Source organism: Apodemus sylvaticus, chromosome 1 (assembly GCF_947179515.1).
Source record: "Apodemus sylvaticus chromosome 1, mApoSyl1.1, whole genome shotgun sequence".
Lineage (NCBI taxonomy): Eukaryota > Metazoa > Chordata > Mammalia > Rodentia > Muridae > Apodemus > Apodemus sylvaticus.
The window spans coordinates 207,670,407-207,784,964 of record NC_067472.1 but is presented as its reverse complement, the minus strand read 5'-3'; the positions used below and the strand labels follow the sequence as shown (position 1 = coordinate 207,784,964).

The 114,558-nt window shown below is 49.4% G+C and overlaps 5 protein-coding genes and 2 non-coding genes across 9 annotated transcripts; 2 read left to right on the top strand and 5 right to left on the bottom strand.

The window, feature by feature from the left end:
- Positions 1-4,751: 4,751 nt before the first annotated feature.
- Crx (cone-rod homeobox) lies at positions 4,752-10,766 on the bottom strand. Its single transcript, XM_052181075.1, has 3 exons — positions 10,637-10,766; positions 8,602-8,753; positions 4,752-5,399 (listed from the first exon to the last, which is right to left on the bottom strand). Exons 1-3 carry the CDS (start codon positions 10,734-10,736, stop codon positions 4,752-4,754), a joined length of 900 nt encoding a protein of 299 aa, XP_052037035.1. The 5' UTR covers positions 10,737-10,766.
- Positions 10,767-33,894: 23,128 nt separating this feature from the next.
- On the top strand, positions 33,895-33,955 carry LOC127676658 (U7 small nuclear RNA). Its single transcript, XR_007976097.1, has one exon. It is a non-coding gene; the product is annotated as a U7 small nuclear RNA (small nuclear RNA).
- A 4,229-nt stretch (positions 33,956-38,184) lies between these two features.
- On the top strand, positions 38,185-41,486 carry LOC127673244 (retinal homeobox protein Rx-like). Its single transcript, XM_052168855.1, has 3 exons — positions 38,185-38,209; positions 39,394-39,542; positions 41,265-41,486. The coding sequence occupies exons 1-3, from the start codon at positions 38,185-38,187 to the stop codon at positions 41,484-41,486; spliced, it is 396 nt and encodes a 131-aa protein (XP_052024815.1).
- A 14,560-nt stretch (positions 41,487-56,046) lies between these two features.
- Positions 56,047-61,340, bottom strand: Selenow (selenoprotein W). The gene is made up of 6 exons (XM_052172228.1): positions 61,216-61,340; positions 59,381-59,405; positions 59,235-59,288; positions 58,981-59,055; positions 58,793-58,890; positions 56,047-56,410 (listed from the first exon to the last, which is right to left on the bottom strand). The coding sequence occupies exons 1-5, from the start codon at positions 61,242-61,244 to the stop codon at positions 58,807-58,809; spliced, it is 267 nt and encodes an 88-aa protein (XP_052028188.1). The 5' UTR covers positions 61,245-61,340; the 3' UTR covers positions 56,047-56,410; positions 58,793-58,806.
- Positions 61,341-80,421: 19,081 nt separating this feature from the next.
- Nop53 (NOP53 ribosome biogenesis factor) lies at positions 80,422-88,653 on the bottom strand. Of its 2 annotated transcripts, none has more exons than XM_052172227.1 (13): positions 88,404-88,653; positions 87,857-87,921; positions 85,403-85,511; positions 84,784-84,983; positions 84,384-84,454; positions 82,676-82,771; positions 82,254-82,358; positions 81,986-82,180; positions 81,655-81,830; positions 81,480-81,546; positions 80,914-80,990; positions 80,724-80,817; positions 80,422-80,475 (listed from the first exon to the last, which is right to left on the bottom strand). In XM_052172227.1, the coding sequence occupies exons 1-12, from the start codon at positions 88,625-88,627 to the stop codon at positions 80,757-80,759; spliced, it is 1,446 nt and encodes a 481-aa protein (XP_052028187.1). In that variant the 5' UTR covers positions 88,628-88,653; the 3' UTR covers positions 80,422-80,475; positions 80,724-80,756. The 2 variants fall into 2 exon arrangements, with proteins under 2 accessions (XP_052028187.1, XP_052028186.1); XM_052172226.1 differs by having other exon boundaries at positions 80,761-80,817.
- On the bottom strand, positions 81,331-81,440 carry LOC127676597 (small nucleolar RNA SNORD23). Its single transcript, XR_007976053.1, has one exon. It is a non-coding gene; the product is annotated as a small nucleolar RNA SNORD23 (small nucleolar RNA).
- Positions 88,654-89,319: 666 nt separating the features above from the next.
- Ehd2 (EH domain containing 2) lies at positions 89,320-111,859 on the bottom strand. 2 transcript variants are annotated; one of them, XM_052172225.1, is made up of 7 exons: positions 110,432-110,623; positions 109,591-109,858; positions 108,610-109,073; positions 108,143-108,240; positions 101,466-101,878; positions 95,039-95,203; positions 89,320-93,001 (listed from the first exon to the last, which is right to left on the bottom strand). In XM_052172225.1, exons 3-7 carry the CDS (start codon positions 109,011-109,013, stop codon positions 92,450-92,452), a joined length of 1,632 nt encoding a protein of 543 aa, XP_052028185.1. In that variant the 5' UTR covers positions 109,014-109,073; positions 109,591-109,858; positions 110,432-110,623; the 3' UTR covers positions 89,320-92,449. The 2 variants fall into 2 exon arrangements, with proteins under 2 accessions (XP_052028185.1, XP_052028184.1); XM_052172224.1 differs by lacking the exons at positions 109,591-109,858; positions 110,432-110,623 and adding an exon at positions 111,794-111,859.
- Between the last annotated feature and the right edge of the window lie 2,699 nt (positions 111,860-114,558).

Below are 114,558 nucleotides of genomic sequence, written 5' to 3'. Positions count from 1 at the left end.
GTCTGTCTCATCCATGGCCCTCTCTAGAATCCAGACTTGTCAGACCTGTATGTTCCCAAATACTAATTACTAACTGCTTAGCTTCAAAGAAGCAGACCAGATATGTTGCATTCAGGGTAGAAAGGCCTTAGTTTATGACCTGTATGTTTGTCTGTAAAGTTAGTTTCAATCATATTTTCCAGGTCACTGGTGACCCTCTCTAATCTAGATAATATTGATTGGCACATGATTCTTTGCAGGGCTGATTTACGATGGCTTGGTGGGGTAAAAATGTTTCCCATCAAGCCTTACCAACCAACCATTCCATCATGACGGAAAGAAAGAACCAACTTCCTAACTTAAAGTTGTTTTTGACCTCCACCACTCACTGTGTGCTCACACACACACACACACACACACACACCAATGTAATTTAAATTTTTTTCTAGGGGCCTGATCTAGCCTCTGAGGGCAATTAAATACATATGGTGCACATACCTACATGCAGGCAAAAACACTCAATCACATTAAATACAATAAATAAATCTAAGAGCCGGGCGGTGGGAGCACACGCCTTTAACCCCAGCGCTTGGGAGGCAGAGACAGGTGGATTTCTGAGTTCAAGGCCAGCCTGGTCTACAGAGTGAGCTTCAGGACAGCCAGGGCTACACAGAAAAACCCTGTCTTGAAAAAAACCAAAGCAACAACAAAATAAATAAATAAATAAATAAATAAATAAATAAATAAATCTAAGCGATGAAAAGGGAGAGGGAAGGAGGATGTCTTCCTCTGACCTCTGCATGTGCGAGCACCAAGACACGTACACACAAACACACACGCACACGAATAAGAAGCAAGCTGGTGGCTGTATCATTATGGTGCACACCAACAGAGCTGTGTTCACGTGGGACTGATGGGATGAACAGATGTCATGTAGTTTAAAAAGAAAATGGCTGTCCCTACAGGGTCCCCTCCCCCACGGGTCCTGAGGCTGAGCCTAATCCTCCATAATTCCCCTGCCTTTCTGCTGAGGGCTGGACTGTTGTCCTAAGAGGATTGGAGCATTTACTAAATTAGTCCCGTCCAGGGACACAGGAAACAGAATGCTTGGGGTGGAAGGGGGACACAATAAGAGGGACAGACAGCTACAGGGGTGAGGACAGAAATGGAAAGAAAGGAAGGGAGCCAGTCAGAGAGTACAGAAGACCAAACACATATCTGTAATCCCAGCAGATGGGAGTCAGATCACTATGAGTTCAAGGCCAACCATACCTACGTTGCAAGACCTTGTCTTTAAAAGAAGGGGGGTGAGGTGGGGAGATGGCTCAGTGGTTAAGAGAATTGGTTGCTGTTCCAGACAACCCAAGTTTGATTCCCAGTATGCACATACCCACTTATACTCCTCTGTAACTGTAACTCCAGTCCCTTTGCTGGTCTCCAAAGGCACTGCCTTCACATGGTACACAGTCATATATGCAGGCAAAAGCACCCATACACATAAATATTTTTTTTTAATGGAAGGGATTGTGCATCCCAAGATGGGACCAATGAGAAGTTCTACCAGATGTGGAGCAGAAACTGAAGGAAAGGCCACCCAGAGACTGCCCTACTTGGGGATTCATCCTATAAACAGTCGCCAAACCCCAACACTACTATGGACGACAAGAAGTGTATACCAAAAGGAGCATGCCATGGTTGTCTCCAGAGGGGCCCTGCCAGAGCCTTACACATACAGAGGCAGATGCTAGCAGCCAACCATTGGACTGGGCGTGCCATTAGAGGAGCTGAAGGGGTTTACAGCCCCATGGGAAGAACAATAATTTTGGCCATCCAGACGCCCCAGGACTCCTAGGGACTAAACCATCAACCAAGGGGGTACATATGGTTCCAGGCAAAAATGTGGCAGAGGAAAGCCTTGTTGGGCATCAATGGGAAGAGTGGTCCTTGGTCAGGTGAAAGGTCAAAAGATGCCCCAACAAAGGGAAATCCAGGGGTGGAGGTGGGAGTGAGTCTTGTGGAGGGGCATATATGTTGAGGCAGGGGGGAGGGAAGAGGGGCTGGGGGTCTTTGGAGAGGGGGGGGAATCGGGAAAGGTTTTACCATTGGCAATGTAAATGAAGATGATAGTCAATAAATATAAATAAATAAATAAATAAATAAATAAATAAATAAATAAATAAATAATAGAAGTTCTACTGGATGTAGGACATAGTGGATGAACTGACTGCTGATCCCTTGCAGTTTCCTCACCTATAACACTGTCTATCAGGGGCATTACTGTGATGATGCGTACAGTTAAGACTGACATATTCCTTTCGTTGTACAGGGAACTGAACCTAGGGCCTCCAACATTCTAGACAAGTACTGTATCACTGAACCACACCCCCAACCCCTCACTGGGGGATTCTAGGCAGGGGCTCTACCACTGAGACACACCCCCAGCCCCTCACTGGGGATTCTAGACAAGTGCTGTTTCCTGACCTACACTGATAGCCTCTTTTTTTTTTTTTTTTTTTTTTTTTTTTTTTGGTTTTTCGAGACAGGGTTTCTCTGTGTAGCCCTGGCTGTCCTGGAACTCACTCTGTAGACCAGGCTGGCCTCGAACTCAGAAATCCACCTGCCTCTGCCTCCCAGAGTGCTGGGATTACAGGTGTGCACCACCACTGCCCGGCAGTAGCCTCTCTTAAAACGTGTCTGTGATTAAGTTTCCTAGGCAGATCTTAAACTTGAGATCCTCCTCCTCAGCTCCCAAGCGCTGAGATCCCAGGCCTTGTCTACCTGCCCTGGTCCTGTGTTCCTCCTTAGCTGACTTTTAGAAGACATGGAGAAAAGCATTGCCAAACGGAAAATATCCAGGAGCACAGTATGGGCAGAAAGGGCAAAGCAAATCTTAATTTCTTTCTACCTAACCAAGTTTGCCCCCCACCCCAGGTCACACAGAAACAAAGAGGAAAAAAAACACCCAGATTTAAATGGGATCCAACATTTTTAATGAGTTTCACTCTGGGCAGCCAGGGAAGGGAGGCCTGAGAGGCTAGTAAGTGGGAAAGGAGAGAACAGAGATGCTAACATTAAACGAGGGGAACTCCTGACCCTGTCATTCTGTGTCCATTTGCCATCAACCTTGTGGCTTGGAAAGTAGTGTTTCCAGGGGTGGGGAGTGCAACAGGGTTTTATATAGTCCAGGCTAGCCTCAAACTTGCGTTGTAGCCTAGAATGACCTTGAACTCAGAGTCCTGCCTCTACCTCCCTCGTGTTGAGATCACAAGCTTGGGCCACCACTCCTGGCTTATGAGATACTGTCCATGGGCTGGAGAGGTGGCTCAGCAGTTAAGAGCATTGGCTGCTCTTCCAGAAGTTCTAAGTTCAATTTCCAGCAACCATATGGTGACTCACAGCCATCTGTAATGAGATCCAATGCCCTTTCCTGGTGTGTCTGGAGATAGCTAATGTGTACTCATATAAATAAAATAAATCTTTTTTTAAAAAAAGAATATTGGATGTACTGGCTGGTTTTGTGTCATCTTGACACAAGCTGGAGTTATCACAAAGAAAGGAGCTTCAGTTGAGAAAATGCCTCCATGAGATCCAGCTATGGGACATTTTCTCAATTACTGATCAAGAGGGGAGGGCTCCTTGTGGGTGGTGCCATCCCTAGGCTGGTAGTCTTGTAGTCTTGTGTTCTATTAAAAAAAAAAAAAAAAAAGCTAAACAAGCCAGGGGAAGCAAGCCAATAAGAAACATCCCTCCATGGCCTCTGCATCAGCTCCTGCTTCCTGACCTGCTTGAGTTCTAGTACTACCTTCCTTTGGTGATGAACAGCAACGTAAAAAGTGTAAGTTAAATGAATCCTTTCCTCCCTAACTTGCTTCTTGATCATGATGTTTGTGCAGGAATAGAAACCCTAAGACATTGGACATACTCTATGGATGTCTAAAAAAACCTTTACCCAGGTGTGCCCATAAATAGGACTTCCAGCCTCTTGAGATTCAACTCCTATAGGCATCTGGAAGACTTCATCACTTGTCTGATCCCAGGAACCTCTGACTGGGGCACCTTGGGCTCTAGAACATTCTATTTATCTTTCAAGTCCTCTCCAATATTCACATCAAGATTCTTTTGCAGCCACAGCATCCCAGCTCAGTTTGGTGGTCATGCCTGTAACATACAGACAGACACACAAATCATATATACATTTATATCATATATATACATGTTCAAATGAACAATCTCCTAAACCTGATGTTTATTAACTTTAACTGGATAAGTTTTCCAAATGAGTTTAAAGGTCGCACTTTGTAGTCCAGGCTGGCCTCAAGTGCCCAGCAATCCTCCTGCCTCAGCTTCTTCCATGCTGGGATTATGAACATTGAGTCACCACCTGGCTTAGGGCACTGGGAGTTCTAAGCCAAACATTCTCCAAGTCACTTGCAAGACAGATTTCCTTTCTCTCCACAGCGAGTTCTCAGCACCTTTACTGAAGACTGGGGGAAAGCATCAGATACGCACATCAGTCATGACATCTACTGATTGCTGCTGCGCTGTCTTGAGAGAGGAAGGAGCGTCTTTCATTGCTTGGGGTGGGCTGTCAAGGGGCTAAACTCTCTAATGGAGCTGAGGGTGGACTGCACCTGAGGCCGGGCTGTTCACAGCCTTTGGCAGGATTGCTACTTGCTGTTGCTTGCTGAGGGCTACCCTGGAATCTAAGCTGGAAGAGACAGCTGGAGTCCGGAGAGGGCGATTCCGCTGGAAGGGGGAATATAAAGCCTCTTCTACAAGATCTGAAACTTCCAGGCACTCTGATCTTTGTAGTCCAGAGGGTCCATGGGGTTGTAGGTGAATTTCCAGGTGCCTGTGGGGTCCTTGAACTCCAGGCTGTCCACAGGGCTGTAGGTACTGTAGCTCTGGCCTGACAAGGAGGTGGGGGACTGGGCCAGGGATGGCCCCACAGAGGGGCCAGAGAGGGGGCTGAGAGCTGGCCCCCCTAGCTGGGGCACCATGGGAGAAAGGTAGGGATCCAACCCACTGAAATAGGAACTTGGAGACGCATAAGCAGAAGGGGAAGAGCAGAAAGCAGAGGCAGGGGCATAGGTCATGGCATAAGGAGCTGAGGTAAGAGAGGACCCGGAAGCCACTAGGCCACCTCTCTGGGCCTCAGGCAAAGGAGACTCTGAGGCTGGACTCCAAATGGACACGGTGGCCACTGCTGTGGCGGGTGAGCCTGAGGGGCCAGGCAAAGATGGGCTGTAAGAATCTGAGATGCCCAAAGGATCTGTACAGACATCTGTAGAGGGTCTCGGGGATGTGCCTGCCTTCCTCTTCACAGGACGAGCCTTGGCCTGTCCCCCCGGGGGCTGCTGCTGCTGCTTCTGCTGCTGCCGCTGCTGTCTGCATTTTGCCCTGCGATTCTTGAACCAGACCTAGATAGAGAGAGGAAATATGGGGGGAGGGGGTAAACTCACGGGCCAAAAGAAGACAAAACCGGTGGTAAGACCCACACAGCACCATTCTGCATCCAATGATAGGGCAGCTCTGTCCATGATCTGTGTACCTGTCCAATCATACATGTACACGTGCACATAGCAACCTACATGCACTGATCATACACATATCATACATGCAGGCAATCATACATACATACATGCATATACCAGTCATCATGCGTCATCCACCTACCTGATTGATCACACATGCATGCATACAATCATTTTTTTTTTTTTGGTTTTTTGGATTTGGTTTTTTGGAGACAGGGTTTCTCTGTATAGCCCTAGCTGTCCTGGAACTCATTCTGTAGACCAGACTGGCCTCGAACTCAGAAATCCGCCTGCCTCTGCCTCCCAGAGTGCTGGGATTACAGGTGTGTGCCACCACCGCCCGGCTATACAATCATGTTATTCTCACATAATATGTATGCAGTCACACACATATACACATACATACCTACATGCATTCAGTCACCCACCTGATCCCATGAATATATATGCAATTGTGCATTGTCCTCATATATATATACATACAATCATACACATATGAGCATATTATATTTACTTGTTCCTGCTTATGAATGCATGCATTATACTCTCATACACACAGTCATGCACATATGAACACATGATATTAACATGCTCCTACTCATGACTATGTATATGTAACCATACATGCATTATATTCACACATTATACGTGCAATCAAGTATCTATGCATAAGTACACATATATGCATATACTCATCAGCCAATGTCATAGTATGCACATGCATGCAATTTTACATATAGATATAATAATACCAAAGCTAGGGATGTAGCTCAGTGATAGAGCATTTGCCTAGCATACACAAGGCTCTGGGTTCAATCCCCCACACTGCAGAATGTGTGTGCATGCACACACACACACACACACACATACACACACACATATTTCTCTTACCCACTAATCCTCTCAGTCACTTAACACTCATGCATCGCCCAGCCTTTACTACTTAAAGGGAACATCAGAAGGGTGAGTATTCTACCTTGGTGAGTAAGATTAGTATTGGCCTAAGTGAGTAAGCCAGAAGATTGGGTGGAAGCTCACTCTATGTAGCAAGACTGGCCTCAATCTCAAAGCTATCCTCCTGCCTCAGCCTCCCAAATGTTGCGGTTACAGGTATGAGCCTGCCATGTTTAGTGTGGTGCTCTAGAATGGGTCGTCCTGAAAGAAGCTGTCAAGTAAGAAGGATAGGAGGTAGCATTAGGAAACGGGCATTTCGCCGGGGGGGGGGGGTGGGGGGGGGGGTGGTGGTGGTGGTGGTGGTGGTGGTGGTGGTGGTGGTGGCGCACACCTTTAATCCTAGCACTTGGGAGGCAGGGGCAGGCGGATTTCTGAGTTCGAGGCCAGCCTGGTCTATAGAGTGAGTTCCAGGACAGCCAGGGCTACACAGAGAAACCCTGTCTTGGAAAAACCGCGATCCACGTGAGTCTCCCTGACTTATAAGATGATTTTGTTAGTTGACTGGTTGCTCAATAACTATGAGGATGGAAGAAGTCCTCTGAAGCTAGACTTCATAGCACAGACCTGCTGTAGCCTGCTCTTCGGGAGGGGGTGACTCGAGGAGACCTGAAGATCAAGGTTTGCCTGGACTGCACTGTGAGTTCAAGGCCAGCCTGTGTAACCTACATGGGACTCCGTCCCACAGGACCAATGCTCAAGCGGATGGTGCCAGCCCCATGCACATATAAGCAGCACAAATTTGACCCAGTGGGTTTTTTCCCCCCTTTGGCTTTTTCGAGACAGGGTTTCTCTGTGTAGCCCTGGCTGTCCTGGAACTCACTCTGTAGACCAGGCTGGCCTCAAACTCAGAAATCTGCCTGCCTCTGCTTCCCAAATGCTGGGATTAAAGGCGTGCGCCGCCACTGCTTCCCCCCCTCCCTGTGGGTTTAAAAAGAGGAGGAGGAGGAAGAGGAGACAACCAAGAAAAGGCATGAATGAAGCTGACAGAGAAATGGAGGAGGCTCCTGGAGGCACTGGAAAGAGGGAGTAGATCTGACCTTAACACGTTGTACCCATGTATGAAATTACCTAAAGAATAAAGCTTTATTGCTTACGTAGTTTTTTGAAATCACAACACATCATTTCCACATTTCTGTCCCTTCTTCTAAAGAATCGTTTTTTAAGTGATAACTAAATGGTCTATAGAGATGGCTCCGTGTTTAAAGGCACATATTGCTCTTGTTAAAGACCTAAGTTCAGTTCCCAGCGCCCACACGGCATGGCTCACAACTGCCTGTAACTCCAACGCCAGAGGATCTAAGGCCTTCCTTTGGCTTCCCCACGATTGCACTCATATGCAGACACACATACGAACATAACTGAAAATAAAATATGCACACACACTCAGCATTTGAGAGTCAGGGGCAGATGGATCACTGGAGAGTTCAAAGCCAGCCGGGTCTACATAGTAAGACCCTTGTCTCAAAATTAGTTTTAGCCAGGCAGCTGCGGCGTACCCCTTTAAATCACAGAACTCAGGAGGCAGGCATATCTCTGTGAGCCTGGCCTACAGAGTGAGTTCCAGGACAGCCAAGGCTACACAGAGAACCCTGTCTTTAATACATACATACATACATACATATTTAAATACATAAATATCAATATAAATAGTTTTAAGATTAAAAAATAAATAAGAGAGCTGATGATGTATCTCAGTGGTAGGTCACTTGTGCATATGTGAGACCCTAAACGGAAACAGAGAGTGCAAAGGAAAGGAGAAATCTTAGAAGACAGTGTGGTGAGAAGGTATCATATAAGAAGAGTGACCCGCCCAAAAAATAAAAAAAATTAAAAAAAGCCAGGCAGTAGTGGTGCATTCCTTTAATCCCAGCACTCGGGAGGCAGAGGCAGGTGAATTTCTGAGTTCGAGGCCAGCCTGGTCTACACAGTGAGGACAGCCCGGATTACACAGAGAAACCTTGTCTCGAAAAACCGAAAAAAAAAGTGACACAAGGAACGTGAGGGGCATTTAGGCCACTTCATAAATATGCCTTGTAGAGAGGCTGCTACGCTTGGCCTCTCTTTCACCCACTCTGGATCTGACAAGGGCCCACAGAATAAGGGTACGAGGGGTCCAAGGCGCAGATCACCCTACCTGGACCCTGGACTCAGGCAGGTTGATCTTGAGCGCGACCTCCTCGCGCGCATACACATCCGGGTACTGGGTCTTGGTGAACAGGGCCTCCAGCTCCTCCAGCTGGCTCCTCGTGAACGTGGTCCGCTCCCGCCGCTGCTTCCTAGGGGCGCCTGAGTGGGGAAAAAAGCTAGCTAACCTGAGAGGTCCAGAGGAATGCCTGTCCCAAAGTCCTTTCTGCACAGCCATGGGCCTAAACAAGGGGCTTTGATCGATTCCCTAGCCTCCTGGTGGCAGCTCAGCGCCCAGAGGAATTAAGAGATAGGTTCCAATCATTCATTCACTGGAGGGAACTATTTTAGCCCTGCAAGGATTTGCCCCTCATTTGGTCCTTGTTTCATTCCCACCCCTTCCTAACCTTTCTTCTCTTCCTTCTCCTCCTCTCTCTCCTTCCTCTCTTCCTCCTTCTGTCTCTTCTATGCTCCCTCTTCTCTTCCCCTTCCTTTTATCCCTCACCCTCTCTTTCATTACAACGGGGTTTTACTACATAGCCCAGGCTGGCCCTGAAATCATGAGCTCAAGAGATCCTCCTACCTCAGCCTCCCAAATCTCTGGGACTACAGTCAAGGGTCACTGCACCAGACTCTTCCACTCTTGAAACTTTATGCTCAGAAATATATTTTGTTGAAACGACATTGTCAATAACCATAACTTCTACTTACAAAAGTGGTAAGCCTCTATGGACCAACTTCATGTAAAAGGAAAAAGAGGGCCAGCAAGCACGTATAGGCACGTATACATGCTTGTGGACAAGCCTGAGGCCCCCGAGTTTGATCCCTGGGACCCAATGGCAAAAGGGAAAAAAACAACTCCCAAAAGTTGTCCTCAGACCTCTGCAAGAGATCCATGGCAAACATGTCCCCTGCTCCCAACCCTTCATGCAAAAATAAATGTTTTATTTAGTCTTCAAAGAAAAAGTCTAGCCCTTGGGAGGCAGAGGCAGGCAGATTTCTGAGTTCGAGGCCAGCCTGTACTACAGAGTGAGTTCCAGGACAGCCAAGACTACACAGAAACCCTGTCTCGATAAAAAAAGAAAGAAAGAAAGAAAGAGAGAGAGAGAGAGAGAGAGAGAGAGAGAGAATGAACGAACGAAAGAACGAAAGAAAGAATGAAAGAAAGAAAGAAAGAAAGAAAGAAAGAAAGAAAGAAAGAAAGAAAGAAAGAAAGAAAGAAAGCATCTAGCGCAGATGGCTCCTGCCTTTAATTCTAGCACTCAGGAGGCAGAAACAGGCAGAGGTCTGTGAATTTGTAAAGAAACCTGGTCTATATGGTGAGTTCTAGGCCAGGGCTACATAGTGAGAGCCTGTTGGAAGGAAGGAAGGAAGGAAGGAAGGAAGGAAGGAAGGAAGGAAGGAAGGAAGGAAGGAAGGGGGAGAGAGAGAGAGAGAGAGAGAGAGAGAGAGAGAGAGAGAGAGAGAGAAACAAAGAAAGAAAAAGAAAGAAACAAAGAAGGACAGAAGGAGGGAGAACATCCTAGTAGAACACGATGGTGAAAAACTTCAGTCCCAACACTCTATAGAGTCTTGAGTCAGGAGGCTGGGACATGCTCAGTTATAGAGCGAGGGGTTGGGGGCGTGGCTCAGTGATAGAGCCCCTGCCTAGAATCCTGCAGTTATGGAGGGGCATAGTTCCATGCTACTGTGCCTACCTAAAAGCCACAGGCCCTGGATTCCAGCCCTACAACCTCTACTCCAAAAAGAGAAAAAAGAAAAAAACTTTGCAAACAGATGGAAATCCTATTGACTCTGCTTCCAGACGAGTTCCCTCCCCCTCCTCTCCCTCCGAAGGAGTCAGTCATGATATATTCCTCTGAATTCCTGGGGAACATGTAAAAGTCCCTGGAATGCCAAACTCCTTTGCAAGTGGACATAGAGCTGGTACAAGGCCCCACTGCCCCTCCACCCCACGAATGCTTTTTCTCCTGAGGACAATGAATCTCAGAGGTTCTTAGAAGACAGACTGGAGGTGAGAAGGAGAGAGGTGAGAACGCACTTACTTGAGTATGGGACAGCCTGGTGCATCAGGTCCACACTGGGACCACTCAGAGCCAAGGCATTGACGGAATAGTGAGGTCCCGGGTTCATATATGCCATCATGATCTTCAGAGACTGGGGCCCAGATAAGGGCACCTGCAAGAGAACAGGGTGTCCAACACACTACTCTGCCCAATGCATGGGCAGTTACAAACCGAGCCTCACATCCTGCTTCAGGTCTTCTTTAGGATCCAACCAACCTTGCCCATCAAAATCTCTCTCTCTCTCTCTCTCTCTCTCTCTCTCTCTCTCTCTCTCTCTCTCTCTTTCCTCTCTCTTTCTCTCTTTCCTCTCTTTCCTCTCTTTCTTTCCTCTCTCTCTCTCTCTCTCTCTCTCTCTCTCTCTCACACACACACACAAACATTTTTAGAGGCCAAGTGTTGTGGTACATTCATTTTTTCCTAGCTGAGGAGGCAGAACTCTGTGATTTTGAGGTCATCCTGGTATCCTGGTCTGCATAATAAGTTTCAGGGCCTCAGTACATAGCCCTGTGTAACTGTCACTTTTATTTCCTCAGATGAAGTGGTGAGATGAGAGCTGTACCCAAGGTGTGTGAATACACAACTTGGGCTGAGCCCAGAGTGTTTCTATCTAACTATCCCTAGGCCTAGGCCTGGAAACTTCAAGCCTCCATACAATCCAATCTTCTGCAAGCCCAGACTTTGAAGGCTTTGGCTTCTAGCCTCCGTCTTCTCAAGCAAGGCCTAGAATATTTCAGCCTCTAGACATAGTACTGAATAAGTCCACCCTTTCTGGCTCTTTCTGAACTCTGGCTGGCTGGTTTAACTCAACTGTCTGGCTCAAACACCTCTACAAGCTGGTTGATCCAGACTGGCTTCTCTCTGCTTCTGACTGAATTGCTCTGCTTGGAAAAACTGCTTCTGAACTCCATGAATGAACTGCACTGACTTCACTGACTGTGCAAACTGGACAGAACTGCACAAACTCCACTGAACACCACTGCATTCAACTGAACTGCGTCAAATGCAACTGAACTCAATTCTCTTCTCTACGCACTGTTCTTAAGTAGCCTCTTCCTCGTCTGTTCTTATGAGAGTTGTACATATCCTATCTCTGACTCATTTTGTCAAATCTTCTCTGATTCATCACCTTAATTTAGACATCATTGTTTGAAATTAAAGGTGTGTACTAAGGGCTTGTCTATATTCCAGCCAAAGGACTAAAAGGGTGTACTAAGGGTGTGTCTGTACTCCAGCCAGATCACACAGACCTAACTCTTTGGGTACAAACCCTTACCAGAGTAGCCATGTTACTAGATTAAAATTCCTCCACAGCCCTGGCTGCTGGCATGAGACTCAATTGTAGACCAAGTCACAACACCCAAATTGAAAAAAAAAAAAAAACACAAAAACTTTTTTTGGTTTTGTGCAGCAGTGTTTCATGTAGCCCTGACATTAAACTAGCCAAAGGCTGTAACCAAAGCTGATTTCATATTTCTGACTCTCCTGCCTCTACCTCACAAGTGCTGAGACCACTTGTATTAGCCATCACTCCCAGGGGTGTGTGTGTGTGTGTGTGTGTGTGTGTGCTTGTATGTATGTATTTGTGAGTGCTGTGTGTGTTTGTAGGGAAGCGTGGAGAGATGTTTGTACGTGAGGGTGTGTGTGTGTGTGTTTGTGTATATGGGGGACTTGTATGTGTATATGTATGGGGTCTATCTGTGTGTGTGTGTGTGTATGGGGGAATTGTATGTGTATATGTATGGTGTGTGTGTGTGTGTATGGGGGAATTATATGTGTGTATGTATGGGGTGTGTGTGTGTGTATGGGGCAATTGTATGTGTATGTATGGGGTGTGTGTGTGTGTGTGTGTTTGTGTATATGGGGGAATTGTATGTGTGTATGTATGAGGTCTGTGTGTGTGTGTGTGTATGGGGGAATTGTATGTGTGTATGTATGGGTGTGTGTGTGTGTGTTTGTGTATATGGGGGAATTGTATGTGTGTGTATGGTGTGTGTGTGTGTGTTTGTGAATATGGGAGAATTGTATGTGTGTGTATGTATGGGGTGTGTGTAAGTGGAGGGGAAGCTAAAATTCAACCCCAAATTTTTTTTTTCGGTTTTTCGAGACAGGGATTCTCTGTAAAGTCCTGGCTGTCCTGAAACTCACTGTGTAGACCAGGCTGGCCTCGAACTCAGAAATCCGCCTGCCTCTGCCTCCTGAGTGCTGGGATTACTAGCGTGAGCCACCACTGCCCGGCTGTTCTTAGTCCCCTTGTGCCCAGCTCCCAAGTGCTGAGATCAGAAGTCAGTAACTCCGTACCTGGTTTATGCAGTGCTGGATAAGCCCAGGTCTTTACAAATGTTAGGCAAGCAATCTACCTCCTGAGCTACACCCCCAATTTCTTCTTTGGTTTTTAAGATCAGGTCTCTGACTAGTCTGGAAACTGCCGTGTAAGCTAGGACGGCTAGCCAGCAAGCCACAGGGATCCAGCTGTCTCTATTTCACCAATGCTGGAATTATAAACACAACACCAGCTGGGCGTGGTGGCACATTCCTGTAATCCCAGCCTGGTCTACAGAGTGAGTTCCAGGACAGCCAGGACTACACAGAGAAACCCTGTCTCAAAAAACCAAAAAAATAAAAAATAAATAAAAATAAAATAAAATAAACACAACACCATGCCCTTTTTTTTAAACCCGGCTTCTGGGAAACAAACTCAGATCCTCATACTTGTAAAAGCAAGTAGGTTACTGAATAAGCTATCTCCTGGATATAAAATAGTGAGACAGGAAGTTACTACAGAGCCCGGACTGTACTCAAACTTCTAGCAATACTCCTGTCTCCACCTCCCAAACACTGAGATTACAAAGTCACACTTTGATACTAACAGTGCATGTGTTACATATACTGTATATCCAAATTATAGATAATAATATATCATATAAATGTTTGTTATATTTGTATTTAGTGTCATTTAATATATAAAGTTTATGACTATATTTATTATGTACTATGTATATTCAAAGAATAAAAGTCACTGCTATCAACATGCACATTATGCCACTGTTTATGAGTTTTAAACAAGGCACTGATTTTAAACATATAACGTGTATGACCTGAAAAGATAGCCCTGCAGTGGTCCTTCTTGCAGAGGACCCCGGTTCTATTCACAGCCCTCATGTGGTAACTCACATCAAATTCCCACTTCCTCTGCAGACATTGCATGCACGTAATGCACATGCATACACTCAAGTGTACGCACATAAACAAATCTTTATGTTAAAAAAAAAAAGAGGGGCTGGAGCTGGATGTAGTGTGCCACGCCTTTAATCCCAGCACTTGGGAGGCAGAGGCAGGTGGATCTCTGAGTTTGAGGCCAGCCTGGTCTACAGATTGAGTTCCGGAAGAGCCAGGGCTACACAGAGAAACCCTGTCTCGAAAAACAAACAAGAGGAGGAGGAGGAGAGGGGCTAAGAAGATAACTAAACAATTATGATCATTTATTGCTCTTTCAGAGGGCCCAGGTTCAGTTCTCAGCAGCCATGTCAGAGAGCTCGCAACTGCCTGAAACTCTATCTCCAAGGGAGCCGTTGCCTTCCACTGGCCTCGGTAGGCACCCTCACTCAAGTGCAAATACACAAATAATATTTTACAATAATAATAATAATAATACATGATAGTGCATGGGCTGGAAAGTTCAGTGGATAAGAACAGTTGTCAAGCCAGGCGTGGTGGCGCACACCTATGATCCCAGCACTTAGGAGGCACGGGCAGACGGATTTCTGAGTTCGAGGCCAGCCTAGTCTACAGAGTGAGTTCCAGGACAGCCAGGGCTACACAGAGAAACCCTGTCTTAAAAAAAAAAAAAAAACAGTTGTCACATTACAATCACAAGGACTTGAGTTCATATCCAGCACCCAAGTCAGTGTGCTGGGCATAGTGCTTCACGCCTTAAACTCCAGTACCCGTAAGGCAAAGGTGGGTGAATCTCTGAGTTCTGGGCCATCTCCATCTACATAGTGAGTTTTAGGACAGCCAGAGCCACAGAGAGGGATTCTTCTTTCTCAAAATACCAAGTGGGAGAGGCAGGCTTGACCACATGAACCCTAAGACATGTGTGAAAGGCAGACACAAGGGATCACCAGAGTTCACTAGCAGCCCAGATCCTGGCTCAGTGAGAGAACAAGTCTCAAGATAAGTGTTGAAAGCAATAGAGTGCCGGGCAATGGTGACGCAGCACTTGGGAGGCAGAGGCAGGCGGATTTCTGAGTTCGAGGCCAGCCTGGTCTACAGAGTGAGTTCCAGGACAGCCAGGGCTACACAGAGAAACCCTGTCTCGAAAAAAACCTAAAAAAAAAGAAAAAAAAAGTAAAAGACTAAGTCAGCCTATGTTCCAAAAGGTATGCACACTTCCCCAAACATATGAATATACACCACACATATATACACACAAAACAATAAGGCCAGTGAGATGGCTCAATGGGTGAATACACCTGATGCTGAGCCAGACAAACTGAGTTTGTTTCCCAGGACCCACCTGGTAGAAGGAGAGAGCTGACACCTGCGTGGTGTTCTCTGACCTCTAAGCAGCACCACACTGCTAACACCCTGCTGACTCCTCCTCCCTGACTATCTGCGTGTGGAGGCTTGCTCATATCTGCCCTCCCAGCACTTGGAGCCTGAGGCAGGAGGATTGACTCAAATTCAAAGCCCACCTGGAACTCATAAGCGGACCCTATCCGACAATGACCACTGGAGGCTGTGGCACTGGTCAACTGGTACAGTTCTTGCCCTGAATGTACAAAGCCCTGCGTTCAGTGCTCAATATCACATAAACTGGGTATGGTGGCACACACCTGTAATTCTGAAGTTCAGACGGTGGAGGCTTGGAGGGTCAATGGTGGTCTAGGCTACTTACATTAGCGGCTACCCTGGGATACACGAGACCTTGTCTCAAATGTGAGGTCGGGTGCGAACACAAGAAATGATTAAGCAGTAAGAGTGCTTACTGGGAAAGTATGAGGACCCGAGTTCACATTTGTAGCAACCATGTAAAAAGCCAGGCATGGCTTTGTGTGCCTGTAACTATAACCTTAGGAAGGACAGAGACAGGTGGATCCCAAGAGCTAGCTGTGACACACACACACATACACACACACACACACACATACACACACACACACACACACACACGCACACACACACACACGAAGAAACAGTAACATGATGGCTCACTCCTGTAATCCCAGGACTCTGGAGGTGGAAGTAGAAGAATCAGACATTCAAGGTCATCCTCAGCTATGTAGAGAATCCGAGGCCAGCCTGGGCTACAAAAGACTGGAGAGAGACAGAGAGACAGAGAGACAGAGAAACAGAGACAGAGAGACAGAGAGAGACAAAAATCAGAGAAACTCAGTTTCAAAAAAACCAAACTAGATAGATAGATGAAGGATAGATAGATAGATAGATAGGTGATAGATATAGATAGATAGGTTCAGCAGTAATATTGAACTTTGCTGTTTCTGGGAATTTTTTGTTACTTTCTTTGTGTTAGTGTTTTTGTTTAATATTATATATATGAGTGTTTTGCCTGAATGTATTTCTATAAACACAAATACACCTGGTGCTGTCAGAAGAAGCCAGAAAATGGTATGGGGTACCCTGGAACCATAATTACAAACAGTTGTGAGCCACCCTGTGGGTACTTGGAATCGAAACCCCAGTCCTTCTGAAGAACAGCCAGTACTCTTAACCACCAGACATCCAACTCCCACATTTTTTAAAGACAAGGTTTCCCTTTGATATAAAGTTTATGAAGTCTTGGTTAGCCTAGAACTTACTAGTAGGCCAGGGTGGCCTCAAGCCTGCCTCTACCTCCTGACTGCTAGGATTACAGGTATATACCACTGTGCTCTGCTACGTGTCTCTGTGATTTCATTTGAATGACCACAGACCCTAGATAAGTTGTTGCAGCCATTGAGGCAAAAAAAAAAAAAAAAAAAATGTCAGTAATATTGTTGTTTGCCTTCAAAACTCAACATCTGTAACTTGAGTCCTTAGAAACATTAGCCCTGCTCTCAGCCTCAGAGAAAGAATTCCAGTTTACTACGTGGAGTTTGCACTGAACAGAAATCAGCAGCCACATTGGCCTCAAAATGACCTGAAAGTGAAGCCAAAGAAACCCATCTTCCCCTTAGTTTCTTCGGTGAGTATGCCGGTGGAGTTTTGCCAATTTGACACAAACCGGATTCACCTGGCAGGAGGCACCCTCAACTGAGGAATTACCTCCATCAGCTTAGCCTGTGGAACTTGGGGCCTTTCATGGACTGGTGTCTGGTGTTACAGGGAAGTGCCGATCCTGGGCAGGCAGGTGGTCTGGGCTGAGAAGGAAGCAGGCTAGGGAAGCCATGGAGGGAGAGAGAAACCCTGAACAGCATTCCTCCAGACTTCCTGCTTCTTTTTCTCCCTTGAGATCCTGCCTTGACTTCGCCCAGTGACGACTGTAATCAGAACATAAGCCAAATAAACCCTTTCCTCCCCTCCCCCCCCAAAAATGTTAAGCTTAATGCAGGAGCTGCACATCTGTAGCAAATATACACCTTAATGTTCATGTGGAACAGGGGCTGTCTCAGTCTCTGTTCCCTGTCCTTGGATCCCCTTCCCCACTATTTAGACTCCCTGGATGGGGCTCAGTGGGACAGGAATGTTCCTAGAGCTGCTGAAATGTCCCAGGGGTAGGGTGCTATCCAAGGGTGGCTCCCCTTGTCGAGAGACAAGGGGAGGGAGAAAAGGGAAGAGGGATATCTAAGGGTTGAGTTGGGAAGAGAGGAAGGAGGGGGGGGGGCTATGATCCAAATGTAAAGTGAATAAAAATATAAATATTTTTTTAAAAAAAGAAAAACTGTTAAGTGTCATTTTTCTCCCATTTGTATGTGAGCAAGTAGCTGTGCGGGACGTTAGCACTTATCTTCTGTCAGAGCTACAGCCCCAGCCCACGTTTTAACTAATAAACAATCTAATAGGTCAGGGATCCATCCTGTCAACCGTCAAACAGCATGCAAGTGCCAGGCGGTGAAAAGAACCAACGTTGTCTAGGGTGAGGATGATCTGTGCATTGGTACATGCACTGACAGGGAGGAAATCTCCAAGGCCACGGGAGGGCTCAGCCGTAAAGATGCTTGCCAAAGATGCTTGCCACCAGGAAAAGCTGAGCTGGAGTCCTAAGACCACATGGCGGAAGCAGAGAACTGACTCAGACTCCAGCAAGTGGTCCTCTGACTTCAACAAAGGAGTCAGAAGACACACACACACACATACACACACGCACACAATATGTATACATATATATTTATATAATAAATATATACCTTACAAACAGAAGAAAAATCCCAAAGAGTTAAGGACAATACAAGTGGAAACAGTGGTGCACAAGATCAGGAGTTCAAGACCAGCCTCTATTACAGAACAAGTTCAAGACCACTCTAAGCTCTGAAAGATTCCCTCTCAAAAGAATAAATTTAAATTTAAAAGGTTGTGGGGGGAATGGGGAGATGACTCAGTAGATAAAGCACCTTCTGCGCATGTGTGAGGATCTGAGCTCAGATCCCCAGCACCCACATAAAAGCTGGGTACACTGTAACCCCAGCGTTGGGGGCTCAGGGACGAACAAGTGCACAGGGCTGACTGTCCAGCCAGCCTCTGTTCGACAGGGAGATCCAGGTTCAGTGAAAGACCTTGTCTGAAATGGGCTAGGTGTGGTGGTGAACATCTTTAACCTTAAGTACTTGGGTGGCAGGGGCAGGAAGATGCATCAGATCAAGGCCAGTCTGGTCTACATAGAGAGTTCTAGGGAAAGGTAGCAAACGGAAGTATTTAGGAAGACAACCAGTATGTCTATCTCTGTCCTCCACAGGTGCTCTCACATATGGACACACATACACACACACACACACACACACATTGTACACATACATACACACAGACATGCTCACACACCATGGATGTGTGCTTAGGTGAAACATTCCACCTCTGAATGTCCTAAGAGTATAAAATCCATTCACCCTAAAGTCAATCCTGGATCCCGACAACTGGTCCCCAAGTAGTATGACTTTACTTCCTCCTACCTTGGTCCTACGTGACCTGTTTCCCTGAACACCTGCTAGAATCTCTACCCTATGTTAATTTGTTCAGAAAGCATCACAGATCCATCTTCGTGTCAATCTCTCTCTCTCTTTCTTTCTCTCTCTCTCTCTCTCTCTCTCTCTCTCTCTCTCTCTCTCTCTCTCTCTCCCCTACAAAGACTCACCTTCGGGAAGAAGAAATGGGGACTCTCCTAGATGCTCAGGGACTGGATGGTGTCACAGAGGCGAGAGGAAATGGGTCCCCTCACATGGGGTGACTTTAAGCCTGAGCTGGGACTGATGTCATCTGTTGTGGCCTGGATCTCGAAGGGTAATCCCAGGGAAGGGGGGGGACTCACTGGGCAACAGGAGGTGACATTGGCTGGGGGAAGGGCACCGGCTGCTTAATCCCACTCCCACCACCCCCACAGTGACATCTTGGCAATTAGGGCTGACGAGGAAGGGAGGGAAAGCCCAACTCCTGCGTGCGACCAGGAGCCCCCACTTCCTAGTGAAGTCCTTCCTTAGGTCTGGGGGGGGAGGGGGAGGGGGATCCAGTCTCAGCTACTCTCTGGAAAGAAATGTCTTGAAAGCACAGAGAGAGGTGTACAATGCTCCCGGGAGACTGAGAAGAGAAAGACACGGGGCATTTTGGATTGTTCCTTGGGGCCCAGGCTAGCACTGAGCTTGTAAGTCTCCTGACAAAGCTGAAATAACTGGGAAGAGAGGCCTGTGCCCTGGATGAGTGAACTAATTCAAATGTGCGGCTCCCGATGGTTCTTCTTTTTTCTGCCTCAGTTTCTCTCTCTTTCTCTGTGTCTCTCTGTCTTTCTCCCTCCTCCCCTCCCTTCCTCGGTCCCCAACTCCGTCTCTCTGTATCTCTGTCTCCCCATGGCTCTATGGGCTCTCATCTCAGCCTCTATATCTTCGTCACTACTGCAGACTCTGTCTCTCTGAGTTTCTCTGTGTCTTTGTCTATGCCTCTCCCTGAGTTTCTATGTCTCTGTCAATCTCTGCCTGTGTCTCTGTTAGACTCTCTGTCTCTAAATCTCTCTGTCTCTAGCTGTCTCTCTGTTAGTCTCCACCTACGTCTCTGTCAGACTCTACCTGTAATCTCTGTCTCTGGCTATCTCTCTGCAGCTCTAGTTCTGGTTATTTTCCTCCCCGTCTCTCTCTCTCTCTCTTTTTATCTCTGAGTGTCTCTGTATGCCTGACTCTGTCTCTCTGTGTCTATTTTGTTTAGATCTGTTTGGTGATTGTACATATACAGGCACTGTGCCTGCACCCACGGGTTCACACCCAGTGTGTGCCTGATGTCTGCAGAGACCAGAAGAGGGTATCAGATCCCCCTGGACCGGGAATTACAGAAGGTTATAAGCCACTATTTAGTATTGGGGATGGAGTCCTGTTCCTCCTGGAGTGCTCTTAACTACCAAGCCATCCCTCTAGCCCTTCACTGTCTCTGACTCTGTCTCTGGTTCCCTTTGTAAAGCAAGTTTGCAGTCTCTCATCTCCCTCTGTGCCTCCCTGCCTTGTCACTGCCACTCTCTGTGGGTCCCACCCTCATTTTGTGGCCCATCTGCCTGTCCACCGAAGCCTGAGGTTGCAGCCTGGTCTCAGAGCCTCTGCTAGCTTCTCGCTTCTCGCAATCCTCGCGCTGAAGGTTCCTTTGGTACTACACACACACACACACACACACACACACACACCTTCTGCCATCTCTCTTCTCCCCCTCAGTAATTCTCTCCCTCTCTGTCCGCCTCCCCCTCCCCCATCTCTCCAGGTATTAATATCACTTCGAGTCCCATTCCCCACTCAAATCGGTTCTGCTTCTCTGAACACCAGGCCGTGCACTCAAACTCAAGCGCGCATGCGCACACACAGCCACGCACGCTCTGTAATCCCCGCTCACCACTGGGGAGGGGGGACCTCCCCTCTCCCCCTCTCCCCCTCTCCCCTTCTCCCGAGACCCCTGCTAGGAGAGATTAGGGCCTCTGGGCCAGAAAGGAATCAGAGCAGATCTCATTAGCAGAATAACACAAAGGAGGAGTTGTCTGATGCTCTGAAGCTTGACTGGAGGGAGGCTCAGGCCCTCACTGCTGCTCAGCCCTGTAGGAAGGCAGAACTACGCAGACAGGGTTAGGAAGCAATCCCTCAGACCTGGGGCCTCATCTTTAGATTTCTAGCCTAAAGTCCTACAGAATGCATGTGACAAGTGGGTTTTCTGGTTTAGTTCTGGAGGGGTTTTTTTTGGGGGGGGGGGCAATATTTTGTTTTTTGTTTGGGTTTGTTGTTGTTTGTTTGTTTGTTTGTTTTGTGTTTGGAGACAGGGTTTCTCTGTGTAACAGAGCCCTGGCTATTCCTAGACTCGTTCTGTAGACCAGGCTGGCCTCGAACCCACAGAGAACCACCTGCCTCTGCCTCACAGTGCTGAGATTAAAGGCATGTACCACCAAGCCCCACCTTGTTTAGATTTTTTTTTGGTTTTGTTCTGTTTTTTTTGTTATTGTTTTTGTTTTAGAAAAGTTTAAAGAAGACCGGGACTAAAAGGCCTGGCAAGAGGACAAGACGCCAGGTTCAATCTCTACATGGGGGAGGGGTACTGAGGGGGTTCCCTAATTTGACTCTCCCTCAGAATCACCTTAGCTCTAGATGCCTCTACCCAAATAATTGAAATGTGTCCCCTCTCTCTAGGGGCTGTCTTCTTATCCAGAATAATGAATTCATGACTTGTCTGACTTGGTTTGATCGACTACGTTGTTTGTTTGTTTGTTTGTTTGTTTGTTTGCGGAAAGGGTGTTCCCATGGAAGTCAAAAGGCAACCTGCAGAAGCTTGTCCCGTTCTTCCACCACAGGGACTTGGCGATGCTTGGGGGCAAGCACCTTTTACCTGCTGAGCCATCTTGCTGGCCCCGGCAGGTGTGTTCAATAGGACCCTGATGAAGGCCAAGAGAATGAGTGGGGCAGGCTGGAATAGATGAGGAGACCCTCCCTGGTGGTTCTGGGAGCGGCTATGGTGTCCCTGGGAAGCATGGGGGAGGGCCAGGTGGTTGCTGAGAGCAGTTGTCCTTACCATAATTCCGGCCTCGCCCCGCCCAAGGACAGACCTGCACAGATAGCCCAGGACCTCAGAGATTCCTGGAAACACATTGTTTTGGCTTTGTTGCTTAGGTAGGGTTTTGGATTTGTTGTTGTTTGTTTGTTTGTTGTCATTTTCTGTTTCGTTGTCCTCCAGGCTATTCCCCTTTTTGTTTGTGTTGTGGGTTTTTCTGTTTTGTTTTGTTTGTTTGTTTTGTAGCACTGTCTCACCTGTTTGGACCTACGTAGACCAGGCTAGCCTTGAATTTACAGAGATCTACCTGCCTTTTCTTCTTCTTTTTTTTTCCCTTGAAACAGAGTTTCTCTGTGTCGCCCTGGCTGTCCTGGATCTCACTCTGTAGACCAGGCTGGCCTCGAACTCAGAAATCCGCCTGCCTCTGCCTCCCAAGTGCTGGGATTACAGGCGTGCGCCACCCCCGCCCGGCTTCTGCCTGCCTTTTCTGTTCTGTGCTCATCACATCTGACAAGAAATTACTTTTTTTTTTCTTTTTAGTGAAAATAGATTTTTTTCTCACATAATATGTCTGATTATGGTTTCACACACACACACACACACACACACACTACTCCTCTCAGTTATACCCCACTTCCCCTGTCATCTGGATCCATTCCCTTTCTGTCTCACTAGAAAACAAACAGGCTTTTAAAGGATAATAAGTCAATGACATATAATAATATAGTAATAAAATAAAGTAAAAACTAAGCATCACAATTGAGAGAAGTTCAAGAAACCAAGAGAAGGCACACTCAGGAATCCCACAAAAAAATTTAACAGGAATAATTAATAAATAGGCAGAAGCCGTGACGCAGACGCACACAGGCACTGTGCATGCTGTCTCAGGATCTGTGCGTTCACGTGAGCTTTGACTGTGTCGACTGAGAGAACCCAGTTTCCTTGGTGCCCTCTGTCCCTTCTGACTCTTACACACTGTCTGCCTCCTCTTCAAGGCAGGGGTTATTCAGAACTGTTTTAGCTATCCTGGGTTTCTTGTGTTTTCCATATAAAGCCGAAAATTGTCCTTTCAAGATCTATGAAGAATTGGGTTGGAATTTTGACAGGAAATATATCAAATCTATAGGTTACTTTTGATAGGATAGACATTAATACTGTATTCATCCTACCAATCCATGGACGTGGGAAATTTTTTCATCTTCTGATGTCTTCAATTTCTTTCTTTAATGTCTTGAAGTCTTTATCATACAATTCTTTCCCTGGCTTTGTTAGAGTACCCAAGATATCTTAATATTATTTTAGGCTATTATGAAAGATGTTTCCCTGATTTCTTTCTCAGTCCATTTGTTATTTGTCTATAGCAGATTTCTGTGAGATAATTTTGTATCCAGCTACTTTGATGAAAGTGTTTATCAGCTGTAGGAGTTTCCCAGTGGAATTTTTAGGGTCATTTATGTATGCTATCATACCACCTGCAAATAAAGATGTTTTGACTTACTCTTTTCTAACTTATATCCTCCTGATCTCTTTCAGTTGTCTTTTTTGTTATTGTTGTTGTGTTGTTTTGTTTTTCGAGACAGGGTTTCTCTGTATATCCCAGGCTGTCCTAGAACTCAAATCTGTAGACCAGGCTGACCTTGAACTCAGAAATCCGCCGGCCTCCAGCTCCCAAGTGCTGGGATTAAAGGTATGCACCACCTTCTTGCTCTAGTTAAGACTTCAAGGGCTAGAGAGATGGCTCAGAAGTTAAGAGCCCTAACTGCTCTTCTGAAAGTCCTGAGTTCAAATCCCAGCAACCACATGGTGGCTCACAACCACCTGTGATGAGATCTGATACCCTCTTCTGGGGTATCTGAAGACAGATACGGTGCACTTACATATAATAAATAAATAAACACTAAAAGACTTCAAGTAATATACTGAATAGGTATAGAGAGAGTGGACAGCTTTGTCTTGTTCCTGATTTTAGTGGAATTGCTTTGAGTTTCTCTCCATTTAAGTTGGTGTTGTCTATGGGCTTTCTGTAAATAGCCTTTATATGTTTAGGTATGTCCCTTGTATCCCTTCTCTCCATATATATATATAAAAAAACTTCCCTGCATCTCTGGCATGAAGCGTACTTGAACATGGTTGTTGCAGTAAATCTCCAACTCAAATACGCCCAGGCAAAGAAAACACAACTCAGTTAATATGAATACAAGCTGCACGCCTATATTGGGCAGATCTACCACTACATCTTCTGTGTCTATTAGATTCCTTATAACCTGCAGTTTCTCCAAGCCACAGGCTTCCGCTCCGCTTTCCTTCCAACTCCTCCTCTGTGGTCCTTTCTTCTGCCTCCTCCTACCAAACTCTCAGCTCCATCTTCCCTTCTCCTGCCCAATCACGGGCTCTAGCCTTTATTTTACAAATTAAGTGCTCATAGAAGTCACCTGAGTACATTCCTCATTTGCAGCCCCTCCCAGGAGAACAGAATTAGCATCAAAATACAAGCAACCTCTGGGCTCCCCTCAGCTCTTGGTGAATTATCTCTTTGATGCGTTCTTAGATTTCATTTGCAAGTATTTCATTGAGTAATTTTGCATTTGTGATCATAAGGGAAATTGGTCTGGAATTTTCTTTCTGTGTTGGGTCTTTGGGGTTTTTGTTTTTATTTTTAAATATTTATGTATTATTATATCTAAGTACACTATCTTCAAACACTCCAGAAGAGAGAGTGTCACATCATGTACAGATGGTTGTGAGCCACCATGTTGTAGTTGCTGGGATTTGAACTCAGGACCTTCAGAAGAGCACTTGGTGCTCTTAACCGCTAAGCCATCTTTCCGGCCTCCAGTATTGGGTTTTTGTATGGCTGTGTATCAGAGTATTTGTGGCCTTATAAAACAAACTGGTCAATGGTTCTGTTTCTGTTTTGTGGAGTAAGTGGAGAAGTATTGGCTTAAACTCTTCTTTGAAAGCCTAATAGAATTCTTCACTAAAACCATCTGCCCCTGAGGTTTTTTTTTTTGGTTGGAAGATTTTAATGACTGTTTCTATAGGTCTGCTTAAATTACTTATCTGATTCTGATTTAACTTTAGTAATTAGCATCTAGAAGAAAATTATTCATTTCTTTTAGAGATTTGGTGAAGTACAGATTTTTAAAGTATGTCCTTATGATTATCTGGATTTCCTAGGCATTTCTTGTTGTGTACCCTTTTCATTTCTGATTTTGTTAATCTGGATATTCTCTCTTTTTTTTATTAATTTGGATAAGGGGCTTGTATATATCTTGTTGAATTCTTAAAGAACCTACTCTTTGTTTTATTGAATCTTTGTATTTTTCTTTTTGTTTCTGTTTTATTGATTTCAGCCCTGAATTTGATTATTTTTGCTCCCCTGGAGTGTCCTTCCTTCTTTTTCTTCTTCTTCCTCTTCTTCCTCTGCTTCCTCTTCCTCCTCTTCCTTCTCCTCCTCCTCTTCGTCTCCTAGAACTTTCGAGTGTGCTGTTAAGTTGCTAGTATGAGATCTCTCCCGAGTTTTTTTTTCTTGTTTGTTTGTTTTGCTTTGTCTTTATGCAGGCACCTATAGTACTATGAACTTGCCTCTTCCCACAGCCCTCCTCATGTCTGGTTATGCTTTGTGTTCCTTTCCATTCAATCCTAGAAAGTATTTAATCTCCTTCTTTATCTTGACCCGTTTCTCATTCAATAGTGAGTCATTCCGTCTCCACAAATGTGTAAACATTCTGTTGTTTCTGTTGTTGCTATCTGTCTGGCCAGCTATAGGATGGTGGTCTGATAGGATGCACGGAATTATATCATTTTCTTGTATATGTTGAGAGTTGCTTTGTGTCCAAGTACATGGTCAGTTTTGGAGAAAGATCTGTAAGGTGCTGAGAAGAAAGTGTATTCTTTGTGTTTCTGTGAAATGTTCTGTAGGTATGTGGGATCCATGTGGTTCATAACATCTATTAACTCTGGTATTTCTCTGCTTATTTTTTGTCTGCATAACCTGTTTACTGGTGAGAGCATGATATTGAAAGTTGCCTCTATCACTGTAAGATCCCGATACTCCGTCAGTGGTACCTGCTTTGAGATGCCCCCTCCCCAGTACAATGCAAAAGCAAGAGGTTTATTTTCCGGAGCTTTGGGGTCAACCTTCAACTAGTCCCTCAAGGTGAGTGACGAGAAGGCAACCTTCAAGTCCCTCAAGGCAAGTCACTAAGGAGGCGACCCCCAATGGCTATTACAAGCAGTTTTTATACCTTTTAGGGGCACGGGTTACATCAGCAAGGTAACAGTTCAAACTTGTCGGCTAAGCATATTGACCTTTAAATCTATTGGCTAGCAAGCATGGCACACATCTGAACTCTACCTGGAACTTTCCAGAGGGTCAGGTAACTAAGTCAGCACATTCTGAGAATTTTTTTACTCAAGAATGTTCTTGGGTGAAGAATGAAACTTGACCTAGGGGTAGCTGTAAGGAAGGTGTAGAAATGGGAAACCCCTTAGGGTCCCTCAGGTCGATATAAGATGTAAGCTATAGGACTATCACTGTGTAAGGGTCAATATGTGATTTAAATTGTAGGACCCAACTGCTGCCTTGCTTTTTGTTTCAGAAGCATGAGGAAGAAGCCAGCCCTGCTGTAAGTCACCTTTATTACCTAGCCAAGGCCCTTCTTCCTGTCTGCATGCTTATCAGGGAGTGAGTCTGAGTCCTAGCCATTCCTATCTATACATATTAACCCAAGAAAGAAAAAGAGAGAAGCTGGTTACTAAAGGATGCAGTTTAAAAGGTCCTCTTTGTTGTTTAGGATTCTGTCTAAACTCCACCCCACAGTTACCTGGCAACAGCTATGTAGGTCTGGCCCACTATTAAAGGGACTGCTTGCCCATCCTCTCTCTCTCTCTCTCTCTCTCTGTCTGTCTCTCTTACTCTCTTAGCTTCTCCCTGGTCCTCTTGGGCTCTGCCCTTCCCCCTTCCCTCCCCCCACTGTGGTCATGGCCGGCCTCTACATCTCTGCTCTCTCCTTCCCCCTGCCTTTCTCTGCCTCTACTACCCCCTTAACTCCCCTCCCCATGTCCTAAATAAACTCTATTCTATACTATACCATCGTGTGTCTGGTCCCTTAGGGGGAAGGGATGCCTGGGCCCACTGAGGCACCTCCTCCCACACACACACACACACCCATAGAACACATTCTTACGCCCGCTTTCTCTTTTTATGATCACCACAGTTGTTGTTTTATTTTATGTTTATGGGTGTTTTACCTGAGAGTTTGCCTGTGTACCTTTGTGTGCCTGGTGGGGTGGAGGCCAGAAAAGTGCATCAGATCCCTGGCACTGTAGTTACAGATGATGGTAAGCTGCCACATGGTTGCTAGGAATGTAAAGTGGGTCCCCTGGAAAAGCAGCTAGTGCTCCTAACACCTAAGGATCTTGTCTTAGGGCCTTCCTGCTGTGAACAGCACCGTGATCCAGGAAAGTCTTATAAAAGACAACATTTAATTGGGGCTGGCTTATAGGTTGAGAGGTTTAGTCTAGTATCATCAAGGTGGGAACGTGGCAACATCCAGGCAGTCATGGTCCAGGAGGAGCTGAGAGTTCTACATCTTCATCTGAAGTCTGCTGGCAAAATACTGACTTCCAGGCAGCTAGGGGTGAGGATTTTTTTTTTTTTTTTTTTTTTTTTTTTTTTTTGGTTTTTTCAAGACAGGGTTTCTCTGTGTAGCCCTGGCTGTCCTGGAACTCACTGTGTAGACCAGGCTGGCCTCAAACTCAGAAATCGGCCTGCCTCTGCCTCCCAAGTGCTGGGATTAAAGGCGTGCGCCACCACTGCCCAGCTTTAGGGGTGAGGATCTTAAGCCCACGACCTCAGTGACACCTACTCCAACAAGGATGCACCCCCTAACAGTGCCACTCCCTGGGCCAAGCATATACAAACCATCACAGTTCTCTATTCTGATTGACAGATGAAGTCATATATCTACTTTGAATGTCCCTCCTCTCTATGGTCTGATTTTAACCATAGACACACCCACCTGTACATAGACATTAGATGGTGAAGAGACTCTCCCTAAAAGTTCACTCCAAGGAGTGAAGAATCTAACTGTGAATGCACCCAAAACCAGTTCCAGCTAGATCAGCCCACCTACCCTACACTTTAGGAATCTGCTTGAATAGAATGTATCTAAATGTGATGCTGTGGGCAGAGAAATCGATACTATCCTTGAGTTAGAAGTATGAATAACACAGCGAAGTTGTGGGGATCAAGGGGTGCATTGTGTGGAGTACCATGGGCATGGTATGGACATGGAAAGAAACTAGGTTGCTAAGTGTGTTATTACAAGAGGGATGGGTGTGAGTACCCCAAACCGAACAGGGTCCAAAGTTAAAATCATCTGCTATGCTTGTCTACCTCATTCTAATTATGATCCTTTTTAAAAGATTGATTTATTTATTATATGTGAGTACACTGTCCCTGTCTTCAGACACACCAGAAGAGGGTGTCAGATCTCATTACAGATGGTTGTGAGCCACCATGTGGCTGCTGGGATTTGAACTCGGGACTTTCAGAAAAGCAGTCAGTGCTCTTAATCGCTGAGCCATCTCTCCAGATGCTCTAATTAGGTTCTATAAAATTTCCTGAACAGGTGAATCTAGCAGCAACTACTCAGGTTGCCAAGGCCTGGCAGCAAAAGCCTTTGGTCTCAGAGCCATCTCCAGACTCAGGGATTTTTTGTTTGCTTTTGTTTTTGTTGTTGTTGTTGTTTTTTTTTTTTTTAACACAGGATTTCTCTGTGTAGCCCTGGTTAGCCTGAAAGAAACTAATTAAGTAGACCTAGCTAGTCTAGATCGTGAAAGGAATAGAGATCTGCCTGGAGTAGAGGTCTGCTTTGATATGTAAAATGTGCAGCCCAGTCCCTTGTCCCAGCATCCAAAACCAAACAGTGGGCATTCTTATGCGGGAAGGATTTTTAAATGAGCTCCTGGGACCTTGGGCTACTATTCAATAGGAGAGCACTTACCTAGCAATGTGAAAGGCCTGGAGATTCAACCCCAGTGCCACAGGGCCGGGCGGTGCTGGCGCACGCCTGTAATCCCAGCACTCTGGGAGGCAGAGGCAGGTGGATTTCTGAGTTCGAGGCCAGCCCGGTCTACAGAGTGAGTTCCAGGATAGCTAGGGCTACACAGAGAAACCCTGTCTCAAAAAAAAAAAAAAAAAAAAAACAAATCCAACCCTAGTGCCACAAAATAAAGTGCTTCAAGGGTTTGGAAAAATGATATATAGCTTTTAATACCAGGAGCTGGGAACATCACTTGTCATAAACTATAATGGGTGTTGGGGAAATTGTCCTTCTCGACCAGGGCCCAACCTGTTACCCTTAGTCTCTCCTCTTTTTCTTTTTCTTTTTTTAATTTATTTATTTTATTTATATGAGTACATAATAGCTATCTCCAGACACATCAAAAGAGAGCACCAGATCTCATCATAGATGGTTGTGAACCACCATGTGGTTGCTGGGAATTGAACTCAGGACCTCTGGAAGAGCAGTCAGTGCTCTTAACCGCTGAGCCATCTCTCCAGCCCCAGTCTCTCCTTGGGTCTCTCCTTGTGAGATCAACTGTTTCAATGGTCTACTCCATGTACAAAAAGGCCAGAGCCATTTTATTTTGTTTTTTTGTTTTTGCTTTTTGTTTTGTTTTGTTTTTGTTTTGTTTGTTTTTCTTCTGAGACAGGGTTTCTCTGTATAGCTCTGGCTGTCCTGGAACTTACTCTGTAGACCAGGCTGGCCTCCCTCTGCTGAAAGGATAGAAAATAATACAGCCTAACTCTAATGACCCCAAGAAGTCAGAAGTTTAAAATGCTATCTCGCTTTGTTAGAAACTAGGTAAAAGGTCACATTCCAGAGCCCGCCCTTTGTTTAGACCTAGCAGAAAAGATCACCTTGAATAGGTGACCCTGGCCCCCCAAGGTAACTGGAAATGGGCTAAGCTTATCTTGCTTCGTTCGGTAAACTGCTTACACCATTACCCCTAGGCAGCTATAGAAAATAGGAAAACAATTGGTCCACTGAGCGCGGGCTCTGATAATTTAAACTGATTGGCCTAAAAACTGGAGTGGTACAAATCAATTGGCCGTTTCTCGAGAGTGATTTGGGTGTTGCCTTCCGAGGTGTGGGGTGCTGGGGCACCCTCAGTTTTTGGGGGTCTTACACTGCCTCCCAGAGTGCTGGGATTACAGGCGTGCGCCACCACCACTTGGCTGCCAGAGCCATTTTAAATGCCTCAAACAGTACTGATTCCATTCTCACCCCTCAACAGATATAACGAAAAACTTTCAGGAACACAAGTGATGAGAGTTATTAGAAATATATTCAGGGAGCTGGAGAAATAGCTCTATGATTAAGAGCACTGGCTGTTTTTCCAGAGGTCCTGCGTTCAATTTCCAGCAACCACATGGTGTCTCACAACCATCTGTAATGGGATCTGATGTCGTCTTATGGCATGCAAGTATACATGCAGATAGGGCACTCAGATAGATAGATAGATAGATAGATAGATAGATAGATAGACAGACAGACAGACAATAAATAAATTCAGAGGCACAAAGACTGAAGCCACCATTTGGGTGAAAGAAAAGGCAACCACTCATTCTTCTCACCAGTCTTCCAGTCCTTCCCTTTGTTATCTCTGTCATGTGCCTTTTTTTTTTCCTTAAGATTTATTTAATTGTTATTTATATGAGTGCACTGTTGCTGTCTTTAGACACAGAAGAGGGCATCAGATCCGATAACAGATGGTTGTGAGCCACCTTGTGGTTCCTGGGAACTGAACTCAGGACCTCTGGGAGAGCAGTTGGGAGGGTCAGCTCAGGAACTTTGGAAAGGTCATGGAACACTTGCCCCTCCCAGAAGGGAGAGGCTAAATTACATTCCTCAGACCACGGGGAAGTCCCTGCGGCTAGGGTAGGCCCTGAGTTATTCCAAGACCGTTGGCCACCTACCTCATTCCCTAACAACCAATTAGTTTAAAAGTAACAGCTGTTCTGCCAATCACATTGTGCCTAATGCAGGCTGCCCTGAGGACTGAATAGAAGCCCGCTGCCCCAGCTGCCTGTGTTCATTTTCTCTCCATGTGCTGGGTAACCCCAACATGTTGGATTAAATAAAATTCCTCTTGGTTTTGCATTGATTCCCAACTCCGAGTTGCTCACTCGGGAACTCCCGGTAAGCTAAAGCTCACCAGATTCTTACACTGGCCTTGCCTTTAATGGTCTCCCTACTCCTTTCCAGAGCCCATGACCGCAGGAACCTGGACCAAGGGCCTATTTCAATATCCTTCTCCTCATTCTCGTTGCCACTCCAGTTTTGGTTTCTCTATCGAAAGGGTGAGATGGAGCTCAAGCAGTTGTCTGAGACCCACACATCTGAGATGAAGTCAAGGGGACAATTGGTCGATGATTGGTCAGACGCTCTGGGTCAGACTTTGGCCTAGGAATTAATTTAATGTATAGACAGGAAAAGAGCTGGGAAAAAGTACATTGTACCCATCGGGTTCTACAAATCAGCACCCAGAGGGCTCCGCCCAAAATGACCTTGGACTCCCCGAAAATTTTGGAAGCCTTGAAGAGTCTCACATTCTCTTTAGGGTACCAAAGCAGAGACAGAGACGGGATGTCACAGTATTTCTGACTCCCTAGAATATCTAGTATATGCTCCTTTTGTTAATGTTTTTCAACTTCCTTGTTGGGGCAGGGGAGTGTTGGGTCGTATGTGTATGGGTGTGCCTGGGAAGAGTGTAGATCTGAGGACCTCCTTACTCAAGGGGTGAGCTCCTACCACGAGTCCCTCCAGATCAAAATTTGCATCATCAGGCCTGGCACCCAGGGCTGACCCATATTCTGGATACTCATGTTAGAGATCTCCTGAGCTATTTCTTTCTCTCTGACTTAGCTCCTATACTGAGTATCCCCTTGACCGGAAGTGTAGTTGGGGCAGCTTTGGGACCTGGAACAACACTTAAAGATGGAACCATCCCCTTACCTCAGGGCTCACAAGGTCCTAGCCACCAGACTCAGATTGAAAAGGAGGAACAAGGAGCTGGAGAGATGTCTCAGCGGGTAAAAGCACTGATTGCTCTTCTGAAGGTCCTGAGTTCAAATCCCAGCACCCACATGGTGGCTCACAACCATCCATAAAGAGATCTGACGCCCTCTTCGGATGTCTGAAGACAGCTACAGTGTACTTACATATAATAAATAAATATTTTAAAAAAAGAAAAGAAAAGGAGGAACAAGTTGAGGTCAGATTGCCATCTCCAACCTTACGAGCCTCTAGGTCAGTGGATCGCCACACTGAGAATCCTTTGGTTTCAAACACCCTTTACAGGGCTTAGATAGTACATATCCTGCACTTCATATATTTATATATGTTATATTCATAACATTAACAAAATTACATTTATGAAATTGCAACAAAAATGATTTTTATGCTTGGCAGTCAGTCATTTTGGTCCTTTCTGGACAGAGAACAAAAGAGACTGCCTCCTATTGGAAGATAGTGTGGTTGCTTTGAAGTCGGCAATTCTCGACCTGTGGATATCCAACTCTGATCGGTGTTGAACCCTTTCCCAGGGGTAACATCACACCAACAGAAAACACATCTGAGTGGAGCCCTCCCATCCTCTGGGTTGGGACTCTAGGTCCTGAAGGCAAGGCTCAGAGAGTGGAACAGTGGGATGGTCCCAACTGAGTTGGCCCAAGCTGGAGGTGAGAATTAATCTTAGATTCTCTCCACACTGCCTCTTTCAAAGACAACAATTCATCACGATAACAAAATTATAATCATGAAGTAGCAGTGAAAATCATTTAGTCCAGACTGGGTTTCTCTGTCCTGGTACTCACTCTGTAGACCAGGCTGACCTCAAGTTCAGAGCTCTGCCTGCTTCTGCCTCCTGAGTGGTGTGATCAATCAAGAGCCTGCGCTACCACAACGAAGTTTTTGTTTGCTTTCAAGAAAGAAGCATAAAGTAGTCCTGATTAGGCTGGAGCTCACTTTGGGGATCAGATTGACCTTGAACTCACCCGGCGGTTCACCTGGGATTAAAGTCCACAGCCTTGGGGGCTAGAGAGGTGGCTGAGCAGTTAAGAGCACTGAACGCTCGCTAAGAGGTCCTGAGTTCAATTCCCACATGGTGCCTCACAACCATCTGTAATAAAAGCTGATGCCCTTTTCTGGTGTGTCTGAAAAGAACTACAGTGTACTCACACAAATATAGTAAATAGATCTTTTAAAACAACAACAAAACAGTTCACAGCCTTTCTCTTTCTTGTGTGTGTGTGTGTGTGTGTGTGTGTGTGTTAGAGTTTCTCTGTATAGTCCTCACTGTCCTGGAACTTGCACCACCACCACCCAGCTGCCTTTTTAATTTTTTTTCCGATGCAATAGCATGAGGATTTCTTTATTTCCAGAATTCTGGGTTCCATAGCCGTGCACCACACAGAGTTAGAGGACTATGGACCCCTGCAAAATTGCGACAGCTTTTATAAGTTTACGACAGAGCCTGCGAATCACAAACCAATTATTTCTTAGCATGGAAAGCCCGCGAAATGTGAGCCAATCGCGACAGCTTTTATAAGTTTATGACAAAGCCCTCAAATCACAAATCAAACATTTCTTAGCTTGGAAAGCCCACGAAATGCGAACCAATTGATTTGTACCACTCCATAGTTTTTAGGCCAATCAGTTTAAATTATCAGAGCCCGCGCTCAGTGGACCAATTAGTTTCCTATAACGTCTACAGCTGCGTGAACTCCTGCTTAGGGGTAACGGCGTAAGTTTACAGAAGCAAGATAAGCTTAGCCCATTTCCAGTTACCCTATGGGGCCTGGATCACCTATTCAAGGCCTTTCTGCTAGGTCTAAACTAAGGGTGGGCTCTGGAATGTGACCTTTTACCTAGTTTCTAAGAAAACAAGATAGCATTTTAAACTCCTGATTTCTTGGGGTCATTAGAGTTAGGCTGTATTATTTTCTATTCTTTCAAGCTGACACAGCTCTTTTAGAATGTTCTCTAGCAGCTATCCAGAGATGGCTATCTGAAAAGTGAACACAGTTCTTTTAGAATTTTTTTCTGGCTTTCTGATTTTCATTGGAAAACCCAAGAATTAGAAGTTTTCTAAATTTTGACTTGGTCGGAAGATCCAAGAATTTTCTATAGCAGTTTTTCTGACTTTGGTCAGAAAACCCATGAACTATTCAGAGAGCTTTTAGAATTTTTTATAAGCAGAGAAAGCTGTCCCAAGAAGAAAGCTAGATGTCTCAACCACAGAGGTTTTTGTTTGTTTGTTTGTTTGTTTGTTTGGTTGGTTGGTTGGTTGGTTGGTTTGGTGAGATTTTGGTTTGGTTTTTTCGAGACAGGGTTTCTCTATATAGCCCTGGCTGCTGTAGACCAGGCTGGCCTCAAACTCAGAAATCTGCCTGCCTCTGCCTCCCAAGTGCTAGGATTAAAGGGATTAAAGGTATGTGCCACCACACCCAGCTAGAGTTTTTAGAACAGCAAGAAAAAGCTGTCTAGAGCAGAGCAGAGCACACACAGAGAGAGCAGTCTGAAAACCCATCTCCGCAGAATATAGGCTGCCCGCTTGACTTCACAATTTGACTTCAGTCTTTTGTTTTCACTGCTCCCAGACACACCTTCTCTCAGGAACCCTCTGCATGCCAAGACTGGTCCTTGGCAAAGGAGGACTTCATGTATTCATCTTACTGGTTTTCTCTCCAGTACCTAGATGAATGTTCAGAATGCAGTGAAACCCTCAAAGCACATTTACAGAAAGTTAAACTAATGGAGTAACTAATGGAGCCATATTATTTGGTGCCACTTGATCATTTTCTTTCTAATTTTTTTTAAATTTTTTTAATTCGATATATTTTTTATTTACATTGCCAATAGTTTCCCCCCACTTTTCTAGCCCCCCACTCCCCGAAAGTCCCATAAGCCCCCTTCTCTCCCCCTGTCCTCCCACCCACCCCTTCCCACTTCCCTGTTCTGGTTTGGCCCTATACTGCTACACTGAGTCTTTCCAGAACAAGGGGCCACTCCTCCGTTCTTCTTGTACCTCATTTGATGTGTGGATTATGTTTTGGGTATTCCAGTTCTCTAGGTTAATATCCACTTATTAGTGAGTGCATACCATGATTGATCTTTTGAGTCTGGATTACCTCACTTAGTATGATGTTCTCCAGCTCTATCCATTTGCCTAAGAATTTCATGAATTCATTGTTTCTAATGGCTGAATAGTACTCCATTGTGTAGATATACCACATTTTTTGCATCCACTCTTCTGTTGAGGGATACCTGGGTTCTTTCCAGCTTCTGGCAATTATAAATAGGGCTGCTATGAGCATAGTGGACTATGTATCCTTATTACATGCTGGGGAATCTTTTGGGTATATGCCCAGGAGTGGTATAGCAGGATCTTCTGGAAGTGAGGTGCCCAGTTTTCTGAGGAACCACCAGACTGATTTCCAGAGTGGTTGTACCAATTTGCAACCCCACCAGCAGTGGAGGAGTGTTCCTCTTTTTCCACATCCTCGCCAACACCTGCTGTCTCCTGAATTTTTAATTTTAGCCATTCTGACTGGTGTAAGGTGAAATCTCAGGGTTGTTTTGATTTGCATTTCCCTAATGACTAATGAAGTTGAGCATTTTTTAAGATGCTTCTCCGCCATCCGAAGTTCTTCAGGTGAGAATTCTTTGTTTAACTCTGTACCCCACTTTTTAATAGGGTTGTTTGGTTTTCTGGAGTCTAACTTCTTGAGTTCTTTATATATATTGGATATTAGCCCTCTATCTGATGTAGGATTGGTGAAGACCTTTCCCCAATTTGTTGGTTGCCGATTTGTCCTTTTGATGGTGTCCTTTGCCTTACAGAAACTTTGTAATTTTATGAGGTCCCATTTGTCAATTCTTGATCTTAGAGCATACACTATTGGTGTTCTGTTCAGAAACTTTCTCCCTGTACCGATGTCCTCAAGGGTCTTCCCCAGTTTCTTTTCTATTAGCTTCAGAGCCTTTTTAATTTTTTAAGGACAGTATTCACTTTTTTTATGTGTATGAGTGGTTTGCTTGCATGTATGTCTGTACACCACATATGTGCTTGGTATTTATTGATAGCTCCCTCCTGAAAGATTACCCTTCCCACCATTCCTTTCAGACTGTGGAAGTCATTTTTTTTTTCCCATCTAAAGGGCTACATCTTATCTTCTTCTGTAGGCATTTTGGCCAGCTGCACATGTGGTGTTTAATTCTTGGGCATGAGCTAGGGAGGGAATACAGAAGTCAGGACTCTCTTCTTTCCACCCTTTGGGTCCCAAGGATCCAACACAAAACATCACCATGTCAGGAAGCATGTTTAGTCCCTCAGACACCTCACCAACCCTGGTTTTGTTCCCAAAGAATGAAATACTTACTCTGTAGCCAAGGATGGATTTGAACTCACAATCCTCACACCTCCAGCTGAGATTCCAGGTGTGCAATATTAAGCCAATCTAGATTATTATTCAGAGCTGAATGCCTGACCGATTCAGGCATCCCAGAGTGAATACTGGGAAAAGTGATTTAGGGGAACTTGTATATGTGGTCGCGGGACAGAAGAAAAGTCAAAATCAGGATAGTGCCTAAAAAATGTACTCTAATAGTCAGACGGGCAGGTTATAGCAGCGTGAAAGAGGTGCTGTGCACGAGACCGTCAAAATTTTGGTTTGTGGAAGCTAGTGGTGTCTTAGGACCTTCTAAAAGAGAAAGGTTTCACTTGCTAGAAGGAGTGTTAGGTCAAACACGTGGATGGAAGCAGCTATTAAGGGGACTAAAGCTAGCCCAAGACAGTCTGGTTTTGATCTGCAGCATTTCAACCTTCCCGCAATCTCCAAATCCTTACCATACATGCCTTTAACATGGGTTTGCCCCCCCCACCAGACTTCTCTACGCACTTGTGTTACATACAAGAGGGGCTGACTGAATTTGACTGAATTGTGTCCATTCTTTTTTTTTTTTTTTTTTTTGCTTTTTGACTTTTTGGCTTTGGTTTTTTCGAGACAGGGTTTCTCTGTGTAGCCCTGGCTGTCCTGGAACTCACTCTGTAGAGCAGGCTGGCCTCAAACTCAGAAATCTGCCTGCCTCTGCCTCCCAGAGTGCTGGGATTACAGGCGTGCGCCACCACCGCCCGGCTGTGTCAATTCATTATTGATGCTAAAAATCCAAATCTATCTGTGCTGCTTCAGCAGGAGAAACGGCTTGTACAAGAGAACTATTCAGTCACCAGGCCTGACAGCACCAGCCAGTCTGTTAAGGATGAGGTCTAGGCAGAGGTGGGACACCCCTTAATCCCAGTGAGGTGGGAGGCAGAACAAGCGCATTCTGAGTTTGAAGCCAGACTGCTTTACATACGGAGTTCCAGGATGGACAGTCTATGCAAATCCCTTCTTTGTTGGAGGATGGGGGTGGGGGAGGGTGGCTCAGTGGTAAAGCACCTACCTAACTTGTACAAGGCCACAGCTTCACGGGGGGGGGGGGGGGGGGGGAAATATTCAAACATCAAAGGGAGCCAGACTCAAAAACCTATAAACTCAACACTTTGAAACTTCCAACCTACCCTGGGCAGCACCTCAACATCTCAAACAGATGACAAAAATGAGCCAGTGAAGTGGCTCATGCCTTTAATCCCGGGAGGCAGACGCCCATGGCTGAGTTCGAGGACAGCCTGGTCTACAAAGTGAGCTCCAGGACTCATTAGCAATGTTGCCCCTTGAACATCCATTTGCCCTTAGTTTTTTGTTGTTGTTGCAGTTTTGTTTTTCAAGACAGGATTTCTCTGGATATCCCTGGCTGTCTCTGTAGACCAGGCAGGCTGGCCTCAAACTCGGAAATCTGCCTGCCTCTGCCTCCCAAATGCTGCGATTAAAGGCGTGCCCCCCCCCACCCCCGCCACAGCCCGGCTGCCCTCAGTTTTAAAAGAAACCCTAACGAAATCAAGGCAGTCACTTGAGCCTCCAAATCCTGGCACTGTGGTAATCTTAGAGGGCGTCAAGTAATCCGGACAAATGGAGGACTAGGGAGGCAGCCTGAGGCGGGAGGAGGAGCATCCAGAATCGGGAAACAATGAGGAAGACGGGGCGGGCTGCCTGCCTGGAGTCCATTTCCTGAAAAGGAGAGCCTGGGTGGAGCCTACCCTTCCTCTTGGGTGGAGACTCAGGAGGCCAAAGCCAAGGCTCAGTAGAGGCTGAAGAGTGGGCGGAGCTACAGGTAGGAGGATCCCTGCTGAGCGGGCCCAACTTGGACCTGAGATGCAATCCTAAATTTCCTAGAGCATACTTGAAGTGAGCTACGGACGACATGGAAGCATCTCCATGTTCCCTGAGTAAGTCTGGGCCCCTAAGGAGCCTGTTAGCATGCTGCCTGTCGGGTGGGCAGGACCGCTGTGTGGAGGCCTCAGTTCTGTAGTTCCCATCTGGCCCCCAGAGCAAACCAGGACTTACAGAAAGTGAAGCTATCGCAATGGAGTTGGGGGTCTGTGTGTTGGTGTCGCGAGAGCTGATCTGTGCGCGTGGCACTTTGGCTCCTCCGGGGTTCAGAGTTAAGGGGGGGAGGGGGGGTCCATTCACAACACCTGTCTGCTTAGATTTAGGCTACTCTGTTTTCAAGGAAACTATTTGCAAACTCATATGAACTGGTTTAGTTTTGATTTTTGTAAGATTTTTGTTTGGTGCCTTTTCCTTCCGGGAGTGTGTTAATTTTATTAGAGACAAGGTGTCATGGACAGGCATGTTGGAAATGGTGTTGAACGATTGTTTGTGTCTTTAGAGATGCCATCTCCCTTTGGATCACACTGGCCTAAACTCTGATATACACGCACCTCCGCCTCCCAAGTGCTAAGATTTTGGGAAAATGCCACCGTGCCTGGCAATTTCGGACGTGGCAATGTTGAAATCTTGTGAGGAATTCCTTCTACCTGAGTGCTGGGACCACCTAACCCACACCCACCGAAGGCTTGCAACTGCCATACTTAGCCAAATTCAGTTTCCTGAGAGTCTATAATTCCAATAGCAGGATCAGTAGTTCAAACTGTCCACCCTCCTGCCTCTGTTCTCCAACTGGCTGGGATTAAGGGTGTGACTCTCCCCTCTGCCTTTTTGTTTTTTTTTTTCAAAGATTCAGATCTTTAGCCCCAGAAAGGTTGAACTGGGTGGAACTGGAAAGTGGGGAATTAAAGTGGGTCACAGGTATGTGACTGATGCATCCAGCTCCGCAAGAGGAAAATCAGCTTGGGGGTGTGAGGAAGGCTGATCTCCTGACAGCTACTTATTCCGTGTATGGGTGAGGCCAGGCGAGACTGTAGAGGTCTGAGGACCTCTTTGTTCAATAGGTTGGCTCCTCCCGTGAGTCCCTCAAGACCAAAATTCACATCATCAGCTTAGCAGCAAGCGCTGGCCTATCCCTCTCCTCCCCCCCCCTCTCTCTCTCTCTCTCTCTCTCTCTCTCTCTCTCTCTCTCTCTCTCTCTCTCTCGATACAGATCTCCTGCCCCATTTCCCCTCTGTCTTAGCCTCGTGTACGCTGGGTCCCCTTGACCAGAAGTACAGTTGGGAACAGCTTTGGGAGCTGGAACACCACTTCAAGATGGAACCGTACCCGGACCTCCAGGCTCGGAAGAGTGTGGCCACCAGACTCAGACTGAAGGAGGAACAAGTTGAGGTCAGATAGCCATCTCCAACCTTACAAGCCTCTCGGTCAGTGGATCTCCACACTGAGAACCCTTTGTGGTCAAAAAAAAAAAAAAATCTCAGGGATTACATTATATATCCTGCATTTTGGATATTTACATTAGGATTCATAACAGTAACAAAATTACAGTTAGGAAACAGCCACTGACTGCTCTTCTGAAGGTCCTGAGTTCAATTTCTGCAACCACATGGTGGTTTACAACCATCTGTAACAAGATCTGACTCCCTGGAGTGTCTGAAGACAGCTACAGTGTACTTACATAGAATATGTTGTATTCTGTAGCTCCCTGCAGCTACTAAGAACTGGGTTGCTAGAACAGAAGCTGAGGGATAGCTGGGGAAGGGGCGAAAAGACCGAGGCCCCAACTTAAATGGGGGATTCCCTGCTCTACGTAGGCTAGGAGAAGTTCACCTTGACCAATAAAAATTCCTGCTGTAACCTACTTCCCTATTATACCCTAACATCAGAGTCCTGCCCAAAGTCAGGAATTGTCCTTGGCCAATGTCAAGTTCCTACCATGTGGCATGACACCCCAATATGGCTCTGCACATTAATAAATAAAAATATTTTTTTTTAATTTTTTTTTTTTTTTTGGTTTTTTGGATTTGCTTTTTTCAAGACAGGGTTTCTCTATGTAGTCCTGGCTGTCCTGGAACTTACTCTGTAGAGCAGGCTGGCCTCGAACTCAGAAATCTGCCTGCTTCTGCCTCCCAGAGTGCAGAAGATTACAGATTACAGGCGTGCGCCCCACCACTACCCGGCTAAAATAAATCTTAAAAAAAAAAAAAAAAAAAGGAAACAGCCACAAAAATGATTTTGTGGTTGGGGTTTACATTGGTGCTTTCTGGACAGAAAACACAGACAGACTGGCTCCCATTGGAAGAGTGTGTATCCTTCTAAGGTAGCAATTCTCAACCTGTGGATATCCAACTCTTTGATTCTGGGATGAACAACTCTCACAGGAGTCAGATCAGAACAATAGAAAACACAGAGATTCACATCATAACAATTCATAACAGTAGCATAATTGCAATTGTGAAGTAGCAGTGACAGCAGGGCGGCGGTGGCACACGCCTGTAATCCCAGCACTCTGGGAGGCAGAAGCAGGCGGATTTCTGAGTTCGAGGCCAGCCTGGTCTGCAGAGTGAGTTCCAGGACAGCCAGGGCCATACAGAGAAACCCTGTGCTCCCCCCCCAAAAAAAAACAAAAAAAAAAAAACAAAAAAAAAAGTAGCAGTGAAAATTTTTCGCTGGACAGGGTTGTTCTTTCCTGGAAAACACTCTATAGACCAGGCTGGCCTCCAACTCCAGAGAAGGCCTGCCTGCCTTTGACTCCCAGTGCTGGGATTAAAGGTGTGAGTTACCCTCTCAACCTCTGCCCTCTCCCACACAACAAAAACAAATTTATGGTTCGTGGGTGGGGGCGACAACATGAGGAGTTTATTAAAGGCTCAAGCATCAGAAGGTTAAGAACCATATACAGGCTGTGCACTCTAGCAGGCTGCATCCCTGCATGGTGGGCCCTACCCTGAGGGACCTCAGTATTCTTTAGGGGGCCTCCTTTGCGGTCCCTGATGAAAGAAGAAGGCTGGAGAGGAAGCTTTGGGAAGCTAGTTCCCCCTAGCATCAACTCAAAAGTCTGGGAGCACAGGGTCCCTCCTTAGATGTGTCTGCCTGCCTTCTTCCCTGCAGGCTTGGTTCATCCAGAGATCCTTGGAGCAGGAGATGCGCCCCCGCTTGGCCAGGCTACAGGAGTCTGCCCGGGATGATACCTCTTCTTCCCACAATGTCCTCTGCTGCCAGCCACCAAGCTGGAAGTACAGGCTCGTCCCCATCAATCCCCCTGAGTCCTCAACCAGCTGTGAGCATAGCTGCCGACCTCCTTCCCCGTGGGGCCACTTCTACAAGCAGTAACACAAAAATGGCTTCCCCCAACACCCCCTCCCTTTTAGACTCCCGGCTGCACCAAACCCACCAAATGGTGGACCCATTCCAGAAACCTCAGGGTCAATGTTTGAACATCTGGGTGCCAGGACAGATGACATTGGACAGAAATGGTGTAGCAGATGCTGAGTCTCCAACTAGAACCTGCAGGGCCACACCGCACAGGTGCCTCAAAGGCGGCCTCCTATACTTCAGGCTAGCTATCAACTCAATACCACACTGACGTCTTGCTTCCTTTCCCCAAGGCGTGATTACAGACTAACATATCCCACCGAAACAGCCATTTCCCAAGAGATTAACTGGTTAATGCTGCTAGCCTTTTTTTTTTTTTTACCGATCTGTGGCCTTGATCATTCATTTTGTGCCAATGAGTATTTTGTTTTGGTGTGTGTGTGTGTATTCTTGGTCTATCAGTGTTTCTGTTTTTGAGGCACCTGCTTGGGGATTTAGATCTGGGAGTGGCTCATTGATAAAATTAAATTGTTGATTGTTGATAAATAAAATTGGGTTTTAAAAAAAAAATACTTGTGTTGTTTAAAAAAAAAAAATCCTTTGTGTAGGGGCTGGAGAGGTGGCTCAGTGGTTAAGAGCACTGACTGCTCTCCCAAAGGTCCTGAGTTCAAATCCCACAACCACATGGTGGCTCACAACCATCTGTAATGAGATCTGGTGTCTGAAGATAGCTACAATGTACTTATAGGTAATAAATAAATCTTTAAAAAAAATACTTTGTGTGTAAGCTGGCTGCTTGTGTAGAAGTCAGGGCAAAGGACGACACAGGACTAGATTCTCTGTCCCGGGGTTCGGATGGAGATCAGTTCTTCAGGATCCCTGCCAGCCTTACACCCACCGTCACCTCAATAGCTAGGCTTCCTTGTTTGGGTTTGATGCTCTGTGAGGCAAAAGCGTCACTGTAATACTTCTAGCTGGCCTGCAATTTGCCACATTAATCTTGAATAATTACTCCAGATCTGCCTGCCTCTGCCTCAAAGTGCTGGTATCATACCATCGCTGTGCTATACCTGATCCTAAGGTCTTTAAGCTCAGTCTGGAAGCTGGGGAAATGGCTCAGCCTTAAGGCCACTGCTCTCCAAAGGAGAGTCTAACCTAAGATAGACTTCAGAATGGGGATGGGTATCTTTTTTTGTTTTTTGAGACAGGGTTTCTCTGTGTAGCCCTGGCTGTCCCGGAACTCACTCTGTAGACCAGGCTGGCCTCCAACTCAGAAATCCACCTGTCTCTGCCTCCCAGAGTGCTGGGATTACAGGCGTGCGCCACCTCCGCCTGGCAAGGGGACGGCTATCTTGAGGCTAGACATGTTTTGGTTTCTGTTTTCACGCCCTTGTGGTTGGGTTACCCTGGATGCCCCTAAAAACTGGAATCCTGTGGATAGCATGCACGCGCAAACAAGGTGGCGTTGGCCTTTAATCCCAGCATCCAGGAGGCAGAGGCAGGTGTATCTCTGAGTTCAAGGCCAGCCTGATCTACAAATCTGACTTCCAGGCCAGCCAGTGCAGCTTATAGGGAGAAACCCTGTCTCATCAAAACCAACCAAACAAAAATAGCAAGTTTCTCTATGGCATTTACACACATCAGAGTGACCCAAATTCTAGAATTCTGCCCTGGCCCCTGCTCAAACTCCCCACCCCTAACCCCATTTCAGATTGAATGGAGTCTGTTACCCTCCTGGCTCCGACCTTTTTTTTTTTTTTCATTTTTTTGTAAATGTCTGGGTGTTTTGTACTGTTAGGGAGCTGGCCTCTTGCCCAAGCTTCAAGAACTAATTGTGGGGCTGGAGAGATGGTTCAGCAGTTAAGAACACTGGCTCCTCTTCCAGAGGTCCTGAGTTCAATTCCCAGCAACCATATGGTGGCTCACAACCATCTGTAATAGGATCTGGGGTTCTCTTCTGGTTTCTGAAGACAGCTTCAGTGTACTCACATACATAAATAAATCTGTAAGAATGGTCCAAAGGCCAAAAAAAAAGAAAGAAAGAAAATGAAAATGAAAAAGCCGGGCGGTGGTGGCACACACCTGTAATCCCAGCACTCTGGGAGGCAGAGGCAGGCAGATTTCAGAGTTCGAGGCCAGCCTGGTCTACAAAGTGAGTTCCAGGACAGCCAGGGCTACACAGAGAAACCCTGTCTCAAAAAAACCAAGTCCAAAAAATAAAAACAAAAACAAACAAACAAAAAAAGTCTTCTGCATAGGACACAGAGTAAACTGGGCCGACCCTGGGATAGCTCTATATTTAGGAAAGTGCCTGCCACAGCAGTCTCGGGGAGGTCAGAAGGCATCTTATGGTTTTCTCTTTTCAGTCTATACCTTCGGTTTGTCTGTTCCAGGTTCTTGGGTTCTTTGGCAGCACCGTCAGGGCCCTGGGTCCCTCTCTGTCTCCCTCTGCTATCTCTATGGACTATTCTTTAGTCTCTACAGCTGGTTTTTCTGTTATCGGCCTCGTCTGTTTTAGCAAATACTCAATCCTCTTAGGCCACATGGCCTCAGCAAAACAGGGCGCATTAGTGGGGATTTAGAAGGACCTGTGACAGGCTGTGGAGAGGTTGGGGGCAGATACAATGTGACAAGGCTGCTTATTAAGGGTCTTCTACTAGGGAAGGTACAGGGAGGAAAATATACAATTGTCATGGAGACTTAGAGGACAAAAGGAGAAACCTGAAATGTAGGAAACTTGTGAGTCTTTTTTATTGAGCAGTGTGTTGAGACACGGTTTCTTTCTTTCTTTCTTTCTTTCTTTCTTTCTTTCTTTCTTTCTTTCTTTCCTTCCTTCCTTCCTTCCTTCCTTCCTTCCTTCCTTCCTTCCTTCCTTCCTTCCTTCCTTCCTTCTTTCTTTCTTTCTTTCTTTCTTTCTTTCTTTCTTTCTTTCTTTCTTTCTTTTTGGTTTTTGATACAGGGTTTCTCTGTGTAGCCCTGGCTGTCCTGGAACTCACTCTGTAGACCAGGCTGGCCTGGAACTCAGAAATCCACCTGCCTCTGCCTCACAAGTGCTGGGATTAAAGGCATGTGCCACCACTGCCCAGCAAGACAAGGTTTCTGTATAAACCAGGCTAGCCTAGAACTCAGAGATTCCCCTGACTCTCCTGTACAAATGCTGATATTGAAGGTTTGGGAAGATTTCGAGGATGTTTGTGTGTGTGTGTGTGTGTGTGTGTGTGAGATAAAAGGTGTTGTGTGTACGTGCACACATGAAGGTATCTTCAGAAGGCTGTATCCCCTGGAGCTGAAGTTACAGTCTTTTGTGTGGTTGTGTTGCCTGCTAAAGGTTCTGGGAACTGAACTTGAGTCCTCTGGTACTACACACATACTCAGATGCTGAGCCCTCAGGCCCCAAGCCCATTGCTTTTTTCAAAGGATGGCTCTCATACAGCTAGATGACCTTAAAAATTCTCCATCCTCCTGCCTCCACCTCCCCAGTGCTGGGATTACAGACCCATACTCCCACACGATAAACCACCACGCCTGATTAATAGAGATGCTCCTTGCCTCTCGCCATGCCCTGTAGAACCCACACACTGGCGGAAGCTACCCAGCTTGAGGGAGTCAGGAAACAGGAAAGAGGAGCAATTAGACCTGCCTTGTGCTCACTTGCTACTAACGACCCCACTCACAGATTAAAGCCATCGCCCCCTGGAGGATGCCTGAGTTTTACCACCCAGCTCAAGGGCCCCAGTGACAGCAGGGCAACAGGGAATCATCCCTGTCTCGAGGCCCAACAGCCCCTCGAGAATGGATGAGAACCCCAAGAACAAAGTACCAAGGATCCTTCCAAAGCACCAAACAGCCCAGATATTCTTAAAATAGAATTCAAAAAACGGGGGTCCCAGGGAAGGTAACCACATCATTAGAGCTTGTCATGTCCCTGAACCCAGTGACAGGCAAGCACAGGATGGGCCTAATTGACGTCACGGAGAACTGCCTCAGCAGGATGAAATCTCAGTGCGTCAGCAAGGCCCCAGCAAGGAGCATCCTTTAACCATACTCATTCAGACATTGAAACCTTCACCAAGCTGGGCAGTGGTGACGCACGCCTGTAATCCCAGCACTCTGGGAGGCAGGGGCAGGCGGATTTCTGAGTTCGAGGCCAGCCTGGTCTACAGAGTGAGTTCCAGGACAGCCAGGGCTACACAGAGAAACCCAGTCTAGAAAAATCCATATCCAAACAAAAAAAAAAACAAAAAAACAAAAACAAAAGAAAAAGGAAAGAAAGAAACCTATGCCAAGGAACAGGCAGTGTGAGAAATGAAGTCGGACCTAGCCTCGAATTCGCAGTCTACACAGGTCGCTGGGTATTCGCCACTGCGTTGCCAAGAACCAAGAGTCGGAGGAAGGCAGGCCGCAGACGTCTGTCTTCAAAAGCCAGGTGCTGCTAAGAATGGTACTCTGTGTATAATGAAGAGCTGCGGGGCGTGAACGAGCTTGGGTGAGAATCAACCCACGGATGGACGGACGGACGGACCCCACTGGCTCTGGCTGAGGGATACACAGCAAAGCCTTCCGAAGCAAGGTCACTGCCCAACAGACTCTGACAGAGAGGCTGGCGTCGCGGCTCTGCGGCGTTCCCAGGCTTCAAGAACTCATTGTGATCATCGAGGCTTTACTCTCCCAGCTTCCGGCTAAGGCTGCTCACCCACCACCGCTACCACCTGGGGGCTCTTTGGTCCCTAATCCCCTACAGCCCGCAAAAGTGTTCTTGGCATGAAAGGGGAGCCCCGCGGGACGCCTGCAGGGAACAGCAAAATGACAACTTTTAAAAGTCATATTAGAGCCAGGCGGCGGTGGCACACGACTTTAATCCCAGCAGTTGGGAGGCAGCGGCAGGCAGATTTCTGAGTTCGAGGCCAGCCTGGTCTACAGAGTGAGTTCCAAGACAGCCTGGGCTACACAGAGAAACCCTGTCTCGAAAAAACAAACAAAGTTATATTAGTCTAAAAAATGGGGGTGAGGATCCTGCCAAGCCACTCGGGCTACACGTGAATCCGAGGCAATCTTCCTCCCTCAGCCTCCACTGTGCTGGGGTTACAGGCTCGCGACCCCAAGCTTAGCTCCACAGAGCCATTCGGATGCCCGGTCCCCCTTCCTCCTTTCCCCTTAGCCTCTGGCAGGATGTCCAGATACCACATTTCCTTGGCCTTGACCCAGCCTAACTCATCACCTAGCTCAATCCTCTTAGAACCCTGCCAGGTCACAGAACCGAAGGGGGCCTCGGGACACAGCAACAGATGGCGCGACAGCCATTGCGAAGTCCTGCCCTCCCACCTTTGCGCCCTCTTTAAGGAGCTGTGAGCAGTCGGTGGGCTTAGCCTCTCCTCTGCCCTCCACTCTGCCTGACTCTGCAATTGCTCTCGACAGTGCTGCAGCATCTGCAGCAGAGGTGCAACTCAGTCTCCATGTGGGTCCCCCAGCAGCCTGAGCAGAGGCTCTCCCTAAAGCTGTTGCCTGACTGTGGAATCCGGTCCCCAACAAGCCTGCCTCAGTGGGAGAGGATGCGCCTGATAACCCTGCAGAGACTTGATGTACCGGGGTGTGGAGATACCCAGGGGGACCACACCCTCTCAGAGGAAAGGGGGAAGGGGGACAGGGAGAGAGACTCTGGGGGGGGGGGGGGAGAAAAGAAAAGAAAAGAAAGAAAAGTATAAAACCCATCTGTCTTTGTTTAGAGACAATGGGGACTAGAGAGGTTTCTCCAAGTATAAGAGGCCTTGGCCTGCAAGCATAGAGACCTGAGTTTGAATCCCCAGAATCCACTTAAAAAGCTGGGCATGGGTGTGTGTGCCTGTAACCCCAGGACTGAGGAGGGGGAGCAGAGGCAGACTGGCCAGCCCGCTGGGCCAAAATGGAGTTCTGGCCTCGGCATGTGCAGGAGCACTCACGTGTGTGTGTGTGTGTGTGTGTGTGTGTGTGTGTGTGTGTGTGTGTGTGTACACATACAAATAAAGACAGAGTTTATATATAGGAGGCAGACCTAAGGCTAGCCAAGACTCTACCTCAAAACAACAACGACAAAGGTCTCATGTAGCCCAGGCTAGCCCCAAACTCACTAAGACTCTGCCTCCCAAATCCTGGGAACAAAGGCATGTGCCACCATAATTTGCTTGTTCTTTCTTTCTTTGTTTGTTTACAGGCTTTGGTTTTTTTTTTTTTCTTTCTTTTAACACAAGGTTACTCTGTGTAGCCCTGACTGTCCTGGAACTCACTCTTCACTTTATAGATGAGGCTGGCCACCAGCCTGCCTCTGCCTCTGAGTGCTGGGGATTAAAGGCATGTGCCACAGTTATGTTTTGTTTTGGTTTTTTTTTTATCTGTTTGAGATAGGGTCTCTCTACATAGCTCTGGCTGTCCTAGAACTTGATATGTAGACAAGGATGGCCTTGAACTCAGAGGGGATACACCGGACTCTGCCTCCTGAGTGCTGGGATTAATGGTGTGTGCTGGTTTATGTTTTTTTAAGGTGGGTCTTAATGTATTCCTGGCTGGTAGGGAAGCTGTGTAAACCACGTGACCTTGAATTTAGCGATCTGACTGCCTCTGTTCCCAGAGCAAGGTTAAAGGCCTGCGCCACCTCGCTCAGTTTAAAGTGGTTTTTGTTTGTTTGTTTTGCTTTAATATTTAAACTTTACAGCGAGGAGGTGATGGCGCACGCATGTAATCCCAGAACTCCGGGAGGCAGAGGCAGGCAGATTTCTGAGTTGGAGGCCATCCTGCTCTACACAGTGAGTTCCAAAAAAAAAAAACAAGAAAAAAAAAAAACATTACAGACACAATTGAGTGAAGTGGCATACATTTTTAATCCTAGCTCTCCAGAAGGCAGGCAGTAGGATTTCTAGGTTCCAGGCCTGCTACTTGACAGGACTGTCTATAAATTAAATAATTAGACCCTGCCTCAAACCAAAATGGAATATAACCTCAGGCTTCTGCTTGAGGGTGGTTTTTTTTTTTGTCTTGCTTTGTTTTAATCCAAAATGGTTTTCTTTTTTCTACAAGCTGTATATATATATACTGTTGCTGACTTCAGGGACTTGAGCTCAGGACCCTGGAAGAGCAGTCAGTGCTCTTAACCGCTGAGTTATGTCTCCAGTTCTCTATTTTGGTTTTCTTTCTTTTTTTAAAGATTTATTTATTGTATGTAAGTACACTGTCGCTGTCTTCAGACACACCAGAAGAGGGCGCCAGATCCCATTACAGATGGTTGTGAGTCACCATGTGGTTGCTGGGATTTGAACTCAGGAGCTCTGGAAGAGCACTCAGTGCTCTTAACTGCTGAGCCATCTCTCCAGCCCCTCTCTTTTGGTTTTCTAATACAGAGCCTCATTGTCCAAGCTTGCCTGGAATCACTATAACATAATCCAGGCTGGTCTCCCTTGAGTGCTGTAATTGTGAACCCCTGCACCTGGCTGGTATAGATTCCCCTATCTCTGCCTCAAGGGCCAGGGGGTTCCGCAGGTGGCGCAGGGCTTTAATCCCAGCACTTGGGAGGCTGAGGCAGGTGGATCTCTGTGAGTTGGAGGTCAGCCTGGTCTACAGAGCGAGTTCCAGGACAACCAAGGTTACGCAGAGAAACCATCTCAAAAGAAAAAAGAAAAAAAGAAAAGGGGGAGGGGTATCATGATGGTCTATTAAGTCTGGCCTAAACCTGCTAGAGTATTCGTAGTTTATCTACCAGTCACAAAGCTACACCTTCCATGGGCATCTCAGAGTTACAGCAAAGGGCCTTCATGCTTAATCTGCCGGACCAATAGCCACAGAAACGTAACTTTTTTTTGTAGCTGTTTCCAGGGTGTAGTGTGTCCTTCTGAGTTTTGGTTTGGTGGTTCTGTTTGTTGTGACAACAGATCTCTCCGAGCCCAGCCTGGGACCTTGAATTTGGGATTCTTCCACTTCCACCTCCCAGCTGCCAGGATTTCGCCTGACTCTTCAGACAGCCTGTACCTCTGTCCCAGTCAGTCCCAGGGACTGCTACTCAAGTAGCAGCTGGGTTTTGAGCAGACAGGTTTTCCTCTGCTGCACTGTGCTGGGATTCCAATGTAGAGAATATTCATCTACCTGCTAAGCAATCAACTGCAATCACCAGACTGTCTTTCCAGGGGGTGCTGTATAGGGTCTCCTCATTTCCCTGCTCTGGCCCCCAGGGTGCTGAGGTTACCCACACGTGTGACTAGCTAGGCACACCTACCAGCATCTTGATTTATACTTTATAGTATTTTGTCTTATCAACACAAATTGTTGGGCATTGTGGCACACACCTTGAATCACAGTATGCTAGAAACAGAGTCAGGCAGATCTCTGAGTTTGAGGCCACTCTGGTTGGTTTACATAGTTCCAGGACGGACAGAGCTACATAGTTAAGACCCACCCTGCCTAATAACAACAACAACAACAACAATAATAATAATAATTTAACAACAAAAATATTTGAGAGAGAATCCTTCTCACACTATCAATATACCCTGAGTATGGTTCCCCTCTCTCTATCCCTCCCAGTTCTTCCCAGTGTTCCCTCCCCTCCATGCCCTCCCCCTTTCTTTCTCTCACTGAAAAAGAACAGGCTTTTAAGAGATAACAACCAATCATGACTAAATAAAATGTAATGAGATAAAGCAAAAGCGTATCCGTGTAAGCCCTGTGTTTGCTGCTTCAGTCTCAGTGAGCTTGTGTGTCCCTTTGTGCAGTGACACTCCATCCCACCCCGCCCCACCCCACCCCACCCCAGAAAGTGGCTCTGCCTCTCAAAACCGGCTCCTTGCGGATCTGGAGTCTCTGCTGCCCTCTAGTGGCCTTCACAGCCCCTAGCTCTCCCCACAGCTGGTTCTCTGACCTGACTGGTTCCATTTAGCAAATGCGACAATCCTCCAGACTGGCCACCAGGAGGAGGGCATGGGGGAGCGGGGTGGGGGAGGCGGTGGCGAGGGGCGCGGGAGGACAGAATTAGGTCTGGTGTGGGCAGACATGTGTCAGGGTCCTGGAGACAGGGTAGGGACGGACGGCTTGCATAAAACGCTTATACGGCCTGTGATCCTCTCAGACAAGGACAGATTCTATGGACTGGGCAGAAGACCAGGGAGTCCTTCGATTTTGCTTTTTTGCTTAGATTTGACTTTTTATGTTTTAAGTGCTGAGGATGGAAGCTAGGCCAGAGTACTCCTTTTAAAAATATTATTTACTTACCGCTGAGGGGAGTGGAGCGCACTGGAGCCAGGGCAGGCATATAAATCAGAGAACAACTCTGTGGTTACAGGTCATCAGGCTTCGAGGCAAGAGCTAAACCATCTTACCAGCCCTCGTTTTTTTTCCCGGTCTTTCTTTCTTTCTTTCTCTTCTTTCTTTCTTTCTTTCTTTCTTTCTTTCTTTCTTTCTTTCTTTCTTTCTTTCTTTCTTTCTTTTGGGGGGTGGTTTTTTTTTTGGGGGGGGGGGGTTGAGACAGGGTTTCTCTGTGTAGCCCTGGCTGTCCTGGAACTCACTCTGTAGACCAGGCTGGCCTTGAACTCAGAAATCCGCCTGCCTCTGCCTCCCAAGTGCTAGGATTACAGGCGTGCGCCACCACCCGCCCGGCCCAGCCCTCATTTTTCCTTGGGGAGGAAAAAGCGAAGTCCCACCTGGAGAAATGGCTCCCCAGTTAAGGGCACTAGCTGCTCTTCCAGAGGAGTCCGGATTCAGTTCCCAGCACCCGCATGGCTGTTCACAGCCATCTGTGACTCCCGTCCCAGAGGATCTGATACACTCTTCTGGCCTCAGCAGACACCAGGCATACACGTTACAGTCAATGCATGCAGGCAAGATGTTTATACACATAAATTTTAAATTAAAAAAAAATTTCCCAGCACTTGGGAGGCAGAGGCAGGTGGATTTCTGAGTTTGAGGCCAGCCTGGTCTACAGAGTGAGTTCCAGGACAGCCAGGGCTACACAAAGAAACCCTGTTTCCAAAAACAACAACAGCAACGAAAAGAAAGAAAGAAAGAAAGAAAGAAAGAAAGAAAGAAAGAAAGAAAGAAAGAAAGAAAGAAAGAAAGAAGAAGAGAGAGAGAGAGAGGGGGGGGGGGAGGGAGGGAGGGAGGGAGGAAGGAAGGAAGGAAGGAAGGAAGGAAGGAAGGAAGGAAGGAAGAGAAAAGAAAAAGGTTAAGTTTAGGATGTAGATCATGCTTCCAAAAAGAACTTTCGAGAATGATGGAGGTATTCTGCACCAGGCCAGATGGCTAGGTCCTCAACACATTTTACTCTGTTAAGACAGTATTAGCTTGGAGCCCGATAGATACCGGGTTTGAACTTGAGGCTTTTGCCCTTCAGTTTCCAAAGTAGCTGGGATTACAAGCCTGTGCCACGAGGCCTGAGGTAAAGCCTTAGCTAAGTGGAAAAGGACAATCTGAACAAGTTATAGACTGTGTGATTCCAACTGCACGGCCTTCTGGAATAGACAGATGGAGAGGTAAGAGACTAGTTGCTGGGCTTTGTGGTACCAACTGCTATGGTGCAGTGCCCAGGCATGACCACAAGTGGGCACTGTTAGAATTCAGGGTTTATGGACTTGGCTTTCTTTTTCTTTTATTTATTTAGCCAGGCGGCGGTGGTGGTGCATGCCTTTACTCCTAGCACTTAGGAGGCAGAGACAGGTAGGTTTCTGAGTTCGAGGCCAACCTGGTCTACAGAGTGAGATCCAGGACAGCCAGGGCTACACAGAGAAACCCTGTCTTGGGGAAAAAAAAGATTTATTTATTATATGTAGGTACACTGTAGCTGTCTTCAGACACCCCAGAGGAGGGTATCAGATTTCATTCCGGATGGTTGTGAGCCACCATGTGGTTGCTGGGATTTGAACTCAGGACCTTTGGAAGAGCAGTCTTACCCGCTGAGCCATCACTCCAGCCCTTTTTTTTTCCTTCGTTATTCACTTGACATCCCAATATCTGTCCCCCACTCCCACATCTCCTCCCCACAACCTCCTTCCCTTCTCCTCTGAGGACAGCCACGTCAGGCTCCTGTCTGCACGCATAACAGAGCATCATTAATCGCGTCAGGGATTGGTGCTGGCCCGTGGGATGGGCCTCAGGTTGGGCCAGTCATTGGTTGGTCATTTCCCCTCAGTTTCGGCTCCATCTTTGTCCCCACATATCTTGTAAGCAGGGCACATTTGGGCCAAAGGTACTGTGGGTGGGCTGCTGCCCTCATCCCTCCGCTGTCCTGGAGATGGCCAGTTTGGACTCCATATCCCCACTGCTAAGTGTCTCAGTCACCCCTGTAGACTCCCTCGGGCCTTCCCTGTCCCAGGTTTGTGTTCTGATTTTGTTTGTTTGTGGTTTTTTTTTTCTTTTCTTTCTTTTTTTAAATTTTTTTATTTTTGGATTTTGGGGGGTTTTTTGTTTTGTTTTTTTGTTTTTTTCTTTTTTGAGACAGGGTTTCTCTGTGTAGCCCTGGCTGTCCTGGAACTCACTCTGTAGACCAGGCTGGCCTCGAACTCAGAAATCCACCTGCCTCTGCCTCCCAGAGTGCTGGGATTACAGGCGTGTGCCACCACCACTCGGCTGTGTTTTATTTTTTTTTCTTAAACAGTGACTCTTTAAAAAAAAAGATTTATTTATTCCATGTAAGTACACTGTAGCTGTTTTCAGACACATCAGAAGAAGGCATCAGATCTCATTACAGATGGTTGTGAGCCACCATGTGGCTGCTGGGATTTGAACTCAGGACCTTCAGAAGAGCAGTCAGTGCTCTTAACCAATGAGCCATCTCTCCAGCCCCTGTTTGTGTTTTTCAAGACAGGGTTTCTCTGTGCAGCCCTGGCTATCCTGGAACTCGCTCTGTAGACCAGGCTGGCCTCCATGTGTTCCACTTTTTACAGACCTCGTCTTGTGGAATCCAGGCTGGTCAAAGCCTCTGACACTCTCCTTCTACCAAACGGGTCCCAGGAATGTCATTCGTGCCACCAAGCTTGGCAGCAGTCACCTTGACACAGTCATCTACCCCCCCTTGGTTTGGGGGACGTCTCTCACTGGGACTCAGTGACTCACAATGCCCAAGCGATCGCCACCTCTCCGCCAGCATTAGAGGTACACTTACCAACACCGTGACTAGCTCTCTACATGGGTGCTAAAGAGCAGACGCAGGTCTCTGTACTGGTGGGAAGCACGTCACCTCCTCAGTTCTCTGGGCTGTCCTCTTTTCTTGTCCAAACATATGGGATCTGGGCCATTTCAGACACAAAATTTAAACTTTTCCAGTTGTCCCCCACCCCACCCCGTGCCCTCCCTAATCATAGGAAGGACTAAGTCCCTCAATTCAGAAGAGAGTGGAGTGCCAGGCGGTGGTGGCGCACGCCTTTAAACCAGGCACTTGGGAGGCAGAGGCAGGCGGATTTCTGAGTTCGAGGCCAGCCTGGTCTACAGAGTGAGTTCCAGGACAGCCAGGGCTACACAGAGAAACCCTGTCTCGAAAAACAAAACAAAACAAGAGTGGATTTTACAACTGTCTTGATATGACGTTTGCCATGAGAGAATGGAACTGTAGAGCCAGCAACTCAAGGCCTCAGTACCAAAAGAACTGAACATGGGTGTTTAAACAAAACATACACATAAAGTCTCCAACAGAAGAATGGATGACGGGCTGGAGAGATGGCTCAGCGGTTAAGAGCGCTGACTGCTCTTCCAGAGGTCCTGAGTTCAAATCCCAGTAACCACATGGTGGCTCACAACTATCTGTAATGGGATCTGATGCCCTCTTCTGGTGTGTCTGAAGATAATATACTTCAGTGTATTCACATATATAACATAACATTTTTATTTTTATTTTTTTAAAGATGTATTTATTATATGCAAGTACATTGTAGCTGTCTTCAGACACTCCAGAAGAGGGCATCAGATTTTGTTACAGATGGTTGTGAGCCACCATGTACTTGCTGGGATTTGAACTTGGGACCTTCGGAAGAACAGTCAGTGCTTTTAACTGTTGAGCCATCTCTCCAGCCCACATAAAATCTTTAAAAAAAAAAAAAGTTAAAAAAGAAGAAAAATGGATGATAAAATGCAGCCTGACCAAGTATTATATAACCATCAGCCTTAATGATGTGCTGATTGGGGGGGGGGGGGGTGTAGGGTGACAGATACCTGAAGTCTGACCATTCAGATAGAGGCAGAAGGATTAGACTTTAAGGTTGTCCTTGACAACATACCAAATTCAAGGCCAGCCAGTTGTCTATCAGCTTGACAAAACTGAGAATCCTCTGGAAGATGGGAATATAGCTATGCCTATGGACGACCACCTTTTTGAAAAAAAAAAAAAAAAAAAAAAAAAAAAAAAAAAACTCTTCTCTCATATATTACACCCCAGGAGTTTCCCCTCCCTCCTCTCTTCCCAGACCCTCTCCCCACCACCACTCCTCTGTTTCTCTTCAGAAAAGTGCAGGCCTCCCAAGGGTATCAACCAAACATGGCCTAACAGGTTACAGTAACGTTAGGTACATACCTTCATATCAACGCTGGACTAGGCGATCCAGTATGTGGGAAAGGTCCCCAAAGCCAGCAAAGATTGAGAGACAGCCCCTGCTCCCGCTGTTAGGAGATCCCCAAGAACACCAAGCCACACACCTGTGGCACATACATGCAGAGGGCCTACATCGGATCCACACAAGTTCCCTGGTTATCTGTTCCGGCTCTGAGCCCCTAGAAGCTCCATTCTGTGGTCTTGCTGTGGCGTCTCTGACCCCACTGGCTCACAGCTTTTAAAAAATTATTTCATAGCCAGGCGGTGGTGGCGCATGCCTTTAATCCCAGCACTTGGGAGGCAGAGGCAGGTGGATTTCTGAGTCCTGAGGCCAGCCTGGTCTACAGAGTGAGTTCCAGGACAGCCAGGGCTACACAGAGAAACCCTGTCTCAAAAAACCAAACAACAACAAAAAAAATTATTTCATTATCTTGCACATATGATGGTTTGCCTGCACATGTGTACCATGTATGTACATGCCTAGTGCCTGAGAAGGCCTCAAACTGGAGTGATAAACGGTTGTGGGTTCTGAGAATTGAACCCAGGTCCTCTGGAAGAACAGCCAGTGCTTTTAACCACTGAGGGATGTGGATGGAACTACAGTCAGAATATCCTGGGCTACATAAGCTGGGCAGTAGCATGTGTTCTTCACTCTGCTTATTACAGTGTGTGTCTGTGTGTGTGTGTGTGTGTGAGAGAGAGAGAGAGAGAGAGAGAGAGAGAGAGAGAGAGAGAAAGAGAGAGAGAGAGAGAGAGACAGACAGACAGACAGAGACAGAGACAGAGAGAGCACACATGGACATGCATTTGTGGACTCTCCAGCGTTCCAAAGCAGGCAACGGAGGTCAGTGGAGTCCGCTCTCTCTTTCCACCACGTGGGTCTCAAGGGCGGAACTCAGCTATGCTGGGCCACTTCGTCTGCCCCCTCTCTGCTTCCTGCCTGCAGATACAATGTGACCGGCTTCTTCAAGTCCCTGCTACCTTGATTTCCCCATCCAGGACTGAGAGCCGAAACTGCACGCCAAAATAAACCACATCTCCCTCGGATTGCTTCACCCGACCTTTATTCAACCAGGAACGCCTGGCAACAGGGCCGCCCGTCTTCTCACGGTCTTGGGGAGGAGAAGGGAAAGCAAGGATGGAAGGCGGGTGGGAAACACGAGGGAATGAGGAGAGGTGAGGACAAGGAGAGAGGTGAGGACGAGGAGAGAGGCCAGGGCGGGAGGGCGGGAGGGCGGGAGGGCAGGGCAGGTGCACAGGTAGATTCCGCGGAGGCGCCCACACAGAATCCATCTCTGGCCTGACTCGGTGGCCGCAGGAACATCGAGGAAAGACCACAGGTCTTTGAGACATTTCAGTCCTTCCTGTCATGAAGCGGCTGCCAAGCAAGGCCGGCCAGGAGTTTTCAGGACTGCAGAGCAAGAGAGGGGACAGTCAGCCTGAGAGGAAGAGGAGGGGACTGGAACCGGGAAGGCTGGGCCGGGCGTGGCCGGCACGCTGTACTCCTACTTCAGCCTCTAAGTGCTGCGCTCACGCATGAGCCGCTGCCTGTGGCTGAGCTGAAACTCTAACTGGATTCCCGATGCAGAGCATGCTGAGAGCAGACGCGGGAAACGGGACTTGATACTCAATTCTAGGCCAAGGGAGAGGAACTAACACCAAGGCCGAGAGGATGGAAGGACGTATCTTCTAGATTGTAGAGTCAGAACCTAGAACTTAGCTCGGACTGCTCTACCTGGACTGCCTGATTGTAGAGGAGGCTGAGTTTTGAGTTTCTGCAACAACTGGCAAGAAAACAAAACCAAAGGAAACCCTAGAATCCCCTCTGCGTTTACGCTGACCCAGCAGAAATGTCTCAAATAAAGAAAAAAGCTAGCTCAATGGTAGAGCCCCCGCCTAGAATCCCCCAGTGAGGGGTTGGGGGCGTGGCTCAGTGGTAGAGCCCCTGCCTAGAATCTCCAGTGAGGAGCTGGGGGTGTGGCTCAGTGGTAGAGCCCGGCCTAGAATCCCCCAGTGAGGGGCTAGGGGCGTGGCTCAGTGGTAGAGCCCCGCCTAGAATCCCCCAGTGAGGGGCTAGGGGCGTGGCTCAGTGGTAGAGCCCCTGCCTAGAATCCCCCAGTGAGGGGCTGGGGGCGTGGGCTCAGCGGTAGAGCCCCGCCTAGAATCCCCCAGTGAGGGGCTAGGGGTGTGGCTCAGTGGTAGAGCCCCGCCTAGAATCCCCCAGTGAGGGGCTGGGAGCGTGGCTCAGTGGTAGAGCCCTTCCTGGAATCCCCCAGTGAGGGGCTGGGGGTGTGGCTCAGTGGTAGAGCCCTGCCTAGAATCCCCCAGTGAGGGGCTAGGGGCGTGGCTCAGTGGTAGAGCCCCGCCTAGAATCCCCCAGTGAGGGGCTAGGGGTGTGGGCTCAGTAGTAGAGCCCTGCCTAGAATCCCCCAGTGAGGGGCTAGGGGCGTGGCTCAATGGTAGAGCCCCTGCCTAGAATCCCCCAGTGAGGGGCTGGGGTGTGACTCAGTGGTAGGGCCTGTGTGAGGCAGAGTTCAATCCCCACCCCTCATCCCCTTACTAATCAAATAAAATAAAACAGACTGTGCTGTGAAGAGGGAACAGGGCTGTATTCCAGAAGATACCAGGCTAGACACAAGTCCTTGGCCTGCTCCCACATGGCCCTGGGTCGTGTCAAAGGGGTAAAGGTGACCCAGGGCCAAACTCTTTTTTTGAGGTTTTTTTTTTTTTTTTTGGTTTTCTCGAGTCAGGGTTTCTCTGTGTAGCCCTGGCTGTCCTGGAACTCACTCTGTAGACCAGGCTGGCCTCGAACTCAGAAATCCGCCTGCCTCTGCCTCCCAAGTGATGGGATCGCAGGCGTGCGCCACCACCGTCCAGCTAACAGCCAAACCCTTTAACAGCACTTTGCTGTTGTTAGGTTTATTCAGTTTACTTTACATGTTGAGTGTTTTGCCTGTAAGAACCTGAGTGCTTGGTGCCCATGGAGGTCAAAAGAACACATCAGATCCCCTGGAACTGGAGTTAGGAAGCACAGGGAACCACCATGTGGGGCTGGGAATTGAACCTAGACAAGAGACATGGCTGCAGCTGGCATCGAACTCACTGTGGAGCCAAGCCGAGCTGAACTCTTGCTCCTCATGCCTCCGCCTTCAGAATGCTGGCATCACAGGCCTATCCCACCACGACACTTCTTACGTGTTTTCTTTATGTGGATGAAGTGTTTGTCTGCATGTATGTCTGTACCATATGTGTGTCATGCCTTCAGAGGCCAGAAGGGGCTGTCAGCTCCTCTGGAGCCGGAGTTATAGACAATCATGAACTCTCCAGCCTTGCTGTTTTGTTTTGCTCAGACACGGTCTCACGAGGTCCGGGTTGGCCTCTAACTCATGGCAATCCCTCTGTCTCAGCCTTGGAAATGCTCATTCCTCCCTTCCCTAGGCGTGAGTCACTTTACCCCTGCATTACTGTGTATGCTGGAGCTGGAAGTCTGAGCTTCCTGCAGATAGCTGAGCATTCTACTGACTGGGCCACGCCCTCAACCACAAGCCTGACTTCCTTTAGCACCTTCTATTCCTGAATCAAGAAGGGCTCTTAAGGCAAGCCCCTGCCCCCATCCCCTCCCCAGCACCATGCTACAACCTACCAGGTATGACTCCCAGCCCTCCTGGCTCCAGGGACCCCTGGGATGTGGCCATCTCCCACTCTCCATTCAGAAAGTCCATACACAGGGAAAGGTACAACACCCCGAGGTGGCACCGCACCCCACCCCTGCACCCCCAGCAGTCTCCCTTACCCTGCCTCTAGGGCTCACTGGCACTGAGCCAAGGCGGCTTTGATGGCGGTCACCAACTTCCGGAACTTGCTCTCTGTATCCACATAGCCATCACCTCTCTGAGGAGCAGAGAGGAGAGTTGAACGAATCTCCACAACCCACGCGGACCAACCCACTCGGACCCCCTACAAGGCGGGACTCGGATTTACCTTCTTGGAGTGTACCAACTTCCCGGCTACTGTCACTTCAAAGAACCCGGTGACCTGGGGAGTCCCCTCGCCACACTGAGGAAAGAAGGCATTAAGAGGGGGGGACCAAGACGACCTCTCAGGGATACCTTCTCCGTCACATCCCAGGGGAGGAAGAACGTGAGTCAAAAGGACAGAGAGAACGGGCCCGACCACTCCCACTGCCTCCCAGGCCCAAGGGACAGACAAAGCTCGGCGCCCATTCTAAGACTCACGATGTCCAGGCATCCGGGGAACTCATGTTCTAGCTTCTCCTTGAGCTGGAGATACTGAAAAGACGTACGGGGTGGAGGAGGGGTTATCACAGCCAGGCCCAGCAAACCCTCCCGATGGGGTGCCCACCCTGACACGCTCCACTCACCTTGGGCTTATAGCCTCAAGCTCCACTGTGAGGTGAGTCCAGGGTTGTCGCAGTCCACCGGGACAGCACGGATCCAAGGCAGTCCAGGTACCCAAGGGAGGCGGGCAACGGCAGGTCAAGAGAGACAGAGAGCCAGATGAGAATGCAGAGGTGACGGAGACCCTCCAAAGAGGGGACGACACGCTCTTCACACACAGATGTGCGTGACAGTGCAGACATACAAAGAAAGCCCACTCCAAACAAAAAAGCCAAGCCGCACGGAGGGGGGAGGGGTGGGGGAGGGGCAGAGGGAGGAGGTGGGGGCGGGACGGTGAAGAGACCGCAGGCTCCAAATAGAGGTGATGGGAGGGAAATAAAGGCAAGTAAATTAGGACAAACGCTGCCTCAGTAGAATCTCACCCACTCCCTCCCTCCCCCAGCTGGCTGTCACTCAGGAATCCGAACGCTCCCCAGCCTCCCGTCCCCCACTATTTTGTGTCTGGAATCTGGTGCAGTGGCCTCATGGGAGCCTCCATGTATCAAAGTAGGCTTTTGAAAAACCATCCTGAGAACTGGGGACTGATCAGACGACCCTCGAGGAGGTCGAGGGGAGCGAGGGAACCACACAGTGCTAGGTAGACCCGGGAACCCAGATTCAAGTTACAGGGGTATCAGGGTTATCGGCAGTAGACCTCAGGCTGGCCCTGCCTCATTTCCCCCACCCCCCCCCACCCCCATAAGATGGAGGCAGAAGGCCTGGAGAGCCCTCAAGGAACTTCAGGGGTGTGGAATCCATTCATCAAGCACTTATTAATCACTTACTGCATGCCAGCTGAGTATCAGATGCAGACAGAGAAAAAGCCATCAAGAGAAAACGGCTGGCCTTTCTACACCTGCCTCTAGCAGGGGCACAATTATAGCACTGACAGCTAACCAACCAACATCATCACCCCCTTCACACTACAGAAGGGGAAACTGAGGCCAGAAAAGGACTGGGGTTAACAGCCCCGGCACCCACTGATCAGAGGACAGTTGGGTTTTTTGTTTTGTTTTGTTACTTGTATTGCTGGGAACCGAACCCAGGACCTGGTGCATTGCAGGTAAACACTCTTACCACTGAGCTGCATCCCCACCCCTACAACCTATCCCATATTACTTCTTCTTTGGGGGCACAGAATCTTACTACATCACCCCGGCTGCCTCTAACAAGCAGACCAGGCTGGCTTGGAACTATCTACCTGCCTCTGCCTCCGAATGCTGGGATTAAAAGTGTGCACCAATACCACAACTCCATGGCTCAATTCGCCCCTTTTTATGTATAGACTGGGAGGTGCGACCACGGTTACCTCACACTACGATCCAGGTACAAGAGGGACATCATCCCCAGACCTCCCAACAGCGCTTATGGTCAACCCCCAACTACACCACCATGTGTATCTTAGACTTCCCTATAGTGCTGCCCAGAGAGGGGGAAGGAAAACAACCGGTCGGGAGGTCCCCAGAGAAACCCGACGCTACCCTTCCCCTTCCCCCCTCCCCGCTCCAGCGCTGAGTCACGTGTGCAAAGAGGCCCCAAGCATCGGTTTCCTCTTTCACTGGTGAGATGTCACTCAGAAGTCAGAAGCCAGGGGGATCGGGCTCAAGTCTCTGTTACCTCCATCCCACCCGCTTGGAAATCCTTCCCTTCGGGTCTGAAATACAGTCACGGTACTCGGCCGCCAGACCCAGGTAGACAGGCTGGGGAGTAGAGAAGTAGGGGAGGGTTCCTGGCACAAAGGATGGGGAGCAGAAAAGGGGTCCCTGGCACGAAGAACCGGGAGCAGGAAAAGGGGGAACTGTTAGACACCGGTACTTACCAATACACGACTCGAACGCTGAGCGCCATTGCTGCTCGTCGCGTCCCCGCACAACGCGAGGACCCGACCCACGCGCACCGAGGACCTCAAGCTCTGTGCGTGGGGCCGTGCGCACAGCCGACTGCCTCCGGAGCCGGAGCAGACCAAGTGCGTCGGGGGAGCAGAGGGACGCGAGAACCGAGCTTCTAGAGCACGGCGGGGGCTGTGGCCACGGGCGCGACCCTCAACGCAAGACTCCATACTGTTCTCTCGATATCCGGGGTTGTCTCCATAGACCGTGTCCCTGGGACCAGTAACCTGAGAGCCCCTCGCTATCCCTTCTCTATGCCATAATGGTTTAGCCCTCCGGGCGGTGGCTCGAAGCAGAGATTGGTTGAGACTGAAGTTCAGTTACTTGGGGGCAGAACGGGGAAATTGAGGCATGCATGAGGAGACAGGCAACTGGGATCAGTCCTCCCCGGCCCTAATTGATTCAGAGTAAATGGACCTTGGGTCAGAAAAACTGAAACCGGGAATCCCAGTGTGCGCTTTAGGCCCAGCTGTCTCATTACAGACCTCCCCAGTGTACCCCCAAAACCGTGCATCCCCTCCTGCACCTTCCTGCTGCCTTCCAGCAGAAGGGTATATAGAAAGTCCTGGAATGGGGCTTGGGCTGTAGTGCAGTTGGTAGAGAACTTATCTGGGGGGCTGTGGTTCGAGCCCGTAATCCCAGCATTTGGGAAGAGGAGACTGGAGAAGTGAGTTCAAGGTTATCCTTGCTACATAGGGAGTTTGACGCTAGTCTCGGCTACATGAACAGTTGTCTCGAAATCTCTGTGGGTTCGAGGCCAGTCTAGCCCGTATAGAGGACAGACAGGTCTACATAGAGAGACCGTCCCAAGGGGGAAAGAAAGGTAAAATGGACAAAACGATTTAAGGGTTTAGGGTTTCTGAACCCCACTTTCTCCTCCCTGGACGCTGAGCCGATTCAATAACGGAGGAGATATTCATTCACACAGAACTTAAGTTTTGCTCTCTAGTTTCTATAGCTGTCTTCAGACACACCAGAAAAGGGCATCAGATCTCACTACCGATGGTTGTGAGCCACCATGTGGTTGCTGGGAATTGAACCCAGGACCTCTGGAAGAGGAGTCAGTGGTGTTCTTTGTGTGTGTGTGTGTGTGTGTGTGTGTGTGTGTGGTTTTTTTCAAGATAAGGTTTCTCTGTGTAGCCCTGGCTGTCCTGGAACTCACTCTGTAGACCAGGCTGGCCTCGAACTCAGAGATCCGCCTGCCTCTGCCTCCCAAGTGCTCGGATTAAAGGCATGCACCACCACCGCCCAGCTACTCTCTAGTTTCTTATCCTCCACACCCTATGACCGGCACAGCATGCCAGTCCCTCACCCCCTCCCGCCCCCTCCACCGAGGATGTCGTACCAGCAGAGATGCTTATCTGTCATCTGACTTCTTTAGCTGATTTCAACTGGCTATCCCCACCAATGGTCAACTAGGAACCAAATAAGGAAATCTTCCCACCTAGCCCTCTGGTTCCCCACCAGTACCCTCCCCTGCATGCTGTTGGTGAGCTGTGATTCTCCTACAGAAAAATGAAATTTGAGTCGTTCACTCCCCGCTTGACTTTACGGGAGTGAGTTGGCAACTGAAGATTCGGAGGCCTGGAAGCAGTAAGAAAACTGTATTTCCCTAAAAGGATGGTGTGTTCATGCACTTGGATTCCTGGGAGGAATTAGAGCCAGAACCTGCTGTGTGTGATGGGGAGGACTCAGTGAAGATAACCAGGCACCCTCTGTGTCCTCGCTGGGCATCTCCGGCAGGCTCAGTTCAGTGCCCCATCCTCTCTGTCTGCGGACTGGGGTCCTGCGATCACAGTCTGAAAAGGAATAATGGGCTAGTCTTGAAGAATTAAGGAATAGAGGCCGAGTCAGGTGGAATGCTCCGCAGCTCGAGTTTTCCTGTGGTTCCCAACACCCTTGGAACAAAATCCCAAACCTTAGCATGGGTGGCCTCTCTGACACCCAACACCCCAGTGACAGTGACCACTGAGGTTCTAATAGGGACGAACCTCAGCCACATACTTGTCTCAAGGCCTTTGCACATGCTGATTTAACCCTTTCACCCCTGGCTCCTGCTTTTCCTCCAAGAATCAGCTGCAACATGGGGGGAAAAGAATTCTTTCCAGAAAAGTCTGCTTTGTGTACAGCACACGCTGGCTTACTGGCCCTTACAAAGTGCCCTAACCCTAATAGCTCACGCTGCAGACACACCTCATCTCACACTCCTGGAGGCCAGAAATCTGAGAGCAAGTCACCCCCATCCCCCCACCTCCCCCACCCCACCCCACCCACCCACCCCACCCCGAGCTGGTTCCATTGAGGACTGAAAGGAAAACTGATGCACAGCCCTGGTGTCACTTCCGGTGGCCAGTGGCCACTTCTGGAGCTGCTTGGCTTGTAGGTGACTTAGTCACGGGCTAAAGAGATGGCTCGGTGGCTGAGAGCACTAGCTGCTCTTGTAGAGAGCCTAGGTTCAGTTTGTAGCCCCTGCATGGCAGCTCAGGACCCCTGCAACTCCAGTTCCAAGGACTCTGACGCCCTTGTCTGGCCTCTGAGAATACTCACTGCACGCACACTGTGCATATCAACTCCCCCACCCAGCCAGCCAAGCACACAGCATGCGCGCGCGCACACACATACACACACACACACACGCACACACACACACACATCCTTATCAAGTAACTGCTTAGCTTACAGAGAGCAAGTCTCTCTCTCTCTCTCTCTCTCTCTCTCTCTCTCTCTCTCTGTGTGTGTGTGTGTGTGTGTGTGTGTCTTTTTTGTTTGTTTTTTCTTTCTGTTTTTCGAGACAGGGTTTCTCTGTGTAGCCCTGGCTGTCCTGGAACTCACTCTGTAGACCAGGCTGGCCTCGAACTCAGAAATCCGCCTGCCTCTGCCTCCCAGAGTGCTGGGATTACAGGCGTGCGCCACCACCGCCCGGCTCATTTTTTTTTAAAGATTTATTTATCTTATGTTTTATGAGTGCTCTGTCTTCATGCATTCCAGGAATCAGATTCCACTCTTCTTGCTTCCAAAGTACGGCAAGAAGTCTCTAGTGTGTGTCTAGTGCACTCTGTGAGGTTAGAGTTCTGCATCAGTGGTGCTCAGCCTGGGGTCTGTGGCACTGGCACCGTGGAGGTTCTCCATGCCTGGGTTGCCAGCACGCTGTGAAAGCACTGAATTCTGCTCCGGGGTCGTGAGCCACCACGTGGGTGCTGGGAATCGAACTTAGGACCAAGCAAGCTGTGCTCCTAACCACTGAGCCATCTCTAAAGCCCTAGCTTTCTCTTTCTCTTTCCTCTATCTTCCTCCTCAGAGAAGCTCCTTCGATTTCCGGTTTGTGTGCCCTGTTGATCCTATTTTTAAGCTGTAATAAATCATCCTCGAGCTCTGAAATGAATAAATAAAATAGCAATATACGAAAAGGTAGATTTGGACTGAAGAGACAGCTCAGGGTTAAGAGCACTGGCTGCTCTTGCAGAGGACTCAGGTTTGGTTCCCAGCGCCCACATGTTGGCTCACAACCTCTTCAGGCTTTATGTGGGCACCATGCACGCATATGGTCCATATACAGACATGCAGGCCAAATACTCCCACACATAAAATTAAAAAAAAAATTCCTTTTAAAAAAAGATAGATTCCCCCATTGAAAAACAAAACAGTGTCAGCCGAGGATGTGACTCATCTGAAGAGACCCTGCGTGGACCCCCCCCAGGGAGGGGCTGGGGTTGCTTCAGAAAGTAGAGTGTTTGATGTGCAGCTCGGTCTCCACGTGGTCCCCAACAACTGGAACAGGGCTGTCGCTAAAGCTGTTGCCCGTCTGTGGAATTGGTACCCCTAACTGGGCGGCCTTGTCTGACCTCGGTCGGTAGGAGAGGATACGCCTAGCTCTGTGGAGGCTTGATGTGCGGGGCGCGGGGGAGACGCCCAGGGGGTCCACCCTCTCAGAGAAGAAAGGGGAGGGATAATGAGGGGGGACAGGGATCGAAATGTAAAGAAAATAAAATTAATTAATTAATGGGAAAAAGAGTGATTGCCTGGTAGGTTTGGGGTCATGGGTTCAAAGCCCGGTGCAGAGAGGGGAAGGGTAAGAAAGTCTCTTATCCATTTTCACACGTGTGTGGCATGTGTATGGATGCATATGGGAGTGTGGAGGCCCAAGGCTGGCACTGAGTGTTTTCCTTGGTTGCTCCGTGCCACACACACTAAAGCAGGGTCTCTGGCTGAAGCCAGAGCTTTTTCGTTCAGTTAGTTTAGTAGTCAGCTTGGCCTGGGGTCCCCTGTGTCCACCTCCTGAGTGCTGAGGTTACAGGCTTGTCTCCATGTCCGTTCTAGTCCGCACACTTCCACAACAGTTAGTGAATCACTTTTCCCAGTGAGCTGTCTCCCCTAGACCAGGCTGGCCTCCAGCTCCCAGAGATCTGCCTGTCTCTGTCTCCGGAGTGCGGGGATTAAAGGCATGCACCACCACCCAGCAGGAAATTCTTTGCATTTATTTATTTTATGTATGAGTACACTATAGCTGTCTTTAGACACACCAGAAGAGGGCATCAGATCCCATTACAGATGGTTGTGAGTCACCATGTGGTCACTGGACTTGAACTCAGGAACTCTGGAAGAGCAGTCAGTGGTCTTAACTACTGAGCCATCTCTCCAGCCCAGGAAATTCTTTAAAATAAAATAAGTGTGTGATGGTTTGTATGTGTTCAGCCCAGGGAAGTGTTTTCTGAGAATGCAAAGAAGCTGTGTTCCAGAGATCACCAAGGTTGTACCTCATGCTGCAGCTGTACTTGGTAATGTATAAGAGTTACCCAGGTGGTACTGGTTTTGAAGGCGTGAAGGTGTTAGGAAGAACAGCTGAGGCTTGGCACTGTGAGAGGCAATGGAAGGCCATTTGTGAAGGTGCAGCCTCAGTTGCAATTGACGGCCCAGGACTGAAGTCATGCAAAGGACTTGTGGTTTGGCACCATGAAGAGAGCCTGGGAGAGGCTATTGGTGAAACCTTGTTGCAGCAGAAGACCCCAGTGTATTGGAGTTGCCAATACCTTGGAATGACCAACAAGAACTGCAGCAGTGGAGTGGACCAACCTGAGCTTAGAGTGCTCCAGAGGGCAGAGCTGGCGAAGTGAGTGACCCAAGCCCTTTGGAGGAGCCCAGAAGATCATGTGTGGATCCCAGACACTGGAACAAGAAGATATAACATGGAAGTTGCCTTGGAGACCCCAAGATGTTTGAGATGCCACAGCCATGGGCTATCCACTGAGGAAAGCTACTAACAGGGAGTGGAACCAGCCCAGGAGAAAGAAGTTTGCTGCAGCCAATAAAGATGAAAAAGGAGGTGGAGATCTGAAGACTGCTTTGCCATCAGACATGGAGATGCAGTGCTTAGAGTTTGCCCAGCTGGTTTCCTGCCTTGCTTTGCGGATTATAGTTAAGTGATTGGATGAATCTCGGAAAAGACTTTGAATTTTGGACTTTTAACAGTGTTGAGACTGCCATAGACTATAGGGACTTTAGAAGTTGGGCTAAATGTATATTTTATTATGTTATGTTTAGGTATGGCCCCCATAGACTCCTATGTTTGGACCAAAGAATAGAATGTGATGGTTTGCATATGCTCGGCCCTGGGAGTAGCATGATTAGAGGGTGTGTTCTTGTTGGAGTATGTGTGACCTGGTTGGAGTAGTTGTGTCACTGTGGGTATGGGCTATAAAACCCTCATCCTAGCCAGGCAGTGGTGGCGCATACCTTTAATCCCAGCACTTGGGAGGCAAAGGCAGGTGGATTTCTGAGTTCGAGGCCAGCCTGGTCTACAGAGTGAGTTCCAGGACAGCCAGGGCTACACAGAGAAACCCTGTGTCGGTGGGGTGGGGATGGGGGTGGGGGTGGGCTATAAGACCCTCATCCTAGCTGCCTGGAAGCCAGTATTCTGCTAGCAGGCTCCAGATGAAGGTGTAGAACTCTCAGCTTCCCCTGCACCATGCCTGCCTGGATGCTGCCATGTTCCCACCTTGATGATAACAGACTGAACCTCTGAACCTCTGAACCTCTGAAGCCAGCCCCAACTAAATGTTGTCCTTATCAGAGTTGCCTTCCTCGGTGTCTGTTCACAGTGGTAAGATCCTAACTAATACAAAATGGCTTATTAAAAAAAAAAAACAACTTAACTTTAAATTTTATAAAATTACATCCTTTGAGCAATATAACCTCCTAAGCCCCCAAATCCTATACACAGAGTCTAGGGAGATGACTCAGTGGGTAAAGTACGTATAAATGCGAGGGTCCTGAGTTTGACGACCAGTGCTGACACAAAGGCCTAGCTTGCTGTGGTACCTGTAACCTCAGCACTGAGGAGGCAGGACGAGCAGAGAGCACTGGAGCTAGCTGGACGTACAGCCTAAGCAAGTCCAGAACGCTAGAGATTCAATAAGAGACCCCGTCCCAAAAAGAGACACTGGGGGCGGGGGAGAAGGTAGGGGGAGGGGAGGGGTGGAGTGGGAAGGGAGGGGGAGGGGAGGGGGTTGCAAAGCAGAGCAGTGGCAGAGTGCTCGCTCTGGATACATCTGGTCCTGGGTTTGATCCTCAGAATTGCCAAAACTCAAACCAAAAATATGGTGGAGGTGTAACTGAGAAAGACACCTGACGTTGACCTCTGATCTATACACACAAAACATGCACAGGCAGATGTACACACATATGCATACACACTCAGTGAACACACACACAAATCATATAATGTTATTAAGGATATTTTTGTTCTCTTCTTTTTTTTTCTATTCATTCGTTCATTCTGGTTTTTCAAGCTAGGATGTCTCCCTGTATAGCCCTGGCTGTCCTGGAACTCTCTCTATAGACCAGGCTGGCCTCGAACTCACAGAGATCTGCTTGCCTCTGCTTCCCAAGTGCTGGGACTAAAGGCATGTGCCACCAACGCCTGTTTTTGTTGTTGTTGCTGCGGTTGTTTCTATTTTTTTAAGACTTGTTAATGTTTATTTTTAAGTGCATGGGTGTTTTGCCTGCATATATGTGTCTGCACCGTGGTCACGCCTTGTGCTCAAGGAGACCAGGAGAGGTCATAGGATCTCCTAGGACTGGAGTTACAGACACTTGTGAATCCTCTTGGGTGCTGGGATCAAACCTGGGTCCCCTAGAAGACCAGCAATGCTCTTAACCACGGAACCATCTCTCCATACCCGGCTTTTCTATTTTTTAAGATTAATTAATTAATCTTAATTAGTTAATTAATTTTATGTATATAAGTACACTGTCACTCTCTTCAGACACACCAGAAGAGGGCATCAGATCAGATGCTGTGAGCCACCATGTGGTTGCTGGGAATTGAACTCAGGACCTCTGGAACAGCAGTCGGTGCTCTTAACCACTGAGCCATCTCTCTCCAGTCACAGTTTTTCTATTTTTAAAAAACAAGGTCTCATAAACTGGGCATGGTGGCACACATCTTTAATCCCAGGACTCAAAAAGGCAGGCAGAAGTCTGTGAACTACAGGCCCGTCTGGGCAATGCAGTAAAATCCTGTCTCAACGAAACAAAAAACAGGGGCTGGAGGGCTGGCTCAGTGGTTAAGAACACTTGCTGGGCCAGAGGGCCTGAGGTCAGCTTTTAGCTACCCATATCGGGCAGTTCACAACTTCCTGTAACTCCAGCACCAAGAGATCTAACCTCCACAGACACCTGCGTACATGTAGCATACACACGCCAAAAAACAGACGAAAGCATAGAAATAGCTATAGAGTCTCACCGCATGTGCCCGGATGCCATGGGACCATAGCATATGTAACCATGTGACCTCAAGCTCAGAGATCCAACGGCCTCAGCCTCTCCTAGGACTAAAGGCGTGCCTGGTCCTCAACACAGCCACCAGAGGGCGCCAGGTCAGCAACCTCTGTGGGATCTGATCCCTCCTCTCTGACTGTCATCTGCTACCTGTCCCTGCCCCACCCATCCGAGGCCACATGGAATTCTCACGCTTGCAGAAACACACCCGCCAGGGCAGTGGTGGCGCACGCCTTTAATCCCAGCACTTGGGAGGCACAGGCAGGTGGATTTCTGAGCTTGAGGCCAACCTGGTCTACAGAGTGAGTTCCAGGACAGCCAGAGCTACACAGAGAAACCTTGTCTCCTCGCCCCCCCCCATGTATTTTTTATTTACATTTCAAATGATTTTCCCTTTTCTGGCCCCTCCCACTCCCCGAAAGTCCCATAAGCCCTCTCCCCCCCCCCCCTGTTCTCCCACCCACCCCTTCCCACTTCCCTGTTCTGGTTTTGCCCTATACTACTACACTGAGTCTTTCCAGAACCAGGGGCCACTCCTTCGTTCTTCTTGTACCTCATTTGATGTGTGCATTATGTTTTGGGTATTCAAAGTTTCTAGGCTAATATCCACTTATTAGTGAGTGCATACCATGATTGATCTTTTGAGTCTGGGTTACCTCACTTAGTATGATATTCTCCAGCTCCATCCATTTGCCTAAGAATTTCATGAATTGATTGTTTCTAATGGCTGAATAGTACTCCATTGTGTATATATACCACAATTTTTTGCATCCATTCTTCCGTTGAGGGATATCTGGGTTCTTTCCAGCTTCTGGATGTTATAAATAGGGCTGCTATGAACATAGTGGAGCATATATCCTTATTACATGCTGGGGAATCCTCTGAGTATATGCCCAGGAGTGGTATAGCAGGATCCTCTGGAAGTGAGGTACCCAGTTTTCTGAGGAACCACCAGACTGATTTCCAGAGTGGTTGTACCATCTTACAATCCCACCAGCAGTGAAGGACTGTTCCTCTTTCTCCACATCCTCACCAAAACCTGCTGTCTCCTGAATTTTTAATCTTAGCCATTCTGACTGGTGTAAGGTGAAATCTCAGGGTTGTTTTGATTTGCATTTCCCTAATGACTAATGAAGTTGAGCATTTTTTTAAGATGCTTCTCAGCCATCTGAAGTTCTTCGGGTAAAAATTCTTTGTTTAGCTCTGTACCCCATTTTTTAATAGGGTTATTTGGCTTTCTGGTGTCTAACTTCTTGAGTTCTTTGTATATATTGGATATTAGCCCTCTATCTGATGTAGGGTTGGTGAAGATCTTTTCCCAATTTGTTGGTTGACGTTTTGTCCTTTTGATGGTGTCCTTTGCCTTACAGAAACTTTGTAATTTTATGAGGTCCCATTTGTCAATTCTTGATCTTAGAGCATACGCTATTGGTGTTCTGTTCAGGAACTTTCCCCCTGTACTGATGCCCTCAAGGGTCTTCCCCAGTTTCTTTTCTATTAGCTTCAGAGTGTCTGGCTTTATGTGGAGGTCCTTGATCCATTTGGAGTTGAGCTTAGTGCAAGGAGATAAGGATGGATCAATTCGCATTCTTCTGCATGCTGACCTCCAGTTGAACCAGCACCATTTGTTGAAAAGGCTATCTTTTTTCCATTAGATGTTTTCAGCTCCTTTGTCAAGGATCAAGTGGTCATGGGTGTATGGGTTCATTTCTGGATCTTCAATCCTATTCCACTGATCCGCCTACCTGTCACTGTACCAGTACCATGCAGTTTTTAACACTAATGCTCTGTAGTATTGCTTGAGGTCAGGGATACTGATTCCCCTAGAATTTCTTTTGTTGTTGAGAATAGTTTTAGCTATCCTGGGTTTTTTGTTATTCCAGATGAATTTGAGAATTGCTCTTTCTAACTCTATGAAGAGCTGAGTTGGGATTTTGATGGGTATTGCATTAAATCTGTAGATTGCTTTTGGGAAAATGGCCATTTTAACTATATTAATCCTGCCAATCGATGAGCATGGGAGGTTTTTCCATTTTCTGGGGTCTTCTTCCATTTCCTCCTTCAGAGTCTTGAAGTTCTTGTTATACAGATCTTTCACTTGTTTGGTCAGAGTCACACCAAGGTACTTTATACTATTTGTGGCTATTGTGAAGGGTGTCAATTCCCTAATTTCTTTCTCAGCCTGCTTATCCTTTGAGTATAGGAAGGCTACTGATTTGCTTGAGTTGATTTTATAACCTGCCACTTTGCTGAAGTTGTTTATCAGCTGTAGGAGTTCTCTAGTGGAGTTTTTTGGGTCACTTAGGTAGACTATCATATCATCTGCAAATAGTAATAGTTTGACTTCTTCCTTTCCAATTTTTATCCCTTTGACCTCCTTATGTTGTCTGATTGCCTGAGCTAGTACCTCAAGTACAATATTGAAAAGATAAGGAGAGAGGGGGCAGCCTTGTCTAGTCCCTGATTTTAGTGGGATTGCTTCAAGTTTCTCTCCATTTAGTTTGATGCTGGCTACCGGTTTGCTGTATATTGCTTTTACTATGTTTAGGTATGGGCCTTGAATTCCTGTTCTTTCCAAGACTTTTAGCATGAAAGGATGCTGAATTTTGTCAAATGCTTTTTCAGCATCCAATGAAATGACCATGTGGTTTCTTTTCTTTGAGTTTGTTTATGTAGTGGATTGCATTGATGGATTTCTGTATATTGAACCATTCCTGCATCCCTGGGATAAAGCCTACTTGATCATGGTGGATGATCATTTTTATGTGTTCTTGGATTCGGTTGGCAAGAATTTCATTGGGGTATTTTTGCATCGATGTTCATAAGGGAAATTGGTCTGAAGTTCTCTTTCTTTGTTGGATCTTTGTGTGGTTTTGGTATCAGTGTAATTGTGGCTTCGTAGAAGGAATTGGGTAGTGTTCCGTCTGTTTCTATTTTGTGGGATAGTTTGAAGAGTGTTGGTGTTAGGTCTTCTTTGAAGGTCTGATAGAATTCTGCACTGAAACCATCTGGTCCTGTGCTTGTTTTGGTTGGAAGACTTTCTATGACCCCTTTTATTTCTTTAGGGGTTATGGGTCTGTTTAGATGATCTATTTGATCCTGATTCAATTTTGGTGTTTGGTATCTGTCTAAGAGTGAGTTCCGGGACAACCAAAGCTACACAGAGAAACCCTGTCTTTAAAAAAAAAAAAAAAAAAAAAGTAAAAGAAAAAGAAACACACCCAACTCATTCTGTCCTCAGTTCTCTCCCTCCCTTCACCTCTTCTCCTTGCCCCCCTCGCCCACCTCCTATCTCCACCCACCCCACTGACCTCCCCCAGGCCCCTCACCCCCCCAACCTCAAATCAGATCTCATGTAACCTAGTAGCCTGGCCTTGAATCCACTATGTAGCCAAGGATGACCTTGAAAGTCTCATCCTCCTGCCTCTAACTCCAGGTTCTAGGACTGCAGATGTTTGACTCCACACCCAATCTATGCAACACTATCCCCCTTTTTTTCTTGTGGAAATAAATTTCTGAACTTATGCTACAATGATAATGATTTTGGTGTTTTCAAAACAGGGTTTCCCTGTATAGTCCTGGAAGTCATTCTATAGACAAGACTGGCTTCCCCCACCTGAGTGCCCACCTGGGATTAAGGGTATACACCCCCACTGCCTGAATTTATTTTTATTTTAAGTGTATATTTTGCCTGCTTTTACATGTGTATCATATGACTGCAATGCTAGTGGTGACCAGAAGAGGACAGTGGATCACCTGACACTGGTATTACAGATGGCTGTGAGCCACAATGTGGGTGTTGGGAATTGAACCAGGGTCCTCTAGAAGAGCAGCTAGTGTTCTTAATCACTGAGTTGTCTCTCCAACCCCTTTATTAGGACTCAAACAGCAAGTCTGGGGCCTGGATTGATGGCTCCATGATTGGGAGAGCTTGCTGCCTTTCCAAAGAACTGGAGTTTTGTTCTCAGAAACCAAGTCAGCTGCTCAAGACCCTTGTAACTCCAGCTCTGGGAGATCTAATGCCCTCTTCTGGCCTCCTCAGTTGCATGCACAGACACAGGGATAGGCACACATGTGTACACACACACACACAGATAACAATAATATGACTTTTTGTGTTTTGCTTGAACAGGGTCTCACTATGTAGAGTCACTATGCCTCTGCTTCCCACGTGCTGAGAATGAAGGTGTGTGCCACCAACCCTCGCCTTTTATTTTGTTTTATTTTTATATTTTATTAAAATTTTATATTTTTTATATTTTATTTTTTATTTTATTTATTTTGTTTTTTGTTTTATTTTGTTTTATTTTATTTATTTTATTTTATTTTGGTTTTTCGAGACAGGGTTTCTCTGTGTAGCCCTGGCTATCCTGGATCTCACTCTGTAGACCAGGCTGGCCTTGAACTCAGAAATCCACCTGCTTCTGCCTCCAAGTGCTGGGATTAAAGGCGTGCGCCACCACTGCCCAGCAAGCCTGGCCTTCTATTTTTTCAAGCAAAGTAATCTGGTGTCGGAAATAGTCAAATGGATCAGATTAGAGAAAGAAAAGGATTATTCAAAGAATATGAAAGCCAGTGTTGCAGGCACCCACTGGGTTGCAGACGGCCCTTCTGAGCTATCTGCATACACAAGCTGTGAGCATGCGCAAAACACCACTGCCCTTTCCCTGGTAATCTCCTCAACCGGAAGACAGTGTCTTCCAGCCACTTTGTGCATTCTCTCTCTCTCTCTCTCTCTCTCTCTCTCTCTCTCTCTCACACACACACACACACACACACACACACACACACACGCACGCATGTACGCACGCACGTCAGGGGCTTGCTGTGTAGCCCAGGCTGGACCATGAGCTCCTTATCTCACCTGCATGTAAAGTTCCTGTATTTAATGGGTCTGCAACAGACTGAACTGTAGAGAAGAAGGCATTTTTTTTAGATTTATTTATTATTATATGTAAATACACTGTAGCTGTCTTCAGACACACCAGAAGAGGGCTTCAGCTCTCATTACAGATGGTTATGAGCCACCATGTAGTTGCTGGGATTTGAACTCAGGACCTTCGGGAGAACAGTCAGTATTCTTAACCACTGAGCCATCTCACCAGCCCCGAAGAAGGCATTTTTTAAAAAAACTATTTATTTTTATTTTATGTGCATTGGTGGTTTGCCTGCATGTACGTCTGTGAGGTGACAGATCTTGTAGTTAACAGACTGCTGTAAGCTGCTGGGTCCTGGAAGAGCAGTCAGCGCTCGTAACTGCCGAGCTGTCTCTCTAGTCCAGGTATAGTATGGAAGCTTCTAAGAACTCTTCTGCCTACTCCAGGAAAGAGAGCATCGGAAGTCCTACACTAACACTGCCAATTCAGATGCCGGTGGCAGGCCTTGCTCTGCGCTTTCCATTTCTCTCCTGCTAAAAATAAACTGGCTCTTACTCCACCTGTGCCCCAGTGTGAATTTTTCAGAGACAGAAGAGTCAATGACTGTGGTCATTGGGGTCAGAGGAAATGTGGGGGGAATCATCTCTCCACACATAACTTCTGCCCGTGTGGACTGGCCCAGTCTGAACATGTCCTACAAATGGGATCCTAAAATACTTGGGATTAATCTCAATGGTGGGCCTGCAAGATGGCTCAGCAGGTAAAGGTGCTTGCTGCCAAACCTGACGGGCCTGAGTTCAAAGCCTGGAATTCACATAGTGGAAGACAAGAACTGACTCCTGCAAAAGTTGTCCCGTCCTGTGACACCTATACCTGCCCTTGCAAACAAAAAATAAAATAAAATAAAATAAAAATAAAATAAAATGCACTTCTGGGTGTATCTGTGAGGAGTTTCCAGAAAGGATTAGATTCCCAGGGCTCTTACCCAATGCATCACTGGTACCGCGATGGATTCACCACATGACTGATATCTAGGAGGTGGGCAAAGTCAGGGCGTGGGGCCCAGCTGGAGAAATGATCTCCAGAGCTTGTCCTGGTTCCTTCCATTGTTCATTCTCTGTGCTTCCGGGTCACCTTGCCTGAACTATTCTTTCAGCCATGCCCTCCCCACCGTGATGGACTGACTGAGTCTCTAAACCCACGAGCCAACAGAAATACTTCAAAGGTGGGATAATAATGGCTAAGAGGTTAAGAGAATTTGCTGCTTTTCCAGAAAACACATGTTCAATTCCCAGCACCCGGATCTATCACTATGCCACGCCCCCAGCCCCTCCCTGGGGGGATTCTAGGCGGGGCTCTAACACTGAGCCGCGCCCCCAGCCCCCTCCCTGGGGGATTGTAGGCGGGGCTCTAACACTGAGCCACGCCCCCAGCCCCTCCCTGGGGGATTCTAGGCGGGGTTCTACCTGAGCCACGCCCCCAACCCCTCACTGGGGGATTCTAGGCTGGGACTCTCCCACTGAGCCACGCCCCTACCCCCTCACTGGGGGATTCTAGGCGGGGCTCTACCACTGAGCCACGCCCCCAGCCCCTATGTTCCAGCTGGGATTCTAGGAGTCAGCTAACTCATTCTCCCTATAGTCTATACTGACTCTTTCCTGGAGGTTAGTAAGCCGCCTGTCTCTTCAGAAGGTAGCCATTATAAATCTTCCTTTTTTAGTTTATGTCTGGCTGCCGAAGAAGTCGACATGTTTCTGGCTGTCCATGGTGGCATGTCTTCAGTGTCAGCCCTCAGGAGCCATAGGCAATGAGATCTCTGGAGCAGCCAGGACCAGGAATTTCTTCCTGTGACTTCAATCCGCTATATTTCTACACAGCTGCCCCGATTCTGCGGCGTCGTTTCCTCCGGGGGGGTTTGTGATCTTGTTTGCTGCAGCTCTTAGTGGTGAATTTGAATCCTGTCAGGAATGTTACAGTCCTCTCCGAGTGTTTCTGGGCTGTAGATGGGCTGTTAGGCAGAACTGTGCAGTGGTTTAAATATCCGTGACTTTTCTTTTCTTAAATGATGTTTGGAAAGTTTTCTCCAGGACACGAACATCATAATAATAATAAAAAAAAGAACAAGCACTATAAAATAAGTAGGTGAAGGAGAGACTCCCACACATACCCCATAAAGCCCATCCTGAAGGCTATTCTTAACACGTCTTCCTCTCTCCCGTCCTAGAAAGGAATGTTCTGCGGTGTCCACAACGATGCTTTGTGTGTGCCCGCTGGGCCAGATGGCGGGGGCAGGAGGGGTCAGGAAGCCGCTGGGGCACATAAAGCACCTTTTAAGTGATACTTCCCAAGTATCTAAGGAGTCTCCAGCCGGCCTCTGACACAGGATGTCCATAACCACCAACCGGGAATCTAGGAGCTCAATGGACGCAGGGAGGAAGCTCAGGGCCAGGGGAGGCCACTGGGGCACCACCCCGTGGGTGAGGGCGTGGGTTGGATGTGGAGGTCACCGAGGCTGCAGCCTGGCCATGCATAGCCCCTCAAGGCAAACTCAGGAAATTCAGTAAGGCTGCAGGAAATGTGTGTGTTCCACATGCAGCAAATGGCCCATGCTCTGTGTGGCCATGACCACCAGTACAACCTGGGAGGGGAGAGCCTGGTTACCAACTCCAGACTGTCCCCACCCCACCCCCCAGTATCCCATCCCCCCACCTCCACCCCGCACCGCAGGCTGCCAACCCATGTTCCAATTTCAAGTCTGGGTCCTACTGCAGGGATGTACGCCCTCCTTTCTGAGGTGGCTTAGCCTTTCTGTGTCTCCAGCACAGCGTAGGATACTACTGCCCACTTCACTGCCCCGCGTGCTAAAGTGATTAGGACTGGGCCATTTTCTCCAGCCCCGTTTGCAGACTGCTGATACCAAGGGGGAGGGAGGTGAGGAGAAATAAACAGAGTCCTTTTCCCAGGCTGCTCTCACTCCTGGGGGCTGTGAGGAAACTGGGGAATCTGGGAGAAAGCTTAAGGCCTGGCACTGTGAGAATGGGAGGAAGTGTGTGCTGGTCAGAGGTTTTTGTGTTCTGGTGCTGCGTGAGACTGACCGTCCACTCTGGCATGCAATCAACAAACTCTCTGCCAAGTTGCAGGGGCAGTAGGACTCCAGCACATTCATTATCATTTCCCCCCAGTGGTTCCAATAGTTTTATGCTGAACATTTTTTCTTCCTGTTAAGGCAAAGTCTCAATGCTGTGGCTGTTGGGCGCATGCTCACTTAAGCTCTGGGTTCAAACCCCAGCATCTTTCATAAAACAAAGCACAATAGCACATGTCTGCAATCCCAGAACTCAGGAGGTGGAGACAGGAGGATCAGAAGTTCAAGGCCTTCCACTGTGACCAGGAAATCTAAGGATAACCTGGACTATTTGAGACCCCGTTTCAACCTTAAAGACTTTAGCAGTGAGAATGTTTGCAGACCTTAGGAACAGGGTTCAGTTCTGGTGGTTTACAATGCTTGTACCTCCTTCCAGGATATCTCAAGGCCCTTCTCTTTGGATTCTATGAGCAACACACACACACACACACACAGAGAGAGAGAGAGAGAGAGAGAGAGAGAGAGAGAGAGAGAGAGAGAGAGAGAGAGAGAGAGAGAGAGAGAGAGAGAGAGAGGAAAAAGAAGTGGAGAGATGGTTCAGCAGTTAAGAGCACTGGCTGTTCTTCCAGAGAAACCATTTTTGATTCACAGCACTTGGAGTCTGACAACTGCATGCAACTCCAGCTTCAGGAGATACTCCAGAGTTCAAGAACCAAAGTTCTGGAGAGACTGGTCATTGGGAAGTTCCCTCTGAAGAGAAATCCCACTGCAGCAAGTAGCAGGCCCTAGGAAGATGCACAGGGCAGGGCTGCCTTCTGAATGGGCACAGGGGGAGGCTGGAGAGGTCCCCTGGAGACCCCTTTCTAGGCTGGCGCAGGGGAGCTTTCTGGGTTGTTCACCTGTAAACCCTCCACCTCTCTCCCTCTAGTGATCCTCCACATGTAGTATTTTGGGACATGTCCCTAGAGAAACAGTCACACCAAGTAAGCCTTTGGCAGTGTGGGAGTAATAGGTTCTGCCTGCATAATTCTTCTAAGGATCAACGGACTTAAAAGATGGTTCTTGGAGAAATGGTATCAGAAACCGATGCACGCATATCATCAGGAAAAGTTCCTTGATACAATGAATCTATCTCTGCAATTTTAAAAGTATTATGACAGAGGAGTGCTATTTTGTGACTGGACTTATACCCACAAATGATTAAACTGTCTTTTACCTTGCATAACTGTGACTGTATTTGCTACCAGCTGGGTTATGTGCTCATGTCCATAGAACACACCTGGCAACACATTTATTTTTGGCTTGTTGAAATTGTGCTTTTAGTGCAAAATAGGGTTGGAAAGCTACTGACTCAGTGGTGGAGGTGGGGCTTTTACAATTCTGATGTCATCTGAGTAAAATAACCAATGATGTCACTGCTCAAGCACGCAGGCTTGCGACTGTATGAAGACAGCTCCAACTACTTAGGGCCACTTGCTTGCTTATCTGCAGGTGACCACTGTCCTCAGGTCAGCAGTTCCGAGGATTTCAGGGAATGAGGGTGAATATGATCAAAATACACTGTATACAGGTATAAAGACCTCAATAAGTTAAAATACCTAATATATAAAAAAGCTTGATGAGCCAGGCAAGACCTACTGTTCAAGCACTCGGGAGCCTGAGGCACAAGGTTCACAAGGCACCTGCCTAAACACTGAACACCATGACAGCCGGAGGACTCGGAGTCTCAGGTCAGCTGGGGCTCACAGCATGGGGACCCCGTCCCAAAACAGAACAAGTCGGATTTCAAGCTTATCTTCTTTCTAAATGAAGATTCACGGCTAAAGAGACAGCTCAGTGCCTAAGAGCACCGGCTGCTCTTCCAGAGTACCACCTGCTGGCCTTTGTGGGCACCAGGCTTGAGGTACAGACATACACACAGGGCTAGCTGTGGTGGCATAACACCTTTGACTCCAGCAGAGGCAAACTGATCCCCATGAGTCTGAAGCCAGCAATATGCGTCATAGCAAAAATAAAACCGGAAATTTAAAATTTGTGTATGTGCCTGAGACTGTATGTATGCACACAAAATGGAGGCCAGAAGCTACCACTGGATCCCCAGAACCTAACTTTACACGTGGCCATGAGGCCCCGATAGAGGCCCCTAGGTCCTCTGCCAAAGCAGTAAACACCCTTGACTACTGAACTCTCTCCAGCTCCAATTTTTCCCTTTAAAAATGTAACTTGGGGGCTGGAGAGATGGCTCAGTGGTTAAGAGCACTGCTTTTCCAGAGGTTCTGAGTTTAATTCCCAGCAACCACATGGTGGCTCACAGCCTTCTGTAATGGGATCCAATGCTCTTTTCTGGCGTGTCTGAAGTCAGCGACAATGTACTCATATAAATAAATCTTTAAAAAAAAAAAAGAACATAAACTTGGTTTGTTGCCAAAGGTGTCTCTAAACAGGAAGTGAAGAGGGACTCTGATCCCCTAAAAAAGTTGGATTGATCTTGGACACTTACTGGAATGGAGGCTCTTAGCTTTTCTGCTTCATGAAGGTCTTATAGATTCCAGTCTCAAGTGTGTGACATTTGGATAAATGACCTACTAGTTATAGCCACTGTTCTTAGTTGAAATTAAAAAATTGCATCAAATATACACACTAGCAAGGCGTGGTGGTGCTAAACTGAAATCTCAGAATTGAGAGGAAGCAGGAGGACCAGTTAGAGTGACAGTCAGTTATATAACTATGAGGCTACATGAGACCCTGCCCAAATAAAAACTACAAAAAATAATAACGTAAGTTTTAAGAAGATAAACAGAACGCCAAGAGTGAAAGACGCAACCGGGGAAAGGGGCTAGACAGTACTGGACAACTCACAACAGGACAGAGGTTATGGAGACCGCATTGACGTCTGACACGTGAGCAAAGATCAGAGGGAACTGAAGGAACTCATGATCCACAGAAAGTGGGCATGGCTCAGTGGTAGAGCCCCGCCTAGAATCCCTTAGTGAGGGGCTGGGGGCGTGGCTCAGTGGTAGAGCCCCTGCCTAGAATCCCCCAGTGAGGGGTTGGGGGCGTGGCTCAGTGGTAGAGCCCCTGCCTAGAATCCTCAGTGAGGGGCTGGGGGCGTGGCTCGGTGGTAGAGCCCCGCCTAGAATCCCCCAGTGAGGGGCTGGGGGCGTGGCTCAGTGGTAGAGCCCCTGCCTAGAATCCTCAGTGAGGGGCTGGGGGCGTGGCTCGGTGGTAGAGCCCCGCCTAGAATCCCCCAGTGAGGGGCTGGGGGCGTGGCTCGGTGGTAGAGTGTTTGCAGAGCTGTGGTCTCCACATAGTCAGCACTGAAGGCAGGCTGTGGTGGAGAGGCTGTGCTAAGTCCTGGGCAGCAGAGGAAGGGCAGAAGAAAATAACAAGACCCCAGCGTTGGTCCCAGCACTTTATTGAGGACGGAGCTCCGACATGTGCACAGCTACAACCTGAGGGCAGAGGGCAGAGGACAGAGCTGAGGTGGATGAGAGGAGGGTGCACCCACCGCCCTTCTCACTGAACACCCCTTTTGATTTGAGACTTTGGGTTGGTCCCCTTAGGCATCCCCTTTACCCCTACCCTAGATTCCTGGGCCCCTATGGCTGAGCAGTCATGGGGTTTGGAAAGGGCCTGACACTGGCAGCTTTCCAGAGGGAAGAGGCTAAGCTAGCAGTGGGCAAGGCAGGCCATGGCTCACAGATGGCGGTCAGCGCATGCTGGTGGGCCTCACTCACTGAATCTCCCGGAAGGCCCGCTTCTCCACCAGCTTCACTTTGTACTTGCGCTTGAACCTGGAGAAGGGGAAAATATGGTGAGTATCTTGGGGCGGGGTGGAGGGTGTGGCAGTGCCTCGCCCCTCCTGTCCTTCCCGCTGTGGCAGATCTTACTTGGCTCGTTCCCGAGGCTCAATCATATTTCTCTTCTGGAAGCTCTTGAACCTGTCTCGGAGAATGTTCCCTTCCGGCTGTGGGGCAGAGGGGTGGAGACGTTATCAGGATCCCACACAGCACTGGGTTTCAGACAGAGCTCAGCATGCTCCTAAAGCCTCAGAGTACCCCCAGGACACTGCTGAGCTCTGGAGACGCTACACCGTACCGAGGTCACTGTGGGCTACCCTAGCTAGGCTCCGAGGACAGAGGCTACAGCTGCAACACAAGGGAACCCCATAGCTAGGCCAGGCCCTAGGTGTGCACAGCTTGAGGAGACTCTCTAGGGACTGACACAAGATAGGCTGTGACAAAAGGCCTTCTGAGGGTCAGCGGCTTCCACCAGCACCTGCCCTCCCCACCTCACCCCCGACCCTGTGCCCTCAGTCCCCAGGCAATGGCCCAACTGGCCCAGCCCAGGGCAGCCATGGTTGTCGCCCACAGCCCCAGCGGGCACGGGGAGCAAGGATGGTTATCATCACTGGGCACAGGGTCCCCACAGCACCCTGCTGCCCCCATGGTAGTACCTTCAGCGTCCGGAGCGAGCCAGCCAGCTCAGAGCTGAGCTGGACATCAATGTCAGGGGCCTGGTACCTGCAGAGCACAGGGTGAGGACACTCAGGGAATGGCCCTCAGAGCCAACAAAGGAACATGACACAGCCCGTGGACCTCCATTTCCTAGAGCCCCAGCCCACGCCTCACTTGAGCCGTCCGAGTCTTCGGGGCTTGTCAGCCTCTGCCAGTCGCCGTATGCGCCGCTGCTCCCTCCGGCGTGCCAGTTCTGCCAGCCTCCGGGCCACCTGGGCCTTGATCCCACGCAGCCTGAAGAGTTCTTGGTGCTGAAGCCGGGCTGCCCTCAGTGCAGCCTGCTGCACCCGCTGTGGACAGAGGCTAAGAGCTCAGCCTAGTGCCACCCTGCCATGGCCTTCCTCTCCCAGGGCCCCACAAAGCCATGGAACTGGTCTCGGGTCACTCAGTAGCTGTCTGTCTTGTCATCCAGCTCTGTCTGAGGGCCACAGAGTAGGGTGCTCACCAGCTTACGAGCAGCCTTCTCGCGCCGCCGCTGCTGCTCCGTCTTCTTCTCCATCCTCTTCTCAGGCCCAGCAGCACCAGTGGGTGTGGTCTCCGTGGCCCCATCATCAGCCTCTGGCTGCTTAGCACAGCCTGGCTCATCCTCACCATCAGACTCCTCCAGCAGGCCCTCACACATCTCCCGAAACACGGACTCCTAGGGAGCAGGGTGGTCAGCCAGCGGGGACAGGTGGGGTTACAGGCGGTGACAAGTGGTAGATGAGGCTCACCTGGGTGGCAGCCTGCTCTGAGGTGGGCAGGGCCAACTGTCGCTCCAGCTTTTCTGCCTCTTTCTCCCGCTGCAGCTCCACCTCGTGGGCCTCTCGAAGCAGGGCCTGGCCAGAGGCGAGAGCTCGGGGTCAATCTAGTAGCAGGCCTGCCCTTCCGGCCCTACCCCATGGCCGAGTCTTAGCACTGGCCCAGCTCATGGTTCCACCCTCTACACGCAGCCAGGCAGACATCTGAGCTATTCTCTCCCTCACACCATGCTACGCTGGGTTCTGATTAGATGGTCTGGTCCCGGGACAAATTCCAGGGAAGGAAGCAGGTGGGGCCTGAGGTAAGGGGAGAAGGAACTCCCAGGGACGGCAAATGGAACAAGGACTCCAGACAGTGAAACCTTCAGCAGGCCAAGAACCCACTGCACACCAACCTGGTGATCCTCAAAGGTTGGGTTGTAGGAGGCTCCCGCGGGGATCACCTCCACTGCAGGCACCTGGGAAGGCTTGATGTGGAGGCGTGGTGGCCGCTGGAGGAAGGCAAGAGCAAGGAGGCAGGATGAGCTCCATTGCCTTTAGGGGTCAGTGTACCCCTAAAACGCCTACACTGGAGCCCAAGGCCAGTGTGAGACTGTAGAGAGGCGGGGCCTGACAAGGCAGGACTCAAGAGAACCGAGTCTCACTAAAGGCTTCACCCCACACCCTTCCTTCCCTGCGCTCGGCCTTCCACCACCTGAGGCAGATACCAGGCCCTTCCCCCAAGGAGCACAGGTCCCTCGTTACCTGCCCATCAGCCTGCCTCAAGGTTTTATTGTGGAAATATAAAGGACCAGGAGCCAAACACTGCAGCTCGCCTATCGGGGTGCAGGGACTCAGGGTCATGAGGCCGGGATGGAGGCTACAGGTCAGCCAGCCACCTACAGGACCTCACACCCTGCACAGGGACATCTGTCCTTGGAGGGAGCAAGCTCTCCACAGGAAGGGCTCTGCAGGCCTCTCCTACAACGGCCACAAGACCACAGGGGACATGGAACAGCATTTGCTTTTCCTTTTTCTGGTTTTTGTTTTTTCAAAAGAGGGTTTCTCTGTGTAGTCCTGCTGCCTGGAGCGCACTCTAGGCTAGGCTGGAAAGCCTTCTGCTCCTGCCTCCTGAGTCCTGGGATTAGAGGGTGCATCAGTCACCTCTGCTCAGCTTGGGGGAGGAGGGGGCATGCAACATTTGCAAACACACGTGACACGCTGGGTCTAGACAGTCTATATGCTCTGGCACACTGCCTCATCGGCTGTGCTGTGGGCCTTCTGCTGTCACAGCAAAGTAGGAGTGACAATTCTGGTGCCCACATGGTCTAACAGCCCCCAGAGGACATGAGGAACAGAAACGTCAGAAACCTCAGGTGACCAGAGGGCCCTCTATGTCAAGCTCTCTTGCCCACCCCACCTAGTCTTTTCCCTGGTGCAGGGCCTATACTAAGTGGCCCTAGTGATCCAAACTTACCCAACCCTGTCCCCTGAGTTCTGGGACTACTGTCTTAGGAGCCTGCTCCGCACACATACATGGTGTCTCAGGGCCCACTGCATACCCTCAGCTGCCTGGGTCTCTGGCCCTGCTCTGCCTCGTAGCTTCAGTGTCTGAAGCCCCTCTGCCTATGGCTGGCTTGCTCCTCCACGTCTCTAGCCCCAAGAGCTTTTCTCCAGTGCTGGCTTCTGGCCTCCCTGAAGCCTGTCTCCTAACCTCTCATTTCCCGGAGACACACAACACACAGATGTGAAGGCCAAGGTTTCTTCCAGCCCCAGAGGAAGAACACATCACAATGCTAAGATTCCACAGCACCTGGCTTCCAGCAGCAAACATTTAGAGCCCAAAATGACAGCCACAAACCAACCTCCAACCCACAGTGCCAGCAGTGGGCACTGGGTTGTTTTCAGACATTTCTTTAACCCACTGCTCCCCAGCTGTCCCACACAGGCTGTCAACGTACACTCTACAGTCTGAGGAAGGAATGGAGGCAATGAGGTGAGGTCACCATCCCAAGGTGGGTCATCATGGGAGCTAGGACAGAGACACGGGCCTCTAGGATGACAGGCATGGGGACCATGAAAGAGCTGCCCTCCCTATCCCACTGCCTGCCTATGCAACCTTACCCTCACGCCTTTCTTCTTGGTCTGCTCCAGAAAAAATGCATCCTGACCAATCAATGGTGTGTCCAGAGGGTCTGCAGGAGAGGAGAGCACCTGCAGTGAGCTTCCAGCAGAGGAGGAGGTCTGTGCCCCAGACCCTACCAGCCCTCCACACTGCTAAAAATGACACTGAAATCCAGGCAAGGGAAGAAGCTCAGACCCCCTCAAACCACACCTAGATGGGACTTCACAAGAGAGGGAGACCCCATAGGCAGGAAGGATGACCCAGAAGGCCTCAGGCTTCTGCTGGAAGTCTGCCAACCTCTGCAGAGCATGCCCTTGGGTGCTACATCCTCAGGCAGCGTATGATATGGACAACTGCCCACACCCGTCAGGCCATCTGCGAGAGAGCAGAGTCACTCACTGCCTGGGTTCCAGAGGTCGTAGAAGGGCCGCTCAACGGTGTCCTGGGGCCCAGGTTTGGCCTTCGGTGCAGGAGGGCTAAGAAGCCGGGCCTGGGCCTTGCGCACATCCCTGGGCACCTCACCCTGCTTGGCCAGTTTCTCCCATAGCTCCTCCTTTCGCCGGAGTTTCTTGGCATTAGGGACCTGGTGTGCGAGGATGCTGGGAAAGGAAAGAGCGGCACTGGTCAGGCAGGGTGGGCACAAGGAGCCCTTCTGACTGGCTGCTCCTGCTGCCCGCAGCCTTTCTCCTGTGCCTCAGCAGAGCCTTCTCACCGACTGGCTCCGCCCAGAACCTCATACCCACTACTACAGTTAGATCTGAGCATTCCGAACACCAGAGCTGCCCAGATTCACCTCAGGGCAGCCGGGCCTACTAGCCTGTCCTCTCCTAGGGCCGGCGCTAAACCGATGTCCAGCACCTTCTTTACCCCGTTGGCTCGGGCTGCCCTGCTGCCCTAGCACCAGGGCTAAACCCTCCAAGCCACTCTCCAGAGACCCAGCTGTACTTGAGTCTGCTCTCCCTGCTGCCCCCGCCATTCCACCTCCTCAGTCTCAGGGGCGAGGGCTGGGAGGACTCACTCTTTGGGAGCGGGGATCTTAGAATGATTCTCAAGGGCAAGGTCGACCCGTAGGGGTTTCTGGAGACGCTGTGACTTCTTCCGGACCCAGATCCTCTTCTTGTTTGGTTCTGCAGCAGGGGAAGAGACTTTACCATGGGCCTCCTCCCTCCCTTCATAAAACCAATCCCCAACCTCAGGTCGACCAGGGCCTGATGGCCTTCAACCGAGGTTATGCAGCATATAGCCTAAGGTTCCCAGACTCATCTTGTTCACCTACGAGGGAAGAGCCTACATTAGGAACCCAGAGCCCCAGATTCCACCCACCACGACCTAGGCCAGCAGGAGACAGGCTTTGTGATGACGACTAGGTCACCACAGACCTGTCTGGAAGGACTCACAGACAAAACAGGGAAAGGACCTCAGAACTAGCAGGGAAGACAGTAGGCATCCAGGGGTACTGAGACGCACGCTGTGGCCACCTCTTAGCACTCTGCTCTCTACTTTCCAAAGCCCGTCCGGAGAACATCAGACACCGCAGAACACACTAAGGAGGCCCAGGACAGCACTGCACTGCACACCCATAACACTAAAGCTCTGTAGACTGAGGCAGGAGGACTGAGTCTCTGGCCAGCCTGAGCTAAACAGAGAGAACCTAATTCCAAAAAGTGAGCAGGGCATGGGAGTGTCTGAGGAAGGAAGGAAGGAAGGAAGGAAGGAAGGAAGGAAGGAAGGAAGGAAGGAAGGAACGAACGAACGAACACACACACACACACACACACACACACACACACACACACACACACACACACAAGGCCCTGGGTCCATCCAGCACTGCGAATAACAAGAGCAGCAGCACCAAGCTGTGGAAACCTGAGTGCTGAGCAGCTGGGCGGGGCGGGGCGGGGCGGGGCAGGGCGGGGCAGTGACAAGGCTCCAGCACCTGCAACCTGAGGCCAACCCCAGGAACACCGGGGAAGAAGTGACTCACACGGGACATGCTGCCCCTGACCACACACGTGCCGGGGCACATCCTGGATGCTGTCTGCACGCGTGCTATTAAAAAACGAATGTAAGAACAAAAACACAAAGAGTGAATGCTAACTTCTTCTGTAGATAAATCTCTGCAGCTTGGTCTGTTGGCTCCTACCTGTAATCTAAACACTTGGGAGGCTGAGGCAGGAGGATGTGAGTTCCAGGCCAGCCTTGGCCACACAGTGACCTTTCAGATAGCCTAGGCATAAAAAGAGACCTTGTCTCAAAACAAAAACAAAACCTAGAAATGACTGAATTAAGCAAAAGTGAGCATAGCTCAGAATGATAAACGCCGTGTTTCCCCTTGCACATAGAACCTAGATGTAAAGCTACACGCACTGGCCTGAGGGAGGTGGATGGAACCCGTTACTTTATATGGTAACGTAAAAATTAGTTTAAAAAAACAAAAGGTCCCTGTGTCCCCATGCAGCTTCCCTGGTTTCCCCCGACCTAAGGTGGTATTTCCATTATCAGGCCCCCCTCGACTCGCGCAGCGCATACTCGAGTGCCCCGCTGTTGGCAAAGCCGCCGGCTTGCTCCGCAAAGCCACTGGCTGTCCTTTGGCCCGGCACTGGCTTGTTTTCTGTTCCCGCTGAAGCAGGCTTCCCGTTTTGAGTGTTTTTCTGCCACCTTGGTGAAAGGCCCGTTACTCATCAAAGCAATCCCTAGCTCGCCTTTGTCTTCCTGTCCCAGCAGGTCCAAACTCAAGTTCTGGCGGAGTAAAGCCATCTTGCCAAGACATGTTTCCTTCCTACCGGCTGACACTCATCCTCTTGTTCTCTTTGTTTTGAGACAAGGTCTCACTGTGTAGCCCTAGCTGTCCTGGAGCTCACTCTGTAGACCAGGCAGGCCTCGAACTCAGAGAAATTAAAGTTGTGGGTCATCATGCTTGCTAGCGTGCTCTTTGGGAAGGCGGGGAAAGAGCTGAAGGACACAGCTCAATAAAACCCAACGAAATAAGCCGCCTAATAGGCGGTGGTGGCGCACGCCTTTAATCCCAACACTTGGAAGGCAGAGGCAGGTGGATTTCTGAGTTCTCGAAAAACCAAAAAAAAAACCAACGAAATGAACAACAGGTGGCCCTGTCTCGAAACACCAAAAAAAAAAAAAAAAAAAAAAAAAAAAAAAAACCAACGAAATGAACAACAGGTGGCCTTTCTCAACCATCCGAAGCGTGCTCCCGCTCCCTACCCATTCAAAGAAATCCTTGACACTGAAGCCCACCCTCGCTAGCCTCCTATGGTAGAGCACACCTTTCTTTCCAGCACGCAGGAGGCAGAGGTCAGCAGATCTAAGTTTGGGCCCAATATGGTACACAGGGCAAGACTGTTTCCAAAAAAAAAAATTAAAACGAACTGTTTTACGTTATTAGTGCAGATCTCACGGGATGCAAGCCCCAAGAGAATTCACCAGCACACAACTCCACAGAAGCACGCCTCACCTTTTCGCTTGAATCCAGTGTCCACGAAGAAGAGCTTTTCGTCTGGGGCCTCTGCCAACAAGCCACTGAAGGGTGAAAATGCAGACTATTTGCAAAAAGTAATTCTGGAAAGGCAACAGACCCTCCTAAAATGGGGTCTAACTCTTTGGGCCCAACGCCTCCTCACACCACGGGGTCCTTCTGGGCTACGTCGGGAGCTCTCCTACAGGACTTAAAATGTACCACGGCAGGATGCGCGTGCTTTATTGTCCTTCACTTGAAATGCAAACTCTAGCAAAAGGCTTTAATTTAATCCCAGCACTCAGGCGGCAGAGGAAACTTGAGTTCGGAGCCAGCCTTATCTACATACCGAGTGCCGGGCCGTCCAGAGCTACCTAGCGAGACCCCGTTTCAAATGAGCAAAAAAGAAAAACACTACAGAAAACTTAAACTCTGTTGAAATTTTTGGATGCTTATTTGTTAAAGACGGTACTGAGAAGTCTCCGACACCGAGCCGGAATTCCCGGTGCGTCTTGCACCAGGCCACCGGAAGTCCCGCCCCACGTACCCGGTCGTGCGCTCTTGCAGCCGTACGTCTTCCAGGAACTGGTCTAGCTCTAACCCCAGCGGCTCCTCGGCGAGCCTCCGCCAGCCGCGCTTCTTGTTCCTGGGGCCCCGCCGCCGCCGCCTCAGAGCGGGATCCACCGAGGTGGGTCGCAGCCCTAGGAAGCCAGAGTCCGCCTGGCTTTTCGAGCCGCGCTTCTCACCGCTCCTGTCATTACCCGCAGCCATCTTCTTAAAGGAAGAGCTTAGTCGCTCAAGGTCCTATATCCGGTTTGGAACGGGCGCCACTCGAGTGACGTATTTATGACACACTTCCTGTTCGCGACCATCTTGATAAAGTGTAGTTTTACCGGGAGAGTTTTACGTCTTGGCAAAGGATAAATCTCTCTCTTTTTTTTAAATTTTTGTTTGTTTGTTTTTTTTCAAGACAAGGTTTCTCTGTGTAGATTGGCTGTCCGTTAACTCACTCCGTAAACCAGACTGTTTACAGTAGTAGTTTTGTGACACAGGATTTATTAGGATTGTTTGTACCAGCAATGAGTGAAGTTAGTTACTACATCAGAGGCAACTGACCAGTGCCTATGCCGTTATAGGACACCCCTCCTTCCCAAATTGTAACTGCCGTGGGGTGGAGTCCAGTCAATTTTTCTTTAACTTTTTTTATTAAAGAAGATGCTGGGTATGGGGCTGCCAAGATACCTCAATAGATAAAGGCTGTGCTGCCAAAACTCAGATTAATCCCTAAAACCCATATGATGGAAAGAAAGAGCCGACATCTGCAAGCAGTTTTGTTCTCAACCTTCACACGGTGTGCTGTGGCATATATGCTTACACGCTGTTATGAAATCTAATGTGGCAAGGGGGTATTTTTGGAGGGCCCGGCCAAGGTGTGCCCCTGAGAAGTTACACCATAAAACCGATCTAGTATAAAGGTTTATTGGGGGAGACGAGGGTAGTGTGGACTTGGGGAAGGGACAGAGGCAGACAAGTGGACGTGTGGTCAGGCAGATAGGGAACAGAGCAGAGCCATGAGGGCAGCGAGAGGGAACGTGGGCAGTGGAGAACAGAGAGAGCTGGGGTGGCAGGTGGGTCCTCCTATCTACTGCAAACACCTGGTACATCTGGCCGCCATAGGTCACGATGTAAGGACCTGCTGGTGAGAGCAGGCCAGAGGAACTGCCTCTATATAACACACACACATACTAAAAGAAAAAAAAATAGCTCGGTAGTGCTGTTCATTTTTAACCCTACCTATCTGCTCAAGAGGCACTGAGGCAGGAGGATGGCAAGTTCATGGGCCACTCTGGACAGCAGAATGAGTTCAGGGTAGAGAGACTGTCTCAAAATGAAAAAAAAAGAGTTGGGGAATAGCTCAACGGGTAAGAGAGCTTTCTGGACAAACAATAAGGACCTGAATATGAGTTCCCAAAACTTAACAAAAAAGGCTGAGTACTTGGCCTGGAGAGATTATTATGTTAAACTTAACATAAAAAGCTGAGTATGTGGCCTGAAGAGATGATTCAACTGTTAAAAGCACTGGGTGCGCTTCCAGAGGCCCCTGCCTCAATCCCAGGACCCACATAGTGGCTCACAACTTCAGCTCCTTGGGATCCACAGACCTGTGCATGCATGCACTCAAACACACACATAAATGAAAGTAAAGAGTAAACTTCTTTAACGTTCCAGACCTCGAGTGTTGGCGCCTAGCATCTGAGTGCCAGCCAACTACCACTGACTCCACACCCATCCCCCATCCCCGACCCCCAGGCCCCCCCGGGAAAGTGGTAGTCGTCCAAAGAGATCTACAAAAGGGTTCTGTTTTTATTTTTGTTTTCCGGTCATGCTAAGAGTGCAAAGCTGAGCCCCGTGTAAGCACGGCAAGTACTGTTAACACTGAGCTACAGCCCTGGCCACACCACACATTTAGTTTATTTTTCGAGACAGGGTTTCTCTGTGTAGCCCCGGCTGTCCTGGAACTCACTCTGTAGACCAGGATGCCCTCCAATTCACAGATCCACTACCTGCCTCTGCCTACCTAGCGCTGGGATTAAAGACCTGAGCAATCGCTGCGCCCCAGGCTCAGACTGGCCTGCGGCGGCATGTTGGAATTAAAATGGACCCCTGTTCCTGACTCCTAAAGAAAAAAAAAAAAAAAAGACACAGGAACGGGACACGTTTCACCAGGGTCACACAGCAGAACTCAGCTCATCCTTGGGCAGGGTATTGAGGTGATGGCCGGGCCTGAGTCACTGACTGCCTTCCCACCAGAGGGCGCCCAGGGCTGCGGAGCTAGGCATGCGTGGGCGGGAGACTCTCCAGGCCAGCGTGTCTGGGGGAGGGGGGCGGGGGCCGCACCGGGTGTGGGCCGGGACTGCGTCCTGTGCACTCCCTCACGAATCTCTCCCCCTCCAGGACCCAGTGGTCTCGGGCTACAGGATCTGCTCTGGTGCATTCGATTCGTGTGAGTGCGCGCTGGAAGGTGCTTTGGAGACTAAGGGCAAACCATACACAAACTGCCACTGGCCCTCGTCCACGCCCAGAACTGGGTTCCCAGGCCCTAAGGCGGAAGGCGGGAGGGAGGGGTGTCCCAAGGGTGGGTAGGGCACTGAGTAACTTTTCTTCGGAAAATATGCAGGACTGGCCCCCAGCCCGAGACTGAGTCAGCGCAGAGTTGAGTCAGAAGCTGCACCGCCCCTGTGAGCCAGGATAGTCCCCCAGGCGCCTTTTCCTTAGGGGTCCCCGCCCCAAGATAGCCTGACAGCAACCCAAGCAGCAGGTTTGGCTTCATTGACCCCGGTAGGGGACACTCTTGGGTTTCCAGTTCCTTCTAACTGTCCTCACCCCACCTCCCCCATCTTTTTTGTCTCCCACCAGGGTCCCGTACTAAGGTGGTGAAGACATTCAGTGTCTGAGGCCCCTGTAGAGAGGAGGAAAGGCTATAGCACCGAGAATTCCCAATCCCCCAGGAGATCCATGAAAACCTGGGCTTTGGTAAAGCATTTCCTATTCCCACCCGTGGTCTCTGTCTTTGATAGGGACTCTACTTAAATATGACCTGAGGGTGGACAGAAGGGCCAGATACTTTGGTTCCCAATCCCACGCGCGCTGGGGAGACTCTGGGCTCAGGGGTGTGGAAACCATCCTCGAAGGAGCCAGGAAGTTGCGGTTTTTCTATCTGCTGCATAATCTCAGTGAAGTGGATGTGGTCAGAATTTAGGATTTGTGGGTAGGAAAGCGAAAGAGAGGTCCGTGAGAGGAACAAGGAAGCCAGGTGTGTCTGCTCTGAACCGCCGACGAGTCTGACTCCTGAAGACATAATAGAGTGGGGACCCTTGGCCTGGCCAAGTAGTAACAGTAAGTAGTAAGAGTAACAGTAGCTGCTTACCTATAAAAAGGGGTCTTGCTGGTATCAGTGTTTGTGTGTGACTATGTAGATGTCACACTCCTGAGAGTCGGTTCCACCAGGGCCCAGCATACAATAAGTGCTCAATAAATATCTGGGTGGGGCTATGGACATAGCTCAGTTGATAGAGTGCTTGCCTAGCATGCAGGAGGGCCTGGGTTCATACCCCAGGACTGCACACACCAGGCATGGTAGTTCATGCCTGAAACTCCAGCACGCAGGAAGTGAAGCCGGCAAGATGAAGACTTCAAGGTCATCCTCTGCTACGTAAGAAGTTCAAGGGTAGCCTAGCTTAGGTGAGACGCTTTCAAAAAATAAAAGGAAAAAAAAAAGGTCTTTATATGAATGATGGATGGATGTCTGTGTGTGTTTCTGTGATAAGCCCCTGTGTATGTGAAGGCGTAGGTGTGAAGGACGGACGGAGAAGGTTTGTCACCCCCCCCCCCCGCCCCCCTGGTCTCTATAAGTACTTTCACTGAATGTCTGGTGTGGGAGAGAAGATCCCCCTCAAGTCCTCATAGCCAGGCAGGGTGGGCAGGCAGGGCGAGCGGGCCAGAGCAGGGATCTGCGTGGAGCCGTGGAGCCAACTGGAGCCGGGGAGCCACAGCGGGGCAAAGTGGGAGGGTGAGCCGGCAGTCGCGGCGGCCTCACTCAGCAGAGCCCTTCTGTCGTCGCTTAGAAGGCGGCACCAGGCGGCGCGGGAGGTTGGCGGGTAGCCCGTGGCCTTCCAGCTTCGCCTCAATGAGGTGGCTAGCCAGGGCAAACTCCTCATCATCCAGCATGCCGTCTCGATCGACGTCGCTCAGCTTCCAGATTCGGCCCAGCACAGAGTTGGGGAGCTTGGTGCCCACCATCCAGGTCTTGGCCTTGGAGCCGCTCAGCTTGCCGTCGGCGGGCGCTAAGTTGTAGAAGATCTCGTCGTACTTGGATTTGTCCTTGGTCACCACCCATTCAGCGTCATCTTCTGAGCCCTCCTCGCCGTCCTCTATTGCTTCGTCGGGACCCCGCTCCACGAAGGGGCCCATGCGGGTGCCCTCAAACGCACCACCCTGCACTCCAGCCTCGACACTCTCCAACTCCTCCTGCCGAAGCAGCGGCATAAGCTTGGCGATGTCGTGGGTCAGCATCTCATCCAGCGCCTCCAGCAGCTTCGGCTTTAGCGAGTGGAACTTGGTGAAGTCATGCGCCATCAGCAGCTCCTGGGGGGTGGGGGGAGGAATGGAAAAGCTCACTGGTCAGGGGAGCGATCACAAGGCCACGCCCTCGGTTCCTGGGGGGGGGGAGGGGGGCGGGCGGAGTCTAGGTAGATACTCAATCACTAATGAGTCCAGTTCTGTTGTACATTTTCCCCCTTTGAGCTGAGAGCCTCGCCTAACCCAGGCTACTCTCTCTGCCTTCACTTTACAAATGTGCTTATTTTAAACTGTTTGAGACATGATCTTTATAGAGTGTGAACCCTGGCCTTCAATCTGTCATCCTCCTGCCTCAGCTTTCCAAGTAGCTGGGTGTGCTAAATCACCTGAGAGCCAGCCTGCCAACAGGAAAGGCTGCATTCCTTTTTTTTTTTTAATATTTATTTATTATATGAAAGCACACTGTAGCTGTCTTCAGATACACCAGAAAAGCGTGTCAGATCTCATTACAGATAGTTGTGAGCCACCATGTGGTTGCTGGGATTTGAACTCAGGACCTCTGGAAGAACAGTCAGTGCTCTTAACCGCTGAGCCATCTCACCAGCCCCAAGGCTTCACTTCTTGCACGCAGGACAGCCCGCTGGCCATGTGACTAAGTTCCAGCCAACTGTCTTTAAGCACAAGTTGCATTACCCAGTTGAATACGGTACCCACAAGCTGCACGTGGTTATGTAAAGTAGCTTAATCTATAGTTCCATTTTGTTTTTTTTTTTAATTTATTATTTTTATGTTTGTGTATGTGCTTGCACTAGTTCATGTGTACCGCATATATGTAGGGACCCACAGAAGCCTGAAGAGGGCATCACATCCCCAGAAACTGGAGTTTCAGATGGTTGTGAGCCACCATGTGGGCCATTCATTCTGGGAGCTGAACCTGGGTCCTCGGAAGGAGCATGCATGTCCCTAACCATTGAGCCAACTGCCCTGTGCCTCTTGCCTTGGCTAGCTACCAGCAGGGCCTGCCGATGCAGCTCATCTCAGGCTGGCCTTGAACTCGTCGTCATCCCGCCTTTGCACACCTCCCCAGCACGGGGACTAATGGGCAAAGGCCAGCGTACCCGAGTGGAACTCAGCTTTAGTATGGTCAGTGGCTGCCATATTGGGCATTACAGCTTGGGCCATTTCCATTAAAGGAAAATGTAGTGTCCTTAAAGAAAGACACTTTCAGCTGGGCAGGGGTAGCGCACGCCTTTAATCCCAGCACTTGGGAGGCAGAGGCAGGTGGATTTCTGAGTTCCAGGCCAGCCTGGTCTACAGAGTGAGTTCCAGGACAGCCAGGGCTACACAGAGAAACACTGTCTCAAAAGAGAGAGAGAGAGAGAGAGACTTTCTCCTTGCCCAGGCTAGCCTTGAACTCCTGTAGCTAGGATTTCCTTGAGTTCTTGATCTTCCTGTCTCTACCTTCCAGTTGCTTAGATTACAGGCACACAGGACCTTGCCTAGTTCCTCGCTCTCTTCTTATGTTAAAATATTTATCTTTATTTTATGAGTATGAGTGCTTTGCCTGTGTGTATGTGTGCACCACCTGTGTGTCTGATTCCCGTGGAGGTCAGAAGAGGGCACTGGATCCCCGGAACTGGAGCTATAGATGGTTGTGAACTTCAGTGTGGGTGTAAGGCCAGAAACCTAGGACCCCTGCAAGGGCAGTAAGTACTCTTAAGCTCTGAGCCATTGCCCAGCCCCCCCCCCCTCTCTTCTTGCTGTCTGGAATGCAGGCACAATAACTGGAGTTCCTGTCGCCAGTAATACCACGAGAACTCCTGGTTCTGGGCAAGCACGGAAAAGAGAAATACAGTAGGTCCCAGGTGCCATAGTAGGTTGCCCCACCCTAAGTATGTTCTAATGACTTAATAGGGGGGGGAAAAGTAACTTCCATGTTAACTGCTACCACAGGTTTTCTCTGCACTCTGTGACCCTAACTCATAAAGCCAGGTTCCCCTGGAGGAGATGCCACACGGCCCTCTGCCTCCCAGGCTCCATTCTCAGAACCCCCAGGAAAGTCTCCCCTCAACACCCTGCCTCCCCGTCTGGAGCGGCCCCCACCTGCATCTTCTGGCAGTCAGGAAAGTCTCCAGGGGAGATGTGGTGCTCCAGCTGGATCTTGGCGAAGATGACAGGCAGCTTGAGAATCAGCTGCTTCTTCTTGTTTTCCTTTCCGAACACCGAGGGCATCTCTTTCTTCAGGTAGCTGATGATGTAAGCATGCACCTGCGGAAGGACACAGGACAGTCACCAGGAGGGGGCTGGGAGTGGGCAGGGCCTGGGAATCTGCATCCCTTTCTCTCTGAGACAGGGTCTCTTTCTAGCCCAGCCTCGCCCTGAATTCCTGGTCCTCCTTCTTCCACCTCCTGAGTTCCAGGAGGACAAGCGTGCATCCCTGTGCACAGCTTTTCTCTTGGAATTGTCAGAGAAGGTTGCACTACACACCCCAGGCTGGATTCAAACTGCAACCATCCTCCTGTCTCAGCCTCTTCAATGCTGAGATTGCAGCTTTAAGCTACCATGTCTGACTGTTCCAGGCAGGTAAACCCCACTGTATTTTCTAGTGGAATTCAACCCAAGCTCCCCTCTCTGCTAAGCCATCTCAGCTCCTCTCAGCTCCTGCAAGCTGGCCGCACCCACATACCAGCCCGAGAGCCGGGACTTGCCTATCTCCTGGTCACATTCCTACGCAGCTCCACAGCCTGAGGCTCTCTCCAAGGCTCGTGGGCTCAGCCCAGAGCAAGCTGCCTTTAGCTGTGCCTAGCTCTGGGAAAGGATGTCCAAACTCCACCCATCCCACGGAAGCCAGAAACTGGACACTTTAGTTTCTTAAGAATCCTTAAGTATGGACTGGAGAGATGGTCCAGCAGTTAAGAGCACTGACTGCTCTTCCGAAGGTCCTGAGTTCAAATCCCAGCAACCACATGGTGGCTCACAACCATCTGTAATGGGATCTGATGCCCTCTCCTGGGGCGTCTGAAGACAGTGACAGTGTACTTACATATAATAAAATAAATGAATCTTTGGGTCAGAGCAAGCAGGGCTGGAGCTAGCAAGGCCAGAGAAGAAAAAGTGTCTGAAGACAGCTACAGTGTACATCCATATAATAAATACGTCTCTTTAAAAAAAAAACCCTTAAGTAGTTCAGTTGGACTTAAACTAGCAGTTCTCCTGCCTTAACCTCCTGAATGCTGAGGTTAGAAAGACTTCAGTTGCCAGGCAGTGGTGGCGCCCCACTTTAATCCCAGCACTTGGGAGGCAGAGGCAGGCGGATTTCTGAGTTCGAGGCCAGCCTGGTCTACAGAGTGAGTTCCAGGACAGCCAGGGCTACACAGAGAAACCCTGTCTCGGGCGGGGGGCAGGGGGAAGACTTCAACTTGTTTGCATTTAAAAACTTTTACATGTGGGTGGGTGTTTTGTGTGCATGTCTGAGCACCATGCGTGTGCAGTGCCCACAGTTGCCAGCAGAGGGTATCAGATCCTCCGGGACAAGAGTTAGAGCTGATTGTAAGTAGCCATGTGGGCGCTGGGGACCAAACCTGGATCCTCTCTAGAAGAGCAGCTCATGCTCTATACTGTTGCACATCTATCTCTCCAGCTCCCCCTCAATGGTTTTCTTTCTTTTTTTCTTTTTCTTTTTCTTTTTTTTTGGGGGGGGGGGGCGGGTGTACTGGCTAGTTTTGTATGTCAACTTGACACAGGCTGGAGTTATCACAGAGAAAGGAGCTTTAATTGGGGAAGTGCCTCCATGAGATCCAGCTGTGGGACATTTTCTCAATTAGTGATCAAGTGGGGAGGGCCCTTTGTGGGTGGTTCCACCTTTGGGCTGGTGCTCTTGGGTTCTATAAGAGAGCAGGCTGAGCAAGCTAGGAGAAGCAAGCCAGTAAGAAACATCCCTCCATGGCCTCTGCATCAGCTCCTGCTTCCTGACCTGCTTGAGTTCCAGTCCTGACTTCCTTTAGTGATGAACTGCAGTGTGGAAGTGTAAGCTCAATAAACCCTTTCCTCCCCAACTTGCTTCATGGTCATGATGTTTGTGCAGGAATAGAAACCCTGACTAAGACAGGGGGTTTGGTTTTTTTGGATTTTGGTTTTTTCAAGACAGGGTTTCTCTGTGTAGCCCTGGCTATCCTGGAACTCACTCTGTAGACCAGGCTGGCCTCGAACTCAGAAATCCGCCTGCCTCTGCCTCCCAAGTGCTGGGATTACAGGTGTGTGCCACCACCACCCGGCCACCCCTCAATGATTTTTCCCCTCCCTGACTGACCCCTGCAGCTGCCCCCACAGCCTCTCCCTTGTCTTTCCCCTTCACACACTGCCCACCAGCATCTCTCAACAGCCAGTACAGCAGCGTTTCCCCCGCCCCAGGCTCCTGCATGTGACCCTGCTCTCTGCCTGGAGGAGCTCTGTCCCAGTCTTCCCACCGAGTTTTTGTCCATGAAAAAAAAAAACAAAAAACAAACAAACAAAAAAACCCCAACTGCCTGTGTCATGGCCGTCTGATTATCTTCAGCCTGTCATCTTCACAGTTGGGCTGGAGTCATCATGATTTTATCTAACCACTCCGTTTCCCTCCATCGAACTATGAGCTCTGCCAGGCCAGGCCTTGTCTGTTTCCTTTGTCTCCAGTCCTGGGACAATACGCAGAGTGTCGCTCAGGAAATCATTGTGGGATAAAGCACTGAACTTGAGAACCTTTGAACCGCATTCTCATAAGTTACTGAAAACTAATCGGGGTGGCAGAGCAATCACCGAATGGAGCCCTGTCAGACGGAGACACAGTAAGGCGAGGGTGTGAGGGGCAGGCAGGGGTAAAGACACCTGTCCCCAGCCCTGTCAGACGGAGACACAGTAAGGCGAGGGTGTGAGGGGCGGGCAGGGGTAAAGACACCTGTCCCCAGCCCTGTCAGACGGAGACACAGTAAGGCGAGGGTGTGAGGGGCAGGCAGGGGTAAAGACACCTGTCCCCAGCCCTGAGGTGGGTCACCAGGACCCACACGTGCAAGGAGGGAACTCACCCAAGTTGTCCTCTGGCCTCAGTAGATAGACTGGGGCATGTGAATGCATGCACAGCACACATATCATGCGCACACAGGATAAAGTAAACTAATCAAAGACATTCAACAGTGATTTTAAAAAATCAAATTCTTCCCAGATCTTGTCTACAAGCATACAGCATTCTGGAATCAACTCTTCTAGTGATTTAGACTTCCACCAACAGGCAGAATCAGATCGGAGTGATCATCCATGGGTTGCCTTGTACAGATATGGAACCGAGGCACTGGGGTAGGTTACAGGGGACCCTTCATGAGCAGCTTTTTGGCCTTAATGGCCTTGTGCCACCAAAGGAGAGCATTTTCAAGAGAGGTTAAAGCCACGTGTGCAGTTATTGGTGACCGGACCAAGTGTGTGTGGATCATTTGTGAGGGGTGTGTGTGGGAGGGTGTGCCCACAAAGTGGGATGGCATCATGAAGTTTGGGCAGAGCCAGCCCCAGGACTGAGGCACAGAGGCACTGGGGAACTAAGGATGGGTTTGCAGAACTAGAGGAAAGCATGGCTTACAGGTCAGAGAAGCCAAAGGGGTAGGGGTGTGGTCAGGATGAAAGTCACTGCCTGCTACAGGGAGTCAATGGAGAAGGTGCGCGGTTGAGCAGAGAAAGCCCGCCCGTAAGGAAGAGCAGGGTTTGCCAGGAAAGCAATGAGGAGAGGGTCAGACATGGCTGGCCAACGGGGAGGGTTAGGGTTTGAGATAGTAAGCCACTTGGGAAGGACTGGACCTGCCGGAGCAGGCTAATGAGGAAGGATGTGCGGGTGTGGCCAATGAGAATGCGCCATTGGGAAGGAGGTGTGGCCTGCTAGAGGGAGTTAATGGGCAAGCTTCAGACTGAAAGACTGGGCTATGAGGGGCTCAGCCTAAGGGTGGGCAAGGACTGGCAATGGAGGAGGCGTGGCTTGTTATTCAAGGGGCGTGGCCCAAATGGGAGGACGGAGTCCGTCAGGATCATAGTAGGGGGCGGTCCCCTGCCATGGCTCCCATAGCAGAAAGAGGCAGGCGAGATTGCTGATAGCTTTTCCAGAGAGGAAGCATGGGAAGGTGGCAGGAAGAGATAAGCGGGTGGCGTGGGCAGGGCCGCGGAGCGGGTCGGACGCCGGGATTTGTCCTGAGTTTCCGGAGCTACCTCCCTCCTGGCCGGGGCGCCAGGTGTCCGGACCCGCTCCTTGGTCCCGGTGGGTGCCGCGGGCCCCAGCTCAGGCTTCTGCTTCCCAAGAGTGTTCTGCAGCGGGGAGTGAGGGTGACCAGGGGGTACTGAGAAGGAGAGAGGGAGAGGTGGGGAGAGAGAGAAGACTAGGAAAAGAGCATGAACAGGAGGGGATTCGTGACTTAAGGACAGCTTTGGCCGCCTGGGACAGTCGCCTGGAGCACCTGGTGCTCCCTTAGAGGATTCCTGCGGGGAGGGGGGTTGGAGGTAATGAGTCACTCCTCTCAGCTCCTTACACCACACCTCGGATGCTTCTACCACCTAGAACCTTCTGGGCCTCTTCTCCGGCCCAGCTTCCTGCCCCACCTCCTCCCTGGCCGCCTTCTCTATGAATGCTGCCTTCGGCTCTGAAAGCAAAGCCTTTGCCTCCCTCTCCCTCTCTGGGCCCAGCCCGAGGCAGACTATGTCCTCTCCCCGCCTGCCCCCCAGGTTCTTCCTAGACATGAATCTTCTCTCCAGAAGGCAGGTTGAGCGCAATCCTGTCATCCTGTTCTAAACCTTCCCGTGTCTCCCTGGCACCCTTAAGACAAAGCATAAGATCCTTGATGTAGCCCACAGGATCGGCAGCGCTCTGACTCCCCCACCGCGTCCTCAGTCTCACTGCGTAGCCCCTCAGATGCCCTCTCCTCTATGAAGCCTTCCTGATTCCACCCGGCCCTGAGACTGGACTTCGCTTGGCTATCGCTGCTACGGGATGGATCTGTTTGTCTTCTCCAGCAAAGACTGAGTCCTGAAACTTCCCCGGGGACCCCATTGGGCAGGGCAAGAACAGCCTTGGCCATTGCTGTCTCCCCCAGCGCGTCCCAGCAGAGGACTAGGACAAAAGTGACTTTGTTCAAGCTGAAGTTCCCCAGAGTGTCATTCATTCCAAAAATATTTACAGAGCAATTCAGACCCAGGCGCTGGAGACACTCACTGAAGGAATTCTAAGATGCCAGGTATCTAAGTACTTGAGTACGGAGTTGAGGAGGCAGAAAACAGGGGGCCCCCCTGACAGGCTCGCATGAGATGACAGAACAGAATGGGGGTGGGCACGGGGGAGGGAGGTCACAATGGAGTTAGAGGTAAATCTGGAGCAGATACGCTCATTAAAGGAGTGGCACCTTCCCGAGCCATGTGCAAAGTCAAGGGGAAGAGAAGGCTGCCCAGAAGAGCAAGCCATTGAGCACAAAGGCCCTGAGGTAGGACCGAGGCCAGCGGGAAGGGCAGTGGTGGGAAGGGTGTGAGAGGCGAGGGGGTGGGGAAAGATGTGAGCTGCTGGGTCGATCTGAATCAGAATTGACTCTCCCGGGGAATCCTGGGACCCCAGTCTAAGGAACAGCTTGGGAAGGATTTAGAGGCGTGGCCTAGTTGGAGGAGGTGTGTCATTGGGGGTCGGCTTTGAGGTTTAAAGGGACCGCACTGTTCCAAGTTAGCACTCTCCTGCTCTCTCTGTCTGGTGCTGTCTTGTTTTGTTTTGTTTTGTTTTGTTTTGTTTTGTTTTGTTTTGTTTTGTTTTGTTTTTCGAGACAGGGTGTCTCTGTGTAGCCCTGGCTGTCCTGGAACTCACTCTGTAGACCAGGCTGGCCTTGAACTCAGAAATCCGCCTGCCTCTGCCTCCCAGAGTGCTGGGATTACAGGCGTGCGCCACCACCGCCCGGCTGTCTGGTGCTGTCTTAACCTTCCAGCTGTTGCTCCTACCGGGTGCCTGCCTGCTGCAGGGCTCCCCATCACAATGGGCCTGGGCCCCAACCCTCTGGAACCATGAGCACCAGTAAATGTTTCCTTTTATAAGTTGCTGTGGACTCCGCTTTTGTTCAGTGGGATAGAAGAGTGAGGAGGCCAGCGACACGATAGAGACCAGGAAGGAAACATGCAAACTCAGGGCAATGGTGGAAGAGGGACCCTCTGCACAGGACTCTCTCCCTCAGGCCACACTGCACCAGACCAATCCAGCAGGAGAATTAACTGATCTGGGACCTAGGCGGTACCTGCCTAACTGCACAAGCAGCAAAGACAGACAAAAGATAAATCTGCCCAGCTTCTTCAAGGCTTCTAACTTAAGGCTACTATGGCTCGCTCCATCAGTCCTCCACAGACTTGCAAAGTCCTCCCCAATTCCTCCCCCAAGTCCTCTTCAGTTTCCTTCAGTGCTCATATAGCCTCCTGACTCCCTCCCTCATCTCCTGACCTCCCTTTCAACCCTCCCTCAATTTCCCCGAGTCCTCCCCCGGACCGATGTGCTCACCCGCACCAGCCGAGCCCGCTTCACTAGGTCGTTGAGCTTCCGCAGAGCTGCGTGGCGCGGCAGGCCTTGGATATCACGGAAGAGGTCCTGTTCTTCCAGCTCGAAGAGACGCCGGTTGTCCGGCACAAGGAGCGGCTGCGACCAGAAGGAGCCAATATAGACGCGAAGGACCTCAGGCGTGCCCACCACCTTGCCCAGCGCCCACATGAGCGCCCCGTAGACGCGCATGAGCTGCTGTGTCTCCACCATGTCTGCCTTGTTGAGTACAACGCGGATCTTGTCCTCGTGGCCACGCAAGGCACCAATGGCCTCTGAGAATTCATCGGAAATCTCCAGCTTGTGGGCATCAAAGAGCAAGATGATGAGGTCCACGCGCTCGGCAAACCAGCGCAGGACAGCTGGGAAGTCGTAGCCTGGAGCAAACAGGAGATAGGGACACAAGGGACAGTTCCTGTGAGCTGATACTGGATGGTCCAGATGCTCAGCATGTTTCTGGTTTTCTTTTGTTTTTGGTTTTGGTTTTTCAAGACAGGATTTCTCAGTATAGCCCTGGCTGTTCTGGAACTCGCTCTGTGGGCCTGCCTGGCCTCGAATTCAGAGATCTCCCTGCCTCTGCCTCCCTTGTTCTGGGATTATAGGCGTGCGCCGCCACTGCCGGGCAGCTCACGTTGTTAGCTATGCAATGCCCGTGCATGCCAAATAGCCCGGAGCCTCCATGCGTGTCCCATAACTGCCACTTCTCAGTACCCAGCTTTTGACAGATCTTTGAGCCTCCTGGCTTACTAGTGTGAGGCAACCACGCCTCCCAGACCTTTTCACTGCCTCGCCCTCCACCCCTCCACCCTCCTGGTTCCTCCGTCATCGTTGGCTTTCTCGTTCATTCCCTAGGCAGATATTAGGGGTTTGATTTAACATGGATGTATTCGTGGGCAGTTAAAATCCCAATGCACGGGGACTGTGAGATGGCTCAGTCCTCTGACCTCCTCTCATATGCTGTGGATTGCACCCACCTAGAGCCACACAAGAAATAAAATGTAATAACAATACTCGTAGATGCTAAAGTTGGGGGCTCAGCAGTTCGGAGAACACACTGCACTCCCAGACGACCCCAGTTCAATTGGCAGGCAGCACCCACAGCAGATAGCTCACCACCTCCTGTAACTCCAGTGCCAGGCGAGCCTGTCTTCTGGCCTCCTAGGGCACCCGCATTCCTGTGCACATTTGCACTAGTACACATATGCGTAAAAAATTATATACATTTCAAAAGTTTGTCATTTGTGTGTGTGTATGTGTGTGTGTGTCTGTCTGTGGGTTTGTGTGTGTACATGTGTACAGGTGCCTACAGAGTGTGTCAGAGTGTGACATACAGACTGCCTGCAGCAGGACTTTTGGGTGGTGGTGATTTATTTACCTGACATGGGTGTCTGGGAAATGAACTTCGGTGCCCTGCCTGAGCAGCAAGTGCTCCTAGCCACAGAGCCGGCCCTCCGCGCACACACACTCCTAAAAATTCCTAAAGTGGCTAAAGACAGTGGTGCACACCTTTAATCCCAGCACACAGGAGGCAGAAGCAGGTGGATCTCTTTTGAGTTTGAGGCCAGCCTGGTCTACAGAGTGAGTTCCTGGACACCCAGCTCACCCACTCCCAACACCTGCCATGCCCCTGACAGGGGCCCTTCCTGGGGTTTGTTGGATGTGCCAGCAATTGAGTGACAAGATGTCAAGATGCTAGGACAATTTTCATGTGTGTGTGTGTGTGTGTGTGTGTGTGTGTGTGTGTGTGTGTGTGTGTAGGTATCTGTGCATGTCTCTGTGTGTCTGTGTGTTTGTGTGCATGTCTGTGAGTGTGTCTGTGTATGTGTTTGTCTGCTCTAGGGTGTGTCTATGTGCTTGTGTCTGTGTGTATGCATACATATCTGTGTGTCTGTGTCTGTCTGTGTGTGTCTATGTATATATCTGTGTATGTCTATCTGTGTTTGTCTGTATGTCTGTGTGGTTGTTTGCTCCTGTGTGTGTGTATTTGTCTGTCTGTCTGTCTGTGTGTCTATATGTCTGTGGGTCTGTTTGTGTCTGTCTGTGTGTATGCAGATGTACCTGTGTGTGTCTTTGTGTTTGTGTGTATACATATCTGTGTGTATGTGTGTGACTCTGTGTGTGTCTGTGTATGTCTGTGCATGTGTCTGTGTATGTGTGTGTGTTTGTGTCTCTGTGTATCTCTGTGTCTGTCTGTGTAGGTCTGTGTGTGTCTCGGTGCAAGTCTCTGTGTTTGTCTGAGTGTCTATGTGTATGTCTGTGTGTGTCTATGTGTGTATGTGTGTGTGTATGTCTGTGTGTGTTTGTGTGTATGTCTGTGTGTGTGTGTGTGTGTCTCTGTGTCTGTGTGTGTCTGTATATGTATATGTGTGTGTGTCTGTGTGTCTCTGTATGTGTCTATGTGTGTGTCTATGTGTGTGTGTCTGTGTGTGTGTCTGTCTGTGTATGTCTCTGTGTGTGTCTGTGTGTGTGTCTGTGTCTGTCTGTGTGTGTGTGTCTGTGTGTATGTATTTGTGTGCGTGTCTATGTGTCTCTGTGTGTGTTTGTCTGTGTGTGTCTCTGTGTGTGTCTCTGTGTGTGTGCCTCTGTGTGTAGGGGGTATTGTAACATGAGTGCAGGTACCATGGAAGCCATAGATGTCAGATCCCCTGGAGGTGAAGTTACACGTGGCTGTGAGTGACCCAGCGTGGGCGCTGGGAACAGAGCTTGGTTCCTGTACAAGAGCGATTTGCATTCGTGCCCATTGAGCGACCTCTCCAGCAGTGCTCTGCGCTTGCCAGCATATCCATTCCATGACTTGCGTCCACACAGTCCTCCTTCACGCATTCCCTCTCTCATCCGTGCCCTTCAGTACTTCTCGCCTTTACCCACCCACTTAGGCGCTCACTGATGAGCGAAGCTGAGCGGGTAAGACCCGCCCCTGACCTGCCAATCAGGAATCACTGCCCTGCCTCCATTCACTGTGTGATATTAGGCAAACAGCTTAACCCCTCTGAACTTGCCTATCCCCTAAAGTTAAAAAAACAAAACAAAACAAAAAACAAAAACCCCACACATAAAAAACAGAGCTTATCTCTAGGAAAAACTGAAGATGGTGTGTGTGCCATTGTGCCAGCAGGAAGGGAGGCTGAGGGGATGCGCCAACTCTGCCCTTAGAGTCTGGGGACGGATTAACCTTCAGAGGATGTGAGGTGCCTGGAAGTTGTGCACAGTTCCCTAGAATCCCGTGATCTGGCCTCAGTGCGGATCTAAGAGGACTTCCTGGAGGAGAGGTTATCGAGCCAGCAAGTGACAGGATAAGAGACCATCACTGATGTCCTGACTTGAGCTCAGGGACAGAACAGACTCATTCATCCCACAGAACACAATTGTCGACTCCATTCTCCAGCTGAGGAAACGGAGACACAGAAGCCATGAACTCAGGAGGCAACAGGGCAGGAGTCACTCACTTCGTGTGGTAGCTACAGCTGCCTACCCACGCTCCCCGGTTTCCACCTCCAAAGGCGCAGGAGTGGGGGGTGGGCAACCCGGTCCTTGCTGGTGGGAGGGGAGGGGCAAGGACATTGTTCTTGGGGAAGGAAGGGCCAGGTCACTGTAGGGGCAGCAGCTGGGCCTCTCCTCCCCCACAAGCATCTACATACACCCTGGCCTGGATGTGGAAAGTGTGTCTCATGGGGTTGAGAGGGAGGGAGGGAGGGATAAAGGGAGGGGAGAGGGGGGCGGGGAGGTTGAGTCAGCATGGGAATGGAGACGTGGCAGAGAGACACGATGTTCACCCAAGGAAAACACTTGTCCGTGCCCATCGCCCGGGCACCCATTAGCCCCAGGCAGCTCACTTAGCCCTTCTCAGAAGCCCCTCATTCTCAGGCAGGAAACTGAGGCACAGAACTACAAGGTGGCTTGTGTAAGTTATAGTGTCAGGGAGCAAAGCCTGGGGTACTGGTGCATGCCTGCCATCTCAGTGCAAGAGCAGCTGAGGCAGGAGGATTGCCACCAGTTGGGGGCCAATTTGGAACATATAGTGAGTTCTAGACCAGCCTGAACTATAGAACAAGATTCTGTGTCAAAAACAAGGAAATGAAAAAAAAAATTATCAGAGTTCAGGCTGGAGGTGTGGCAGCGAGACACCCCAGGCAACAGTCACACCAGGCCAACCTCTCCAGGCAGCCACACCCCTGCCAATGCACACCCAGCATCAAACAGCTGGACACATCAGAGTCGCCTGGAGCCAGGCCCAGGTGCCCAGACATATTTGTGTGTCAGATTCTGGGACCTGCACAGATCATCACATCACATCACAAACAGAGAAATTAGTGCATCCTCCAGCACAGAGGCCCATCTGAACACACACTGTACTGCACTTAGTACTGTGATGCCCAGGCTGGCCTCGAACTAGTCACAATCCTCCTGTCCCAGCTTTCCCAGAGCTAGAATGTGTACTGTCGCCGGGCGGTGGTGGCACACGCCTGTAATCCCAGCACTCTGGGAGGCAGAGGCAGGTGGATTTCTAAGTTCGAGGCCAACCTGGTCTACAGAGTGAGTTCCAGGACAGCCAGAGCTACACAGAGAAACCCTGTCTCGAAAAAACCAAATCCAAAAAAACCAAAAAAAAAAAAAAAAAAAAAAAAGAATGTGTACTGTCACATGAGTTAGTTCTCTCTGGCAGTTTTATACCTTTCAGGATGCATAGTACAACCTGCACAGACAAACATGGATTCAGACATGCATGTGCACACACATTTCATAAGTGCATAGAGTCATGTAACTCAATGTTAGAGCCCCGCCTAGAATCCCTCAGTGAGGGACTGGGGGCGTGGCTCAGTGGTAGAGCCCCTGCTTAGAATCCCCCAGTGAGGGGCTGGGGGCGTGGCTCAGGGGTAGAGCCCCGCCTAGAATCCCCCAGTGAGGGGCTGGGGGCGTGGCTCAGGGGTAAAGCCCCTGTCTAGAATCCCCCAGGGAGGGGCTGGGGGCGTGTTTCAGTGGTAGAGCCCCGCCTAGAATCCCCCAGTGAGGGGCTGGGGGTGTGGCTCAGTGGTAGAGCCCCGCCTAGAATCCCCCAGGGAGGGGCTGGGGGTGTGGCATGCTTGTCTACTGTGTTCAAGGCACCAGCACTGCAACAAAATAGCTTCACAGGATCCCTCTATGTCCCCCTGTCTCACACCTTCTCTCCAGATTACATAAAGTCACAACTAGTCACAATTAGAGGTACATAGCACACGTAGCCCGCAACTCACACACTTCCATCAGTTCTCACGACTTCAGAGTCACGGCCTCCATGTCACGCCTGTATGCACACATCACCACACCCATCACACACTACTCTCCCCAGGATTTCCTCAGGTCTCACCACCCCCACAAGCCCCACCCCCACAGACAGGCTCCGCCTCCCACGCCTCCAGAGCCAGAGGAAGGGGATCCCCATCCCCACCCTTCATCTCCTGCGGAAGCGGGGGGTGGGGTGGGGGGAGCTGGGCTCTCCATCGTTTCGGCCCAACCCAACGGCTAAGCACACCAGGAATTCCTTCCCCTGCTCCCCCCTCCTCCAGCTGGCAGAGTGCTGTGACCATTTCTGCAGCTGCCTCCTGTGTTCCTCCCTGGGGCTGCGCTGCTGGATAGCGGCCAGGGGCACTGGCAATTTTGGAGCCAAAACCTGCCCTGGCCCTGCCTCCCGCCCGGCCTTGGGTCCCCTCTGCCCCACACTGTTGTCTCCTTTGCCCTAATTCCCTGGCAGAGATGTACAGATGAGGGTGGACAGAGGGGCCGCGGACCCAGACACCGGAGTGGGGGAGGTGTGGGGGAGGGGACCGAGACTGGGATCGGAGTGGGACTAAGAGGGTGGGCAGAGTGGGTGGGGACGTGCTCACTGGAGGCTCTGCTGGAATTTACTCCCCGCTGCTCCCCCTGCACAGCTGTTTATAAATTCCAGGCCAGGTCTTGGCCCCCACCCAGATTCTCCCTCTCAGCTTCGTCTGCGGCCCAACCTCTGAGCCAGGAGCTCAGAGGGACAAGCGAGGGGCCCAGGACCTCCCTGCCCAACCCTGTCTCTCCCTGGACCCCGAGTATCTCCCGCACCCTACCCCCAGCCTCTGCCCCTCTTCCCTCCCTTTCCATCCTCCTGGCCTGCCCAGACATGTGGCGGCAGCCTGTTGCCATGTGTTCACCCGTGTCTCCCCGCCCCACCGCCAGCCCAGCCTGGCTTCTGTAGCTCCAGTTGTCTGCAGAGGGACAATCAAAGAAGACCCCAGTCTCCTCTATTAAATCTATAGGTGCAGCCTCAGCCCACCTCCTGTACACAAGGAAGTCCAGGCCCCAGCCTCCTCCCTCAGACCTGTGTGTACAGACACCAGCCTCTTCCCCAAGACACAAGGGTTTTGGGGAGAGGGTCAGCCTCCTCCCTCAGACCTGTGTGTACAGAAGCCAGCCTCTTCCCCAAGACATAAGGGGTCTGGGGGGGGGCAGCCTCCTCCCTCAGACCTGTGTGTACAGACACCAGCCTCTTCCCCAAGACACAAGGGTTTGGGGGAGGGGGGGTCCAGCCTCCTCCCTCAGACCTGTGTGTACAGACACCAGCCTCTTCCCCAAGACATAAGGGTCGGGGGAGGGGGGCAGCCTCCTCCCTCAGTCTGGGCTTCCTCCTCACTCACCCCGGCTCACTCTCTGTTTTGCACCTGATAGGATGCCGGGCGTGTCGATGATGCTGATGCTCTCCAGGACCTGGTTGGGAAGTTGGGCGCACATAAACCTGGGGTGCGGGGAGACAGAAGGCCAGGGGTCAGTGTAAAGTAGGGCAAAAAGGAGATGTGAAGAAGGGGCACTAACAGTACCGTAAAGAAAGGGAGGTACAGAAGTCCAGGAAAGAAGAAAGTCCAGAGGCATCATGGGATCTATATAAACTTCTATCTGTGTCTAGGGATATCCCAAGTCAAGTCACTTGACCAAGGCTGCCCAGTATTCAGCGGCAGAGGCACGATTGGAACCCAGGCCCCAGTAGGGGAGGGAACAGACGCAAGAAGGGAAAAAGCAGTCAGAAAGAAGAGAATCGGAGCTGAGAGGGACAGAAGGCTTCTGAGACAGACGCCCCTCGCCCCCTCCTGGCTGCCAGTCTCCACACCTGTTAAGGAAAGTGTTTCCAAAGGGGTTGAGTTTTCGGAAGGGCTTCTCTGGGTCCACCACGAGCGCGTTTCCGGGCACGGTGCCCTCTGTCTCGCCGTGCATGACAGCTACGAAGCAGTCGGTGGTGGGCTCGGGACCCACGCGGGAGCCAGGGACCTCCTGCTCCAGGAGGTACTGGATGAAGCTGGTTTTGCCGGTGCTATACTGGCCGGCCACCAGCACCATGGGTTTGCCATCGAAGTCAGCATCTTCTAGGGCCGGTGAATGGAAAGACCCGAAGCGGTAATGCTCCTCCAGGGGAAGAAGCTTTGTGCGATACAGCTCCTTGAGGGACGAGGTCACGGTGCGGATGGCCTCGGGCCGCTGGCCCCGGGCCCCACCCTTCTTCAGCCAGCTGAACATGGTGACTTTCGACGCTTACTGGGTCACCCAAGCAGAGAGACTACAGGGTGGAGAGCTCACCTGCCAGAAGAGGGGGGAACACAAGGGAAGACTGCTAGAGAACTGTAGATGCGGGGAGGAGCGGGGCGGCCCAGTGATAGGAAGAGGGAGGGGGAGGGGCTAGCCTGAGTCTGGGCGCGCGGCTGGGTTCAAGAGGAGGAAACGCTTTGAAAAATTAAAGAGAAAGGAAGGAACTGCTGAGGAAAGAAATGCAGCCCTGAGCTGGATAAGGTTGGGTAGTACATCTGTAATCCTGCGAAGCTGAGGCAGGAGGATCAGAAGTTCCAAACTGGACTGGGCAACATGTAAGATCCTATCTCAAAAGACCCACATTCAAAGAAACCCGTTCCCTAAAAAAAAAAGTTCCCAAATCCGTATACCATCACATTACACGGCCATCACTAAACACACACATCTTCACTGAAATGGCTCACTCCGTGCTGCAGGAGCTATCGTCCAAGGGAAGAGTCCTGAAGTCCAGTTGCCTCCCAACCAGAGCCCACAGCTGAGGCCCCGGGCACCCAACAGTTAGTGATACCTGCAGAACTCCAGGCATTGAGAGGCGGCCTGGGAAACTGACCGCCCCGCGGGGTCAGCAAAGCGCTGGGAAAGGCTGACTTCTGAGTTTCTCTGTGGAGCAGCAGGCGAGGCAAAGGTCTTATGCACAGGATGGTGTGTACAGAGGGCCAAGGGTGGGACAGGCTCTTGGGCCGCTGAGAGCTGAGAATTGTCTGGTGGCGATGCAAAGCCAGAGGGATGAGAAACGAGGCTGTAGAGGCTTCCCGTGCTCCCAGGGCAGGAGGAGTCTTGTCATTGGAAGAAAGCATGAAAACTATCAGCCAGACACTAGGCCAGCTCATATTCGGGGTGTGGTGCTAGAACAGAACCCGGGATCTTGAGCATGCTAGGCAAACACAGAGCAAAGCCATACCTGAGCCCTTCACTGGGGCGCGGGCGGGGGGGGGGGGGTCTAGTCTAGGCAGGAGCTCTAAATGTTGAGCCCCACTCACAACCCCGCGCTAGATCTTAATGTTCATGACTTTATCTGGTGGCTCTACCATTACCCCATGTGAAGTCTTTTCTTTTTGAGATTGTGTCTTGTGTGTTCACGATGCACTTGAACTTCCGATATTCCTGTCCCTACCTCCCTAGTGCTGAGACTGCAGATATGCATGCCTACTTTTATCGGGAGTTGGGGGCTAGAACCTACGGCTTCAAGCACGATGGGCAAGCACTCTAGAAACCCAGCTGCTTCCTCAGCCTTACCCACACCGCTTTACGAGGAAACAGAGCCTCAGGAAGACATCAGTAGCTCACACAGGATCACTGAGCTAGAAAGCACTGCAGCTGAAATCCCATCTTGGGTCTCAAAAGCTCACCTTGCAGTAGTGAGCACCCCCAAAGCCAGACTGTGATCTCTGTGGCCCCTCAAGACCTGGAGAGTCTGGGCAGATGCATCTCCTGGCTGTCAGCGAGTCTCTCCTCTCGCTCCCTAGGTAGATGCATATTTTAGTGACTTTGCAGAGCCAGCTTTTGGTCAGGTCAGAGTCTCAAGCTGTTATTCTTCACAGAAAGAATCGAGAGCTCCCTAGAGAAACAGCTGCCCCGGGGCTGGAGTTGGGGCTGGGGGGAGGGGGTGGGTTTGGGAAGGAACAAGATAGTCTGGGTCAGTTCAAACACCACCCAGCACTTAGCCTGAAACGGTTCTCCTTAGCCAAAGGTGAGACAATTTCCCTTTTTATTTTCTTTCATTAAAGAATATTGTATGTGTCTTTTCTAGGTAGGTTTGTCTGTGTTCCACATGCATGTCGTGCCCTTGGGGGCCAGAAAAGAGTTTTGGATCCCTCTGGACTGAAGGGTGGTAAGCCTATCATGTAGGGCACAGTGCATAGCTGTAATCGCAGCCCTGGGCAGGTAGACATAAAAAGATTACAAGTTTGAGACCGTCCTCAACTTCTGGAAGAGCAGCCAGTGCTGGGTCTCAGCCGACTCTCCACTACCACCAGCAGCTCCCTCTCCCTCCCCAGCACCCTCCTCCCCTACATTCTCACTGTGTAGCTCTGGCTGGCCTGGAACTATGTAGCACAGGTTAGCCAGCCTTGTACTGAGATCTGCCTGCTTCGGCTTCCTACATCTTGGGATTCAAGGAGTGTGCCACCATATCTGGCTTAAAACTGGGCCAGTGTAAGCATCAAAACAAACAAAACCCCAAACCCTGCAAATCAAAACATAAAGTCGTTGTGACTCAAAGGAAGCCGGAAGAGTGGAAAGAAAGTGGATTGGAGAAAAGGAGGGGTGGGAGAAATAACAGACGGAAGGACCTGGGACACAGGTGAAGAGAGGGGGCCCTGGGTGTGTCCCAGGCAGGGAGGCGGCTGACGGGCATCTCCAAAAGGACGCTTAGGGGTGGCTGAAGGGTCTACACCGCGTTCGGAAGGCAGGAGAAGGCTCTTGGGTGGCAAGATGGACCAAAGAGGAGAGATGGGTGTGGAGGGTAGAAAGCCACTTCAAGGAGGGAGTCTTCAAGGATGAAGGCGAGGTAGGGTCTGGAAGAACTGGGGGTGGAGTAGAGGGGCTATGGGAGACCGGAATACTAAAGAGAGGCTGGGGAGACCTGAGGAGGTTGGGGGAAGTCACAGAGGTTTGAGGAGGGGTCGGGGTGGTCCTGGAGGGATTGGGAGCGACTGGGAAAACTGTTACCGTGGGGAGCGGGGGTGAGGTGGGATTTGGGGAGCACTCACCAGGGATCTGGGGAGCGCAGAGCAAGCAGCCGGAGCCCTCTCCTGTCCGCAGTGGAGTGAGACGGGTGGGGCCGCGCGGGAGGAGCGGCGAGCAGGGCGGGCCCGGGGGGCCCCCTGTCCCAGTCCGCGCCAGCCCCGGACGCCCCCTGGCGGTCACTGTGAGAACGCACACAGGTTCGAGCGTCCAGTCCTGGTTCAATGTGTTCCTCCTCCAGCTTTTGACGACTACCTCTCTTAGCAAATAAGTTGACAGAGGCTGCAGCAGGCCTACCAATAATTTATCTGATCATAGTGGTGCATGCAAGTTTGAACCAGCCTGGACTACCTGGCGGGATCCTGTCTCAAAAAATAATTGTAACAGTAATTTTAAAAATCTAAGTGCAGGGGCTGAAGAGGGCTCTTCCAGAGGACTTGGATTCATTTCCAGCACCCACATGGCAGCTCACAACTGTCTGTAACGCCAAGATCTGACACCTTCGTACACACATACATGTGCAAAGCAGGCAAAACACCAATGCATATAAATAAATAATATAAATTATTAAAATGTAAGTACATGGCCAGAAGCCTTTAATCCCAGCATTTGGGAGGCAGAGGCAGGTGAATCTCTATGAGTTTAAAGCCAGCCTGATCTTCATAGAAAGTTCTAGACCAGCCAAAGCTATGTAGTAGAGATGATGTGTCTCTACTATAAAAACAACCAACCGCCCACTACCACCACCAACAAAAACACAAGGGGAGAAACCCTCAAGGCCACGGGGCTAGGGAAGTAGCTTTGTCGGTAGATTGCACATCTAGGATACAAGAAGCCTTGGGTTCTATCCCCAGCACAGAATATACCCAACATGGTGGTGCAGGCCACTCTCAGAGCTAGTTCGGAGATGCATCACGCGGTGTGATAGTTTGAATAAAAATGGCCTGCATAGGCTCATAGGGACCGGCTTTATTAGGAGGTGTGGTTTTGTTGTAGGTATGGCCTTGTTGGAGGAAATGTGCAGCGGGTGTCGGGGAGGGACATTAAAGCACCAATGATCAAGCCACACCCAGTCTCTCTCTCCCTGACGCCTGCCACTCTGGATGTAGAACTTCTCTCCAGCACCATGTCTGCCTACTTATTTCCAAGCTCCCTGACATGATGATAATGGACCGAGCCCTGAATAAAGACTCATTTATTTATTATTATATGTAAGTACACTGTAGCTGTCTTCAGACACACCAGAAGAGGGCGTCAGGTCTCATTACAGATGGTTGTGAGCCACCATGTGGTGGCTGGGATTTGAACTCAGGACCTTCAGAAGAACAGTTAGTGCTCTTAACCGCTGAGCCATCTTGCCAGCCCCACCAGCTCTGATTAAATGCTTTTTTTGTCCCCCCCCACCCCCGCACCGAGCTGAGGACCAAACCCAGGGCCTTGCGCTTGCTAGGCAAGCACTCTGCCACGGAGCTAAATCTTCAACCCCAATGCTTTCCTTTATAAGAGTCGCCATGGTCATGGTGTCTCTTCATAGCAGTAGAAACCCTGTGACACACGCCTTCCTTTATTTTGGCTTTTTAGCATAGAGTCCCACTAAGTAGCCCAAATTACCTTCGTGATCCTCCTGCCTCAGCCTCCCACATGCTGGTATTATAAGTGTATGCTACCGTACCCTCAAGCAAACGGTTGCTTTTCTGAAGATGTCGCCTGCCCACAATGACCACTCTCAGGAGTGCTAGGATTACTGGTGTGGACCACCACACCCAGGTTATAAAACTCAGGGCCTCCTGCATACCAGTCAATATTTTTTCTTAACTTTTATGTATTTACTTTTTTAGTTGTTTTTGTTTGTTTGTTTGTTTGTTTGTGGGGAGACAGGGTTTCTCTGTGTAGCCCTGGCTGTCCTGGAACTCACTCTGTAGACCAGGCTGGCCTCAAACTCAGAAATCCGCCTGACTCTGCCTCCCAGAGTGCTAGGATTACAGGCGTGCGCCACCACCGCCCGGCATTTACTTACATTTTTAAGATTTACTTTTATGTGTATGAGTGTGTGGTGGTTTGAACAGGTTTGGGCCCTGGAGATTCACGTGTTTCAATGCTTGGCCTTAGAAGGATACACTACTAGGAGGTGTGGCCTTGTTGGAGGAAGTGCCTTACTGTGTAGGAGGGCTTCAAGGCCTCCTATGCTCAAGCTCCACCCAGTGCAGAAGACAGTCTCCTCCTGGCTGCCTTCCGATCAACACAGAACTCTCAGCACCATGTCTGCCTGCGTCCCGCCATACCGATAATAGACTAACCCTCTGAAACTGTAAGCCAGCTCCCCACCCCCAATGTTTTCTTTTGTAAGAGTTGCCTTGGTCATGGTGTCTTCACAGTAATAAAACCCTAAGACAGGTGTTTGGCCTGCATACTGCACAAGTCCCAGGTGCCTGCAGTACTCTCAGAGACCAGAAGAGGGCATCAGATGCCCAGGATTCAAGTTACAAATGGTTACAAGCCATCACGTGGGTGTTAAGAATCAAACCCAGGTCCTTGGCAAGAGCAGCCAGTGCTTTTAACTGCTGAGCCATCTCTTCCGTCTCTGTTTATTTGTACTTTAATACAGGGTTGTTTTTTTTTTTTTGTTTTTATTATTTATTTATTTATTTATTTATTTTGGTTTTTTGGAGACAGGGTTTCTCTGTGTAGCCCTGGCTGTCCTGGAACTCACTCTGTAGACCAGGCTGGCCTCGAACTCAAATGCGCCTGCCTCTGCCTCCCAGAGTGCTGGGATTACAGGCGTGCGCCACCA

What these genes read in the sequence shown, in the direction of transcription:
- Nop53 (XM_052172226.1), bottom strand. Translation starts at nt 88,627, where the DNA reads ATGGCTGCGGGTAATGACAGGAGCGGTGAGAAGCGCGGCTCGAAAAGC. An exon ending in CAACCTTTGAGGATCACCAG is followed by an intron (nt 82,359 to 82,675) that starts GTTGGTGTGCAG and finishes GCCTCTGGCCAG; the next exon opens with GCCCTGCTTCGAGAGGCCCA. An exon ending in GCTCGCTCCGGACGCTGAAG is followed by an intron (nt 80,991 to 81,479) that starts GTACTACCATGG and finishes TCTGCCCCACAG; the next exon opens with CCGGAAGGGAACATTCTCCG.
- Crx (XM_052181075.1), bottom strand. Translation starts at nt 10,736, where the DNA reads ATGATGGCATATATGAACCCGGGACCTCACTATTCCGTCAATGCCTTG. An exon ending in CCAGGCTGTCCCATACTCAA is followed by an intron (nt 8,754 to 10,636) that starts GTAAGTGCGTTC and finishes TTCCCCACTCAG; the next exon opens with GCGCCCCTAGGAAGCAGCGG. An exon ending in TGCCTGAGTCCAGGGTCCAG is followed by an intron (nt 5,400 to 8,601) that starts GTAGGGTGATCT and finishes CTCTCTATCTAG; the next exon opens with GTCTGGTTCAAGAATCGCAG.
- Ehd2 (XM_052172224.1), bottom strand. Translation starts at nt 109,013, where the DNA reads ATGTTCAGCTGGCTGAAGAAGGGTGGGGCCCGGGGCCAGCGGCCCGAG. An exon ending in AAAACAGAGAGTGAGCCGGG is followed by an intron (nt 101,879 to 108,142) that starts GTGAGTGAGGAG and finishes TGTTTGCTCCAG; the next exon opens with GCTACGACTTCCCAGCTGTC. An exon ending in CTGACTGCCAGAAGATGCAG is followed by an intron (nt 93,002 to 95,038) that starts GTGGGGGCCGCT and finishes CCCACCCCCCAG; the next exon opens with GAGCTGCTGATGGCGCATGA.
- LOC127673244 (XM_052168855.1), top strand. Translation starts at nt 38,185, where the DNA reads ATGGAAGCATCTCCATGTTCCCTGA. An exon ending in AGCATCTCCATGTTCCCTGA is followed by an intron (nt 38,210 to 39,393) that starts GTAAGTCTGGGC and finishes CCTCTGTCTTAG; the next exon opens with CCTCGTGTACGCTGGGTCCC. An exon ending in TGAAGGAGGAACAAGTTGAG is followed by an intron (nt 39,543 to 41,264) that starts GTCAGATAGCCA and finishes TCTTCCCTGCAG; the next exon opens with GCTTGGTTCATCCAGAGATC.